Consider the following 144,179-nt stretch of genomic DNA (forward strand, 5'->3'; position numbering starts at 1 on the left):
GCCATTTCGACGAGGGTGGAGTAGGCTTTCGCGAACGCAATCCCGAGCCATAGCCTATACAGGACAAAAGAAGTAGTCCGATTGGAAAGGGGGGCTGTAGCGAGGGGTTCAATGTGTGCAGTCTAGTGCGTGTCAAACTTGGAACTTTCCATTTACGTAACGACAACAAATGAGCGAGTCAACAAAGTTGTCTACCAACGCCCATCCTTGAAAATATGATAAGAATTGAGTGTCGCTCATGATGTGATGTTCAAGTGGCTTCATTTGCGCGAGATTACTGCCAAGACACCACGGGGAGCAGACAACCACTGAAGGATAATTTAGTGGCCTCTTTGTTTGTGATTTAATAATAACGCTCTTTGATTTCAACTATCACCTGTTTTTTAGTAACCACGTCGGAGAACTTACTGTAGACATTGTAATCGTGGTTTAGAGTCAGAAAATATGACTCATTGCTTCGGAGGTTCTCGAAACAATGAAGCAATATTCTCGAAGCTATATATACTTGAGAGCGCCTCGCGTCGGTGCAAGTTACGCACTTGTAGATGTCGTGACATGGGTAATCTTTACCTGGGCTGTCGTTAATCTTTTCGGAACAGCCACAGCTCCGACTAAGCTGGTGGAAGTAACCGAGCCGTCAGTATAAACGTGCGTGTGTTTGCTGTACTTCCAACACAAACTGAAGAAACTGAGTTGTGTAAGCACAGCATTGAGCAAGTCAGACTTTTAATCCCCGGAATCGTAAGCTGAGCTTGAGCCTGAGTGAGGCACCACCGGATTATCGTGCTGCTGACGCGAAGCCCGACATAACATAAACACAATGCGAAGACTCGAAAGAGATAAAAATAAACGAATATATCATGGAGGTTAGCTCACTTTGAAGAATCAGTCGCACTGAACGTTGCGTGTGCTCTTGTGGCTAGATTGGCAAGATAGTTGGGGTGCTAAGATGGTTCGTAAGAATCGTGCTGGCGTGATGGCTAATCATGGAATCAATATAAAAGGTGCCGGTTAATGACAAAATCTATTTGGCCGAAGATACCGATGTACAACTTTGCACTAATAGGGTAATGGTTAGTATACACCTGGACAGTAAATTCTCCTGTACATCATTCAGGAACATAAAAAAGCTCAGTTGCAGTTATTTATCGGAAATATCATTGCCCCCCTTCCACTACCTCACAGTTCTTTCGTTTTTTTTTTCCTGGATTTTTCCCCAGTAGACTTTCTGTTCTTCTTTTAATCTTTCCGTCCCCTTTTCCCTTTCCCCAGTGTAGGGTAGCCAACCGCGCTCAGTCCTGGTTAACCTCCCTACCTTTCCTTTATCATTTGCTCTCTCTCTCTCTTCCCCTGAATTTCTACCTTCACAACAAGTCTACGAAGGGGGAGTGCGCTTTTATATGGTAATGGATATTTTCGTATTCTCTCAGGGCTGCGTTCTGACGAAATGGTGGGGACTCGTGCGACGTTATCTTTTTGAACAACCCGTTGCATCGCGTTTCGTGCACTGGCTGGGCCAAACACGATGTTAAATTCACGCAAACCCTATTATGTATGCGAGATAACATTTAAAGAACTCAACAACACATTAGTCAGAGCAGATTAGTCAAAATCAAAATCAATCATAACAAAGCAAACTACTCTAAAATAAACGATGAACTTGAAGTATTTTTCAACCGCACGCTACTTCCTTCTTTTTATAATCGCTCGGTGGAAGATAACTGGGTATGTTTCAAGAATAAAATGTCTGCTCTAATTAACAAATATATCCCGTTGATCTCGATAACAAATGACAAAACAAATCCTTGGTTTACTAAGGCCCTACGTAAGCTCAGGAATAAAAAGAAACGTCTGTACAATACCGCTAAACGCCTCAATAATGCTCCTTCGTGGGAAAGGTACAGGATTTGCTTAAAAACGTACTGTTCCGCCTTAGCTGCAGCTAAAGATAAATATTTCTCCACAGATTTACCTTCTCTCTTACATTCGAATCCGAAAAAGTTTTGGCGAGTTATATCACCTGACCGTGACTCAAACCGGATAGCCTTACATAGCGATACAAATACTCCTCTCTCTGACAATGAATGCCCCTCTGCGTTTAATACGTTTTTTTCATCGATTTTCAGCCGCGAGGATCATACCAATGTACCTGATGTTGCTGATTATGACTGGCAATTCATGGAAAGTATTGAAATCTCGGTGGAGGGAGTTGCATGTCTTATTAATAATTTGAAGTTATCTACTTCATCTGGTATTGATAATATTAGTTCCAAGATATTAAAAAATACCATTTCTATATCCAGTAACATTCTGTACCATATATTCAAGCAGTCTTTGTCATCGGGACAGCTGCCCAATGACTGGAAAATGGCCAAAATTATACCCATATTTAAAACTGGGAATAAAAACTCCCCGGAAAATTACCGTCCCATTTCATTGACCTGCATTTGCTGCAAGGTGCTGGAGCATATAATTGCTTCTCATATTTATAATCACCTAGAGTCCAATAATTTCTTTTTTCGCCATCAACATGGTTTCAGGAAAGGATTATCATGTGAGACACAGTTACTCAAATTCACGACTGACCTGCACGTTAACATGAACAATAACCAGCAGACCGATTGCATTTTTCTTGACTTTTCCAAAGCATTTGATCGTGTAGCTCATTGTCGCCTTATTGCAAAATTAACTGCACTTCGAATTGACTCCTTCACTCTAACATGGCTTCGTAATTTTCTTTCGAATCGTCAACAGTTCACAGTAGTTAACAATATCGCTTCGTCTCCTACTTACGTTACTTCTGGTGTGCCTCAGGGCAGTGTTTTGGGCCCTTTACTCCTCCTAATTTACATAAATGATTTGCCACTTAATGTTTCTTCTCACTTACGTATTTTCGCTGACGACTGCATTATTTACAGATCAATTAACAGTACTGACGACCACCTGGCCCTTCAAAATGACCTTAGCCTAATTCATAATTGGTGTAACACCTGGTTAATGGCTTTAAATGTATCAAAATGTCAGGTAATTTCTTTTAGTCGTAAGCGTGACAACTCACATTTTTTATACAACGTCAATAATAAACAATTGTTACATACAGTATCGTATAAATATTTGGCTGTTCACCGAACCCAAAACCTCTCCTGGACAGACCACATTGCAGCCGTTTGCGCAAAAGCTTCAAGGACTTTAGGTTACCTACGTCGTAATCTGGGTAATTCACCTTCCAACATTCGCAAATTGGCTTATCAGACATTTGTTCGTCCACAGCTCGAGTATGCATCATCCATTTGGTCCCCGCATCCTACATACTTAATCGACATGCTTGAATCAGTCCAAAACCGAGCTGCCCGTTTCATTACACGTAATTATAGCCATCACTCCAGTGTAACACAAATGAAACTCGATCATTCCATACAGCCTTTAGTTCTTCGCCGTAATATCGCTCTGTTATCCTTGTTTCACAAATATGTTTACAATGCCACACAATCCACACTACATATCCAGATCGCCTCGAACACGTCTCGCCGATTAAATAACCACTTCAGTTTTGCGCGCATGTACGGTACGACACATGCTTTTAACTTTTCCGCGCTCCCTACGGCCATTCGCTTGTGGAACAATCTGCCTGATCACATTGCTTCCGAGTCAGATCAAGAAAAATTTCGTCATCTCCTACACGAGCATTTTTCATAATAGCACTTGCAAATCACTTTATCTTGTTTCTTGCCCTTGGCAATATGCTTCGAACTTCTTGTGAATTTTTTTTTATTGATGCATTGCTATGTCGCTCCTATGAATTGCTATTTTATGCTGCGTCACGTGTTCACTTGTATGCCCTGTATATATTATAGCTTTTTTGCGTCTGTTTCCCTAAATATCCCTTCAAGAATTGTACTCCGTGATATGTTCATTTTTCGTGTATTTTACTTTATAGTATTAGTACCTTACGTTGAGTTTTACTCGTGTTATTTCCTTAAGTGTACCTTTGTGGCCTTTCATTACTTCAGTTGTTCCTTTTACATGTTTTTGGTAGTAATGAACCCTGCATTGAGGCGTATCTTTTGTATTACACTTTAGAAGGCTGTTTACTCTTTCTTTTCCCCCTTGATTTTGTACCCCCCTTACACAATGCCCCCATAGGGCCTGTAAGGTATTTTAAATAAATGAATAAATATATATATGCCAGTCTGGTTGCGATATCGCCAGATTCCAACATGACTGGTGCGGACGCGTTGCGCATTGTTGGCTAGCTATAATATATATATATATATCTATATATATATATATATATATATATATATATATATATATATATATATATATATATATATATATATATTTATGATATATGACTGTACTCTGACGAAGGCTGGTCCACCAGCCGAAAACGTTAAGTAAAAGAAGTCTGCCAAAAAATTCGTCGTCTCTTTCCTGCGTATATATATATATATATATATATATATATATATATATATATATATATATATATATATATATATATATATATATATTATAGCTAGCCAACAATGCACAACGCGTCCGCCCCAGTCATGTCGGAATCTGGCGATATCGTAACCGGACTGCCAGTAAATTCGCCCAACTTGGAATGCTTGTATGGATTGAATGGAGGAACGCGTTTACAACTTCGGCGCGCAGTGGCTCTTCTGTTCTTGGCTACTTCGCCGCGCATGCGAAAGTGGGCGCACAGACGGTGCGCGTATATGAGCGCGCGTGCGGTACAACGGCCCTCACCGCAAACCGTATCGCACCGCAGCTTCCTTCCCTCGAATTTTCGCCAACTTCCCGAGGGGTCGAGTGAGAGGGCCAATGGGAAAGGGTGACCAGGCGGCAGCGTATGTACGCGAAATGTTTCGAAAGCGCCGCTGAGACAAAGGCTCGGGTAGAAAGTGTGCAAGGAAGGCGAAGAAAACGAGATCGGGCGAGGGCGACTCGTGGGAGAGGAGGGCGCCCCCGGCGGGGGAGGCTCGTGCGTGGTTTCGGGCGACGGCGAGTTCGTGAGCGCGACCGGCACTTGCGCGGCGACGTTGCGCCAGTCGGGCCCTTGCCGAGTGCGGTTGCGCTTTCTCCCCCCGAGGCGAGCATCCACGCGGACAGAGCGACGCACCTCGGGTTTACCTACTGCGCGTGGCGGATCGCCGATCTTACCCGAGTGGATCATCGTCAGGGAGGCCACGCGCACTGTGAATGGGCTGCGACTCCATGCGGCTAAGAACGACATGGATTGGCGTCAGGTGAGCTTGGAATCCCGGTGCTCGATGGAAGCGCGTGCGGTGAGACAGGCCTCTCGCGCCGGGCTGCCGCCCTCGGACGCGGTAGAGCTGCACCCCCCCTTTCCCCCATGTAGAAAAAGCTGTCGAGAGAAGTGCACGCGGAATTCATGAGCAGAGACGGCTTTTGCTCTTTGTTGGACACCTACCCAACGTGTCCAACAAAGAACCTTTTCGAAAAGGAAAGAAAAAAATAATCCGTTATCTCGAAGGCTGATCCGCGCAACTTTGAGACGGTCGCCAAAAGACGTGTCCTCATATGCATTTTGTAAGCATACAAGCGGCCGTGATTCCTTGCTGAGCGGTGTCGTGTATAACCTAACAGCCGCACTAAGTGACCGCATCTAATCGTAGGCGCTAACCAGCAGTGTAGCTAATAAGAATGTATGATTTTGTCAACATTACCTGAATAGTAGTGCCTGTACCAATTCTGAAGATTGATGAACTTAACGTTAGACCTCTGCCCTCACATGTGCTCATAGAGAGGTTTGTATGACGTAAGAAAGAGGTCGCTGCCAGGAGAAGGCACTAATGTAGATAGTTGATTTTCAAAGTATAATTACAAGGGCATTATCACATTCTAAAATAATTTCTTCTTTCTTTTTATTCTGATTTCTTCTAATGCAGCATTTGGGAAGTGTTATGCCATATTTTGTTATAGTATACCATACGCCATTTGCAAACTAACAATAAGCCGCTGAACCAGTAATAATTCCTGGCGTAATGCCGCTATTGTAACACCTTGTGCGAAGTGGCCACGTTGAGGCTTTATACGCGCTTCTTTAGTTTCCCTCTCTGTATGCTTAACGTGTGGAAGCCGTTTAGGTGAACGTGGTACATGACTGTCGTAATGTATGTTAACGTCACGAAAAAAAAAAATTGGACATATATGTATTCGCTCCAAACGGCTTATGATTGACAGGCCCCAAAGTGCACTGGCTGTTCATGGTAGTCACCAGTATGACACAGAAGGCATTGTCCAATCTTAAGCCATCATAATGTCCATATGTAATCTTAAATGCCGCGTCTCATCGGCTGGCGCTTAGATGGGCTTTGAGTATGCTGCACCATTTTAATGGGAAGGGAGATAAGGCAACTGTCTCAAAATCATCCGAACTATGGTGTGTACACGTGAAATCTCTTGTAATAGAGGTCGCTGTTCAGTCTGCCACCAATAAGCACACCTGTACTTATAACGGAACAGAGCATCTCGGATTTTGAAGATGTGTATATAGCATTGCCGAAGACTTCTGGTGGCCTCTTCCTGAGGAATGTCGCTCGTACGTCGCGGTTGCATTGGAGGATGAGTTGCCTACAGAGCCAGCAATAAGTAAAAGGAATACTGACAGCAGTCGCGACAAGACCGTGCGGAGTGGGAAGGGCAAGAGCTCCAGGGTGACGCATGTTCGCTCGTTCTACGACTTCCAATCCAAAGCACGTGTACACAGGAAGTTACGGAGTAGTTTCGCCATACGTACATTTTGGGTCCAGAGCTTGCGTAGTTGAGCGCGTGGCTTGTAAAACCACCTTCCCTTCGTCACAGACGTCGCGGTTCCAGTTCTCCGCTTCCCGCACTCATTGCCTCCCTTCCCCCGCTTGGACGACAACGCAAAGTAGCGCACGGCGCGCATTTTCACTTGCTTTGCTTTGTCCTTATGCGGTCTTTTGTTGATCAGGAAGCGCATCAGCGTCAAACGTGTCCTTTTGCAACGCTAAGCCGCCGAAAGTAACCGTTCGCTCTGGAACTATAGAATACAAGATGTTGCATTCGGGTGTACAATTTAACAAAATATACATCCTGCCATACCATAGTGCATCACGCTGGAAAACCAACATATTTTTACCTACGACATGTCTTACAGCCAAATGCAGTGCACGCAAACCGACAGACTGATTCACTGCCAGGCTAGGACATATCGATGATTTTCATATTCACTACAAGATTACATACCGGCGTTCGAAAGCAACAAACCTCCAAGCAGTTCTTCTTTTTTTTTTTTTTTTTTTGCAGTACGGTTACGCATCCCCTGACAACAGAGCTACCGTTCTTTGCTGTTTTTTTTGCTGTAATTCTGTGTCTGAAAACAAGCGCAAGTAGAAACAATGGCGACAGATGGGAGTCCGTTACTTTTCCACACGGTTAAACAAGGAACAGTCGCCGGTATGCAGCTCACTCTTCTCAGTGGCGTGGACATTATGCATCCTCGCAATTTATGATGTTTCAATTTAAGTAAAATGTCGATTGTATCCAAAAGATTTAGTTAAGATTAGCGCTCTCGTGAGCGGCGACATGCACCTGTTTTTGCAATGATTTGCGTACCTCCTGTCGTCCCAGCATTGATTTTTTACCGCCACCTATACGTACGTTTCTTCTTAGGACTACCTCTTCCTCGAAGATAGGAAGTCGTTTAGAAGGAACTGGAGTTCCTACAGAACATATAATCTGTTCTTGTTGTATCAACCTCTTTACATTGGAACTAGCGTTTCAAGACACTTCATGTTTCACTCCGACTCTTCAAGTTCTATGCATCATATACCTCCTTATTTGTTAGGCATTAAAGAACAGCTAGCGCGAAATCTAAGATCGTACGTTACATGAAACAATGTAACATATGCCGTCATGTGGTTGCAATTATAATGACCATTATACTTTTAAGGTCATTCATATTCCCCTTTAGCGCAGGCCTTGTCTCACTCAGATGTCGTGCCTTAAAGGAGAACGGCAGTTTTCGTTGCGGTCATCCCCATGCAACATTTTGAAGATATGAGCAGAACATTCATTCAGGTAGCCGCATGTGGTTCGGGTCATAGAAATTTCCAGGCTTAAGCTGTTCAGGAGCTTCCGCTGTTATTTGTAAAATATATTGCTGCGGTAATGGTCGAGTGTTGATAGCTGCAGGAAGTGAACTGCTGTTACGAAGCTCTGAGAAGAGAAAAGGATGTGCCCATCCATTTCAGCGAATAAATAAACCAGCCAGATGCATACACAAAAAATGAGACACGGCTGTTACCAGTGTCACATCAGCGCGCCTCCTGGTTAGGTTGAGCGACCGCGTCGAAACGACGTTAGTCCAGGGTTCGGACAAAGGAGAATTGCTCTACAACTGCAAAAAAAAAAAGAACTTTCAGATACGGTTTCCTTCCTAGATTCGTTATACTGTGATGAAAATTTTTTTACTTGGATAAATCTTTCTGCAGCTTTCGGATCGCCTCAAAACTGACAGATGCGCTTAACACAAAACGCAACCTATTGCCACCATTTCCTGTTAAAGCTCCTTTACGGGGTAGAAACAAAACTGTAATTGCACTCTTCAGAAATTCCGGCGTCGTATGTCTAAAACAACGGAAGTAGTTATCGTTACAAAGGCCAATGCAATAGCTCACGCTTAGTGACCCATGTAAAAGAGACCAGACGTTATGTTGCTTATAACGAGGCATTCAACTATATTAGTTCGCAACGCCCGAACTGCCTAACACAGTAATATGGCTCAGCCAAGATATGTCGCCAAAGGGAATACTAATTGTAAACATTACACGCCATCGAGCGTCAAATAACACAGTTATCCTGTTTTCCAAAATGTTGCTTTCGCCTTTCATAGTGTCATCGTGTAGTAGAAAACGCGAACAGCGCCGTAGGAGTCCGGACTTGGTGCTGTTCGAGAGCTTACGATTCTTGTGACTGCGCGCACTTTCACGGCGACTTACTGCCGTGGCCATGAGTGCTTGACGCTCGTGCAATGGTCCTGCACGCTTGTTCATATGTCACTTGAGAAAGGCTCTGTCCGAGCAGCCTGTGTACAGAAGTGCTATCAGGTGTGTATTGTAGCATATTTTCGTTTTTGTAATGCACTTTTGTATCTCACCGCTTTCGCGTTTGTCCCAAATTATCGAGTTATTTATTGCATTTCTTTCTGTTTGTAATATTGTTGACCTGTGGGACATCTGTTTCATGCATGTTGGAAACCATTCGTGTATTTAGCCTCATACAGCACGGTATAAAAAATAAGGACACTTTATAATATTTAAGTGTTACGACAAAAAATCACTCTATGGCAACACACGAACTGGGGCTCGTAGAGAGTGCACGTTTGGGAATGCGCCCCATTCCCGCCTATGCGGTAGCGCCCTCGTCTACTATAAGCTGCCTCAGTGTTTCACGCCAGTCTCCGTGCTAATAATGCGGCGAAAATAAAAAAAAAAATATACTGTCTACTACTTCATTGCCTCACCTCGACGCCGTCCATTGTCTGTTGCCTAAGTTGGCAAACTTCCACTCACGCCATGTGGTCGCTGATGAAGCTAGGTGTAACTAATTCTGGCGGCTGCTACATAGCAGAAGCACGGCGGATGCCAGTTCCGTGCTACGGCAAGACTTAGAAATAAAGAAGAAAGTACAATCGACGTTCCCGCTATAGGAAACTTTCCTTGGTTAGCTGTTTTCTTCTTCTCCTGCTGTCATTAGATATGTACGGTCGAGAGCAAAAATCTAAAGGTCATGGTACCAACAAAAAAATATAATTTCTTCTGGAACGACTGTGCAAAGTGGAATTGTCTTAGTGGATGATGTTGGTGAAACAGGCGCACGTAGGCTGTACCACTTAAATAAATTTAAAAAGGCATTCTGGAATTTTACGTGCCAAAATCACGAATCATTATGAGGCATGCCGTAGTGGGGTACTCCGGATTAATTTTGACCACCCGGGGTTCTGTAGCGTGCACCCAATGCACACACAGTGCACTGGTGTTGAAGCATTTCTCCCCCATCGGAATGCTGCGGCCGCAGCCAGGATTTCATACCACGACCTTGGACTCAACAGCGCAACACCAAAGCCGCTATAAGCCACTACGGTGGGTCCACTTCAATTAAGCCTTCATTCGTAGACCGAACAAAAAAAAATTTTTTTCTTTACAGCTGTGGTCCCTAGACTTTTGCTCTCGACTGTGGATTTGATTTTGAATAAACTAAGCTAGTGAACTCATGTTAGTGCTGGGTAAATGCAAAGACGAACATTGTCTGTTTCCGAATTTCTTTGAAGACAGTTGGGTGAATGAAGCATGGGCGGCGGTTCTACAGTATAGTTGGGTCTGGCAAATGGGCCGGCAGTTGTTCCGACTTGGCTTTTGTACTACGGTAACAGAAGTAGCGACGTGAGAATGGAAAGTTACAGCGGGATTCCTATTTTTCTGGTTGAATTTTCCTGAGTGTGATGCGGCTTGGGCAGCGTAGTGGTCGCAAATGAGCGGCGTAGCACCTCCACCCTATTCCTCCCCAACTCCGTCACACACACACGCTCACTGTGGAATGACAGCTAATAGCAATAATTATGTGAAGTGAACATATCACGCGTGAGGTTTTAGCAAAGTGCGTTTTTTTATTTATCACTTAGGTTAATATCTTAACAATAACGCTAGGAAACGATGTCTTCAAGAGCATAAATAATAGCCAAAACGGTGGCAGTTTGCGCTAGTTGGTATGCCATGACTTTTTTAGGCTTGACATACTTTGGCTTATTACTTTTTTAGGCTTTTTATGGCACAAGCCTAAAAAAGTCATAAATAATAGTGTCATGAAAAGTTGCTCGCAATTACACACCTGTGCATCTTTCTTCGTAATTTCTATTATGGCATTAGTTGAAAGTTTCGTGACATATTCTTTTGAAGTAGATAAAATCGGCTGTTGCCTTCGCCAATACATCCGTCCCTAATGACCACCGAATCGCCAATAGCAGTCCCTCTGACGACACTTACACTGCTAATCGAATATCGGCAGTTGTACTTATTTTTCTCAGGTAACCGCTTTTCCCCGGCCAACAAATATTAAACGTTATCACTCAGTGCAGGGCGCGCCTGCATATATCGATAGTCTCTCGCATGTTATCGATGGTTCTACACTCTAAAAAAAGTTTAACCCTTTGAGGTGTATACCTGCCACACAACAATAATCGTCATCTGCCTTTCTTGCGTTTCCTTTCTTGAAAACGCCGCGCCCGCTACTTTCCTGTCGGCAATGCTTTGTCGTGCTGATAACGCGCATGTCGTTCGTTACTGGGATGTACTGGGCTCGCAGCGTTAAAGAAAGGAAATAAGGACAAGACATGACGTTTATCGTTGTGTGGCAAGATACGGACTCCAAGGGCGTAAACTTTTCTTAGAGTGTATCCGTTGTATGTTGTGATGACGATCATTGGAATTTATTGGCGCAAAGGCCAGATGTGGCCAAAGAGCGCCAAGATTTATGTTGTCGCCGACCCTTGTGTAACCTGATTGTATGCGCGGCGCGAATTGTGTTATACTTTCCGAAACGCACGCGGGCACCAGCGATTACGCTGGAACCTTCGACGAGTCATGTAGGAAAACCGGCGCGCATGGCCCGCTGATCAGATTTCGACGATCGCCGATTGCGCTCGCCGCTATCGTTGTGCTTTCAGTGTCACATGCTTTCGTGAACACAGGTTAGCCCAATAAATAGTTTGTTTCGTGATTCACAGTTTTGCTACCGTGTTCTTCAGTCACTACGAGGTGACAACATTACATCTGTGGCGAAACGTTTAGATTACGAAGGCTTGGAAAGGCTGTCATCACTGGCCACTGTTCTTGAGCCACACTCTTAAACAAATGTACGCCCTCTGGGGTGTATATCTGCCACACAACGATAATCGTCATCTGTTTTGCTTGCGTTTCCTTCTTGAAAATGCCGCGCCCGCTACTTTCCTCTCGGGAATGCTAATATCATGCTGATAACGCGCATGCCGTTCGTTACTGGGAAGTACCGGGTTCGTAGCGTTAAAGAAAGGAAATGCAGACAAGAGATGTCGTTTATTGTTCTGTGGCAAGATACAACCCAAAGGGTGTAATTTTGTTTTAGAGCGTACACTCTAAGAACAGTCTACACTCAACTGTTCTTAGAGTGTAGCCTCTCGCGCACAGCTGGTAAGCAAGATAAATTTTGAGAATCCGGCCCTTCTTTTGTGGCCGCGTACGCACTAGTTCCGTTTTCCCAAAAGCAACGAACGGTAGCGTCACCTCCTTGGAATGCATGCTGACACTACCAACGCCACGCCCGCAGCCAATACGTGACTCTGAGAGCCATCAAAGCCTGTGGATGCGGAGGTAAGCAGGATACTAAGTTTAGTGGCACGTTGCACCGTTTGCGCTCGCGCCATCAACATTCCCCCGCCCGTCGTCCGTGAGCTGAAAACGGCAATGTGTAATGACGCAAACGTCCCGTGACGTAACTCTGTACTTACTCACTCGTGCAATCGTGTTTTGCCTACATATTCGAGCACTGAACAGCGTCCGTGGTCTCACCGTGTAAGGCAGTGTTTTTGCCCGACACGGTTGTAGAATACTGTATACTGCTGGTTCCTCATTTCTATATTGGCCTTCCTGTTACGCAGATACTGTTCTTATTCAATTAAAGAAGGGAATTAGCAGAGGATATATTGGATGAATTTGTCCCAGCCCCAAAACTTTCACGAGGCACTGCCAACACTGTCGATACGGAAGCAGTATAGGCGTTTGTAAACGCGACGACCAGCCTCAAGCGAAAGCCGCCTCGCAATGAGATGAGCCAGGCGGCAGACGAAGGCTTAACGTAAGGCCCTTTCGCTTAATACGAACATAGGCAGACGAAGGCTTAACGTAAGGCCCTTTCGTTTAATACGAACATAGGCCCTGGACGGCTTCCGATTTTGCTCACTGATGTGTTTAGAAAAAGTTTATTTCAACAAGAGACGATACGAACACTGAGTGACAATCACGGCACAATTTCACCAGCACGATAACGTATACAAAATAGGCACGTTTTCAAAGTAGTGTCCGAATCCTCGCTCACTAACATATAACCACATAGACGCACGGAAAGGCACAGTTACACATAAACTAATTATCACATATATAAAATGATGTTCGATATATACAGTGTACACAATGGCTATGTACAATGATGATGTGACAGAGACATTTTACATGAATTTGTAATGATGCTACGAGATGTGTATATACAAAAATGATCATGTACACGAGAGCACGCACACACAGAAATCACGGGCACCTACCATTCTGTGCGCACTCAGTGAATACTTCTGATGACCCGGCGGCATTGGCGGCGATATCGAGTGGCAGGGGTGCGTTAAAATCTAAGCCCGCAGATTTTCAGCACTTTTCCTCTGTACATAACGACAATATTACAAGTAAAAGTTGCCGTAAGTTATACGAGATAATTTATGTACTAGCCTTGAAGCGTAATGCGCGTGTCTTTTATCTCAAAACTTAAAGATGGGCTTTCCGCACAGTAGAACAACTTAAAAACACGCTCTGTGTTCCGGCGCAATAGACTGATAAGGCCCGTGACCGGAAGCTCCTTGGGGCCGCACTCTCGCTGCTGTTATTGCGCGGTCAAGACAACGCCTCCTGTGTAGCGGGCCTGTGCGCTCTGCTTTGTGGCGTCATGCTACTTGGACCAAAATTTTCATTGCCAAGCCCGGCGTGACGAACGCGGCGACGTCGAAATTCCCCCGGCTTACTCAGGAGCATGTGGTTTCGTGCAATGATCACTTGAGGGAACTCTGGTGTCTATGAGAGCTGCAAAGTTCAGCCAGCATGGGAATGATGGTTAGTGCATGCATTCGCCTAAACTTCTTCCTTCTGGATTCAAACGGCTTTGTGATCTTGTAAACTCATCATTTTAAACAGAGTAGTGTGTTATAAGTAAATAAATACATACATAAATAAATAAATACCATTAATATAGCCCGATGGCAAGTTCCGAACACAGGACGTCTAGTACAGAAGCTAGATATCGAAACCATGACGCTACGGATGCATGCGTCGACGACCGGCCATGGAACACCCTTACAAATATCTCGCGGGCAAGCGAACGCGTTGAGACGATTGGCGCGTTTCGATTTGGCCACCTCGACAGGCTGCAATGCTGCAATTGGTAGTGAATATGCGTGTTCATGGGGTCTTCTGCATTTATACAAGTAAAGATTGCTTTGAACTTTCAGACAATGAAGGCAGGTAAAAGCGTAATAAACAAAGCCACAAGAACATCTCAAGCCAGAAGCACGAAGATCAGACAAATCCATGTACTTCTCATCATTGCCATGGTGCATGGCTAGACGATCGCAGCGCCCGAGCTCCCTTTAGTAGTTATTGTAGGAAACTCTACGCTCGGGAGAATCCCCACTAGATTCCATGGGCAAGGTAGCTTGACTTCGTGGATCAATGTGCACCGGCCTTCTGCTATCTTAGGAGGCATTGGTCAAGCGGGTCAAGGTAGTGCAGACAGGAGTTGGCAAATCCTACTCTGTTAATGACTTATTAAAACGTAGCGCACTTGGAAAAGGACACAAAGGACACATTTTAAATGCTTTAGCATTTGGCGTGTCCAAGCGGAAATAAGTGTGGGTGTGTGAATTTATATATATATATATATATATATATATATATATATATATATATATATATATATATATATATATATATATATATATATATATATATATATATATTGTCGAGTATAGTCTCGAATAGCACAGTGAAATGTGGTGAACGCGGTTAAAATCATGTATCCGTGACCTCAGAGAGGTGCGACGTAATGCTGACAAATTTCTCTCGCATTGACCACTAAACTACCACTGAATTTTTCTGTCCCCGTTTTCCAAGTGCGACGCTTTTTTACAAACTCATGAATGTCCCATCAGTATACTTGTTAAACACTGTATTCCACTGGCCTAATGCACTGCGACGAGCAAGTATAGGAGTAGGTGCCGCGCTGCATGAAGACTCAATCACACCGGCGACTTGAAGAGGTCGCGCGACCATTTGCGACTGGCGAACAAAAAGCGACTGAATTCGGGCAATACTCACACCGCCAAGCCCGGCCGAGCGCAACCTGCAAGTCGCATTCCCGCAGATTATCGTTCTCAGCGAAACTATATAGGGATCTACGCAGTTCGCGCGCACTTCGGTGGCTTCGTGTTCCGGCATCAGCCATGGATTTTCATTCGAGCAAAGAGGAAGACGTCGTCACTGTGCTTAAGTGCTTTGCCGTGGTGTCAGCTGTGGCAGCGCGGAAGCTTCCGAAGAAAAAGCGATGCCAGTGGGTGCGCCCGTGCTTCCGATCGCGATAAGTGGCCGGCCACGCTAGCTGCCTCCTGACCGAACTCCACGCGCATGTCGGCGATTATTATCGAGAGTAAGTTGTAATTTCTCGTTCGCCTTGTGCGGGAATCGGTGCATACTTTTTGTGCATTCGTTTGCTGCTATTTTGCTTCCTGCGAATGCTACCGCGTACATTCGACATGTTGCTGGAACTGCTGCGCCCCAGCATCACGAGTCAAGACACCAGTTACATTCCTGTCATGCTGGCGTGGACTTTGTAGTTTGTGCGACGCAGGAGGACGCCTGGTAAAAACAGAAGATAACTTTCGGCGGCCCGCTGATTGGTTTAAAATCTTTGCGACCATGGTCGCGCGACTGAAAAATCGAGCAACGAGCGACTGGCCCAAAATAGTCGCTTTTCGAGAAAAGCGACGATCTGCGACTATTTCTGACTGGTCGCTTTTCAACCAACTTGGTCGCGCGACCGCTGTTAGTCGCCGGTGTGAAGGAGCCTTCACAGTGCACGTGCGTCGTATTTGTTCATGGGGCGCTTGTGTATTCGAATATTATGTCGTGCTTTGGCCTGCTTAGTATAGCGAAGAACTAGATAAGGGACGCTTAAAGGACGTACATGCAAGTAAAAAAGAAATGACGAAATATTACGCGGATTCCACGCACAAGTATGAATTCTGTGCGGTATTCAGGATACAGACACGTCTACACAGTTGGCTACAGTTAAGCAACCTCTTCAACTTCAGCATTCATAATACCACACCTCAACAAACAAGAATCGTTTAAGTTATCTCGTGCGACTTCGTCCACAACGGCTGAACTGTTCGCAATCCTATGTGCGATAAAATTTATATCGACAGTAAGAGATGCGCAAAAATGGGTAGTTTTCAGTGATTCACAGGCGGCTCTAACATCACTCTGCAGCACAAAAGCAAAGCAATCAGTGAAAGTGTAATATACGAAACACTTAAGGACCTCACGAAGGCTAGCCAAGCAAAGCATGAAATAGCATTCCAGTGGATACCAAGGCATTGTAACATTCCTGACAACTAAGCAGTCGATGAAGCAGCACGACAAGCACACCTCAAAGATAATGTGGTTCTGCTCCCAATATCGAAGAATGAATTACGCTGTATTATAAGGACAACGTCTTTCAGAATGTCTAGAAATACGTGGTTTGATCAGAATTCTAAGAGCTCGGATTTGTATCATATTGATCCGTTTATTGAATTCACATCTTTATTGTCATCAGACAGAAATATTGAACCCCTTAATCATCAATTAAGGCTTGGCACTGCGCACACAAAACATTTCTTACACAGAATTGGCCGTACGGAAACCCCCGAATGTGATTGTGGATTTGTAGACGAAGATATATGTCACCTCCTTCTAGATTGCGCACGTCACGACACACCAAGGCGCCGACTTAGTTCAACCCTAATTACATTAGATCGCAGACCTTTCAGTTTAAAGAGACTTTTGGGTCCTTGGCTAACAACGTCCTTGCAGAAGAGCGCTTTAAAAGCACTAAATACTTTTTTTTTTGGAGACAGCGGCATCGTTGGCCGTTATTAACGCTTTTATTGTTCCTTTCATTTCAATGTCGCTGTATATATGCATGTGTTTGTGGATTATGTTATGTTGACTGTTCTGCTGTGACTATATGTGATAATGCATTTACACGATGTATGTACCAGCCGCTGGCTAGAGACTGCGTTATTAGGCCAAAGTATCATTTGTATTTTTGAGACTTTTTTCTTGAGAACTGTAGAGTCATTTAACTTCTATATAGTATGTTCCATGTGTTTCTTACGTCATAGTGTTACTGTGAAAACGTTGTTTGACAAGTCCTGGTGCTTCTATAAAAAAGATTATGTGATATGTAATCCTGTAACCTGTATGTTGTAAGCTAGACCCTATTAAGAGCTAAGGAGTAGCCGGCGCCATAAATTGTAAGTCAACATCTCATATCATATCATATCATATCATATCATATCATATCAACAAAAAATTCATGTGATTCCTATAATTTTGTTTCCTTTCGTCCTATTCGAAGGAAAATGTCGCGCATCTTTATGTTTATTCGTCACAAATGCCGCAGCTTTATTCTTACGCAAGCTTAATGTTTATGCTCTACACCGCTCACAAGCTATGCCGAAATGCAAACACAAAATCAAGCACAGTGTCCGATGTCTGCACAGTTAGCCGCCGCGGTAGCTTAGCGGCTATGGCATTGTACTGCTAAGCACGAGGTCGCGGGATCAAATCCCTACCGCGGCGGCTGCAATTCGATGAGGGCTAAATGCAATAACGCCCGTGTCCCGTGCATTGGGTGCACATTAAAGAACCCTTAGCGCTCAAAATTAATCCGGAGTCCCCCACTATCGTGTGCCTCGTAATCAAATCGTCGTCTTGGGCGTAAAACCACCGGAGTTCATTAAGTCATGTCTACACAGCGCTGTCACGTGGACGAAAGCGATGTATGATGCCTGTCGAGTGAAGAATTGCGATGACATGTGCATGCACAGAGAAGTGCGACACATATCTAGCTAGCTTTAACGATTCTGTAGTAATCTCTACTTTTTGTGTCTCTTGTGTCACAGTGGAGCTATACGGCGGCACACGAAACAATTTGTCGAAAGAGCTGGGCCGCACTTTGTAGTTCGCTGCATACGGCAAGCGGTTTCGGAAGCGTTATATGGCACATACTGAAGGCTCTCCGAACTCCTGAGATCTGCACGAATCCAACTGCTGCTTTGTGCATAACGACCGGCCGGTCAGCAAAAATTCTCGCAGAAGCATTTGCCGACCTTCTCGGACCTGCTAGGTCAGCAGACAACACAAAAGGCGACCTTAATTCTCTGACAAGTCAGGCTGCCATACCCTCTTGCTTGCAAGATGGATGCGGCAGACTTTACTCTCGAGGAGCTACGCTATGCGCTTAGCCTTTCTAAACGCCGCACTGCCCCAGGCGAAGACCGTGTCACGTACCAAGCCTTACATAACATCGATGAGGCCGTTCATCAGCTTATCTTGGACGAATATGTGGCGAACGAGTCAGATACCCAACGAATGGAAATCATCTGTGGTGATCCCTACTTTAAAGCTCGGACGTCCTGCAAAACACCTCGTCATACCGGCCAATATCACTAACATCAAATGTTACCAAGCTGATGGAATGAATGGTACTGTTTCGTCTAGATAGCAGATTTCACGAACTGAATTTCTTTCTTGATGTCATGAGCGGTTTTGGTCGCCATCGTTCAGCCCTCGACAGTATTGCAGACCTTGTGTCATGGCTTGCATCTGCTCGAGAAGACAAGCACTTTGCATATGTACTATTCCTAGACATACAGCAAGCATATTATTCGGTACCACATGGGGCAATTGCTTTAACACTTATGACTGCGGTAATTTTGGGACGTTTGCTTCGTTTGGCGGGACATTTTCTATCGGAGCCCAAAATGAAAGTGCGCGTTGGAGGAGCAACAAGTGAATCTCGCACTCTTACGTGTGGTGTCCCGCAAGGCAGTGTCTTATCGCCGCTTCTCTTCAACAGCGTACTTGCTGGACTTCCAAGCCGATTGCCTCAAGAATTTGACTTTCCAATTGGCATAGCAATCTATGCTGATGACATCGCACTGTGGATAAGCGGTCCTTCGCACCACGGTACACGTCTTCGTGGACTCTTGCAGAGAGTTCTGAATGTCACATCAGAGTACATGGATGAAGTTGGTTTGCAAATTTCACCCGCTTAGTCAGCCGCTATCGCGCATAATTCTAGACAACGCGCTCGTCGAACCATGAGCCGGCTATACCTCGGAGAAACACCGATAGATTGGGTACAGCAACACCGCTACCTGGGCATAATTATCAATGATCGCCTATCATGGCGCCCTGCCGTTACCTCTGTGCGGCGCAAATCGCAGTTCCTATATATACTCAGATATGTGGCCGCCTTGACTGTTAGGGGCGACGGCTGTGACCAGAGGACAGCACTAGACGTATATCAATCATCTGTACTTTCTGGTGTTATGGTTGCCTTGCCAGTGTTGAACGTGCCGCCTAGTTTGATGTCTCAAGTGTAACGGCACCATCGTGTTGCCTTGCTCGTGAGGCGCAGTCTGTTCCATTATACTCACTCAAGCACACCAGCTGCCCCTGAGGATACAAGCAGACCAGAGAGCGTTATATCACGTAAAGCGTCTGCACCGACCATCAGATGGACAAGCACTCATTAACCGGCTCATTCAGCGACCGTTCTCCCGCATGAAGAAAATGGCGGCATTGTTCATTGCCATTGCTGGCAGTTCAGAAAATATTCGCTCACTGATAACTCCGAAGGAACACAACAACAAATGCCTCTTCTTTACTCACCTTTCGATTCCCGTGATACAGAAAAAGTCTGATCAGCCCGTTTCGGCACTATTCTAGTTGGCCCAGCTGCATTTATTTTAAAAATATAGAGACCATCTTAAACTATTTACGGGCGCATCGGTAAGCATCGAAGCTCAAGGCGCTGCAGCAACTTTCTTCTCCCCTCCAACTGACATAAGAAGGGTGTTCCGAATACCTCATCCATCATCATCAAGAACTGCAGAGCTGGCAGCGATTGATGTTGCTCTGAAGTACGTACAGGAAGAAATAAGCACATCGAAGGTCGTCATCCTTACAGACTCCCGTGCTGTCCTTAGCAGGCTGTTGAGAAAGGATGCCAATAGCCCAATTCTACGCAGTATAATAGAGCCTGCAGACAAAATTATTTCTCGTGGGGTGCCCCTTTTTGCCTAGTGGATACCTTCGCACGTGGGTATTGCTGGAAATGAGGAGGCTGATCGCCTTGCTTAAACTTGTGCTCACAACGGGAGTGACTGCCCAGAAAGTTCTGTACGATTGACAACGCCCGTGTGTTCATCCGCCGACACCTCCTAAAGCAGCATCCAGACCACCGTGTTGCAAACGGTTCGTTCCCTCCCCGTGTTCGTGGTCGTGGCTTGCCTCGCAGTGTTGGAGCACGTTAGTGAAATTAAAAGTTGGCTCTCTGTTGGTGCGCGAATGCTTGCATCTTCAAGGACGTGTGGACAGTCCGTTGTGCGCGTCCTGGGGCCCCTGTAAGACATTTGAGCACCTTATATTCGAGTGTCCGGCATTCGTCACACAACGTGCACTGCTAATAAGGAGTAGGACTGACTGGACTCAAGTGTAAGACCCTTGACGATTGCTTGTTTCCGAGAGGGAGTGCTGCTCAACGCGACCAGGCCCATAGAGCCTTGCTAACTGTCATGCAGAAAACTGATTTGACCTGCCTTTTATAGACACTTTTTCCGTGTTCCTATATTCTTTTGTCCGTGTCTCTGTCATTTGTTTATTTCCTATTTTCTTTCCTATTTCTTTGTTTCCTATTTTCTTCTCCTCATTTCATTCCCTCCTCCTGACAGAGTAGGCAGGTGTTGTGCCCTTCACGGTGGCGGTTGTCAACTTGCTCCCTCCCTGTTTCCTTTGTGTGCTTGTATGATTCTGTAACTAATAATAATAATAATAATAATAATAATAATAATAATAATAATAATAATAATAATAATAATAATAATAATAATAATAATAATAATAATAATAATGTAACAGCGGCAGATTCATGAGGATTGGCTCAGAATGCGGCACAGACTCAGTGGCACCTATCGAATGGCTAAGTCAAAGACAATGAAGTAAACCAAGGAATCCTTTGCACATAATGGCGCTCTGCCATTAACACATCTGTGTGCTTTACAGATACGTGTCAGCCGACATTATATGTTCATGTTTTAAATAGGAATGTTTTTCTATCTTAATTTATTTTTATTTATTTTTTAATTTTTTGCGCAGAACAGATATGCGCTTACTGGGGGGGGGGGCACTACTTTGCTGGTCAGCATACAAGGGTTAAACTATAAGCCCGTTCGCTGGTAACTGCAGTCGGCGCACATACAAGCTATGCATATGTATCCAGAAACACATCCGCCGAGATATACTGACCGACAGAGCAGCGGACAGCAGCAACAGCGGCCCGCCAAGCCCAGTAGCATAGGCAAATAAAGCTTCGCTTTAAAAAGTGCCTTTCTGTATGTGTCTGCATCCTTTTAGCGGCAGCTATATCCTTCAGCAGCTACCAAGGAGTTGACTGAAGAGCGTATTGACAATTCTTCAAATCCGCTTCGAGATATTAGATTGTCAAATGTTTGCAGCTCAAGAGCGCCAGTGCTGACTATAATATATGCGTGTGCAGCTAGACCTACTGCTGTAGAGAAGGTTTCGATAAAATTTCAATGTCCTGAAAGGTAGGCGAGTTATCACGGTATGTGTGGGAAACCTTAAGATAAAAAGAGCAGAGAGCCAGGAAATACACTCGGTAACAGAAACGGAAACAGAATAGAGATAAGCGAAAGATCGGATTTCATGCAAGGAAATTCAAGAAAAATGTCTGTGGACATCACTATGTTGATCTTGTGCTTTAACATGCGAATCTGTGTAGTCTTTTTCAAGCATTTAGAAGTCACAGGACACGTGATTGTACCTGGCGATGGACCATGCACTACGACGTGTACCCGGGTCATTCGGAGAACCAATGTCCCTAGAAAGCCTTAGATAATGATAGGGTCATAATAGGGTCAATATACTGCTCCTCACTGAAGCCTCGGAGCCCCTTGTGTGCCGCATGGACACTTTGGCAAGGCTTTGGCTTTAGTTTCGAAATTTATGGCGGAAAAGCTGTCTGTATCCTGAGAGGAGTATATGCGTCTGTATCCTAATAGGAGGCATTTCTCTTAGGTTATTCTGCCAACCTAACTTGAATGGTTACTCGGGACCCCTCCACTACGGCGCCATTCATAAACGTACTATGCCAATTTCGGCACGTTAAACCCCAGCATTTAGTTTGAAATAAACTACTGCATTTTGACCGATTTTATTTCCCACATACATGTGCACAATGATATGAAGACGCACATGACCCCAAGCCGTTGAAATCAACGTACTAGGAGTACTTTGTTCACATTTATGTAGCAGATTATCCCTACATCTTTAGCACGGTTTCGCAATCAGTGCTAAATTGTTCGGATCAAGTTCACAAGGTTGCTGTAATACTGCTGTCCGCTGACTTCATAGTACATCCTGCATTTACTATTTACACTAATATGAACATGGAGCTACACGTATTATCGTTTGTACGTAAATATGCGCACAAGAACAGGGGGCAGTATTATTGAAAGATGAGCGGTTATCAAAGAGAGAGAGAAAATGATAGCTACCCAGCAGTTATCAAAATACTCGTGGTGACAGCGTCCTTTTATTGATGATTATATTAGGCATTTAAGTCGATTGTTGTTGAGCGGTGAACTGAATCCGTAATGGGGAGACTTGTATATGAATTTCTTTTACTTTCTGGCAATACTACCGTAGCGCTAAGACGAGGTTACGAGAAAAGCAGATGAACACACAAAAACACAGCAAGTATTCATGCGCTCTTCACTTGTCCTCGTCTCGTTCGCGCTACGGTAGTATTTCATGATGGCGTGCTAACAAACCCGCATTGTAATTTTGATTTGTCGTTGAAACGAAATGCGAACAACAGACTTGCTAGACGTATTTTGTGATGCATTTTTATAACTCTGGATCAGTTCTATCAGAGGAAGAACAAAGCGAAGGTGGCGCGAGGAGGTCAGTTAGAAGGGCAACAATTTAATAACCAGATATACAAGTCACATGAATAACTATAATTTTGCAGCTTAAGTATGCATGGTTGCGCAGTTACCTCAGTGGCCGCACCATTTTCATGTCCACTTCGGATGGCGAGACTGATAGACAGGACGTTCGCAGGGGTGTTCCGCAGGCTGGCGTCCTTAGCCCAATATTTTTCAATGTCATACTGGTGGGCCTTGCAGATGAGCTACCTGAAACAACGCATATCAGCACGTACGCGGATGATATCTGTATCTGGTCATCTGTGGTCACACGTCCACAAGTGCGTGCAAGGCTTCAACGTGCGGCTACCATCACGGCGAAGTATTTGCTCCGTAGAGGCCTGCAACTCACAGCAACTAAGTGTGCAGTGTTCGCATTCACGCGCATATCAATGTCACAATATCCAATCGTTGTCGACGGAACGGCGCCCCCTTTAGTCAACCACCACAGATTTCTTGGCGTGATAATAGACCGCATTCTTTCTTGGACCAAACATGTTACTGCGCTTAGAGCTAAACTGACCAACTTCATACACGTTATTCGTGTAATATCTGGACTGAGATGGGACCTCTCTGAGCGAAGTTTGCTCTAAGTGTACCAGGCACTTGTTGTGGGCTACACACCCGCCGTGGTTGCTCAGTGGCTATGGTGTAGGGCTGCTGAGCACGAGGTCGCGGGATCGAATCCCGGCCACGGCGGCCGCATTTCGATGGGGGCGAAATGCGAAAACACCCGTGTGCTTAGATTTAGGTGCACGTTAAAGAACCCCAGGTGGTCAAAATTTCCGGAGTCCTCCACTACGGCGTGCCTCATAATCAGAAAGTGGTTTTGGCACGTAAAACCCCAAATATTCTTATTATTATTATGTTGTGGGCTACATACGCTACAGCATGCCTGTGCTATCTAACATGGAATCATCTTGTATACGAACGCTGGAGAGCCTTCAGGCACAAGCACTGCGGATATGCCTTGCCACGCTGCACGTCAACTAAGGGCACAATAGCGGAAGCACGGGCTTGTCCAATCGACATATACAGGTCTTGTGAACCTGTGAATCTTCGCCTGCTGACCAGACACTCACACCATCCTCTGTCAACACTTCCAAGAACCAACCTTGTCTGTGGTTTTTCTAAAGGAATTCCATGTCACGCAAGCATTATACCTGCAAGGTTCTTGGCCACCAACATCCCCGAGACATCTCCATGAACATTGCCAAGAGCACTAGTGAGGTATCAGATACCCCGAATTATGAAGAAATCACACGTTTCCTCCATTTGCCTTGAAGCAGCTCACCCTGTCTCATATATTTACATTATATAGTGGGACTGTACAAGTATATACCGATGGTTCAGTCACGCCATCTGGCGCAACGGCCGCATTTGTCATCCCACAACTTAGAATTACTCGGCGATTTCAATTAGACCACAAATCGACATCTACGGCTGCGGAACTTGCGGGAATACGGAAGGCTGTCCCTTTTATGAGACCGCAGACACCTAATAAATGGACGGTATTCTGCGATGACAAATCAGCGCTATAGGCGCTAAAATGCATTTTAAAGAAAGAACCATGCTACCTGCTCGTGCTGGAAATCGCCGAACTTCATCACAGTGCCGACTTAAATGGCCACGTGATCACTTTTCAATGGGTGCCTAGTCATTATAGTGGGATTGGCAATGAACTCGCTGACAGTGAGGCAAGATCAGCCTTCTCTTCCTCTGATGAAGTACGGATTGCCTACTAGCGACCTGACACCAACTCCATGATCGAGGCACTCATGCAGGACCTTACAACGGCATACGGAGTCCACGATGACAACATTCACAGAGGCATACTCATATGATCGACCCAGACGGTAAATTCTGTTTGCCCCCGGAGGTTACGCGGAGCAAAACGTCACTGCTACACAGGATTCGGCTGGGCGTTGCTTTCACCCGTCGCTACGCGCACCTCATCGGCCAATCGAACAGCCTTGATTGTGAACACTGCCAGATGTCTGAAACACTGGAACACATACTGTGCGATTGCCTAGCATATATGCTGGAGCGAAAGACCTTAGAAACTTTCCTAGCCAGCGTTGGCAGGCAACCACTGTCGGAGGAAGCTATCCTCGACCCATGGCCTGACACTGCAACTTCAATGAGTGCAACTAAAGCGTTGTTGAAGTTTCTGCAGGACACCAAGCTCGACGAGCGGCTCTAGCAAGACAACTGTCTCATATACATAAGCACTCTGCACTTCTTCTATCATCATCATCATCATCATCATCATCATCATCATCCATCCCAGTACTTTCACTCCCCTTCCCTCTTCCTCAGTGCAGAGCGGCAGACTAGAGCGCACTAGCTCAGGTCGACCTCTCTGTCTTACCTGCCAATAAATTCTCTCTCTCTATTCAGTGTAAAGCAGAGCTGACGTCACCATCCTGTAGTCTCGCCAGACAGGTACAACTTGTGGTGGTCTTGCGGCAGGCGGGTTTGTACAGGTGTGTTTGGCCGGCTATTCCGCCTGAGCTTATCTCTTACGCCATTGGCAACGATGTTTTACCAAATGTTCATCAATTCAGTGTCTCGGAGGAACGCAATCAACACGCGTAGAACTTTCCTAATCACTCCAGGTCGTTCAGAGTACGGCGTAAAAGGTAGCGTGGAGAATACCTGCGTTCTCTCGATTGAAGCAACGCCTTTCTTTCAAATCGCGAGTAGTACCATCCCATACAGGTAACGCTCGCAATTTGTTTGCACTAGTATGTGCATGACGTCACTGGCTGCAGCTTTGCGTCGGCCATTGCCCCATCGTCCATGCGCCCGACTTATCTCCGAGGAGTGTCTTACAGAAGCTGCTTGGACTTAACATTAGTGTCGCATAGTTTAAGTTCCAAAGTGAAATGGTTCACAGATATTGAAACTCATGGCAGCGACCATATTCCTACCAACATGACTATCAGAGGACTTGACAGTTCTCTTTACCCTGTGCTCTCAAGACAGATAGACTGGCAATAGTACCGAATTTCGATCGAGGAAAAGTGCAGACGTGACCATCCCGAGCCCCTCGAAGACATGATAATACAAGATCTGCAGGCTTCTACGCGGACGTTTACAACATCTACAAGACGCACAGATTTCGACCAAGAATTGGAGAGGCTTCGGGTGATCCGCCGACGGGCCGCGAGACAATTGTAGGGCCATTTTCTGGGTTTCCAATGCAGCCCTACAAACTCTGCAGTTTGTCATACGTCATGGGTTTCACGAGCAGCTAGCGTACGAAATAAGGCACGCTCATAATCACGCGCTCGAGAAATGCCACGACATTGTATTTCTATGGTTGCCAAGCAATTGCGGAATTGTCGGCAACGACTGCGCAGATGAAGCTGCGCGTTCGTCTCACCAAAAACATCAGCGGGTTCCTATACCACTTTCAAGGACTGATGCTACCCGACAACTTCAACCACTTGCTCGCCACATCACAATTATACAATGGAATTCACCGGGTTTCACCAACTCACGCTTGCACTCTCTCGACCCTAACTTGCGACTTCACCTGCTACCTGGACACTCCCGTTCCGAAACAACTTTACTGTGTCGCGTGTGGTTGGGCGTCGCATTTAGAAATTCCGATTCATTCCTGATAGGAATCGCCAACAGTGTGGCGTGCAATTTGTGCGGGTGCGATGAGTCTCTAGAGCACCTGGGCCACTACCCGTTCTTTCACACTCAACGACGTACTTTACAAGCGAAACTCAACCTGCTAGACATAGAGCGCTCTCGAAGAAAAGATCCTTGGACCATGGCCTATGCGTTCTTGCATGCAAAAGGCCACAAAAGCCCTTCTGCGTTTCTTGACTGACACTCGATTGTATGAACGCTTGTGACAGTGGATATTCCTCTGCGACTGACCGTGAATGACTGACTATCATTTTTATTTTCTCTCGTTCCTTATCTGTTCTTCCCTTTTCCCCTCTTCAAGTGTAGGGTATCCAACCGGGCACGTCCTTGGCTAGTTTCTCTACCTCTCTCTCTTCGTTTCTCTCTATCTCTCTTTCAGTCGGGCATGCTCCTAACCTGTCGTATCAGAACTGTAATGTAAATAGTGCGTTCATTCACTCTTTCCTGTCCTACTTCGTACTATCAATAGTCGACGTGCATTTGCGCCGCTACGTCCTTCTGTTGCTCTCAACGTTCTCCGCTTTCTCCTGCTCTTCAAGTGAAAGCTAGCCATCCGTTCATGTTAGCAGTTTTGCTAACTTGAGCAAGCTAGCACTTGCGCTTATCTGGAGATTGATGAATTCCAAATGAAGGGTGACTGTTTGGGCTAGTTGGTTCTCCATAGTCTAAGTTTAAAGCCCGAACCAAGACGGGACAAGAAACACAGGCAAGCGCTTGTCTGTGCTTCTTGTCGTCCCGTCTTCGTTCGCGCTTTAAACGTATTAGAATTCCACATGATTCATTGGCATTCTAGATAAGCGCGTTGGTCTTAAGAGGGTATTGGCGTTAAAAAGGGGGAATAATTCCACTTAACATAAGGTTAACCCATACGTTAAGCCCATAACTACTGATGCATTAACTAGCCTGCAAAATCCTCGGTAATCTCTGTCGCTCTCCTATTTCTTTTGCCGATTATTTTGAGACCAAGACAGTTATTCTTTGACTTTTCCATTATTTGTTCCAGATACGTATCGCACACGAAAGCATCAAAAACATTTTTAACTACAGTAAATGAGGTATGGAATACCATGGGGAAAACCTGCCCTAGAAAAGAAAAAAAATTAAAAAATAATTAAAACAGCATATTCTCCAAATAGGCCGAATAGCGTCATTCTAGGCCGCGGTTTTCTTTAGTATTAAACGGCACACACAAAAGCAATCGTTACAAATAGCAAATGTTAGGATCGCGTGCTCATTATTCGTGTCGCATTGAATTGAATCGTGACACACCCCCTTCTTACCATCTCAGTGCATTATTAGCGCTGTGCGCAAGTATATATCAAGGCTGCTTTTCAACGTTCGCTTTTCTGCTACATATATTTATAAAGTGTATGTATGTATGTATGTATGTATGTATGTATGTATGTATGTATGTATGTATGTATGTATGTATGTATGTATGTATGTATGTATGTATGTATGTATGTATGTATGTATGCATGTATGTATGTATGTATGTATGTATGTATGTATGTATGTATGTATGTATGTATGTATGTATGTATGTATGTATGTATGTATGTATGTATGTATGTATGTATGTATGTATGTTTGGTTGAACGTTCCGAAACTGTGGGTTATGAGGGACGCCGCTGTGAAGGACTCTGGAAAAATGTCGACCACTTCGGGTTCTTCACCCCACATCTAAAGCTAGCGTTGTTAAATTAGAATTCTTGCATTCTGTCCTGAGTAGAATGCCGCCGCCGCGGCAGGGAATTGAACCCGCAACACAATGCTAGGCAGCAGAACGGCATAGCCGGCTACCACGGCAGGTCGCTGCTATTCTGGTTCAGATTAAGAGAAAGAACCGGATTTGGGTAAACCATGCACTGCGTGGAGCAGATAACTGGCATTCGATCAGAGTTATGGAATGGGCAGCGAGGGAACGGAAATGAAATCGAGGATGGCGGACGGCTGGGGTGGAGAAATTAGCTAGAGAATCACGCATAGGAGGGTGTCGACTGACGCAAGACAAGGTCAGTTGGAGACCGCACGAAGGTGCCTTCGTCCTGCAGTGGTCATAAAATCACGTTGCTGCTGCTGCTGTTGGTGATATAATGATAATAATGCGAATAAAGGTTATCTATATAGATCATGAAAGCCTGTAGAGCAAGACTAATTATTCATTATTGTTATCATCGTCGTCAGCTTACTTTATATCGATTTTGGGGGCCGAATTCAGAAATCTTTTTGTTTGTATGAACTGTTCGCCACTGGGCGGTCGCCTTCGCTGATTGTACGCTCCCGTTTTGCGTTCTACGATGATTAGTCGATGGCAGTTCTTACAAGCCATTCTATAGCATACCAACTCTAAAGTTTGTCACACGTACGCACGTACGACCAAATATGAGAACTCGCCTTTAGAACTATCCGTTAAAGATTGTAATGAATGGTCTGTATACATATTCGCAGCAAATTATCGGACCTATATTGAAAAGGAGTTGATTGATTTGCTTATTCATCACCCTCCTTAATGCTGACATTTATTTATCTTATCCGCTTTATACAAGAGCTGAATTCTCACTTTGTATACTGTGATATGTATATAAATACTTTCGCTCATTTATAGGAAATATTTATAGTGCTCTGTTTCGCACTATAACAGGGCTGTGCGAAGCATCGTGTGAGGGAGAAATTAAGCAGTGAATTTACCAACCGTGTGTAGTGGGCGTTTACTTTGCTATTATACTTACATAACAATGGACAATGACAGCTGGAATTCGGCGTTTACCCTCCGATTGTAACGTTGCAAATGCTATGAAGAAGAGAAGAAGAAGTTTATTTACCACATAAGTACACTGATATATACAAAGCGGTAGGGATGGCAGGATAAAAGCTGCATAACGGCAGCTTGACTAGTCCCACCTCGGCATGCGGCATAATTATAAAGAATACAAGCAATATAATTTTCCTAGCGCGCAAAAGAGCTTGGTCCACCTTATCTCTGAAAAGTTTCTAGTTCTCGGCGCTCGTGAAATAGTAGCAAAGTTCTGCAAGTCGGACAAGATCGCATGTTAAAACGTCGATAGAGATTACGCGAGCATTATGTAGGTCAAATATTATGCTTTCGCCCTTGGTCTACCTCAACGCTCTTCGCAGTACCGATTTCTCCAATACCTATGCGATAAGGAAGCAGAACGAGCCATGTATGCACCTTTCTAGAGTCGATCTATTTTGTTATTCACCTAATGCGTTCTAAATCTCACAATAAAATTTGTAAATGTCCATCAGTCGAACAAATTAAGGGAAAGTGCATAACCCGGAGCGTTAAGGCCCATAACAAAAATTGTGCGTTTCGAGAGCACACTGAGAATTATGTGCAGGCCTCATCAAAGTCATTCATAGGGATGTGGCCGCAGGTATCATCATCATGATCATCACCACCGCCGTCGTCGTCATCATCATTATCATCACAACCATCATCACCACCATCATCATCATCGCCAAAGGCGCTGCGCTAGCTACGCGTCAACAACGAAATTCAGTCACTCACGTGTGGCTTTTGGATAATAACTTGAGTTCTAGAAAGCTATTTTCGAAGCAACTTTTCTAACCTTGAAGTCGCTAAAATTTCGCAACTTGTTCTGCCACGTCGCTAAAAGGAAAGGTCGCTGGTTGCTAAATTGAAAAAATTTCTCTCTAAGCAGACAAATGACAAAAGCGCTAAAATTGCAACACTGCTTAATCGTTTGTCTCAACTTTTTCTTCCAGTCGCCTGGAGTGCGACGAAGTTTATAGCGCCTGCTGTCTTTTTCCTTTCTTTTTTGTAGTAGTGCTTACCGCAACCAGTGCTGTGCCCATGAAGTATATATATATATATATATATATATATATATATATATATATATATATATATATATATATATATATATATATATATATATATATATATAACAACGGGGGTTTCTTCGAAGTTCAGCACGCAGGACCCGACGTAACATATGCAGGAAAAAGACGACGAAATTGACAACAAAAATATGGGGTTTCACGTGCCAAAACTACTTTCTGATTATGAGGCACGCCGCAGTGGAGGACTCCGGCAATTTTGACCACCTGGGTTTCTTTAACGTGCACCTAAATCTAAGTACACGGGTGTTTTCGCATTTCGCACCCATGGACATGCGGCCGCCGTGACCGGGATTCGATCCCGCGACCTCGGGCTCAGTAGATGAACTTTTTGGAAGTAAGACGTGTATATATATATATATATATATATATATATATATATATATATATATATATATATATATATATATATATATATATATATATATATATAATGGCCTAAGGAGCCTCTCCGGTATTAAAAAGATAAAAATTGCGCCGTGAAGATGGACCCTGGTTCCCATCTATATAATCAAATTACTTTATAGGAGTTATCGTACGATATACATTTGCATGTGAGCTACATCCTGATTTGCAAGCGTTTCTCAGAACATTTAGAAAACGACATCTAGGAAGTCGGGCTAAATTAACTCTAGCTGAAGGGTATCAGTGAGCCACGAGACAACCGCCCGTTTGCAACCCTCCAGAAAAGATCGCTCACGCTGCTTCAAGGTCGTTTTAAATCACTTGTTCTTGCCGAAAGAAATCGCTAGTTTCCCAAATAGCTGGTCTGTGTGAGGTCACTCTCTTATACGGGACATTCTCTTTACGAGTAACGCCTACCATCTTCACGACGTGCGAATGTGGAGACTTCCTTTAAAATGTGACGGATCGATATTTGATGCGGGGCTGCGAACAATCAGGCTGGGAGCTCTGAAACTTCCGTTCTGCTCGAGAACTTGCTATTGTACTTCTTCCACTGGCGCACTAATCACATGTCATCCATCACAAACGAGTAAGTGAGTTGTTTAAGCGCACGGTGAGTAGGATGAGCACGTTCAATTGCTACAGGACAGAAAAGGAAAAAAAGAAGGACTTAGGAATACGAGCTGTTGTAGCAATTTTGTGCGTACGAGCGCTCGTTGGGCTGCCTCCTCACGCCAAGTGGTCTTCTGGTGGAAATACCTCAGTATTGAAGGTATACTTCTTTCTATTTTCCACAGATTGTAGTTTATTTTTTGCTTGAAGCATTTCTGTAGCGTACAATTCAGCGGCCGTTCAGTAGTACACTTCAGGTATGTAACCACCATCAAAAACATAGCTTTCTGGTAACAGCATATATTGAAAGCGGCTTTGCTTTTCGCAAAGGCACGTCTGCTATATGTATTCAGATGATGGATATACGCAAATTACCGCCTGAGTGCTTTCACTAACACTTTGAAAAGTGCTATGTGGCACTTCTCAAAGAGCAACTTGAAGCATTGCTGCATTAGGTGCGCGTAAGCGATATTTAATACTTGAGATAAATTCCCGGCCTATATTTCTAGGCATCAGTCATCGTATCATATTACACGAGCATTTTTCGCTTGCGTAGTGGCGAGAATGCTTTTCGTTCCAAGGCAGGCAGTGTGCCACGAACTACCGCCGTGTTTTAGCGGAGGTTATAGAGTCCGCCGGTGACGATTTCCCTCTCTGCCGTCGGTGGGCGTCTTGCGTGCGCCGGCACATCTTGTGCTCATTTCCGCGTTGGCCAGACACCGGCCTGCGCGAGCCAGCCGACGCTTGCGATTGCTTTCTCTTTGTTCTTGACTGCCCGCACGCTAGGCTCTTCAACTTGTCGGCGGGCTGATGCAACCTTCAGCCTTCGGGACGTCTGTGCTGCCGCAACGGATGGTTACAAACAAGAGCTCCGCGCTGGCTTGTCGGGGGCGCGTGCGACGTGGTCGTAAAACCCATCAGGTGTCTTCATCGTACGGCGCCTTTTTCTGGGTCACGGACGCGACGGGCCCTGCTGACCCGGCGGCTCACGTCCCGCGCGCTTCCGATGTGCGCCCCATCGCGACAGCGCCCCCGGCGGTGAAACTCTCTTGGCCGCCGATCAGCGCGCGATCGACGACGACGACAACGCGTCCAGCGGCGCGCAAAGCGAGGGCACGACGGGGCCGTTGATAGATCATCGCGGCTCCGCGGGCTGGCCTCATTGGCATGCGCGTGGCGGCATCAGGCCCCTCGACGGTCCTGCAGCCAATAGGACACAGCGTGACAACCGCGAAGACGCCGGTAGCCCTTGGTGGTCCCCGTTAGCTGAGGGCTTTCGCCTTGGACGACGAGCAGATCGCGGCGCCTGATAAGCGGCCCCTGCCACGGCTTTCCCGCCACGCGAACGCTCTGTGCGGCCCATGAGCTTTGCGTCGACGTCACCTCCGCTCCCAAGATAAGACGCCGATTGGGGCTCCCTGCTCGCGACCTTCTGTACAAAATGCATCGTTGGGGTGGTCGCAAAGTGTCCCAAGGGAGAACCGCTTTCCTCGCGTCTCGAGGCTGTGACGTTTCCTACATATCTCTTGGAGTATAGTGTCGGAAGTGAGACAATGCCAAGAAAACGTCGGCAGGATTGCGAGAGTCTACTTCCCAAGGTCATAAGTTCTGCAATTTTACATATGTAAAAAATATGCAGAGCTGCACAAAGTACTCGACATGTATATCTGCGGCGGCATCGGCTATATTTGGCACAGTGTTGAAAGTAAGCTGAACTGGCTGTTGTGACGAAGTGTCGAGAACCACAGTTCCGGGACGTTGGTTGATACCCTTAGCATAAACGTTGGAGTGTAACAAAAAGTACCATCAAACCCTTCCCTACCAGAAGTCATGTTGCTGCACTGCCCAAAAGCTGACAACCGTGACTGCGGCTTTGTCACTGGATAAAAATGACACTAGCGTAAAAAATAAGCTTACCGCACTTGGTGGCATATGTGAGTGACATGGATCTGTGAAAGAAGTGTCCGGCCAGTTCCCATCCTTGGTATGTTAAGGAAATCGGTGACTGAATTCTCAAAGCTTTTCGTTCGTAAGTGTCGTTTGCCTGCCACGGTCGCTAGTAATGTCCACCATCGCGATAGACTGGCATAGAGGCATAGCGGCATACCAGGGTAGGGGGGCAGGCAGGGGGAGAAACCCCCACCCCAATCTCTGTGCACGAGAGAGAGAGAGGGAGATAAACGGGGTGAGAAAGGCAGGGTGGTTAACCGGAGAGGATTCTGGTTTGCTATGCTGCACTGGGGGAAGGGTAAGGGAAAACAAAATACGGAAAGAATAGCGAAGGAAAAGCAAAGGCAAAAAAACATAAATAGAGGAGGTTGGGAACATCCGTGAGGACTAGAGTCTCCCTAATAGGCCACTCGAACGCAAAAACTTCAATAGTGCCTTGACTGCCTTGTGGTGTGACGAATCTATATTTCGGCGTTCTAGGACGGTCTGCTCTGAAACTGACCAGTCACCAAGACGCGCCAGCGCGGTCGCGAGGGACTGCCTGTGTGCGCTGTATCGGGGACAATGGCAAAGAACGTGTTCGGTAGTTTCCTCATTGCCGCAGTGGTCACGAGCAGCACTATCTTCCCTTTTGATGCAGAAAGCAAAAGATTTTGTAAAAGCGACACCCAGCGCCACAGTCGCTAAAATACCCTTGTCTCACGTCGGTGTAGTCCAGGTGGAGGACCAAGTTGAAGACAGGGATCCAGTTGATGCAGACGTGTGTTCTGGAAACTAGGTGTGTTCTACAACGATTGTAAAGCATCATATGCAAGCACTCGAAGTTTCGCTGTTTCATGTGTTCTTTACAGCGGGATTGGTTCCTGCACGCTGTCTTCATGAGCAGATCGAGCAGCTTCATCGGCATGTTCGTTGCCCATTACGCCGCAGTGGCTAGGGAGTAACTGAAATATGACGTTGTCTCCTTGCTCGACGAGGCGGTGAAGGAGCTCTCGCATTTCTAGAAATAGTTATTCGTAGGGTCCACGGCGTAAGGCAGAAAACAAACAATGCCTTGTAGTCATCGAAGACACTCCATTTTTGAGGCAGTTCCTCTCGAATTATGCGAAGCGCAGTGAGAAGATCAACAAGCTCCGAGGCTGTCGATATCGTCTGGTGCAATGTCTTGAACTTCAAGGTGGTGACTTTCGCAGGAAAAATCACTGATCCTGCAGAACCGTTCACGGTGGCTGAGGCACCAGTTTATAGATATAGGTATAATTTCTTGATTTTTCGTAAAGCAAGAGCAGCGAAAGTTGCTTCAGAGCTGGTGACGAGAGTTACGCCTTCGTTCGAATTTCTGGCACTAGGAATATCTGGCGTATATATAACGATGTGCGAGAATACCTGCCTGCCCACCTCCCCCCCCCCCCCCCCCTGAGATCAGCGAATCAGACGATTAGTTTAGCATCTCTACGTCTTCGACAGCGAAGAAAATAAAAGAATAAGAGAACGTATAACAACGATCTCCGCACGTTGCACGTAAATGAAGTCGCCATTATTATAAACCGCACATTCGACTGGTCGTTTAAGCGTCTACACTTTATCGCCACAGTAAGCACGCTCCTCTATATAGGTTTAAAGATTGGGTAGGCTGCATCAGGGACGCAGCCGTAGTGGGGTGCGTGAAACGTCGTCCGCGTGGTGCAGAGGGTGTGTAGGTACTGGGTAGAGAATTGACGTAACCACATATACAAGTTACATTTGTTCACGCATTAGAAAGCTCACAATTTTAACTTATGTTACAGATATTGCGGGAGCTTAATACATAATTTTACAATTGCGATCGCTCCCTCTTTGTAGTGAACCTGTTAGTTTTGCGAACTGTGTTCGGGCCCTAGAGGTAAAGAAATGACTCCCCTACTGGCGGCACCGGAGCCTTTTCACCTTCCGGATGCGGGGGGCTCGATCAACCATCTACGAGTGCGCTAATTGGTGGTTGGTACTCCTGCGCTAGCCTCGATTTCATGAGCTTGCGCTCTCTGTGACGATGGACACGTTCCGACGTGGTGAAAGGGGTTGCCTATTTCTCTGTCTTGCTGCCAGAGTCTCTTCACACCGTTTTGGGACCCTATACGTGTCGAACGCAGGGGCACTGTAGCCGAGCAAGCGTGTAATTTCAGCAACAAATTGTACACTTGTAGGCCTTGTAACTCCTGACGAGCACCGGTCTGAGTTTGATAAATTGTACCTGCTGTAGCATAGCGAGCTCTCTCAAATGCGACCACTCATGCACGGACGGACAAACGTACACCTGTCGAGCTACGTCCCACGGACACCACGCGAGAGGTTCAATTTAGTTCCGATTGCGCTATATGTAGCGCGAAAACGACGCCATATGTGTGCGCGATACATGCACCATCGAGTAATGGATTCTTTCCTCTACACAACGATATCAAGGTAAGGCGCGGGGGTAGTGCTGTTGCAAAGGTATAGGTATATAATAATGCAACATGTTTTCGTTACATGCAGCCAAACGACCCTCTATGGCTGAGCAGAGAGACGTCACGCGATCATGAGAGTGTTTTGCCAGAGCGCTCTGAAACGACCAGTCGAATGTTCTATGAGGTGTGCTGTTTACAAGTGCCGCTTAGTGTTTCTGATATCCACCACTGTAAAAACACAACAGTAATTATTGAAAGTACGTATTATTGCTATAAGCAGTATTTATTATTGTAATACACGCACCGATCATTTATTCGGTCAATGCAATGTTGAAATGTACGCGAAAATTCTGGTATACTCTGGGAATGTCAAGCTCGACTGTTAATGCGCAGCGCCTTTTGAGAACATTATGCGCAAGTGTACGCAGTCAAACACTAAAAGAGAAAGAATGTGTAATCAACGCGTTTCACATGGCTCTTGCATGTTCATAGAAATGCAATCTCAAATGCATGCCATTGGCGTAATTATTTTTTACGCCCACAGGTCTGTCATCCTGGGCATATGTTTAGTCACACAATATGCCCTTTTACGTGGTGCTCTACAAGGCACTCCTTAGTCTATCGAAGGGGGTAACCTTCGGGCAGAGCTGTCGTGCCGTTTTCGAATATCTTCCGAGGAGTACACTATATAGTAAGATTGTGGCAAACAAATTTCCATTGAGCATGCGGATGCGCAGTAGACACACCAAGCTTTTTGTTCATTAAGAATTGTTGCCATGGGCCAGCCACCTTCATTAATAATGAACCGACTGGGCTCTATAGACCGAGACAAAGATTCTTGAGACATGGCCTCATGTGAAGCAGGCTGACAAATCAACGTGATCGTTGCTACAATTAGTGCAATCGACTGGCCTCAGTGACCGAACTTAGGTGAGATGATGATGATTCGGGATTTTAATGGCGCAGTAGCCATGCGGGCTATAATGCCCCAAGCACATAGGTGTAACGGGCAGCTCCACGTGAGCGCACTGCTAGTGCCTCCTTTTGTCACTCCTTTCCGCTCTCTTCCTTTTATTTTATTTGATGCGAAAGCATCAAATGACCCATTGAGCGAGAGAGAGAGAGAGAGAGAGAGAGAGAAAGTTATTCGTCAGAGTCTGGAGCTAGTTCAATGCTCCTCAGGAAGGCCTGATGGCCGCCAGGCTATGCGTGACGGCGACCTCTTCGGCTCGCTCCACGGCTCGGAGTTGCACGTCCTTGCTGGAGCTAAGCAGCGCTTCCTCAGGGGAATTTAGGTGCCGTTTCGCTGCTACATACGCCGGCTTTTTCACTCAATGAGAGATTGGGAGGAGGAGCCCCCTCCCCCCGATCTCCCACTGTGCGAAAAAGCCGGCGTCTATAAACTGCGACGCCACGTCACGAGCGCGCCTGGACGGAGCAGATACGGCGACGTGACGCCGTGGGGCGAGAGGGTGGTCGGCTAGGCAGTCGCGTGACGTGCGCCTGCGGGTGGCTTCGTCTAGCTCTCAAAAGCCGACGTGCGGTCCGTACCTCTCTCTCTCTCTCTTTTACCCCACTGGGCTTAGCTGCTGCGCGCGCAGCCGGCCTTGGTGGCCGCTGTTGCCTCCTCGGCCTGTCATCGCGCAGGACGCCGGTGGCATGCGGCATTCTTGATTGCTTAGCAGTATCGTCCAAATGATTCCGGTATACAGCCAACATGCTAGCGTATAAACTGTACAAAAAATAACTCGCACCAATTTATTCACAGAACTCAATAACATACTTCGCAGCAAAACTCGAAAACAGTATTCGAAGCACGAAACTCGAACGACAGCTCAGCGGCGTTCAATTGGACATTAATGTTTTCGCACTGTTAAGAACGGCCAGCTGCAGTGCAAGTTTTGACAACCAGTTGCGACTGTGGAGGCAACATTCCGGGAGCGTCGCCGCCAACCTCTAGCCACGGCGTGACTAAGTCGACTTTGTGTCGGTAACAATACGCGCATCCTCCACTCTGCGTTGCTTCAGCTTGGATGCGTTGTGACTGAAGGAGTTCGACGAAGCAGGCTTTGTGCGCAACACGACAACGCGGACCTGATCTCCTACGGGCGGGGGAGTTGCCGCGGGAACGCCGACGGAGGCTCCTTCCCACGCACCGACCAAGACGCAAGACAACGCGCTACCCGGAGCGGCTCCGAGTTCTACGAAATTCGTGTGGTGTCGGTTTCGGACCGTGAACACGTGTGCGTGTGCATGTGTGTGTGTAAACCGTCCTGCGGAGAGGCGGCTAGTTTGCGATGACTAAACGAACGTTCGCGTCACCTTGTATCGCAGGAGGACCGAGTGTTTAAAAACTACTGTTGTGCGGATGCTCGACACACTTTTCTTAAGCAGTCATGTTGGACTGAGACACTCTCTCAAGCAGTCGTGTTAGACTGACGCACTTTTCTCTCGCAGTCATGCTAGACTGATGAACTGCATGTAAATACTGTAAATAAACCCGTATTCCGCGTTCTCGATGAGAAGCAGTCCTTCCCTTCATCAACGTCCTCAGCGTGGATAAGTTGGACGACAGCATGGGCCAGCTACCTTCGAATTCATGCCGGACTCCAATCTTGACAACGGATCACGAGCGCTGGGATTGAGCCCCCAATCCTGACAGCATTCACAACTCATAAGAAGTGTTTAGGTGTCCTCGGATTTTTTTCTCCCCTTACCCCATTTCACCGATCCAAGGTAGCAAATCGGACGCGCGTCTGGTTGACCTTCTTGCCGTACTTCTTTCTCTCTCCACCTCTCGTCTTCCTCCTCCAACATCATGACTGGTTGGCACCTCCTCTCACAAACAGTTCTAGAGCAAAACTTTTGTGGGAATACACGCCTAGATTTATCAGGCGTGTATATAGCAAATCGCTAACCTGATGCTGCATGGTAGGGTACACAACCATCATCACGCTGTGAGAAATTCAGAGCTGCTCATGAGCATTGTGGAGTGTGCTGCTCACACATGGCATACTGTGCTGTAGCCATGTACATTATCAAACTCTTGCCGCTATCGAACGTGAGCCTTGAATCTCACGAAACATCAGACGCACCTAGTTGATCAAATCTTGGCGGCTGAATCCAGTCATCAGGCTTTACTGACCTTTCGGCACTCACGGTTTCTGCAGACTTCCAAAACATGCATCGATCGGGAACATGAACGCTCGATTTCTAGCCCCCACCAAGCAGCATCGTATTCCTTTAGCGAGGGCACTTGGCCCATTGTGTGCCGTAACTCGTCTTCGTTTTCCGATAGGTGTAACTTCGTCCTTGTCGTAGAAATGTATGCATGCGGCTCCCACCGCGGCCCTGGCTATCTTGCCAAAGACCACAATTTATGGGATAGTGCTGGAAACAAAGCACTTCGAATGGGAGCAGGCGGCTGCATGAACTGCAGGTGACCTCGCGTGCCTAGCCCCTCCTTCGCGCTGCTTTGGGCGCCCGGCATCGACGGATCTCGCAAGGGTTCAGTTCGCCCCTTTTTCCAATTCAAATCTTGAAGTGCAAGAATCAGCGAATGGACCTTGGTTCACCGCTCGTCATTCATTGCTCTCGCTACTGCCTCCTCCACCTTTTTTTCTCAGGTCTCCGGGGCTTTTCCGTTCATCTTGGGCGTACGGACGGGTTCGAGTATTACGAGTGTAGAGACGAATCTAATCAAACTTTGCGCTGGGTGATCCTATCTCTCGAGCGCACCTTTCTCACGCGATTCAAGGATGCGATTTCGTGATCCACATATTCTCGCTGCTTTTGCGCCGAAGGAGAAGCAGGCAATGCGAAAAGTTTTGTCCCGTTTATTCGGCTTCGAAGCGCCCACTGGGAAGGAGCGATATTCATCTCCTGCTAGGATGTAGAAATAAGTGTGTATAGTTTTCGTCGAACGTGCCGACCATGGGGAATTCCTTGCGTAATGCATTTGCTTGCGTTGTACGTGGCTTACGCAATGCTTACTGATCTTTCAGATTGTCCTCCTTCAGATTTAGTCGCTTGTGCGCCTGCTATACCTCACCTACCTGAACGAATGCGCATTCGTTGATAAATGGTTTAAGATGAACTCGACAATGGATGCTAAAGGATAGGCAGGACTCCCAGTGAGTTCCCACTTCTGCTCCTAATGAACTGTTGCATGCACGTCCCGTACAGCAAAGAATCGTGATATACGCGTTGCGTTGCTGGCGGCAAAACTCGAAGACTCGAAGACTCGTCACCAAGGCTGTGCTAGCCTCTTTCGCGAGGACTTGTCAAGATTTGTTAGAGATAAATGCTTCCATTTCGTCGATGTTCAAGCAAGGTCTTGACTATGTCTGTCGCGAGACTGTCATGTGAATTATTGTACATAGCACTAAACACTGTCAAGGGGATAAATATATATATATATTTTTGGATCACTTTTAATGAAGGAACTCCAACATGATTTTGTGTACAAAGGTCGAGTTCACAAATCCTCTAAAATTAAAAAAAATCTGGGCTTGGCGTGCCAAAGCAACGGTCTGATTATGAGGCGTGCTGTAGCAGGGGACTCCGAATTAAGTTTGATCTCCTTAGGTTATTTAACGTACACCGAAAAGTAAGTACACGGGCGTTTTTCCATTCTGTGCCCATCGAAATGCGGCCACCGCGGCCGCCATCGTACCCTCAAATTCTCTCGTCTACAAGAAGCGTTTATCATTGGACGACCCTCTTCACTAATAATATGCGCGCTGCCACAAAAGGCGTGTGCCTGTTTTTACGACATCCTATTTCATACGACCTGCTTTGTGAATAAGGGCCGATGGCGTGCATGTATTTGCAATGCAGGTCGTACGCTCCAGCAGTCCGTAAGGTGCCAGAGAATCGCGGTAGCAAGCGTGGTACCAGGAAAGGCAGCCGGATAATGAGAAGTAGTTTTTTACAAACAAAAGCATTTGTAAATTTTGTGAAGTTTTTAGAGCACAGCACTTAGGCGCCCGTTCCTGCGGCGAGCGTCGGCGTCCCTCGTAACCGAGTGAACGAGCACACTCGAGGATGAAACAGCGAACGCGGAGTGCAGCGGGGGATGAAAGACGGCGATAGCGAAGATGGCGCGAGGAGGAAAGCAGAGGAGGAGGAGGAGGGTATGGCGAATGCGTGAGAAGAAAAGCGTAGTGCCACGCGAGACTGGCTCTGCGGCTGCGATGGCTACGAGATCGCATCACAGTAGCGCGCATCGTAAAGTCCCTGAATAAAACTTAAAGGTAGCGACATGCTTTTATCTTGCCGCCGCCGCTCCTGCGAAGATGAGAGGAGGTAGGAGAGAAGGTCTGCGTCTCCCAATTGGTTGAGCGCCGTCACGGGTATTTCTCACGCCCTTTTCTCTATTTTTTTCTTCTTTTCCGCGTGTCGGGGCGCTCAACACTATGACAGTTGGCCGTCGAGCTTCGGCGGCGAGGTTTTCGCAAGGGATTTCGGATGTTTGGGCTAGGTTTCGTGGCTAACCGCATGATTTATGAACTCCGTTGTTGTTTTCTTTTATGTGCAAACATGTACGAACGGAGCTTTTTTCTTTGTTGACGGGGTACGGAGCTCAGGCATGGGTAAGCTTATGCACAGGTACTATTCTAGGGGCTCGTTCAGATTTGTTTTTCTGATCGCGCTATCGTAAACAGGTGTATGAAGCTATGGAGTGCGTAGGCTATGTTCTGTCAAATATCGTTCTAAAAACGTAACACGTGTTATTGTTGTAGTTCTGACAGTGCGTAACTTTGTCAGTCCATGCTTTTGTTAGGCACTGCAAATATATTTTGCGAGGACAAGCTGTTCACTACCATCGCAAATGATTTTGTCTTTTGTGAGTAGACCTTCCCCGCTTCGCCGTCTCGGCAGGATGAAATTCACGAGTTTGTTGGCTCATATTGACTTAATTGGAACTTCGCAAAGGGGGAAGGTGCTCATTCATGGAAACTATTTCTATGTGTAACTTTAGTCCTTGCACACTCTTCGTTCACATATGAAGTACAGGTTCCACTGTGATGTTTGCGCTTCAGAGCCAAGGGCAGCAGTTTGTCATAAAAGCGTAGGATCAGCTTCACTGCTTAAAGCGATGCCAGCGTCATTGCGAAACGAGGAGAATAGCTGAGATGCTCCGCGTGGAACTAGCGCGTTTCTACATGACGCACGCGTTATTCAGGCCAATATGTCACGCACCTTGCGTTCGGTGATCATGTTACTAAGATGATTAAATTTTGAAGGTGCACAAGCTGGACACAAGGCAGTCGATTGGGTACACGCAAGTACACAGGTACGCACTTCGAGCAGCGCAAACGCATCCGAGTTTTTGAATCGGCAGCTACATAGTGCTGCACACACGCAAACGCATCGCCTTTGGCGTGTATCGGCGAAACCTTCGTCGTAGCCCTTTCACGCCGGGCAAGTGTCTTTAGAAAGCCAAATAAAGAATCTGATTAATCCAATAGAAATAACTCGCGAAGCGGGTTGATCTGTGCAAGCCGCGTCAGTGTTCTTGCCTACGAGTACAATGCATGGCACTGGACGGCATAACACTCAAACAAAGCTCAGGCATGTATATAAACATCGTGTACATTACGTATACGTTATTGGACAGACAAATAATTATGATTTATGTGCTAGTTCGCGACACTAAAAGGAATTTGTTCACCAAACTAGCCTCTAAAGCCTCCTTCTAACTGGAAGAAAGCAGCCAGCCCGAAGCCACAAAACAAACGCGCAGTTACGCGCTGAAAACGCACAAAAAAAGAAACAACTGCTTCCGCCAGTTTCATAGCGTTCCATCATCATTCCTAGTACAGGACACAGTAATAAAGCCTTACCTGCGGTAAAAATTCATGCGCAAACACCCAACAACAATTTTTAATGTCTCACCTCGTGTAACTCTATGGGCGGCTTCCTAGCGAGCGGCCAAACTGCGAGGGCGAGCTACGAGAGAAAGAGCGAGCTGCGAGAAGACCAGGAGAAGGAGAAACTGGGCGAGGAGGAATGTCGCTAGCTTTAAGTTTTATTCAGGGACCTTAGCGCGTCGTCTGTTCACCGTTGACGCCACCGATAGTATATATGGAAACAAAGCGCTGCATAAACGAAGGCCTGTCTGCGGCGGCTGCTGTGAATCGCGCCCGCGAGTCACCCACGCGCTGCCTCTCGCGATCTCCCAATTAGCGAGGTAGTAGCGCCACACTTCGCTTTGTTTGCAACTTGCCACACAAGACAGATTGTCCGGGCCCGCCAATATATCGCGAAATAAAAACACGTATAGAGCTTCGCCCAAATTTCGCACTAGGGAGTGTCGTATCGTCGATGAAATTTTTTTGCTGTATTTGTTTCCGCATGTTGCTTGCTCTGTAACGTGTGAATTAAGAACATCGAGCTTTCGTAAAGCAAACGGTTAGTTTTGACGCACAGTCGTTCCATTATTGCGATATTTTATTATAATTGTTTGTTTATTGATTATATAACGCTGCCCGTATTACTTAAAAAGACGTGAAATCAATTGCGCGAGACACCTCCTTTCCATGAGATCATTTTTTCGTTGGCCAGCAATCAGGTGCCCTTTACTCAATATAGCGATTGGTCTGAAAACGAGGCTATCACCGCGGCAATAGCCAATCGCGGACGTTAGTGACACAGGAGAGATTTGTGAGTGCAGGTCATTATTCCAAGAAATGACAACGCTGCAGGCGCCAATGCCTGAGACGTACAGGAAGTTTCGGTCGATATTATGAAATATTTGTGCATAGCGTACACATTGTGCCGGCGTAGTATACTTCGTCTCATCGTTTGCTATATCCGACTGACGGTGTCATCCTGTTAGCGTGTTTTCTTACAACAGCAACTATATCGACACTTGGTTCGCGCCGTCGGTGTCGCTGTCGTGCCGTCACGGTATCGACAGCGCACCTGTGGCAGGCGCGTGGAGCTTTAGAAGGTTATGTGCAAACCACACCCTGGTGCACACGTAGTGGTCTGAACGGAACGGACGGCGCACTTCAAGCTGCAAGCGCGGACGGTTTCCTTTCCCTGTCTCAAATCACGATATGCAGTATCGAGGTGCGGCGCTCCTCGTCACGCCAGCTTTGTGCGACGCCTATGACCGATGAAATACTATTTGTGTTGAAAGAAAGAGATAAGCGGTACCACAAATGGAAGGAACACAGGCCTAACCCTATTTAGGAGCCGATTTAAACGCTTCAGGAATAAATCAGTATCTCTTATGCGGGAACGAAAAAAACAATATTACTCCTCGATGGTGCAGCAGGCCGACGGAAACACGCAAGAAAATATGGATTATTGTAAATGATGTAATCGGTAATCGCTCAAATCAGCCTGTATTACCCGAACTAGTCGATCAAGCTACGGTAGATGCTTTTAATGACTACTTTCCTAGCATAGGGCCGTCACTAGCAGCGCAGTTTGCTCCCGCTTATGAATCCTGCGTACCAATACAACCGGTTAGTGATAGCTTCGCGTTACATGATATAGAGTAGGCGGATATTTTAACGCTAGTGAAAAAACATTTCTGTAGGTAAGGCGGCGGGACTAGATGGAATACCCTTCAGGTTATTGAAAGATAATATAGATATATCAGGTATTCATCTGTTGCATATGTTTAATCATTCCTTGGAAGCTGGAAAATACCCTGACACCCTCAAAGTAGCAAAGGTAGTACCAATTTATTAGGAAGGAGATCTTTCTGCCCCCAGCAACTATAGAGCAACATCTGTTCTGAGCATATTTAATACTTTGGTTGAGAAAATTATTTTTACACGTATGCAGGAATTTTTAGGTAAACATAATATTATTTGTCCTAATCAGCATGGGTTTAGTCCTCATATATCCACATAATCTTCTGTTCTTGCACTTACACAATTGATTAATACAGCATTACATGATAATAAGATTGCCGTTGCTGTGTTTCTAGGCTTGAAAAAGCATTTGACACGGTTAATCATATAATATCATTGCATATAAACTGTATACTTACTGTTTTAGGGGGAGAATATTGGATCTGCTAAATAGTTATCTCTCGGAGTGGAAGCAGTATGTTGTAATTAATAACCTCATGTCAGCCTTAAGTAGTGTTTCGATGGGCGTTCCGCAAGGCTCAGTCCTTTGGGCCCGTCTTCTTCTCCCTATACGCGAACGATCTTCCGTCGGTGTTAACGTGCTCTCAAGATTTATTATACGCGGTTGATACGGCATTATTTTTTGGGGGGGACACTATTGAAGAAGTGCAGGGCAAAATAAATCAAGAACTCCATCGTGTGGCAAAATGGTTGATGCAGAATCAGTTTACACTTAACATCGACAAAAACAATTATGTTGTCTTCTATTGCAGGAGGAAGGGGACGACTTGTGACTCTCTGTCTATATGTTTGAATAATGTACGGTTGAACAGAGCATGCCGCTACAAGTATCTAGGTGTTTGCTTTGACTCGGATATGCATTGGCAATATCAAATTGGTAAGGTATGCATCCTTATTGGCATATGGTTGTCATGTATTGTTAAAGGCCCTTCAATGTTTGACCCTCAAGTTTTACGAATACTTTGCTTTTATACAGAGTCACCTTTATTATTGTTTAGAGTCTCGGGGCAGTACCTGTCGTCGTAGAACCTGTCGTCGGTAATGAAAAGCGGGTGCTACGAATAGCTACCTTTTCTAAACATATTGATCCAAGTAAACCTCTGTTTCAATTGCTTCGTGTTCTGCTGTTCCGTGAGGCGTATAAAGTAAATGTTGCTCAGGCAGTTAATGCAATAATACGTTTTACTAATCTCCTACCCATCACGATAGTTAATTATCCGGCACGAAACACGAGGGCAGCTACTAACAACTGTAGTAACTTACCACCATGTCACAATGTATATGGACAGAGACTCGTGGAGCTCAATGGCGCTATAATATGGAACGCACTCCCACTCAGTGTAAAGACTAGCCAAAACTTTGTACAATGCTTAAAAAACAGATTTGATGAATGCTGACAGGGTCTTTCTATGTATTTCCTGATGTCATAACATAGTCTTCTGTTTATCCTATATTTTCCCTGTAAGAATGCTTTAATAACGTGTGTTTAAGTTGTCTCGTACAATAAGTACGGTGTTCTTCTTATGCCCATTTTGTTATTGGACCCCAAACTGGCCGCCAAGGCTATGGGTCCAAACAGTGTTGCGTATTGAGTGTATGCAATGAATTAAATAAATAAAAAAAATAGTTGCCACTTCCTGCTGCGCAGCCGAAATTGTCTCACATGCTATGTCGCCACCAACATTTTACCCCCCATTTATTTTTAGATAACGGTCTGAGTAGCTTCAGCGCAACGCTAACCCTTGCTGTCACTTTCAGTGCTTCGCCGTTCGGGCGAAACTGCCCAGTCTGTAATGCCAAGTCTTCTACTCCGAGTCAAGCCAGTTCTTGTGGTGTATCTCGCCGTGTATCTCACCGTTTTCATGCGTCAACGAGCAGGCGACTGCCACCTTTTGCAGTCCAAGATGGGGGGAGGACCACGGAAGCGAACCAGCCAAGCGCGTTGAGCTCATCGCGAACGTGCGACGACGCTTCCCTGATCTGCCAAACACTTACCCTGGCCAACGATGCCGTGATGGAGCGCCGCCGGGGTCACCCGTGCTGCCAGGTGTCCGGGGGTGGCGGCCGCGAGGGGGACGCACACGAGCGTGGCGCCGGTCTACAACAATGTTGTATAAACATAATGCATCTTCTTACAAACAGCGTGTCTTAAATATTTAATAGAAATACAAACACTACAAGATATAATCTCCGCATAACAGTTCGCTACAGGACAGTTACGTTATGAATAGAATCATTCTCTGCACATCAAGAATGCTTCGCATTACGTAGCTGTCGACTACAGTTGAGTCTGCTACTTTTCCTTTTTTTGCTTGTGTAAGCGCGGTGAAGCTCTGGTAATGATTTTAGTGACTTCATTTCTCTTTGATGACATTCACTGTGCACCTCAGAGCCAGTAAGCTCGGAAAAAAACATAGGCTAGGTCACAAGCCACAGTGAAAAAAAAATTTGAAATAAAAAATGAACCCATGTAAGAATACGACACAGGTGTAATGTGATCATAATCAAGAACGGTTTAGCGTGTCAGCTTGAGCTTACACTTCTTGTAGTGCTCCTATAGTTCTTTCTTCCCAATCACCGCCGCACTCACGATGATGTCGACGCAGGAAAAACGTACCTCACGCACTCTGCAGTATGTCAGGAAGAGGACACGGCCGCGCAGGTCAGCGGCCGCCAGGAACAGAGGAGAAATGTTTGACTCCGCAGCGGTCTCGCCTTGAAACTTCTTCTGCCAGCTGAACGACCCTTATCGGAGTGCGGGGCGCTACACGCGGTAATTACTGCGACACGGCTGCCTGGTCATCCAGCAGTGCGGGAGCCATAGGCGCGGGCTTCGGCGGGCATATCGCTCGCTCCTCGCGCGGAGGTAGCCGCGCTCTTCCGCGACGCTGGAATCCCACGTTGGTGCGCGCAAGCGGAGCGGTCGCTCGCTGGGTGCGTCCGCGCTTGGATTCCACGGGTGCACTTCACCCCCCCCCCCCCCCACAAAGGTGTGCCGACAGTACTGTACAGCGTACACTGCGCGATTACACTCACCCGTGTCCGTACTTCCGAGAGAGAGAGAGAGAGTAAAACATATTTATTAATAATATTTGAATGGCGAGAGCAGTGTGGGAGGAACCCTCAGTCCAGGGTCCCTAAGATGATTCCGGCGATGTTTCGAGCCCGTTAGTCGTTCTGGCAACGCGGTTGATATTTCCGCTCGCTCTTCCGCCGACAGCGTTGCAACGCGAGAGACGGGTTTATTACTGTCGCTATCAAATTTCTAGTTATTCGCTTTACGATAGCCGCTGTAGCTGTGAAACAGGCTCTTCGGCTGCTAGGGTTTTATCACAATTGCAGAAAGCAAGAAAAAAAAAAGAAAAAATAAGAACGTCACATGTTCATTCGGATTTCAGTGTACATTTAATTTCAGGAAACTGCTGGCTGGATCTCGGATATCGTGAAAGACATGAGAAAGAGTCCTGGCATTGCCTACATGCGAAGCACAGTAAATGGAGGTACATATTAATGAAGCAGAAATAAAGAAATCGAAACCAAAAAAGAAGTACTGTATAACATTTCTACGCTTCAGCTCAAACAATGGGCGAACAATCACGCCTGGATGAACGGACCAGCAGGCAACCGCAGCGCCGAGTCATCAGCGGCTACAAAGTCGCGAGACGCGGTGGACAGTTACAACGGCGCAGGGCGAAAGGAAACGGCTGACTAGCATTCAATCCGCGATCCCTCCCTTGCACGTGCTGGCCGTTAAAACCTGACAAGCGAGTAGGCAGCGGTTATTTTTCCCATTGAACAGTCAGCCACGTTGAACACTTTTACATCCGACCCGATGAGATTTTGACTATTTTGTCTGTCATGTTGCACGAAACTGTACCATACCGCACCAGGCTTCCTGGGCTCCCAGCCCGAAAACAATTGCGTCACGGCTATTCAAGAACTTCGCCCTTTCGCGTTGGTTGTGCGCGTCATCGCCGTCTCAAGCGCTCGTACTCTTGAAGGCTGACGAAAACTGCATAAGGCTTTCTGACGCGTGCTGGAATTGAAATGTTCGAGGAAAGACAGCTGACCCCACTGGTGACTACGCCCTGCACGTGTGTTTGCTGGCTGCGCCTTCGCAACGCGCAGACATAACGCGGGTTAAAGTAATTATAGTAAAATAAGGGAAAGAAAACAGGAAGAGCTCAGGACGGCGCAAGGCCGGCGAATGCACGTGGCCGGCGCGAGCCCTTGCACTTACGTATGCACCGTTCTCATCTCCCTGCATGCGGAAGTATTCATTTTCTCCACGCTTCCTAGGGAAAGCATATACACGTCGCATATGGTTTTTACACTCTTTTTGATATGTACAATCGTGTTTTGGGGGGAATCGGCAATGAAGGATAGCCGTTCCGTTAAGCAAAAGAAAGCATCATATATGATGTTTGATTAAAAGTGAAGCTTTAACTTTGTTAATGAATGCAACTGCAAGCGGTTACTTTTGGCCGAAGTGTTGAAAACTTGAAGACACGAATGTCCGTAAAACAAACATCTGTCTTGTCACGAAATTTGGCATAATATAAAGCGCGCTAAGCGGAAAATTGAACAAAATGTTAAAGGTGAATATTGGCACTGTCTCACAAAGCGATAACTGGAAGAAACGAAGGATTTCACATTATATTTATCTTGGCGCCTATCAAACTGCAATTTAATGCACTTGTAATAATACGCTTTACTGATTCAAGTTCCTAATCTGTTCCAAATATATGTATTGTTCACAAGGTATAACACATTACGATGTGTGAGTTTGCGAGTGTAATCTTCTACCTCTTTTTTTTTTCATTTTTGCCAAATTGCCCTGAAACAGTGGGACCAAATTCACAAAGTTTTTCGTTCTTACGTATTGCTTATCAATGGCGTGGCCGCCTTCGCTTACTCAATTTTCGCTGTTACGATTACATTTGATCAGCGTCTCTCCTTAAAAACTTCATAAGAACTGCTATCGGAATACGGGCCGTGACCAAACTTCCAAAATAAGTTTGGGGACAGAATTGATCTCCGAAAGTAAACGCGTTTCTCAGTGCTAAGCAAAAATGTGAAACCCTAAACATATTATCAAAGGCGGCTCGTCAATGACAAGCAGTTCTCGCAACGAAAAGCTTTGTGAATTTGTACATTGTTCTACACGACAGCTTCAAGAGCGCAATTTGGAAAGTTACAATTGCCCGAAAGTAGGCAGCGACAAACATGGAGTACTCGTTGTGCCGTCTTTAAGAGCTAAACTCGTCCCAATTCGGCTATCAACTTGACACTTTATTTTTGGCAAGCCCGTATTGTCAGCTCTGGAAGCCGCTGTTTTATCACTTTCTCATTAAATATGGAAGTAACACATAGGTTAGTACAAATAAAACATGCACAAGTCGTTATAATTACCGGTAACTTGATATCCCGGAGCCACATAGCTCGTATTGTTGGCGCTAAATGATAATCAGGAACGAAACGAAAGTGCCAGCCTAACGACGTTCAGCACGCCTCGTGTCTGCCTCTTGCTCGAAAGTATACCTGTAGGAAACGTAATTACTCCTTTTCGGGTCTTTGCCGGCTGTCCCGCCATCTTTGTCACATTCTGTTAGAGAAACTTCTGCCACCAGGACACATAACTATACTGGCGGCCAGTAGACGGAAGCCACTAAACACATAGATAGCACTTTACTGTGCGAAAAGGGAAACGACTCCACTTCTCTCGCCGGTCCGCTGCTTCTCAAGCGGGCACCATGCATCGCACGTTTCGCTGGGAAACATTGATATGATGATTTCACGCTGTCGTAAGTGAAACTGCAGAAGTGAGAAGGCTATGTGCAGCAGCCAAGGCGGTCGCGTGGAGTTCTCCTCGAGTGCTCCGCATATCGTTCCATGTGCGCGTGCGAGAGCCGTGGCAGAAGGCAGGCCCGCTTTTATTTATCGCACTTCCGAAAACGAGCTCGCTGCCTGCCTCCCTCGTTTTTCTTTTCTTTTTTGGCACGCTTGAGCGCGCGCTGAAGATGTCTTGACCGAGATGCACCAACGCAGGGCACCTGCATGCGCTCGCAGCGCTGATGCGGCAGTTCGGATGCTACGTGAACGCACGGCACTCTGCCTCTCGGTGCTGCCTCCTCCTGAAAGCCTTGCGTGGTTGGAGGCACTGATTTCGCAAAGCAGAGGGTTCAGTCCAGTTTGCGTGTGCCAGCACAAGTTCTTCGGGTTACACAGCGAGATGCATTGTTCAAGAAACGGGCAGTTTGCTTAACGGAGATTACAGGTGGCGTGCAAACCAAGTCGCGGACTTTGGCGTGAAATGGCCATGGCATCAAACGATGACGATGATGATAAAAATTTTTTATATAGGATTGGCTCGAAGGCCTGTTAGGTAGAACGGGAACGACGAAGAACAAAAGGAGACATTTCGATAGCATTCGTAGTGCGTGCGTGTGTGTGCGTGTCTGTCTGGGGTTCGGCTGTGTGCAAGCTTTGGCCAGCAATGATAGTCGAGGCGCTGGCGCATTACGCTAGTGAATGGGAGATTTAGTGAAACAGTGACCAGATCACCACAAGCCTGCTTGCCTTAGCTTCTTTTCCTTTTATGGTTACTCTAAGTGGAACAGATCGCATTATTTTTTCGTTCGTTGTGTATTAAACTCTAGTATTTTAGTAGAGTCATGCACAGTAATCCGCATAAAAGTGTCACCCGTAGGCTCATCTCTGCATAGAATGGAGTAAAGAAGTAGCCTCCGTTTAATATAAGCTTCAAGATACGAAAAAAAGAAGCGAAATTAGAATCTAGTGGTGATCACCTCAGGGTCCTTTGATGTGAAGGGTGACACATGCGTTTGAACATGGAACGGGGCGTGGAACCGGCCTTCGGTTTGTCAGAACACTATTCGGTCATAGCAGGTCGTTACTATGGTTATCATGTCTTCTGTAAAAAAAAAGAAAGGCTTAGCATTTGATGTGCTTTCAAATCATTACGTAGAATGTAAAGCTATGAGTAATATCAACGGAAATCTTGTAATATCCTGCTATTTGATCCTTTCTCTTGAAAAAAGAAACTGTGCTGGGGATATTTAATCCTGATGTCTGAAAACGCTTGGTTCTGAAAGCGTGTGAAAAGTTATCGGCAAACATCAGGCTCAGTTAAGGTTGTTTGTACAGTTCGAGACGTGTGCAGTGTTGCCTAATGCAAGATGGGTTGCAGCAACATATCGTGACTAAGCGAGCGGTAGACCAACGTCTCGGTCGCGTAGTCTTCTTCCTGTTGTTGTAGCGGCGCTTGCGCAAAAGCGTGGACGGCTCGCAAATGAAATGGCTCTGCGTGTCGGGGAAGAAGGCACTGGCCGCGAAGTGAGCCGTGGCTGCGCCCTGTTCATTGATGTCGCCCGTCACGCGGGTGTCACTGAGCTGCACGGCCTCCTCTCGGTTTCGCCGCGTGCACTTTAACAAGGCTGCAGGCTCTTGGCGCTGACATTCTAACCGGCGCCCAGAACAAACAACACCGGCGGGGAGGAGGACTGACAGCGGCCCATGAATCGGCCTTTGCGAAAGAAGAGGGCCTGACACGTTTTGCAAGGTGCACCGGCGGCAGCAACAATGCGCGCGGCGTGTCCCTCGAGAGTGCCGAACGACTCAGCCGCGTTTTGACATCACTTTCGGCAATAACCTGGCCCCACCCGGCGGCGGGGGTCAAGCCCCGAGCATGCACACACAAACAGACGGAAACCAGCATTCCCCCGGCGCGCGAACAGCACAAGCGACAAAAAACCGGTTGGCGGCGGCCGGCGTCGTACACGGACTGACGTGCCCGGCTCCGCATGCGTCGCTCGGTGCAACAACAAAGGCCAGCAAAAAGCACGGACACGACTTTTGGGAGGCCCGCAGACGTTCGCCTGCCCGGGGGGAGAAGGCGCCGGTAATGGTCGCTGCCGTGGCGGCACGGCGGGGGCGGGGAAACTTGCTTGACCTCAGAGGGTCACGCCGGGGCCTGACCCGTAATTTGGCATCCAGCTATCCGTGGGAAACACACCGGCGCCAATGGCGGTCTACCACACCCGCTCTATCGCGGCGCATGCGCACGCCGGCTGCTCCGGCAAGAGTCTCGGGCCGCGACCGCGTCCAACGCACGGCCGCGACTATGGCCGCGCTGCCGCGACCCGCTGGATGACGACGTGCGGCCAGGATTACGCGCCAGGATTTAACCCGGTCGGCCAGGACCATGACGGCGCTGGGACCCGGGCCCCAGGTGAGCGGCGCTCAAGAGCGGCCCAGAGCATGCTCTCCGCCGCCGGCGGAGAGAATCTTCTCGGCCGCTGCTCCAGGCATCACCGACGCTCCCGGCGCCCAGGAAAGACGTTTCGCTATGATCGGGGGAAAAAAAAGGCTGTGCTTTTCAACCGTGTCGGCCAATGGCTGTCACCCAAGTGGATCACAGTCGCAAATATCGTGCGCTATTGGACTCGCTGTAACTGACAGAATAATTGTACGAGGACTGAGAGAAGGGTAGCAGCCCGCGATCTTCAATTTGGACGTACGGGCATCCTCGCATGGTCTACTCATTTCTTTCAGCTTTCTTCCTTCTCCTTTCGTTACGTACCACATCGTTGTGGACCTCATTAACTGCCATCGTCGTCCCCTGAGCACTCTTACCTGGCCTTCTAGGTTTTCTTCTTTTTCTTGCCTTTTAACACCGAATAGGCTCAATGAACTTTTCGTTGCTTTTGATCATAGCTTCTTGTGGTAGTGCAAAAATTTAACTGCTTCTGAGCTCGAAAGTCCCGAAGAAAGCACCCCCCCCCCCCCGAAAAAAAAAAAACATAAAGCATTGCATGCCCACTCTTTCATGTGTTTTCCTTCCAGAGATTTCAAATTGGTAAACAAAGTGCAGGGTATTCACTGAGGCGCCGTTAACCTAAAAGTGATGCAATTCATTCGTAGCAAGAATGTACCTTTTCCTACAGTGCTTTTGCTTGAACACAGCCGAGAGATGAATGGTCTTCCCAAAATTTCTGTGGTCTATACCGCTCCTCCATATGCTTAACGAGTGCGCAAGTAAAACTATGCACTTTTTAATGAATCCCATATCAAACGTCAGGAGATAACGAGACGCTGGCACCGAATTACCATTCGTTAGCGCCTAACTGTAAATCGTAAGCGCTAATTGTGAATTGGTGTATCACTGCGCCTTTGGGTTACTTGTACATAACCATTGGATCTTATTATTTGGGTGCAAGCCGAACGCGCTGGGATATTTACTACTACCGTGGAGTAATAATTTGTTTGTGTGCGTCCTTTGGCGTACACAGGCTCAAGTAGATACGCACGCAGCAGATTGAGAGCTGAAATGTCGTTTGTGAGGCGGCCGGTCTAATCAGCTAATTATTATCGCCGCTCACTGTACTCTTTTGGACCACAAGACAGAGGAAATTATTGCGTGAACAGAATAACACCCGTATAAATGGAGCAAGCCTGAAGTTAGCCAAGTCTTTATAGCCACATGATTTGCTTACGCCAATGGATGGAGTACTGTCACGCTGCCAACCATTCTAGAAGGTTTCTAATGGCTGTAGGAAAACCGGTGTTGTGCTGCTTCATCATAAGGTCCTGGCAGTTGTTGCGAGTGTACTTAGTTGGCCCAGAAAACGTTGCCAGGAATGAACGTTCCTATCCTCATTAAAAGCCAAATATAAAAAATAAGCAATTCCATTTATCATAGCATGTACACAGGGACTGAAACAAACTTCTTGCAATATTTAACAGCCCTAAAGAAAGTAATTTCTTCCACTGCCCTTTTTCTTCACACTTAACCGTTAAAATTGATGGAAGCGGATAATAATTTCGCACTCGGTAATCGAAGCTGCGTTTAGGAAGTACATGTCTATTGGTTTTTTAAACTTTGTGTCTGTATTCGAGAAATAAGACCATCGTAAGTATAGCCTTTCCGCTTACACATCCTATCAGAATGACTACAACTACGAAAATTGTGCGCACACGACTGCCCATTCTTAGGAACAATCATCAGTGCTCAAACGCTCACAACGGAATAAACTTAGAATGTAAGGTTGCAGATTAATAGTTCTTTAATATCTATCAGCTAAATCGTCATATGAGCCACCTGTTTTCCTGTAAAGCACAATAGACATTGAAGTTATATCGGGATAAATAATCATATATGCGGGAAGGCGTCGTACGCTGGACTTGCACGTAAACTAGCGCCTGCCAATCGCGATAGCCAGCATAATACCGGAGAACGCGGCTAGCTGGTGACGAATAATTCTTGCGGATAAACTGCTTTGTAAATATCACTCAGGTGTTTTTACGAAGAGGGCACGACCCCATAGCGTTACTAAAAAGTGCTGTCACTGCTTTACAGATTATTAGCACCGCTACGTGCTGTACAATAGCTAACCATAACTGCTCTTTTAGCTACATTGAGGCTTGTGCGCTTTTATGAGATGTTACTTTATTTTGACAGCTTCTAAAGTCAATCTATGAAATGCAGTCTGATCATCTTGCTCGTAAATGTCATTCTAGTGTGGCTCTTATACATTGTTCGCTGCAGACGTGAATGCTTGAATACCTGATGCATTCGCTATGGTATGTAATGGAGATTAGTAATGACATGTTCCAATTAAGGGTTTCTGTGCCATACCGCTGACATCATCTCTCTTCTTTCAATGTTTTCTCTCAGTCATTGGAATCAGTGTGCGCTCTTCGATTTGCCCCACGTATTTCACAACATTCCAATGAAAACTGTAGTGGTTAGTTGTAATGCTTCCAACCAGGTTACAAAGTTTTTGACGATATAGAGTTTGTTGCGATATTGAGAACATCTATAGTTCAATAGTGTCATCATCATCATCATCAGCAGCAGCAGCAGCCTGTTTTATGTCCACTGCAGAACGAAGGCATCTTCCCTGCGATCTCCAATTACCCCTGTCCTGCGCCAACCGATTCCAACAAGCACCCGCAAATTTCCTCATTTCATCGCTCCACCTAGTGTTCTGCCGTCCTCGACTGCGTTTCCCTTCTCTTGGTAGCAATTCTGTAACCCTAATGGTCCAACGGTTATCTAACCGGCCCATTACATGACCTGCCCAGTTCAATTTTTTTCTCTTGATGTCAATTAGAATATCGTCTATACCCGTTTGCTCTCTGATCCGAACCGCTCTCTTTCTGTCTCTTAACGTTATGCCTAGCAATCTTCGTCCCATCGCTCTTTGCGCAGTCCTTACCTTGTTCTCAAGCTTCTTTGTCAGTCTCCAAGTCTGTCCCATATGTCAGCACCGGTAAAATGCACTGATTGTAAACCTTCCTTTTCATTGATAATGGTAAGCTTCTAGTCAGGAGCGGACGTCTACCGTATGCGATTCAACCCATTTTTATTCTTCTATGAATTTCCTTCTCATGGTCAGGGTTCCCTGTGATTAGTTGACCTAGGTAAACGTACTCGTTCACAGACTGTAGAGGCTGACTGGTGATATTGAATTCTTGTTCCCTTGCCCGGCCATTCATCATTATCTTTCTCTTCTGCATATTAATCTTCAACCCCACTCTTACACGCTCTCTGTTAAGGTCCTGAGTCATTTGTTGTAACTCGTCTGCATTGTTGCGGAATAGAAAATGTCATCGGCAAACAGAAGGTTGCTGAGATATTCACCGTCGATCCTTACTCCTGAGCCTTCCCAGTTTAAGAGCTTGAATACTTCTTCGAAGTACGCAGTGAATAACATTGGAGAGATTGTGTCTCCCTGTCCAACCCTTTCTTTATAGGTATTTTCCTGCTCTTTTGTGTAGAATTAAGGTAGCTGTAGAACCTATGCAGATATTTTCCAAGGTATTTACGTAAGCGTTCTCTACTCCTTGATTACGTAATGCCGCTATGACTGCTGGTATCTCTACGGAATCAAATGCCTTTTCGTAATCTATGAAAACTATATAGAGAGGCCGTATGTACTCTGCAGATTTCTCGATTACCTGATTGATTACATGGATGTGATCCATTGTAGGGTATCCCTTTCTGGGGCCAGCCTGTTCCCTTGGTTGACTGAAGTCCAGTGTTGCCCTTATTCTATTGAAGATTATTTTGGTAACTATTTTATATAATACTGGGAGTAAGCTAATGGGCCTGTAATTTTTCAATTCTTTAACGTCTCCCTTTTTGTGGATTAGTATAATGTTTGCATTCTTACAGTTTTCTGGGACCTTTGCAGTCGATAGACACTTCGTATAAAGAGCCGCCAGTTTTCCAAGCATTATGACTCGTCCATATTTGATTAAATCGACTATTATTCCATGTTCTCCTGCCGCTCTTCCTTGTTTCATGTTTTGCAAGGCCCTTCTGATCTCATCGCTAGCTATAAGAGGAGTTTCTGTATCCTGTTCATTACTGTTTCTAATGGAGATATCCTGACTCCTAGGAGTACTGTACAGGTCAGTATAGAATTCTTCCGCTTCTTTTACTATATCTTCGAGATTGCTGATGATATTACTCTGCTTATCTTTCGGTGCATACATCTTGGTTTGTCCTATGCCAAGTTTCTTTCTCACTGATTTCAGGCTGCGTCCATTTTTTATGGCTTCTTCAGTCTTTCTCACGTTGTAGTTTCGAATATCACTTATTTCGCCTTGTTGATCAGTTTTGACAGTTCCGTGAATTCTATCTTATCTCTTGAGTTGGACACTTTCATTCTTTGTCGTTTCTTTATCAGGTCCTTTGTTACTTTGGAGAGCTTGTCTACTGGTTGTCTGCATCGTACGTACATGACATTCTTAATTGCCTACTGGTTGCCTTGGTGCCTTGCCTCCCACTTCAGTTGCTGCCTTTGAAGCCAGCCTACTTACGGTTTTATTCATTATCTCTGTGTCATCTTCATCTCTCTGTTCTAAGGCTGCATATTTGTTTGCAAGTACCAGCCTGAATTTGTTTGCTTTTGCCCTTACTGCCTCTAGGTTGACCTGTTTCTTCTTGACCAATTTTACTCTTTCTCTCTTCAAATTGAGGTGAATCCTAGCCCCCACTAACCTATGATCTCACTAAGGCCGATATCCCAAACAATGTCTGATAGTTCCTTAAAGAGTCCTGCTAACCTAGCCTCACTCGACAGAGTACAGCAATTAAAGGTTGGCAGGGTCAGTTTCCATTGGTGGCCTGTCCGGACCCAGAGATTCTTAGCTCCCTCTGCTGCGTTACAGGTCTGACCACCGCCGTGGTCAGGTGCTCCGCAGCTGCTGAGGACAGAGGGCCATGGGTTTATTGAAGGAATCATTTGGGAGGTAGTGGCCGAATACTGCACCAGGCAGGCCAATTCCTGTTCTGGTGAGGGAGTGTCGTTGTTGAAGCTTAGTGGGCCTTCCTAATTTGGTTGTACCTGGATTAGTATAGACCCACTCGCTCTCGGCATCTTTTGCCGGTGTCAGGCGCCACTCCTAGCCTGCAGATGTAGTGCACTGGAGGAGATGAATTTCAAGCTCATCATCGTCAAATTATATTAAAAAAACTTATAGAAGGGTTCGAACTTGTGACTATGGCAACCCAGTATTCTAGCCTCACGCCACAAGTGAGGCTTTGTGGGTGTAGGCTGTTTTGCATAAAATGGCGTGCCTATGTGAGTATCTTCGATCGTTATACTCACATAGCACTGAATATGGAGGTGTGCGTTATCAAACTGTGCCGCATAAATTTTAATTTCTTTTTGTGCGAAGTGTAAGCGAAGACGCGAAGCATGAGTCAGGACACGACTCTTTCCATTCTACTTGATTACTATCGCCGTCGACTACGTTTTCTTTCTTCATTTTCTGGCGATGGGAGCCTCGACAAAAGACTGGGATCGGGGAAGAATGAAAACACCGTTGCCCGTTGCTGCCGCGCCGATTATTCCCACGGCCCGTTTACGGCTTCGACGCCCTTGGAGTAAGCATGACTAAGCATCCGGTTCGCCCTCGTATGCGGCCGGAAAATGATCGCAGGACCGAAATATAGGCCATTACTCGGAGCTGATGTCACCGGTGACTCGCTGCGATGGCGCGTCTCACCGCACGCACTATGCACTACGCTGCTCGACGCCGCGGTCACGCCGCCGCGTGATCGGCGCGTGAATGCAAAATCCTCGCGCGGCGGCGTCGCACTGCGGCGCAGACGGTTAGCTCATTTTTGTGACTGCTCTCTCAGGCATGTCCCCTTTGTGCCTGAATGTGAAAGAATGGGATATGTCCATATAGGCTACCAACCCATCGTACCTTCCTACTCCTTCTCCCTCGTTACCATTGTGTAAAGGCAGGCAACTGCTACTTTACCACAATAACATTGAAGAGCGTAGTTAATGCGCCCCCATGCTCCAGCGTGCGCACGTTGATACGGATATTGTTGTTGGAGCCTGTGTTATGCTTGATGTCAGTAGATCACTACTCTTCACTGACGAAGCGTTGAGACGATCCTGAACATGTAGTGTAGCACAAGACTGCGCGACACACACACGCGCACGCACACGCGTGCGGGAGCACAAACAAACAAACGAAAAAATGCTCTGTAAGACGTGCAGGCTGAGGCGCTACTGAGACAAGGCGAGACGTTTACAATCTCAATGTCTTTTAACTGCTGACAATGTAAACGCGCAGAGAACTACACTTCAACCGCACATGCAATAAAGTTCCCTTCGACCACTAGTTTATACGCTCCACGCGGCTAGGCATTCATTATGCCGGCTCACGCATGCAGCTGCTTTGAATAGGCCGCAAACGCAGCTAACGTCCGTCAAGGTAGTAAGTTGCCGGCCACAGAGCGCCAGAAAATTCTAAGTGTGGAAACTGCAGTCTTTCTCAAGAAAGCAACGCTGTTTCTGCACATCTATTCGTGTCAGTGTTGAGAGAATCGTGATCAACGAGCGATCATAGGGAACACATGGCGCGTAAAGCGTTCTTATTGGGCTTCTAGTCGGTTCCTAACTGACCGTCTGGATTAGCCTCTGCGTGTACCCACGCGTGTATGTTACAGCGGTTGTTGCTGAAACTCGACATGTGCAGTTTTCAATGATATTCTGCACATCTGTATTGCATTTGTTTCCAGATTCATGTCAATGTTTTTTAACACTGCATTGCAAATAATGGACAGCTTGTCACTAAGAAGGGCCATAACAAGAAACTCAAAGGCAGTCTTTTTTTTTATTATTTCATGTGCAGGTGTCTAAGATTAGTTAGTTAGCCGTTTCCAACGTTTGTTTCTTTTAATGCGCATTCAACAGGCACGCCGTTTGCTTCACGCTGATGTCTTTCGTATTGTTTGGATCGGACTGCTGGTACGATCTGTTGGGAACTCGGCGCTGACGCCCGTGGTTGTACCTGGGTCGCAAGCCCCAAGGGTAGCGTTGGCCTGGCGGCCTGGGGTACAACTGGAAGCATCCGAAGTTCCCGGCAAAGCATGAGTCGACTGGTAACAACGAAACAACTTGTTTATTTTAACATCGCAAAGAGTTGGCGGTCAGGTTTGACCGAAGTAGAGAGACGGGAGAGCACTTCACTCAACAGAAGAAATCGGAGCCCTTCTTTTGGCGTCCGGGGGCAGCTGTTTTTATACTCTCGCAGTTGAGGGCAAGAAGGAACCCCTCAAAAGACGAGCACGTGAATGTACAATGGGCTAATGGTGACGCACACTGTCGTAGCGATGCCGTAGCACCATGTCGAGCACGATCTCGTAGCACCCTGTCGTGGCGCTGCCGGTCGGACACAATGACTGTAATGAGAGGATGGTCCCTGCTTTGGCATCGCCTGTTTCGGGCACAATGACTGGAACGAGATCCCTGCTTTGGCATCGCCTGTTTCGGGCCCAATAACTGGAATGAGATCCCTGCTTTGGCATCGCCTGTTTCGGGCCCAATAACTGGAATGAGATCCCTGCTTTGGCATCGCCTGTTTCGGGCACAATGACTGGAATGCGAGGATGATCCCTAGGCGGTCGCATCGCCGCAGTCGCGCCTGGAAACACCTGGCGATGAGTGTTGCGGCGACGACGATCGGGCCAAAATGTCTGCCGCCCCGCCGCAGTCGCGCCGGCAAAACCACGTGTCGCAGGCGAAACGCAACAGACCGCCCCGCCGGGGGAAGGAGATCCCGATGGACAGGGGACTGCATCCGCTGTCCGGAGGGATGTCGCTCGATGATGCTCATAACCGAAGTCGGGCGTCCCTTGACGTTTCTTGAGCGCAGCGCACAGAGAAGGCCTCGTTCTCTCGTTCAGGTTCGCACGGGACACTGCAAAGTGACCTCGGGAGAGTTCACATTTTTGTTCTCGTTCCCGGCAAGCGTTAGAACTACGCTGAAACTCAACCGCTCAGTCAGCAAGCACGGCACAACCCTCACTAAGCCCTGCCAGGCTCTTTCCCCTTTTTATACCACTGCCTAGTTCCTTACAGTAGTCTAGCATCACTCAGAACGCGTCCACAAATTGAAAAATTGCACTAGAAAGCATATCATCACTTTGAAACACTAAACAAAAGCAATATGTTAAAAAAAAATCCTGCCTCAGGAAGAAAAACATCAGTAACAAACAATTTTGAGGCTAATTCCTACGTTAGGGGCTTCGACTTAAGCCATCGGCGTTACCGTTGAGACTCCCCTTTTTGTAACGCACCTCAAAGGAATATTGTTGTAAAGCGAGGCTCCAGCGCAGGAGGCGGCCATTTTTGGGAGAGATGGTCTGCAGCCATTGGAGAGGGCAGTGATCCGTCTCAATGATAAACCTCGAGCCGGCTAGATAGCATGACAATTTCTGAACGGCCCACACGAGACACGCACACTCTTTCTAGGTGGCGCTATACGCCTGCTCACGACTGGTCAGCTTACGACTAGCATACAGGACGGGGTGTTCTACTTCTCCATTTTCCCGTTGGCACAGTACAACGCCCATGCCTCGCTCACTAGCATCGCACTGAACAATGAACCCTTTTGTATAGTCTGGCGATCGTAGCACAGGCTGGCTTGTTAGGGCACTCTTTAGGGCGCCAAAAGCTCTTTCCTTGGTCTCGTCCCAGACGACTGTTTGAGGCTCTGTCTTTCTTAGAGCATCCGTCAGGGGAGCCGCGATATCAGAGTACCTAGGGATGTACCTCTGATAGTAGCCGGCGACACCCAAGAACGACCGAATATCGGTCTTGGTGCGCGGTTGCGGAAAGTCTCGCACAGCGGCCACTTTTATTTCAGAGGGGCGGCGACGACCCTGACCAATCACGTGACCGAGGTAGACAACCTCGGCCTGTGCTATCTGGCACTTAGGAGCCTTGACTGTCAAGCCCGCTTCGCGCAGGCGGGTTAGCACTGCCCGCAAGTGTGTCATATGCTCAGACCAGGATGCGGAGAATATCGCTACGTCGTCTAGATACGGTAAAGCGAATTCTTGCTGTCCCCGCAACACTTTATCCATGAGACTTGAAAAACAGTATGGCGCGTTCTTCAAACCAAAACTCAACACTTTAGGACGGAATGTTCCCATTGGTGAAATGAACGCCGCATACCTACTAGCCTCTTCTGTAAGTGGAACCTGCCAATAACCCCTGACAAGATCTAGGGTGGAAATAAACTGAGCGCTACTAACTTTCTCAAGGCGCTCCTCGATGTTAGGGATCGGATAAATTTGATCCTTAGTGATGGAATTAAGCCTGCGGTAGTCGACGCAAGGACGAGGTTCCTTGCCCGGTACCTCAACTAAAATCAAAGGGGAGGTATAATCACTCTCACCTGCCTCAATAACACCGAGCTGTAGCATTTTCTTTACCTCAGCCTCCATAATATCGCTCTGGCGGGGTGACACCCGATACGCCTTGGATCGTACTGGCTCTGGGGAGGTAAGTTCTATATCATGAGTAAGTACAGAAGTCCTACCAGGCCTCTCAGAGAACAGACCTTGAAACTCTTGTAATAGCTGGTGTAGTTCGGTTTTCTGCTCAGGCGACAGCGGTGCTTTACTGATAAGGTCACCAATGACTTGACCGGTGTCTTCCCTGTTCGTCACTGAGCCTAGTCCCGGAAGCTCGACTGGAAGCTCTTCAGGAACGTTTATCATCATGCACACCACTGCTTCCCGTTGTCTATAAGGTTTGAGCAGATTACAGTGGTAAACTTGCTGTGCTTTCCGCTTTCCTGGCAGACTTACCACGTAGTTAACGTCCGACAGTTTCTGAACAATTCGCGCTGGGCCCTCCCACTGCACGTCTAGTTTGTTGTTTAGCGATGTGCGCAATATCATGACCTCATCGCCAACCTCAAAACGACGGGCCCTGGCTGTCCGATCATAATAAACCTTGGCCCTCTGCTGGGCCTTTGCCATTGCTTCACCTGACAACTCCTGTGCCCTTCTTAAGCGTTCGAGGAGCTTAAGCACGTACTCCACCACGACTGGGTCGTCGCCCCTACCTTCCCACGATTCTCGAAGCATGCGAAGCGGAGATCGAAGCGAGCGACCGTACACCAGTTCAGCTGGCGAAAACCCCGTAGCTGCATGCGGCGCGGTCCTTAAAGCAAACATCACCCCAGGCAGACACAGCTCCCAGTCAGTTTGATGTTCAAAACACAAGGCTCTCAACACGCGCTTCATGACGGAGTGGAGCTTCTCAACGGAATTCGACTGTGGGTGGTACACTGAGCTGTGTAACAGCTTTACCCCACACCTTTCGAGAAAAGTTGTCGTCAAAGCGCTAGTAAACACTGTGCCCTGATCTGATTGGATTTCCGCAGGAAAACCAACTCGCGCAAATATGGACAGTAGTGCATTAACTATCTCAACTGAGCTGAGTTCTTTAAGCGGCACTGCTTCAGGGAACTTTGTCGCTGGGCAGATCACAGTCAAAATGTGTCTGTACCCCGTGGCTGTTACCGGCAGAGGTCCCACAGTATCAATAACGAGCCGTCTAAAAGGCTCCGTAATGATAGGTACCAATTTCAACGGCGCCCTCGATTTGTCCCCTGGTTTGCCCACCCGCTGACAAGTGTCACATGTCCTCACGAAATGGTCTGCGTCCCGAAAACACCCTGGCCAATAGTACTCTTGCAAGAGACGGTCCTTAGTTTTCTTAACTCCTAGGTGTCCGGACCACGAACCCCCATGTGACAAGCGCAACAGATCCTGACGATAGCATTGAGGCACGACCAGCTGATCGAACTCCACTCCTCGGCGGTCTAGATACTTCCGGTACAGGACTCCACCTCTTTCCACAAAACGCGCAGTTTTCCTGGCGATACCTTCTTTGACATTGCAGCGCACGTTTTCCAGGCTGCCATCCTTTTTTTGCTCGGCTATCAAAGCCGACCGGCTGACTTTTAGCAACCTATCAAGTCCGTCTGACGTAGGCGCGATGAGCAAATCAGTAGATAGCTCTTCTAACTTTCCCGAATCGGGATTTTCCTCTCCAGTATCTGGCGCCTTCAACGCTACAGACTCAATTTTATTCAGTTCGGGCGTGCTCGGAATATCAGCTTGCTGCGCCTCTGACCCTTTTTCGTTGTTTGATAACGTCGGCCCCGCAACTACCGCCTTTGCAGCGAGCTCCCGAACCTTCGATCTGGTTAAGGCCTGAACACTAGCTTCACCAAACAAAAGCCCCTTCTCGCGCAGGAGGTGATCGGACCTGTTTGAAAATAGGTACGGGTACTGGGGTGGCAGCATAGATGACACTGCCGCCTCCGTCTCAAGCGCTCCGAAAGGTCCTTCAATAAGCACCTTTGCTACTGGCAGACACACGCTATGAGCTTCCACGGCTTGCTTGATCCATGCGCACTCGCCCGTGAACATATGGGGTTCTACATAAGACGGGTGAACTACATCCATCGTTGCTGCGGAATCGCGAAGCACTCGGCACTCTTTCCCGTTCACGAGGAGGTCTCGCATGTAAGGCTCGAGAAGCTTCATGTTCTCGTCAGTGCTGCCTATTGAAAAAAACACAACTTTTGGTGTTGTTTCCGGACACTGCGCCGAAAAGTGACCCGGCTTCTGGCACGTATAACAAACGCGCGCTCGCCTCATCTCGAACCGCTTTCTGCGTTTGGCTGCCGCCGTCTCTTTACGTTTGGTCGGACTGCTTTCACTCGCATCCTCACTACGCGTGTCCCCCTTAAATCTCATGGGTGTGAACTTTGGCCTCTCAAACTTCGAGCCAAATTCACCCTTTTGACCGTCCTTAGCTCCGCGAGCCCGACGCGTCACAAACTCCTCGGCTAGCTCAGCGGCTTTAGCCACCGTACAAACGTCTGGCCTATCCAAGACCCAGTATCGCACGTTCTCCGGTAACCGACTATAAAACTGTTCTAGCCCGAAGCACTGCAGAACTTTATCGTGGTCACCAAACGCTTTCTCTTCTTTGAGCCACTCCTGCATGTTCGACATAAGCCTATACGCAAACTCTGTATATGACTCACTTCTGCCTTTCTCATTTTCCCGAAACTTCCGACGGAACGCCTCCGCAGACAGCCGGTACTTTTTTAGAAGACTCGATTTCACTGTGTCGAAATCCTCTGCCTCCTCTCTATCCAAGCGAGCGACTACGTCGGCCGCCTCGCCGGGTAACAAAGTGAGCAAGCGCTGTGGCCACGTTTCCCGAGAGAACCCCTGCTTCTCGCACGTTCGCTCAAAGTTAACCAGGAACAAACCAATGTCCTCTCCAAGCTTAAACGGCCGCATCAGGTCAGTCATTTTGAACAATACGCGTTCTCCTGCACCGTGTGCCTGACTTCCATTACGAGCGCGTTCCATCTCTACCTCAAGACGCTTCATTTCCAAAGCGTGTTCGCGCTCTTCTTTTTTCTCTTGTTGCTCTCGCTCTTTCTGTTCTTTACGTTCACGCTCTTCTTTTTCTTTCTGTTCTTTACGTTCACGCTCTTCTTTTTCTTTCTGTTCTTTACGTTCACGCTCTTCTTTTTCTTTTTGCTCTTTAAGTTCGCGCTCCTGTCTTTTTGACCTCTCCTCAATAGTCTCAAGGCATTCCGACAGCTCGTCATCCTCAGCCTCTAACTCAAGAATAGCCTTTAGCAGTTCAGGTTTTCTTAGTTTGTCTGAGACATCCAGACCCAACTCTCTTGCAAGCTCCAACAATTTCGGTTTGCGCAACGACTTCAAATCCATGGCTGCTCTGAATGCTGCTTTCTCTACTGCTTACTATTGTCTTGCCGCAACTAACCCGGCAGCAACGACAACCACAATTACCAGCTCTGTTTCTAACACTAACAAAAAGCCTGGCAAAGCTCAGAAGAAGAAAGTCCCGCACTCACCAAACCTCGCAGGCAGGAATTCCGCGCAGTCGTTCCGCTGCAGGCAACCAGTCGTCACACAGGGCTCGTTGCACTGCTCCCGGATCGTCGTTGAGCTGCTCAGCATACAGTCAACTGCATCTCTTCGCTGCTGGCCTCCGTTGTCGCGATCTCACCGCTGGCAGACAGTTGTTTGAAGTCGGAGGCGATCTCACCGCTGCCAACCAGATGTTTGGATCGGACTGCTGGTACGATCTGTTGGGAACTCGGCGCTGACGCCCGTGGTTGTACCTGGGTCGCAAGCCCCAAGGGTAGCGTTGGCCTGGCGGCCTGGGGTACAACTGGAAGCATCCGAAGGTCCCGGCAAAGCATGAGTCGACTGGTAACAACGAAACAACTTGTTTATTTTAACATCGCAAAGAGTTGGCGGTCAGGTTTGACCGAAGTAGAGAGACGGGAGAGCACTTCACTCAACAGAAGAAATCGGAGCCCTTCTTTTGGCGTCCGGGGGCAGCTGTTTTTATACTCTCGCAGTTGAGGGCAAGAAGGAACCCCTCAAAAGACGAGCACGTGAATGTACAATGGGCTAATGGTGACGCACACTGTCGTAGCGATGCCGTAGCACCATGTCGAGCACGATCTCGTAGCACCCTGTCGTGGCGCTGCCGGTCGGACACAATGACTGTAATGAGAGGATGGTCCCTGCTTTGGCATCGCCTGTTTCGGGCACAATGACTGGAACGAGATCCCTGCTTTGGCATCGCCTGTTTCGGGCCCAATAACTGGAATGAGATCCCTGCTTTGGCATCGCCTGTTTCGGGCACAATGACTGGAACGAGATCCCTGCTTTGGCATCGCCTGTTTCGGGCCCAATAACTGGAATGAGATCCCTGCTTTGGCATCGCCTGTTTCGGGCACAATGACTGGAATGCGAGGATGATCCCTAGGCGGTCGCATCGCCGCAGTCGCGCCTGGAAACACCTGGCGATGAGTGTTGCGGCGACGACGATCGGGCCAAAATGTCTGCCGCCCCGCCGCAGTCGCGCCGGCAAAACCACGTGTCGCAGGCGAAACGCAACAGTATTCATGGTGTACGTAGTGTACTGAATCGTATACCCAACTGTCTAAATAAAAATTAACTTCACTCTCTTTTTTGTTTACATGAACAAAACGTCCCGCTACAATGTAAACTTAGCGCTTTATGTTAACCTGGAGCTATGATGGAACGTTTTATCGATATTATGTAAGGATATATTTGAAACCAGTGGATAACGACGGCTACTCCTTGTTGTACGAGAAGAATGAAGACATAGCATAAACGAACACTTGTTTTTACCGCTATTGGCCATTCTCTCACGATCGCGCAGTGCACTAGGCTGAGTTTAAGGCATCTCCATCTTTCAGTCTGCGCATTACGCAGATATAGGGACACGCGGCATGAATGTGCACAATATAAACATTGTCTACGCAACATGCACCTTCATGACCTGAGTAAGCCAAAAACGTTTTACTAAGCCAACATGAATTTTCACCTCTACGAATGACAAGAATCCATAGGGAGTGTATCGAGCAGAAGATTTTTCTGCAGTTTCATACGCTGCGCCGTAAGTGCCGTATTCTATAGAACAGCCACTGAAAGCTGCAAGTCAGCACCGAACGAGAACATAGTGCAAACTGGTGAATGGACAATGATATAATCTGTTCTATCCGTTTATCGTAAGGAAATACATCTTTTATATTTTTTTTTCACGGGACGTAACATTCTAATTGAATTCAAAGACATATAGAGAGTTCGGTATTGCGGTTTTGTGGCGCTGACATTTCCCGCTTGCTGAGGAAGGGCTAGCATTCTAATGCGTGACTAACGATGTTTGTGCCTTGGTATACGGATCTCTCTAGTACCTGGAAGTACGAGTCTGACACACGCCGCGGTACCTTCCGAGAACACGACCGCAGGAAAATTCGGCAGTCGTGCCCAGAGGAGCAACAAACTGTCCCTTGGTATCATAAAGATGCGCGCGAGGCGAAAGTCAATTTCCGGTCGTGCATCGCATGGCCTCCGACGTCGGACGAAAGGTTTTTCCACCTCTCGTAAAGGTGGGAACAGCTTGTGGTATGTCTACGTCATAGTGACTCTAATAAACTTAGAAGAAAAAAACATTATATTAGTGCCGTCAGCGGAAAACTTGTTGCGAAAAGTACACTATGGACTCTCTTTAAAAAGAATATGGAAGGCATCTAGAAAATGTGTACGTCTTCTCAGAAGTTCGTTTTAACAGAAGTTCAGGGAATCAGCAGGAAGAAAACGAATTTCCTTACATCGTATAGCTTACCAGAGGACGCGTCCTAGCAGAGGTCATCTTTAACAAGGTTTGTGAAAACCTACCTTAATTTCTTCGTCTTCGTCATTGTGAGCGCTGTTTCTGCCAAATTTAAGAAAGCGTATTGTACTTACGTTGTTTTCAGTCCCTGAAGCATGAGAGCTCGGCAAGAGACAAACGGAGCACGCCTGCCCTCTGAACCGGCCTCGCAAATGAGCTGTTCATTTGTTTTCTTAAACTGCGTGATAAATACCACCTACGAAGAATAATCAAAATTGAGAACTCTGTTGTATCGAGTTTCACAACTCGATTACTTTAATTTCCTGCGACTGCAGTTACAAGCTCAAAACTAAGTTTCCTTTTTTCTGTTCTCTCTGTTACGCGCTGACTAGGACGACGACGATCATCAAGTCGTTGTGGTGGTCGTGGCGTTGTCAGTTTCACCAGCTCAGCTTCACCATTGCCTAAACTTCGCCCTCCTCGGCTACTGCATTGCTTGCAACAGATTAGGGTTTACATACGTGAGGGTAGCCACATTAGCGCCTAAAACAACACTGCCCGCCGCCGCAATTTGAACTTATTACTTATATCCGAAAGGTCGGGCTTCAACTCTGTATACGAGGCTGTCACAAAACAGTATTAGAACTCTTCTCAACCACAGGACTAGACTGTCGTCTGTAGTGCTCGTATACTCTGCGTGTGATGTGATGTGCCTTCCTCTTCTTTTTTCCATCTTTATCTCCTTCCTCTCTTCTTTCTTTTTCTTTATTCAAGCGGGTGGGTGTAGTGTCCTTTTCAGGAGGCCATTGCTAGCCCTCTTCTCTTTCTCTCTCTGTGTGGTTTGTATGTGTTTACATGATTCATAATAATAATGCGCACTTGGCAGCCGGACGCGCTAACCTGGGCTCGATTACACGACGCAACGTTCGCGTCGGGTAATCTGCGCAAGGTTTGGGGCACCATACAAAGTCAGAGAGGTGTGTTGTCTCTGCATCTGTTTTGGAGGCTACAACATTCAATACTGTAGCGGACGAGAATGACGTTGTGTTCATGGCAAAGAAAATTTCTCGGTGACGGCGTCCGCTGTGAAAGCCTTTAATGCTTTCACATCAAATAGGTTCAGCGCTATTGGAATCACTGAAGTCTGCTGACCTTTCTTGTTTCGAACGTGTCACAGCTACCTATTATCAATGAATGAGTAGGTGCTCTAATTCAATTAATGTCGGTTACAATATATCGGCGCATATTTTTTTCAGGTATTTTATCTTGGGATGGGGGGGGGGGGGTAATATCCAAGAAACTCGTAAAAATCTTCTACAGAACTGAACAAATGTAGACAGCTCATGCCTCAATCTGTAAAACTACTACTGTACAACTCCTCTTTCTCAGTTATCCTACGCGCACCTTGTTTGGGGCAAAAGAACAAAAACAAATCTAGGGGCGCTATAAGGTAAACCTATTTCAAACTTTTCTATTCCAATTCTGCAATCAGCCCTCGACAGTTGGTCAAAATATTTTAGGGCCACCCCCACTGCGCCTGTCTGTCACGCGACGTTAGGAAAACCGCGAGAACGCCCCATCTGATATTATATGTGCACACTGATTATGCAGACTAAACTGAACGAAACAAGTATTCTAATTTCTGGTTCGACGTATTTTTCGCCATTAGCGAAAAAGGCTTCGTTTGACCACTTGCGGTCAGACGTTTTCGGGCTGCACCCACTTCGCCTGTCTGTCACGCGACGCCACAAATTCGCGAAAACTGACCGAGTCAAAGTGACGCGTACGCGTTAAAGATGCATTAATATGCCGAACAAAACACATTTTTTTAATAGTCGGAGCTGCCCCATTCCGAAAGGAATACAAGATGGCTGCCCGCCGATCGCTTTGGCACTGACAACTCGGAGCTGCTGAGGAGCATGGATTTATTATTTGCGTAAAATTAAAAAAAAATTGCGTGGCAGTAAAACGTTATCGAGACCTTTCGGCAAGTTTGCATCGCTCTGCCAACTACTCTTTGCTGAGGATCTGCTTTAGCGGCATTTTTAGCCTTCCATTACACGCCGTCGCGATGTTTTACTAGCCACCGCAAGCTAAGGGAAGCGGACCAATCGTAGACGCCGGCACCACCCTCCTTGTCCTATTATCTACTTTTACTGTGCTGGCTCGGCCCTATCGTAACTCTCTCTCCTTGCGCTTGCTCCTCGCCTCTTGTCAGCCAATTAGATAACGAAAACTGTTCAATGTAGGCAATGCCATTTGCTTTGAGAACAAAAAGAAAGCGACATCCTTTAAATGAGAACCGTGTTTGATTTGGCTTTTCGAGCAACACTGCAGGTTGCCGCCCGATGCGTGCGTCGGTGGTAACGTAAATTTGACGTCAGGAGGTTAGAATAAAACAGATTGGAAAAGTTTTACGTTATAAGGCCCCATACCGAGGATTCTTAATTCAAAAGAAGATTATGAGAATAATTGCAAACGTCTGATATTAGTTTCACGCGCATCAACTCTTTAAACAATTTAAGGCTATAAATGTAAATGATTATTATAAATATCCTTTACTCCAGTGATATTGCTCGGCCACAAAAAAGAGAAATTCTATCTACTGGGACATTTCGCAACTAGGGGAAAATATTCCCGTAAACACAGTATACGCGTCGCTCCAATATTTGGCACGTGTCTACTGCTCATAACACCTATGCGAAACAATGAATCACTTTTACCCTTCCAGCTTTGCTCAGTAATTTTGCCAACAAATATGTAGATGTGTCACAGTTGTAAAAAAAATACAATAAGAGGTTACTCTCTCTGAATATGTTATATATATATATATATATATATATATATATATATATATATAATATGTAAATTTTTGTTCTATTTTTTCTACTAATTTTAAGCTGCGTTTCTTTCTACTTGTAGAATTCTTATGTTCCTGTGGAAATCATTCTCTGTACATCTGTGTAAAAGCAGTCATTTGTATTCAACAAAATTCTGGGTTTTTACGTGCTAAATCCACGATCTGATTATGAGGCAGGCCGTAGTGGAAGACTCAGAATTAATTTGGACAACCTGGGGGTTCTTTAACGTGCTCCCAATGCACGGTACTCGGGGGTCCTTACATTTCGCCCCCATCGAAATTCGACCGCCGCGGCCGAGATTTGACCCCGTGACATCGCGCTTAGCAACGCAACGCCAAAGCCACTGCGGCTGATCATTTGTATGAAAAGTGTCTGTAACTGCTAGTGCTGTGTAAAAGGGCAGCCATCCCGTCATTCTACTTACTTCAGTAGCTTTTTTTGATTACTCCTTCTTTGTATATTTTGTTCAATTAGAGTAAAATCAAATTCAATTCAATATACCAGGAGGCGGGCAGTCACAGTAGTTAGATAATAGCCGTTTCAAGGTTTTTGATCACTTTAGTTTCTTAATAATTATTGGGCGAGATGGTTACTCAACGATATTAAGATTAGGGTATAGTTCTTCATGAGTATAAAGTTTGGCGAGGAGAATAAAAATTAAAAACATTCTTTATTTAATAACCCGTAACATTCTTTACATACAACCCGCCGTGGTTGCTCAGTGGCTATGGTGTTGGGCTGCTGAGCACGAGGTCGCGGGATCGAATCCCGGCCTTGGCGGCCGCATTTCAATGGAGGCGAAATGCAGCCGTGGCCGAAACACCCGTGTACTTAGATTTAGGTGCACGTTAAAGATCCCCACGTGGTCGAAATTTCCGCAGTCCTCCACTACGGCGTGCCTCATAATCAGAAAGTGGTTTCGGCACGTAAAACCCCATAATTTAATTTTTTTAATGCTTTACATATCACAGCGAGCTGGCGATTATCGTGAAAGTATGCTCATAGTGCGCATCAGCGCCCGCTACCGGCCATTGTGTCGATTGCAAGTTGCGAGCTCTATCTGTCATCAGGAAAGCCTTCTATAGTGCATATCTGCATAACTAAATGGCTACATGTCAGGAAATTTTCTTGCATTTAAAGGAAGACTATTTAGTCATTGAGTCACGCTACTATAGAGGCTTTGTCCTCTCCGACGAGTAAAACCATAATCATACACAAGAGAGAAATAGTTTCTCAGACGGCATAAGTCTGGCCTGACGCTTTCTGAGTACGCTATTTCTCTTATTCTTAGATTTATTCCTTTCATGCAGAAGACAAATTACCTTGAAAGTAGCTAAACGAACTGGGAAAACAAAGATAAAAAGAAGAGGAAAAGAAGAAACACTGCAGTTTTCTTATACCTTCCAGAATGACAACACAAATTTCGGGGAAGTGGGCGAGTTTGGGGTACGAAGGCTGTGGCGCCCTGCGCTTTTGTTATAGCCTCGGAGCGTTTCCCGGCAGAGAGGTGCTTTCGGTTGAACCTTTCCGCAGCCCTGCTCCACCGTGCTCACCGCCTCCTTGCGCCGCGTTGCGCCAATGCTGATGCGCTGACGCCGGCGGCGACGAAAGCGCGACAGCTGTCAATTAAGAGGAAGCTTTAGCTCGGGCCCAACTCAGACGGGGCCTATTCAAATACATGTAAAACGCAAAAACGCTTTTCTGAGATAACCCCTGGAACGATTTTAATGAAATTTGTTGCACTTGAGAGAGAAAGTTAAATTCTAGTGACTGTTGTAAGCGGAATTTCGATTTAGGGCCTGAATTTTGTTGAAAGAAGAATTCGCAAGTTCGAAAGAAATAGACGCACGAAGTTTATAAAAAATTAATAGCTCTGCATCAAGAACACATATCGCGTTTCTGTAAGCGCCATCCATTAAACCATTCAAAGCGGAGAAATTCGATATGTCAATTTAGATGTTATGTCAATTTGTTACATTGTGTACAAGGACTCTGCAAAAGCAGAGTCCTTGTACAATTTTCTGGGGATTCATGTGTGGCATATCAATTTTGCCCGCTTTAGACGTACTATTAGATTCAATTCACAGAATTGTAATATCAATTAGCATTGCTGTCTTACAGAGTTGTAAACTTGATAGTTTAGTTTTCAGAAAATTTTTTATTTTTGCCAATTTTTAATAAAATATTGCTGATCTAAACCAAAAATTAGAAACCAGCAGTCGCTAGATTGTAAGTTTTCTTTTTTTTTTTCAAATGCGACAAACCTTGTCAAATTTGGTGCAATCGTTGCTGAGAAAAACGAATTCTCCTTTTACATGTATTTAGATCGGAGCACCCGAGCTAAAGCTTCCTCTTAACACTTTCAAATTAACTCCTCTGTAAACACTTCTGCACATAGAAAGGAAAAATTCCGCGGCTGGTTAGGAGCTTATGAGAATACGAGAAATAAATTTTAGAGTTGCTGTTGTTAGCAAATGGTTCAACATCTCTGATTTAATCTTTGTTTGCATACGTTTACAGAGAAAGATTTAACCAGGAAACTTGAATCATTTCCTTACAGCAGCAACCCTGAAATTTATTTTGCCACTTTAAGGAGGGGTTTGTAGGCTTCTAATGCGCACTGAAATTTCGCCATGGCTCTATCAGTAAATCTAAAATATTCTTGAGCTTCATTTTGATATCATTTGCGAGCAGCAGTCGTTTTAGTGCCGCAGTAAGCATCAAGAAGAACGACAATTAACAGAAATTGGATAATTTCCTTCAGCGCCCGCAAGGCACCTACAATTTGGAAGTTCCCAAAATGTTTCCCCAGAGACAAAATTCATTCCCAACAACTTTCATTGCGGCAAGCACGACAGTTCTGACAGAACTCGTTTTTGGATAACCTTTAAAGTTGGTAATCGCAAATGACAAAATTTTTCCAATTTCCCACAACGTGCATTATACAGTTACACTACATGGTGTAGTATAAGATACACCATAGGGGGCAAGTGGTTAGCTAAGTTTTTCCAAGTAGATAGGCAGATGCTCTGCAGATCTGCTGCATCTGTGCAGCAGATGTGCGTCTTGATGAAGTTGGTTGCATAAATAGATTTCGCCGTTGTCAACACTAATTGCAATAATCGAATTTACGTGAGTGGCCTTGCTAATAAACACCAATCACTCAGGTAATTCCAGCAATAAACCGCTTTTGCTTTGCAGCAATCTTAGAGCAGGTATGTAGTACTTCAGACGTGAGAGCTGTAGCGTTAGTGGCTGCCGGTACCTATTGTAGGCTTCTTATAAATGAAAAATAACTTACACCCTTGCAGATGAGTTGAGTTGTCCGGAATTCCAGTAAATGCACGGAAAACACGCTTCCTTATATATGTCACATTCTTAAACAATTTTCGTGCATGAAGGAACAGAAATGTCGTGAACTGTTCCACAAGGAGCACCGTAGCACAAGGAGTGGGTGCTACGTGGCACTGCATGACTCCACGTGACTACGTGGTCGTGATCTACGTTGCGCACAAAGGGCACCTTTCTATATCAGAAGGAAAGGAACAATTTAGTGAGCTTATAACAACGATAGGTGTGGTAAAAAAGCTATCGCCGAGGCAGTGTCCAATCGTGGAACGGCACCTGCCTACGAAAAGTATTGTGAATACGAGCCCAGTTGTCCTGAAAAAAAAAAAAAAGCACAGCAATGGTTTCAGTGACCTATGGGCACATGAATGGCGGGGTTCACTCTCAGTATGTTGCGAATGGCTGTTCGTCAGCTTTCTCAATTCGGCTTGCATAACAACTGAAAAGGTTCGTGCAAACGGTGCAGGTGGCGCGTTTCAAGAACATAAACCCACATATTACCACGTTACATCTTTACAGCAAAGAACAAAAACCTGGAAGCTTCTGCAAGGTTCCCATTAAAACAGCCTAGTCCTGAGTATCACGCAGGCTCTAGTATAATTAGGAAGACCTACCTCAACAAAACAACACCCTTCTCAGCTAAGAGGGAAAATGTTCGATGAAAACTGGAGCTTCTCTGCTACATCGCAAACCAGGAATATTGATTAATATTATGAGACATTACTGTTAGACTTTATGAGGGTTTATATATGAAACAAACTATGCTGAAGAGATCTGCGTCTCAGAGCGTCTATGTCGAGGTGTATTGCGGTGGCAGCAACGGTGCGAGTTGGTGGACCTTTGAAACTTTGTGTGCGTAGGCAAACGTATCAACGAATAAAATGACATGCTGCAATGGTCAAAGCGATGACTCATGCGTTATCTGTGGATTCTGTTAAAAACTGAAGTACTAATTAATGTAATAGTAAAAGCTCAGAACATTTTAAATTATGGCATTTTTAAGAATGCGCGACAACATACGCATATCACACGAGAAGAGCACAGGACAGCTAGTTGGCAGCCTGTACTCTCCTATGGGTTATTCCTTGGCGGTGTCACTAAAACATACAACCGAAGGGTTCGATACAGAGGAAATGTGACCTAAAAGGGCTGAGGACTTGAGTATGCGCCAGCTACGCTCTCAGTAAGCCCTTTTAAATAATAGCCCATGTGCTATGCGTTCTTTCCTTACCTCTATTTGGTCAGTCGAGTCGTGCGGCGTCATGCGAGGAACTGCGAATGGCGTGGAAAGTAATTGAGCAACGAAACAGTTCAGCCAGCTGTTTTACCTATGCGACGTAAAGTGTGTTCACAATGCAGATGAGGCGCATGACACCAGTTTCTAAACCTGTCGCTATTAGCACAAGGCGGTTATTTTCCGTCAATGTGAGCCAGTGGCATAGTGGGCGTATAGTGAAACAAGCGTTTGAGTAAAAAGCGTCGATGGTCTGTGACGGCGAAACCAATGGCGAAACTGTGGACTCGCTGTGCTCGGTCGGGCACAAAGGCTCAGCTGGCACGTATCTGCGCTGTGTAATTTTCACCGAGGTGGAATAAATCTCTGCGGAAACTTTTTTTTTTTAGTTGACATCGCTAGAAACTTATCAGCGTAAAAGATGAAGACGGACCGTCGGTATCATAAAATTCCTTCGAAATGTTGCAATGTAACTTACCGCATGACGAAACTGAACAATGAGGCCTTTCCAAGCAATCCTGCCGTATATTTAATATGTATCGTTGCTGAAGTAAGGTGGGTACTGTTGCGTGACTATGTCGGTGACTAGCGTCACAAGTACTAGATTTTAATAAACGTTCTTTAGCTTTAGCCGTGGTGTAAAGTTATACGTCTGCATGTCCTTTTAATATCAAACATGGTTTTAGTGATGTTTTGAGCGCATGCTTAACTTAAGGCGTGCTTTTAATCAGTTGCAGCACTTCGCGCCAATCATGTCCGCTTTCTGTTCATGCCTTGAAACTTCTTGCCTTAAACGTAATTGCAAGATTTGGCACCACATCGGTTTCATCTGGGCATGAATAATTCAAGTCTGCATCGAGAAGTTGTTCTTTATTCTACTGGGTGAAATTGGCAGCTGTTCAGTTTCATGTTGGGTGTGTCAAGCTGTTTTGACCTACGACGCTGACGATAGGAATCTCATGGATGGAAATACTGGAAAAGGGAGTGTGTGTGTTGGCGGGGGGTGGGGGGGCGAGAATATATTTCGCAGTCACGTATTTTTGTCACTATAGGATAATGCGGACCTTTTGCGTTGCGCGCCGAGAATGATACCGCCCTTGAGATGGCTGTTTACTGGTGCGTGCTGTAACCAGACGTATGAGCTGTTTGCAAGTTCGATAACGAGGAGACTGATTTCAGGTTGTTCGCGCCTTTGATGAGCTCTAGACTACATGAAAAAAACAAGGCATCAAGTCATGAAACGTGGTAACAAGTATATCCAAGTAAGCGGCCCGTAGGCCTTTACAAAGCAGTGATCCTGGTGTGTCGCAAGTTCTTGAACGATAACATCGACTACCGAAATATGACTGTAGACCACATAAGTGTCGTGTCTACATAGAAAAGGTCAACTTTGCAGCTTAGAAAGCTTGCCTTTGTAGATGCTGACGAATGCTATGAGTTCAGACAAATATATGTGAACAAGAAAAAAAATGTTTTATAAGCGAGCCTACTTTTTATATTTCAAAGTCATCACTAGTGCACCTCTCGGGTGTTGTGCATAGAATTGGGTCACTACGCATTTTGCTAATGCGTTGCTTCAGAGGCCCTTGAACATGGTAGGTTAAGGAAGGAAGGCAGGAAAAAGAAAAACAGAAGGCAGGGAGGTTAAGAGAGGTCAGATGACAGAGGTGTATGCTGCTAGCTGCATGCATCTGCAAGCTGTTGCTCTAGAAGCTGTACCAAGAAATTTCGTTATGGCCGAGAAAATTTATCGCTGTGGACCAAACCGGGGAGTTCTGAGCTGAAAGCGAGACATTTTCCCAGAGGATGCCCTCATACCTTACATTCCCTACTATGCATACTTCAGTCCCGTGATTGTTGCCAGTGATCGACGTTTCACAATGCATTTCACTCAGAACTCATAAATATACTGACACTTACAAAGGAGCAGCCGCCCATATTAGTAAAACGACTTTTATCCCTAACAACTGTCCGCAATAGGTCATCGCTACCACGAATGTGTTTGTCATCCCGGTCGCTATCAAGAGTGGCGGGCCTCTAAACATCGCTAAACGAGGGAAAACCCTTGCGTACGTATAAGGGAAGTTTTGTGAATATGGTCCCAGAATATTATCATGTATTCACTTGTATGACTGGCCGTGCGCTGTCGTCATCACTCGCGCATCTTCAGTGATTGCGAACCAGGAATCCGAAGAATTCGATATGTAAATTACAGGATATTTGTTTGGCAGTGCGTACAGCGTGCGCGAGAAGCTCGGGTTGCGGTGGACGTTTATCACGACGTCAGACACAACAATTGGCAGGTGTGGAGGCAGTCGAACAACGTGACTGGCGCGTCCGCGACAAGCGGCACCTTGCAGGCGCCATGCAGGCACTCCCTTCGCGTACTGCGTAGTATCCAAACAAGTATCCAAACATGAGTGATTCCGCTTTGCTAGGAGCTATAGTTTGACGGAGGGCGAAAAAAGACGCACGGAATGCTACTCACCTGCCATGTAATACCAACTAACCGTAAACACTTTCCTTCGCACACAGACAAACACGGCATGGTTTCAGAGCGGACGCGGGAAGGCAGGCGGGGAAAAAGGAATATGTAAGGAAAGAACATGACGTAGCACATGGCTCCGTAGCATACGACACCGGTTTTGTTGTCGACTGCGGCCTGTCATATTGCAGCGATTTCGGACCTTTGACCGTCTTGAGCGGTATCCACCAACAATTGCAAACTTGGCTACCAGCAACACTGTCACACCGGCGAGTCGCCCGATTCCTGCGATCTCGACGTTTGCGGCAATGTCGTGTTGCCAAACACAATACAGGTATTTGAGGCTGTGGATGCAATTTCACATCTGACACCAAAGTTCTCGTTTTATGGTGAGTAGGCTCGCTTCAGCGAAAGAAAACGAACCGATGGCTGCACGCTTTTGGAAGTCTAGCCAGATGCGCTATAGAAGAGAGAGGCTGTTGTGCGATCAAGCGATAAGCGCTCGAAGGGTTTGGCGAAGCGAAGAGAACATCGGGCTTGGAAAATAAGGCTGTCCTGAAAGTCAGCGGCGATTTTGAATTTCTTATAAGTTCGAAAGTTACGCACTCATCTGGGTAACACAAACTTTAGGGAGCTTTAGAAATAGCTTACTTAAAGGGCTGTTATTGTCCAGGCGTAAAAAGGAGGAAGGAAGGAAAGAGAAAAGCAGAAGGACGGGAGGTTAACCACAATGACGTTCGGTTGACTACTCTACACCGGGGGAATGGGAAAGGAGACAACAAGGATGACAGGGGAGAGAGGAGGGAAGGAAAGAAGGAAATTAGTGGTGAGTTCGCTGACGCGTGTGGTCAAATAGTAATTGCACTAATAGTCACAGACGTTTACACAAGCCCGTCGTCCTCAAGAAGCACAAAAGTTCCTTCACCACTTTATGGGCCGACGAGTGATGGGAGCGCTTTTCCAGCAGCACCTTGACGGAAAGCGGCCGATTGTCCAGTTTTTGGAGAGCGTTAGCAAGTTCTTGACTTTCTGGGGCATATCGTGGACAGTGGCACAGCAGGTGGTCGATATTTTCTTCGGTGCCGCAGACCTCACATGCTGCACAGTCGGTCACTGCAATTAATGTAGAGTATGTCTTTGTGAAGGCAACTCCTAACTAAAGGCGACAGAGATGTGTAGCTTCACGTCAGGCTTTCTTTTTTTTTTCAGGCGTAAAAGAAATGTATAAGGAATGCGGAAGGACCGTAGCAGAGTATTGGTTCTGCGTATCATCAGTTCCGCTGAATTTATTTTTGGGTACGCCAATCAACTTGGGCATGAGCTTCCTATAACTCATAACTATAACTATAACTATAACTCACTATAAAAGAGGACCCACTGATTTTTCTGCAGTACATACGAAAGCAAGTAGGCAAACGCATACAGCGACGCAACTTCAGGAAAAGTCGTGCAAAAGGACAGCTTCAGAATTTCTCATCTTCTTTGTGCAAATTAACAGTGATTGCAAAAAATCTACGAAATATCTTAATAAGTTAGTTAAAACTTACCATTGTCAATAACTATCCAGATATACTGAATATATATTTGAATCTTCAAACTGCGAGCAAATCTCAACCTGTAAAGTACCCTAGTAAGTCGCAAAGATTTTGCAGGAAAGCACATCGAATTGTGAAGTTCTACAAACAGGCTGTTGAATTGTTTAGTTGAGCCTTCTTTTCTTTATGTTAGCGCAGGATTGCAGGAGGAATTTTAGGATTGAAGCTGGTAACATCCTCTCTAACTTGTCCCGTCTTTCTAGCGTTTCATCATTGAAAACGGCGTTACGCCTCCCATCGCGTTCTTCGCCGTATAGCGTCTATTCCTTGCTGTCGTAATAACCATCACTTGCATACTTTCATTCCTTAAACATGTAATGAGTGGAACCACTTTCCCATCTCCATTGTTTTTATTACAGATCCGAGTGACATTAAAACTTCGTTTGATAAGCAAGTTGCGACCTGATATTTGTATTTCTGTTTTTAGTATTGTGTGTCCCAATTACCTTCTGTAGCGGCCTAGGGGCTCTCAAGGTATTTAACTAACTAACTAACTAACTAACTAACTAACTAACTAACTAACTAACTAACTAACTAATCAAATAAGTAAATAACTAAATAAGTAAATAAGTAAATAAATAAATAAATAAGTAAATAAATAAACAAACATGAATCTGCGTACAAACTTAACCCGTTCATTTGATCGGTTGCCCGTCAGAACGCTTGTGAGCGCGAGGCAGCTGCGTGCAAGAAATACGCAACTAGCCTTTCCAATTGCTTTTACAGTAGTCACACTACCTTTATGGTAGACGTGAAGGTGTCAAAAACTGAATCGTATGGTTTAACACTCCAAAACTTGACAGGAAGTTTTGAGGGAAGCTGTAGTGGAGGGCTCCTTACTAATTACGCCCACCTTGAAAAATGCTCGCATAAACCTAAGAAGCACACGAGCGTTTTTGCATTTCGCCCTCAGCGAAATACGACGACCGCGGCCGCCAATGAAAATTGTGATCTCGCGCTCCGCAGCAGAACCCCATAGCCACTGCGCCTTGGCGAAGAGAAAAAAAAAAGGAAAAGCAAATCTCTTTCAGTTAAACTTTATCGTGGTATGCAAACTTACGAAAATCGCCCATAAAGCAGCTATACCATAAAGATTCATATGGGTAAAGAGCGGACACTGGCGTAGGGCCCTGCGGGCTTTCTTAAGGAACGGTATTAAAGTATACCGATTTGTGGCACATCCTGAAATATTTAGAAAGGCGGCTTTCTATCGATGTAATTGAATTTAGCTACTTGTTGCCGACCATGTCAGTACTATATATTTGAAACGTTACTTTCAGCAGCAAAGAGTACTAACCAGCGTGAAAAGCAATCCTCAAAGTTAAAAAACAGGAAAGCGTCATTTTGGCATACAGCATGTACAGGGGTGGTCAAAAGTTTCCAGGCCACAGCTTGTTCGGACACGTTGACTTCGTGCCCATGTGGCGTGTCATGTATCGGATTACAAAAGCCCCAAGGTTTTTGTGAAGTGGGTAAGGGACACTGTTTCTCACCACCCACAGCTTCCGAGGGTGAGTGAGTGAGTGAGTGAGTGAGTGAGTGAGTGAGTGAGTGAGTGAGTGAGTGAGTGAGTGAGTGAGTGAGTGAGTGAGTGAGTGAGTGAGTGAGCGAGCGAGTGAGTGAGTGAGTGGTGTGTGCGTGTGTGTGTGTGTGTGTGTGCGTGCGTGTGCGTGCGTGTGCGTGCGTGTGCGTGCGCGTGTGTGTGTGTGTGTGTGTGTGTGTGTGTGTGTGTGTGTGTGTGTGTGTGTGTGTGTGTGTGTGTGTGTGTGTGTGTGTGTGTGTGTGTGTGTGTGTGTGTGTGTGTGTGTGTGTGTGTGTGTGTGTGTGTGTGTGTGTGTGTGTGTGTGTGTGTGTGTGTGTGTGTGTGTGTGTGTGTGTGGTTACGGCGCGCGCGCGCGCCCTAAACTAAAAATATTCCGGCAGTACCCATCTCACGATGACTGTCGAGTTAATGCATTCAAGCAGTGTAGTGACAGAACGTATTCATGAAGAGACATCTATTTAGAATGTGTAGTGGTTCTGAGATTTCCATTGTTTCGGCTATATGTGACGTACACTGTCTCCGGGACCGGCCCACTTTGCTATGACACTCACTCGCCAGGGCCGACCATGGCGCATGACGATGACAGTATGACGACGACGCAGTGACGACGATTGAATATCGAAAGAGGAATTAAGTCGGTGGAAGGCAGTAAGACGACGGCGGCATGACGATGATATAATCACGACAGCGTGACGACTATGAAAAGACATCAACGGGATGACGAAGAATGCATGACGGCGATGCCGTGAAGACGGTATGACGGGATTGGAATGAGGAAGCTAAAATGACAATGATGGAATGACCAATACGGCATCACGACGACGGTATGACAACGAATAACATTACGACGATGCAGTGATGATGATGTCATAATAACGGTCGCATAATAGCGATTGAAAGACGACAGCATGATCACGACGGAATGACGAATAAGAAATGACGTCGATAGAATAACGAAGGCAGTATGACGACGACAGCATGAAAACAATGGGATTAGGATGACTTCATGATGATGGCCTGACGGCGACTGTATCACGATGATGGCATGACAACGGCTGCTTGATCCCGATTGAATGACGACAGCAGGGCTACGACAGAATGACAAAGAAGTAATGACGTCAGTAGAACGACGACGGCATGAGGACAATGTGATGACGACTCTGAAATGATAATGGTGATACGACGACCGGCAGCGGCGACGGCATAATGACAATGGGATGACAACGACTGCATGACGATGACGGCATGACGAGAGTCGGATGACGACGATGGAACGAACACAAAGGCATCACGACGGCGGTATGACAACGAAAGCATGACTACGCAGTGACGACGATGGCCTGAGAACGGCGGCATGATTCCGATTGAATGACAACAACATAATTACAGTGACGCGTGATTAAAATTCAAAGTTTTAAAGTATTTTCGTTAATTGAAGAGCGGCGTAAAAATGATAGATAGATAGATAGATAGATAGATAGATAGATAGATAGATAGATAGATAGATAGATAGATAGATAGATAGATAGATAGATAGATAGATAGATAGATAGATAGATAGATAGATAGATAGATAGATAGATTTAAAAATTAAGTGCTGAGGTTTTACTTGCGAAAACCACAATATCATTATGAGGCACGCTGTAGTGTGCGACTCCGGTTTCACTTTGTCCTCCTCGGTTTCATTCACATGCACCCAACGCGCGGTACGCGGGCGTTTCTGCATTTCGCTGGAATTCGATCCCGATCCCTCAGGCTCAGCAGCGCAACGCCAAAGCCATTATACGCCAACACGGGGGGTGATAGACAATGTGGCTGAAGTAGACTAGGAATGCTAATCGCATTAATAACAGCGCTTATGTAAAGGGTTGCCTGAGTTGATAGTTTGGGCACCCAATGACTAACGCACCTAATCGACGATGACTTGTCCTGTTGCCCTTGTTTCACCTTCCTGATTCAAATTGTTGGAGAGGTAACAGGCGAGGGATGATAAAAAAGAAAATGGAAAATAAATGAAGAACCCAGGTATAAATTAGTGCAGAGAATCGAAGAAAGCGCTCATTGAAGTGAGAAATGTATGTTTATACATAAATTGGCAATGAAAAGTTCATATAAGCGGGAAATAGCGTAAAACGAGCGAGACTTCGTAAAACGAGCGAGACTTCGTCAGTAAATGCCTTACTTAGCAGTTTGTTACGATTTATTAAGAACAGATTTCTCATTGTCGAGCACGCCCCTGATGCAGCGTGAAAATGTGAAACCCTGGACAGGATTTCCGTTTCTGCCAAAGTGCCCGTGAATATACAAAATATAAAATAATAGTAAAAACTGACGTTACAAGGTTTCTAAATTCTTCTCGCCTAAAGCAAGACTCAGGGGCCGTGTTCACAAAAATACATTATCTTAGAAATGTTCGTAAGAGAAAATTTCAGCCAATCGTGATGCTGGACATACTATTAGCGAAGGCAACCGGCCATTGGGAAATATCACCTGGGAGCGACAAGCTTTGTGAATTCGGCCCTTTTTTAACTTTTAACATTTAACTGCTAAATTAGCCGTCAAAACAAAGGTAATAGCGGTGTTTTCGGTTGCGGCAATGACGCTTATTATTCGCACCGGCCTATACCATTTGCTTCGAGAATCATTTTAACACATTTATTGATAGCAGAAAATCACCTACATTGATATAGTAGAGCCAAAGTAACAAGCAAGTTGTTCCCAAAAATGGCCCGAATTGGTCATTTTTAAGCGTTAGCATTTCTTAGCTCGTCCCTCAGTTTCATGTTCTCGGCGCCGTCCGCAGTGCAGACACCGAAATTGCGCCCGAAGGTTCTTTGCAGGCAACCGAGCTTTGCGTCACGTGACCCAGCTCTCTTCTTCTATTGGTGGTATAGCGCAGGCGGCGTCACGTGTGCTTCCACCAATGGAAGAGAAGAGCTCGGTCACAGTGACGCAAAGCTCGGTTGTCTGCAACACCACCAGATGGTGTTGCCGTCCGAACATCATTGGTGGAAGGATTGGTGGAAGAAAAGTAGGGAAACGACAAAAAAGAAGACGTACAAAAGCAAAGTTCGCAATAGGGGATCAGAGAATTTGGTTGTGGGAGTTCATAGTGTTTTTATTTTCTGTTTTTTTCTTGTGTAACCTAGGTAAGACATTAGGCAGTATAATAGCAAGAGCTTGGTGGCGCAACTCACCACCCCGTTCCAAAGGGGACGCTCATAACATCCATCCATCCATCCATCCATGAGCGGCGGAACCCACCGATTGCGCACGCAGAACCATAGAAATTTGGCCACACTGCGGTCATACCTCACCTTTCCGTTCGGACCCGAGTCGGTGGCGGCGTTTGTCGCCGCTCCCAGATGCGGTGTACGGGAGCGCCGGCAGCGGTTGCTTGCTCTGCGGGCGCGCCGCAGCCCGCCATTGTATGCTTAGGAAGCCGCCGAACACTGGAGAATCGGATAGGAACGTTAAAGCCAGCAGGCTGTACAACATCCTTTACACTGACTTGTCATTCAGGAGGCAGGACATTCGAACCGCCTAGCGATTCGGCGAGCTCGAGATGGCGAGCAAAAACGCGTAGCCCGCACCACAGCTTAAACATTGGTGTTACACGCTCGTAACCGCTGTGTAATTCTTTGTTAATGTGTAACAAGGAGAAAATTTATTCTCATTGTTTGTAGGCACATTTAGATAACCATATTGAGCGTGAACTTCGAAATAAAACAAAGAACATCTCTTGTGGATGAGGCACAATACGTGGTTTGTGGTTTGTGGCTCCTCCTTCTTGTTAGACATAGTTTCGCAAATTTCGATAAAATATTCATGACGCCCTTGTCATAATTTTTTCCCAAAAAATACTTTTGGCCAAAGCTGTTCATAGGATGATCTGAAGCCACGGAATTCGCGACGCATCGACGGTCATTGAGCGCCAAGGTTGAGACAGTCGGTGTGAAATGGCCCGCAGGGCACTTTTATTTCTTTTTATATTATCAGCCGACTGCACAAAGCACCAAGGTGCGACCAGGCAGAGAGTTACCCAGAATAGATGTTTGGTTGGCTGCTCTGCACTACAGGAAGAGGAAAGGGCAGGAGAAATACAAAGAACAACAAAGATTTGAAGAGGATTCGTCAGCACAAACAGGATAAGGCGCGCCTGACAACGTTCACAACCTGTATACCGCCGTCCCAGTGTGTGTTTTCCGTGCTTAAACAAACGTGAACTGCGTGTGGTGGATAACCGAATGAACGCGGGAACGATTGCTGTGATGGTCCGCATAACAAACCTAATAATTCTCCTCAGTGTAATACCGCCCATTAGCGCGTAGCACATTCTGTCATTTAATTACGCGCAGGAATGTCACTTGCGGCGTGCCCAATTCTGATAAATTCTAACTATGTGGCTCAACGCCCCAAACTAATACCTAATGAGAGACGTCGCATTGGGGTCTCCGGATTTATTTGGACCACCTGGGTATGTCTTAAAGGACACTTTAACCGGCCACGTTTTTTTTTTTTTTCATTCCACCCCTACAGGAATGTGGCCGCTGCACATGAGAATCAAACCCACGACTTCGTGCTCGGTAGCAAAACGCCATAGCTACACAGCAACTGCCAGGGGTGGAATTCGTATAAACGAGAGGAAGCTTCCGTGAAGACAGAAACCTTCAGGAGTGCACTGTCTCGATCGGCAGCAGAAACACTGCCACGTCAAAGGATGTCGGCCATTTGTTGGACACATTTTGTTGGACTCTGCGTCACGACAGGGTGAAAGCATCGCCAATGGAGATCGGTCGATGATAAAAACCGTGGAAAACAAGAATCGGAGAAGGACGGAAGAAACAGCATTTGATTGGTTACAATAAGTGACGTGTTTACTCATTGCTATGGTGCAATTTGGACATTAACTTGCGTTTTTCTCTTTTAATTATATTTAGTCATGCTCATGTTTAGGTTGCTTAGATATCAAAATAATGACAGCTATAGATAATTCTGAAGGTGCTTGAATTGTGGGTTCTGGAGGGTTAGGCGATCATTAACAATACGGAAGAGCGATAAGGGGAGAGGGTATAAGAAAGGCAGGGAGATTGCCTAGACTTTGCACAATTCGCTATACCGTTCGCGTGGGTAAGGGGATTGGGTAGGGAAAAGGAGAGGTACAAGGGGGGGGGGGGGTGATACAGATTAATCGCGTGCATTTGGTCGGGTGCTCAAGTCCGTCCCGACGTGCTCGCGGACATAAGGCTCGTGCTCTTCGCCGCTCTCCCAGATCCCTCAGAATGTGCGTGGACTTGTTTCTTTCTCAGCTCCCTTTCTTGTGGGTGCCTTAGTCAGCATGATCAGTTTGAATGATTGTGCCTGGTATGAGGTGCCTCGCCTTAGAAACAAGCGTAGCTCACTGCATTGTTGTGCAGGATAAAAACATTTTCTCTCGAAATTCGAACATGTTACAAGCAATTGTAAGAGCGTACTTTTGAGGAAGCAGGTTATTGCGAAAACGCACGCGTATAGCATGGGGAGTGGTGTAGCAGGGCGTTCAGTCATAGTTCAGTCGAAGCACAGAAATCCAAGTGTCGCGGTAGAAGAGGGAAGGGGCCGCGCATAAAAGATGGTCTGCGCGTCCCCTGTGAGCTGCACAGATAAGCACAATCATTGTGCGGTGCCACATTAGCGGCATGTGCTAGTAAATTTGTCGACGGTCCGCCTAACGTTTCCGTGGGACCACCAAGGTGAGGACGTTACCTACTGCTTCTAAATGTTTGTCTTGTCATCCAGTGCTATGCATGAAATGCCAGCGAAATATACGGGACGTACCCACGTGACCCATCATTACCCTTTTTGTCTTGTCACACCACTTCATCCTTCATTTCACATGACTTCGTTAAACCTTGGGTGCTGCTACATTGATCGACTGCCGGATGGCATGGCGCTGTTGCAAAGCCCATCCGTTTCTTGCAAAAACTACTGCTTCAGTACGTAGTAACTGTAGCTCAAGCTTTAAAGGGTACAAGACGGTTTTAAAGGGTACAAGGCGGTGGACCGCTGACATCTCTGCGAATGAACGCGTGTGTGCTTGTTTCTGTGTACGTGCTACACTGGTCAGTGCTGTGCTGGCGCGTTGACGGATTGCTTAGACCGTGCTGGGTTCATTCCGTGGAGCACTGTATAATTCATTCACTCACTGAAGCGCGGCAGCTTGCAGTTAGCCTGCAATACACGAGCTATGTTACGTTGAACATCCGCACGACATAGCTCAGAATCAGCGACATCTTTTAAGCTACCTTCTTGACTGACCCGGTTCACAAATTGAGAAGATAGCAGCGTTGTTCCCAGAGTTTTGGACGCTTGCCTTCAGATGAGAATGGGTCAGTTTCGCATTCCGTTGTTTCCCGTAGAAATCGACGGGTTTAGCATACTCCAGAAAGGTCATCTGGAACGTTCAATTTAGAACTGTTTTCTGTGTTTTGTCATCTATTATTTCGCGCATGTCTACATCAAGAATTTCCAGGTGCTGCAGCACTTTTTGTCCCACAACAAGTGACCGGCGGGGGGGGGGGGGGGGGGGGAGGGGAAGGCGAATAGCCTGTACTCATCTTCCGTTACCACAGATAAATTGGCTGTAATTACATGTGTTAAGACCTTGTATCAAGAAATGTAGTTTTCTGCGACCAATGCGTCGACTTCAGTGACCCTTTAAAGTGAATCGGCGAGTTCTACTGTACTGCCAAATAAATCAGGTCATCTCAGGAGCTGTTATCAGCCCGTGAAATTTTAGCACCAAGGGTGACACGAGGAAGTGAATTGGCCGGCCTGACATCTTCCGTGTGCTGATCAGGGCTCTGAAGTTGCATGATATCCCGATGATGACATATCTCGCGGCGCTTCTCCGCGTTCAACACGCGGTAAACCGCGTCCTTAGCCGCGTCTGCTGTCGCTTCTCCAGCAAAGCGAAGCGCCATCTCATCTCCCGTCCCCTAGTAGCGTGTCGAGTGCGTTGGGCTAGAAACGTTCTAGAATATAACCTGTTACACTTTAGCTCTCCTTTCGGCGAGTAGGACCTGCAGCCTGCATAAAATGTACCAGGCTGACGCACGCCCGTGTAAGTTGTTTGTGACTCCACGTGACCTCACATAGTCCGACATCTTCCGTGTGTTTTTAACTGGTCACATTAAAACAACACACAATGATCGCGTTCAAGAAATTGGGCTTCTATACCGTGATCACGGTGTCGGCAGCTAACTGAAAAAGAAAAAGACGAGATAAAGTCTGTTCCATCGAGAATCTTTGCGAATCTTTGAAGATCCATTTTATACAGTTTGCTGCATATCCAAAGACCTGAGGACATATATAGTGCTCGCCACATCGGACTGGAAGACCATTTACCCATGCGATGATAGTCACTGCTAACCTGTCTCGTGCATGGTACAAATTTGTGGCAGTTCGCCTTTCTTGCCGCTTAGTGCGCTGGAGAAATAAGTTTGCACACGTTATTCTTTCTTTCCTTCTTGTTTCCTTGTTCTTTTTTCGTTTCTTTACTTATTCTGCCCTGCCAGTGAGAGAAAGTTAACTATGGGAAAGGGCGTTGTAGGCTATGGGATAATTCGGGGGCATTTGGGGTATCGCTTCTCTACGCGCCTATCGTACGCTCGTGCCGTGAAATGCAACGGAAGCACAGCTATCGAAGAAGGAAGATAAAGCTTGCATGGGCGCTGCGTGGCACACAAAAGAGAAAGAATAGACGGAGCTCTGACCTGATGCAGTTATTACATTAGTTACATGCAATTGCTACCAATGAGGTCAACGGACACTAAACCTACAGAAGGCATAGGTTGACGAATATCTTTCTTTCCTGATGTAGAGACGACATAAATTTGTGCTTTTAATTAGATAACAAATAAGTATAGTGTTATTAGAAAAGCAAAATAAAATATTACAGGAAAGTGATATGCCATGGGAGAGCGCAGTGGTGTCCTTAACGTCCATCAATTCAATTTCATATAACTCGATGAAACTGAAGTTTGTAGAACAATACGTGCACAAAAAATAAAAGCAGTTAACATAGAGCTGTCCTGCCTATAGTTTCGGAATTAACCAACGTGCACAAATTTAAGTTTTAAATCAATGATTCGACAGGTATTCACAATTCACCCATATACCACAAGGACTCCATGCGGTCCATGAAGTGGTCAGCCTGGCGTCAGTTGTTTCCAGAGGAAGAGAAAAATTTTACGCGAAGAAGTCCCGATGCACGGTGTCACTTTAGTTGTGTACAACTGTGATTTGAAGCTCTCTTTTCCTATCATGTAATATCTCTTTTTCCTTGAAGTATAAATGAACGAACAGTGTTCGAAGTGAGTCAAGTTCTGGGCACCTATGCGAATCCGCAGTCGGACTCCGGTCGCGCTAGTACTTTTTTTAACGAAAATCGCGAGGGAATCTTCGGCGTCTTGCGACACTCAGGCCGTGCGCTAGAATTACCTCCTTGCCGCGGAACAACCGTCTTAGTTTTTATGGCGCGACGCGCGTGAGGTGCGCGCAACAGCCACTCTGGCCAGAGAGCGGCGAGTGCGCGCGCCCTGGAAGCCGCAGCAGCAGCAACAGCAGAAGCCAGGAAGGGTGCAGCAGACCGCGTGGCGTATGCGGGGGAGCCCCCCAGAGGCCGTCGAGGAGCGGGCCGAAAAAAAAAAAAGCGAGAGATAGCGGCGGCGGCGCGGGGCATCTCATTAGCCCCGTGTAGCCGAGGGGCGGACGAGGTCAGCTTGGGGCGCATGCCCTCCGCGGGTCGCGCTTTCTCACGACCTCTAGAACGCTCGACGGGCATTCCATTCGCAGCCGGCCGTTCCGGTGTCCACTGTGGCATCCTCGCCTCCGATGCGCCTCACTTGAAGACCGTGAAAAAACACCGCCACTGCCCATTGGCTGCCCCCATGTGAGAGGCAAGCGCGCCGTTTCTGTCCCGTTCATTGCCCTGCGGTCTTCCTGGAGGAAAGGCGCGCGCCGGTGCCTTCGCCGCGTGGGTTCGAACACCGATGCGCGGGCGGCCAGCAGCTCTTCGGACGCCTGGAACGCGCGCTTTGGCGCTCCACACAAACAGACCGCCCGCGTAATGATCTCGCGAAAAGTTGTATTGCGCCCATCTTGCGTACACCTCTGCTGGCGTGCGAATGGGATTAAAGGGACACTAAAGCGAAACAATAAACCAGTTTAGATTAATGAAGCATTGTTTGAGAACCCTGCAGGTAGTCATTTCAGAAAAAATAGTTTTATTATTTGACGGGAAACTGAAGGTCCAAGTATGAGTATTTGAATTTCGCGCCGAAACCCCAGCGCCGGTGCGTCAGCGTGGCGTCAGTGATTCCAAAGTATGTTTTCATATTTGGGCCGCGTTGGCTGAATAAAGGTTCCCGAAACTTGCCATGTTTAATATTTGGTTCCTTTAGAACACAATGTAGTCAATCTGTACCGCTATATATATTTAGTAGGCCCTCGAAGATGCCATCAAAATCCATGACGTCAGAGCCCCCAGGTGCGGGAACTTAAGCAGGCGTCGCCACCCGTATTTCGTTCTTGCGCTTTTTCTGGCTTACCGAACGTCTTATCGTTGTAAGAGGGGTGTTTTTCGTGTTGTAGAACGGTAATTTACTGATGCAGAAAAAGCCATTTTGCGCTTTAGTGTCCCTTTAAGCACGCAAACGTCGTTCTTTAAATTTAGAAAACGCACTCTTACTTCGAAAAATGCCATTATCAGTACTGATTGATGAATAGAGCGGAGCTTGCAAAATGTTAACTGGTAATTTTCATGGTAAAATGTTTCTCATATGAATGCTCATATAAAGATAACTGCCAAGAACGAAAGGGGAAAACAAACATATAACATCGCGGAGACTAATTTTCACGTTGGGTGCAGTTTTTTTTTCCTTTGCGTCATTTGTCCTTATGCCGCTTTTAAATTGTGAACAGGGTAATGTGCCACTACTCAAAAAAAGATGTTCTAGCGAGTGGTAGTTATAACCGCATATGCAGAAATGAGACGAAGACAGAAAGGATCTGGCTTTATTGCCTGTTTTCGCTTATAAATAACAAAAAAAGACCCGAGTCCCTCGGATCCCCTTATTCTCACTCTAGCGGGGGTCGTGGCGGCACGACCAGTGCCAGCGCAAAGCCTTGTGAGAGTAGTTTTTGGGCATTTACGAATGCTTCTTTTGGCCCATGTATGACAGGCCGTAGGTTAAAGGCAGCATTTTGTCATTGTAGGTCTTCCGCGGAGTATCATTCAGAGGAAGCATGCGTCGAACGCACAACACAATTATATTTGCATGGCTACAACGAGAAGGTCTCTACTGCACGCCTCCATTAAAATAACAAAAAAAATGTATATGCGCTCTCTTCAGAGAAAATGTCTGCTGCACTTAATTTTCGTCGACTAAGCACTCAAAAAAAAAAAAAAGCGAACACGCATCTGAATAAATTTCTGTCCAGACACAAAAAGCCATTGCACACATTCCGCATATTATTAATTCGTGCAATGCTATTTGTTCCTAATGAAAGACGAAAGGCTCCGATCACCACTGACTACAAGGTGTCTCTCGTTTTTTCTACTGCGCCCTTAAGCTGCATTGTCCTGCTGTAAGCTTCCCTGAAGTTGTCAGGCAAGTCGGTCGAAGAAAGTTGGCTGCCGTGGCTTCAGAGGCGTACACGACAAAGAACGCGCTGGTTCGTGAACCCCTCAGACACCGCTCACTGGCCGGAGCACAGAGCTTCGAGGTCCATAGGCGAGCACATAGAATAAAGCCGCAACACAAACAGGCTCTTTACTCTCACACCGTAGTTTCTTCTCTCAGCGACTGATGTTTACATTCCGACAACTGCTGCTGTCCGTGCTCTAGGGCCCGCTTTCGTGTCATTGGCTCGCATTTCGGACAACGGTGGTCAGTTGCGTTCAACGCAGCGAGCCGCGCTCGCCGCCATTCACCGCGATCACCGCGGGTGAACGGTATACAGGCTCTCGCTCGTGCGCGCGTCGTCCGATCGGCCGGGACATTCCACGTTGGTCACGACCGATCGCTGCCGAGGCACGCGGCACTTCCGTCCATCAGGAACACTGCTGCGCGCGCCGAAGAGGCCTCGATAATCATCTGAGCAGTCGGGCGAGGAGACTTCTCGTGCTGCTTGGCCCTCCAGCCGCCACTCCTCGCTTCCCCTATGTTACTCCCATTCTTATGCCTTTCTTGCACTCGAACACCGTGGAATTTTTTGTTAACTCCTGTTTGACGAAGCCGCGGTAGTTGCTTCGTATCCCAGTCGCATCACTCCGCCGCGGAGGACGCGCTCGCCACCGGCGGAACAAGACGTCTCGACCGGCGCGTGAGGGGGCGGCCGGAAAAATAAAGAAAACGGTGTCTGAAACGACGCGAGGACTGGCGCGTTTATGGGCTCCACCGAGGGGGACGTGCGGGGCGATGTGTCCCGGCCAGCGGCGGCAGGTGCCGGCGCTGACCTCGTCGAGTGTGGTCTCCTCGCGTGCCATGAAAACAGCGGCTCCGCCGGTCCCCGCTCGCGACCCATTGTGTGGCCCAGAGAGGACGTCTTTATCGATTCTTCGCGGCGGGGTTTCACGCGGGACCTGGAACTGACGAACACTGGCGCTGCTCCGTCCAATAGGCGCGTCATTTCCACCACGTTGGTGGTCGCGTTATACGCCGCCGCTATCGTCAGGGGCTGATATTGGGACCCTCCTCCTACTTGGCCCCCGCCCTTCCACTGCCGACGAAACTTCTTCGAGTTCCTGGCAGCTCATTTCGTTTGTCCGCTGTTCGCGTCTCAACCGCCGAAGGCTGCACTATTTGCCTCCTGGTCAAAGATGGACGTGTGGCAGCTACTACCGACTTCGCGCCATCTCCAGGCGACGACGGCGTACAGGACGCCTCTCTGCCAACTTCGCGGTGGCGTGCAGCGCCGTGTGTACGATGAGCTGAAGGCCGCTGAGAGTTTATTACTAGCTTTCATGCTATCTGCGTAATGTCACTGTACACCGCCGGACGATGTATTAATAAATTACAGCCAGAATATAGGCAAAAATAAAAAAGGAAACGCAAAATAATACGCACTACTATAGCGCTCTTAGCAAACGCTCGTATAAATACGTTGCAACTACGCTTTTTAACAAAACTTCAGCGCGTATTTGTGCATGCATGCGTGAGAGAAGATCAATTATAGCACGCAAAGAAGCTTCACGTCGTCTTATTACATCTTTAAGAGAGGCTTGTCTGACGGACATGTGGTGAAACACCGCCGTGATATGGTAAGAGACGCTCGGGCAAAGCAATTGCCGGCCTTGATCGCCAGGATAAACTCGACTGTTGTTACAACCCACCACTACCGCCACCATAGGGGAGTGTGTATGGGGGCCCGCATGCAACACACATAGATAAAAGTAATAACAGTTGAATTTATTCACATGCCCGTACTTAATCTGTAATTCCGTCAGTGAGGTGGATTGCATAAAACTGGTTGACAAATAGATGATTGATTTGTTAAAATTCTGGTTTGGGAGTAAGCGAGATATTGAAGCGAGATATGCGCCAATCATGAAGCGTATTTCGCTACACACACACACATAACAAGGGTACGCCAAGCCTACCGAGTCTGCGTTTTATGACAGCTCGGAATTGTGACAGCAATAATTAGCTGTACAGTGAATTTGCAATAAGAAAATAAATTAGTGTTAGTAAGCAGTGAAATCTTATATAGGGCTAGTTACCGCAGGGCATAAACGCCGGTGACCCTTGTATTTCTCAATGCGGTAATCTTTGATAGGTCATACATAGCAAGTGACCAAACGCGGCATCTGTGATGATGATCCTACCGGAGCCGTGGGGCTGCAGTTTGCGTGGCTTCCCCCTAAACAGAAACCCTGCTGCACCTACTTCCGAATACGGGGTAGACCGACAAAGAGCGAAGTTTTAAATCGCAAGCTGGTTTGTATTTTTTTAGATATTTAACAATACATGGTAAAGCAAACACACGACGTTTTAATCTTTAGACATCAACCATACCTACATTTACATTTACTGATATTTGAAGAAACCACAGGTCAGGACAATGTTGGTAAAAACAGGTGCTGCTCGGGGAACTCAGTATTGAGAACGAGGACGACATAACTTGTACATAAGCATCACGGATTAGGAAGCAGTGTAGACAGCAGAGTGTCTATATATAGTAGAATACTGTCGCACTTTAGCGCGCTTTGAGCTCATGCACCACCTTACGTGTATCTTGCCGTCATGCTTTGTCACGGAGCTAACTCTCCGGTTGACGCAGAGTACCGCGCCGCCGTCTGTTCACCGATGGCATGCGGCGAGCGCGTCCACTGATGCTATACACGGAAACAAAGCACTGCATGAGCGGAGGTCTGTCTGCGGCAACTGCTGTGAATCGCGCCCACGTGTCACCCACGTGTCACCCGCGCGCCACCTGTCGCGATCTCCCGATTAGCGAGGCAGACGCGCCGAACGACGCTCCGTTTGCAATGGGCCGCACAAGAGAGATTGGCTGCGCCAGCCAATATATCGCGGAATGAAAACACGTATAGAGCTGCGCTCAAATTTCGCACTATATCGTTTTCGTCAGTGAATGTTTTTGTTCACATTCTGAATTGTGTTTCAATCCAATGAGCCCAAACCTCTCGGAAGATAATGTCCGCCATTAGGACGCCGTGTCAGTAGTATCACGTGGTTGTTTACTCTTGTAACATTTTTTTTTCTTTTCTTTGTTGCAAGGACACAGGGGGCATGGTGCTCTCTGGCTCAGGATGGTTCGCTTAATGTCAAGTACACGTGAAACTGCGGCTTGAATAGTCTGACGTAGAAACCAGCACTCTCCTTTCCTGAACTTCAACGATATCTGTCCTCTTGCTAGTAAATAAAATGGCAAAAAAAGGAAAACGATAGAAAAAAGAACAGAAGAGACAAAGAAATAAAACAGAGAGAACATCTTCAGCCTGGTGGAAATATTGGCCTGAACGAAGGCGCTATATATCTTACTATTCTAGACTGGGGGAGGGGAGAGGGTATGTGAAGGTACCATGAAGGATGATGGCAGAAGAGGAGTATGCATACGCAGATACAGAACCATGCGGCAGTTCAAAAGGCACAAGCCCAGAACAGTGTCTTGCAAAAAATGTAAGATATCACTTGTTACAGCAAAACTGATTATTTTGGGGGATGTGAAAAATGAAAAATTCAGTCCCTGACACTTGTCAGCCGCTGCATGCACAAGAGACCAGTTTCTCTTTTTACACACGTGCACAGGACAGGCTAAAAGCAAGTGCTCCCCCCCATATTCCGTTATTCAACAACTCCCTGAAGCGTTTCTGCCTCGTCAATTAGCTGCATGACAGGCTTAGCAGCAGGTGTTGGCAAACCTGAAATGATCACACGCTTTGGGTTAAGCCGACGCTTCGGAACATTTTTGACGCTGTCAGTGTCATTAATTCAGTCATCTTCCTTATCCAAAGTTTCGCTACACGACGTAGATGTACCTGCGGTTAATGACGGCAGTGAAGACCACTTGACATCTAAAATAGCCGAAATCGGTTGAGCGAAAAGTGTGCTTTCATGAAACTTCGAGGTGCTGTATTGCGTATATCCTCGTGTGTTGTGAAGGCATACGCGGCAGTCAGGAAAGTCGTGAATAGCACTGCGGTTCCGTTGGCGGCCTGTGTCATGGCCGGTGACTACGATGACGAGCATACGCTGTATCTTCTCTGATGATTGCATGCAGTAGTTCTGTGCCATCATTCGAAGGACGCTGATTTTTTCTTTCAGTTTTGGTTTGATGTTTCATCATGTGGAACAGTGTAGTGGCGCACTTCAAAGCAGGCTCATAGTTATCGTGATGGTGAGGCCGACCACATCGCTGACATGTCACTTGCTTCTCGCAAACTCCACGATGTTTGCCCAGTTTCAAGGGCCTGTGGCACTGTACTGGTTTTACAACAAAGGGTGTATCGAGTACTTCACACACGCAACCTTCACGTAATCTTGCAAGGGACTCGAACACAACTTTGATGCACCAGGAACGCCCAATCCGATAAATCTCAATGGCGGGACTGGTGACGGTCAAAAGTTTTCCGAGTTCAATGTCTATGATTTCTTCGTCCACGTAAGAAATGGTGACCGTTGGTGTTCCATTGCCGTGCACTGTATACGAAAGCCAGAATCAACATATTCCCCAAGTGTTGCTAAAGTTCGTCGCAGGTGAGCTTTGTTGAGCGCTCAGCAAGAAAAACCGTTCGTTCGTTCGTTCGTTCGTTCGTTCGTTCGTTCGTTCGTTCGTTCGTTCGTTCGTTCGTTCGTTCGCTCGCTCGTTCGTCCGTCCGTCCGTCCGTCCGTCCGTCCGTTCGCTCGCTCGCTCGCTCGCTCGCTCGTTCGTTCGTTCGTTCGTTCGTTCGCTCGCTCGCTCGCTCGCTCGCTCGTCCGTTCGTCCGTTCGTTCGTTCGTTCGTTCGTTCGTTCGTTCGTTCGTTCGTTCGTTCGTTCGTTCGTCCGTCCGTTCGTTCGTTCGTTCGTTCGTCCGTCCGTTCGTCCGTCCGTCCGTCCGTCCGTCCGTCCGTCCGTCCGTCCGTCCGTCCGTCCGTTCGTTCGTTCGTTCGTTCGTTCGTTCGTCCGTCCGTCCGTCCGTCCGTCCGTTCGTTCGTCCGTCCGTCCGTTCGTTCGTTCGTTCGTTCGTTCGTTCGTTCGTTCGTTCGTTCGTTCGTTCGTCCGTCCGTCCGTCCGTCTGTTCGTCCGTTCGTCCGTTCGTTCGTCCGTTCGCTCGTTCGCTCGTTCGTTCGTTCGTTCGTTCTCGTTCGTTCGTTCGTTCTCGTTCGTTCGTTCGTTCTCGTTCGTTCGTTCGTTCGCTCGCTCGCTCGCTCGCTCGCTCGTTCGTTCGTTTACATTGGCGATCATCGTCGATGGCTCCTGCACAACTTTTATTCTTTACAGCTTGACGTTTTGGTCAAAGACTGACCAGCTGGTGACGTATTTCGTAGCCTTCTCTTGCACGTAGGTCTAGTGAAAGCGGTGTAGTCGCTGTCAGGGTCCGTTACTACCAGAGATGAAGCCTTGAAAGACATTAGAGGGAAGAATGTTGAATTGACGCATTCGCTCACATATACGGAATTCGGACTGCATGGCGCGCGCCCGTAAGTGAGGTTTTTAATTATAAAATATAAAGACGCCAAATAAACGGACACACAAGAGAAGAGAAAGGGACAGGGCGCCTCTTCTCTTCTCTTGTGTGTGTCCGTTTATTTGGCGTCTTTATATTTTATAATGAACAGCTATCAACTAGCCCAACAAGAAGTGCTTTTAAGAGTCAGGTTTTTGTCCCCAACCTTAAGGAGATCATTTTGCTTCCATTTGGTCCCTGGTTCTGAGAAAACGCCGTCAGCACGCTCAGAAGCAAGCAGACATCGGTGCACACGCCGAGCTTGTTTGGTTTGCGTGGACTGCGTCTTTCAGAAAAGGCTGCGTTCCTAAGCGGGAAAGTGAGAACGGACGTTCTCCAATCGCGATTAATTATGTTATGCCTATGCATACTGTTTATTCGAATAATTTATCGGCATTCAACCTCTCCGAAGTCTTGATTATCGCTCTTGATTGTTAGGACATTGAACACATTACATTGCAACGCATTACATTGTAATGCGTTCAACGTCCTAACCATCTAGAACAGTAATTAAGACTTCGGTGAGAATGAATGCCTATGAATTGATGAAAAGGAAAGTTGCCAGCTCTCGAGGTCCGTGGATAAACCAGGATATACCCACTATTTAGTTAATTTGGTGGCTCTTCTAGGTGGTTCATGTGACGTAGCTATTTGTAATCCTGTGACTTGTAGCTTGCTGATAGCAGCTGGCTGGTGGGAGGGAGGGAGAGAGAGAGAGAGAGGATAATTTATTAGAGAAAAGGCGGAAAGCTCGTCCAGAGCTAGTATGCTTCGGCCTGCTAATCTGCACATGGGAAGGCGGAAAGGGGGCAAAAAATAGTGATGAAACCTGATGATGAGTAGTACAGGAAGGAGAAATGTGGCATACACTAACGACGGAACACATTGCACGGTTTCCTTAAAGGCTGGTTGCTGGTTGCTGGATGGTTGCTGAATCGCGCTTCGAGTGCAGATCATCTAGTCAGGGCCGATGTGTTTACTCGTGCCGTTGCGCACGGAGAGATTTCGTGGGAACATTCGGCGAACCGGGTTATTTAGACGCGACAGGGCGCTCGCTTAACTGTAAGACTCCTTGCAGGCCAGTCGTCCGCGTATGCCTGGGGTTGATGTGATCCCGTCGTAGTCGATGTCAGCAAGTAACTCTCTCAATATGTAGCTCCTCCCTTACGAGTGCATCGACGAAGGCGTTACTTGTGATGCCACTATGGCAACATGCCCACGATATTGGAATTCTCTGCCCTCGAATTATGAAGCCTTCTTCTTTCGCAAGATGCTCCACATGACAAATATTTTTATGTTGATTGTTATACAAACCTGTTTTGATTTTTGATCATGGTCTGTAAATTCATAGACTGCAATTGACTTCGCAACTACCTCTCCACTTGTTTTGAAACATCGGTGACATTTGTCATAACTGTGCGGTGGCACCTCTGAATCACATCTAGTGTTTTCCGGTGAACAAAGCAGTTAGCCTCGGCGTTGTCGTATTGAGTTGTCATTGTGTTGTTATTAGTTCGTTTCAAAACGCTCTTTTCAAAGCAGTCTGTGATTAATAGCTTTCTCTTCTTTATGCCAGAGTGGCCATATTCATTAATCAAATCGTATACCATGGTCATTTCTTACGTTTTTGGCCTATAGATTAAAACGTTGTTATCGAGATCTCAGACGCTCGCTTGCGTGGTGGTGATGGTGGTCGTGACAACAGGTGCGTTAAGCCTGGCCGTGAAGGCCGCGCAATTTTCCGCCGTAGCGTCTGTTCCAGGGGTAAAAAATCTTCTCACGACACTTCTGGAAGTTGACGGAAAAACACTAGCACAATACGCAAAAATGATCTGCAGTTGATCTTGTGGCCTTCTATAAACAGGAAATGCTGACACACAATTGTGAGAAATCCCAAGGCATCAATTCGCACATTTCGCTCCGTATAGTATAATGCAGACATGACCACAGTGTTTCTCGGCCCCCATCGCACTGCACTCTTCTCTTGCAATGTGTTGAAACGCTCCGTGACGAAGTTTGAAGTTTGAATGATGGCATGTCGCGACAAAATACTGATACGGTGCGCCGTGGAAGATTCCTGCTGGGCAAAACGTGCCGTATCAGTATAAATCACGACCTTCAGTTTCAAGCTGCAGCACGCTTTTCGCCACGAGGCATTTTTGTCTGAGTGCACGACGGTGTGGTTATTGCAATATTTTGCTGGGTGGTTCGTTGTTTTCCCTCAGCGTTATTTCTGCTTAACTGCTAGTCAACCTTCTTTGTACTTTTAGTAGTTAGTATTGTCCGCACTGTTACTACGGGGCCAAGAAAGTGCGTTGCGTGCGCATGCATCGTACACCTTGCAAGTAACTTCATATCTCACTGCTTTGTCATAATGAAATACCCTCGGTGGCTCATTTCAGCTGACATTGGCACTTCTATTGGTCTTGTGCGCTCTGGACCTGAAAGCAGAAATCCTCAAGGGGTATCCCTGCATTCGAAGGCTCAACCAGCTGTACTGTCCAACGCCCGGCAACAGTTATCCAAAGTAAGTGTTCTTATTCATTTTCATTGATTTTTGCGCCATGTTTTCGGTGCCAGAAGTTCGTCACCGGGCAAAGCCATCAAACAGTATTCAAGTGTGCAAATGGGATGCAGGTACACAGGACAAGAAAGGATGGTCGAGCCACTGTTTAACTTCTTGTGCCTCTCATTTGAGTTGCTATAGTTCTGACCTTCTTGGGCGCGCGAAATTTACTGCCTGGGGTTTCGAGGACTTACAGCTCAGAGTACCGTGTACAAATGCAAAAGCTGCTCTTTGTTCTTGGTACCACAGAGAAACTCGCTTGGTACCACAGAGAAATAGCACGTAATTATTATGCACCACGGAACTTATATATGGAGTTCTTCCCCAAAGGTTTGTCGTTTTCCGGTATTCAGGAATTCAGCGAACAAATCAAGAAAGGCAGCGGCAATGCAAGCGTATTGATGTGGTTTGAAGGCTGAAAAACTGCATGACACATTTGGCGAATGCTTAAAATGCTCTTCATGCGATGTTATCGCGTGGTGCTACGTGTTCTGAACATCCGGCTGAGGACGACCCTTACGAAATGAAATTGTTTAGCATGCATACTCTGAAAAACACGCTGAATCTTCCTAAGTGTATACAATTAATCAATAACTGTTGCATCATTTAGTGAGCGTAGTGCGTGCTTTAATCCCGCGGAGACACTTTATGCTGAAGATGTAACCCTTTGCACTCATCCACTTTTATCCCTTACTTGCTACCTTCTCTCTCTTTATGAAGCGCTTTACTGTTTCCCCACTACCTATTTGTATGCAGAACAGACAGGCGGAAAATCTCTGCGGGGAAACTGGTAAACGGCCCGTAAGAAATGCCGTCATCCACAAGCCACACTCGATTGCTAAACGCTGGTATCGATAAAAATGCAATTGCTTCGTTGCAAAAGGAGCAGATATGCATATATTCTATGAGGTGCTTTGTACTGAGATCTGCCGGCACGCTACGCTTTAGGAGCAGATCGTGACAGTATTTGAGGCCGTTGTTTTTCTTTGCGAATTTAGTTGCTGCTAACCATGATAGCTTTCTTAATGTATTTAGCACAGCAAAAACAATCTTGACTCTCAATCTCTGTCTGTAGGCTGGCAATTTATGATGTACATGATATAAAGCTGCTTCAAATAAAACTACGTACTCCACGGTCTTCGTTATTGTCTCTCCCTCTCCTCTCCCAACAGCTATTTTATTTATTTATTTTTCTTTCATTCTGAACAACCGCGCACGCAAAGAAAAACAATAAAAAAAACTCCGAAAGCATGGTAACGCGAGAGCGCTCACGCTGTCTCGTTGAGTCCTCGACTTTGTTGTCTATCGTTGGTGCTGAATAGTATATCTAGAAATTTACTTCTTACGAACAGAGCAATCATATTTCCAGTGTTCATTCGGAAGCTGTTCTGTCGAACTAATGAAGCGAACTACGGAAATACGGCTGCGATGAAGAAAGCTTCATAAATGATGCGTGCAGCGCTAAAGGGACACCAAGGACCAACACTAAATCATTATAGGCTTGTAAAGTATTGTTTCAGAACTCTATCTTCATACATTTGATAGGAAGCTTAGTAGTAGGTTACTAATTAAGAAAATGAATACCAAAGTGAACCCCCCCCATTTTTTTAATTTTATTTCACTCCTAAACCTCAGCGCCCATACTTCAGTATGACGTCACAGATTTCAAAGCACTTTCCTCTATAAGGAGCGTTCTGGCAAAGGAAAAACTCTCGAAGCTTGCTAGATTGAGTCTTTACTTCGTTTCTTATGCTATGTCATCGTTCTTAATTAATAAACAATAGCTAGTCCCAAGTAGGCGCCGTCAAAATTTATGACGCCACGGCGTGATGCTGCAGGAACTCCATGGCGGCGTCGACACCCCACGAAGCCTCTGTCCTCTCGGAGTGTTCTTTTTTTTTTCTATTGCTGAAGCGTAATTCGGTATTGCAGCTTTACTTAATATTTAGTGTCCCTTTAGTGTAGCCTAGTCTCTTTTTACTTCTCTGCAATGTGCGTGCGTGCGGGCGGGCGGGCGGGCGCACGCGTTTTCCGTTTGAAAAATCTCTCTAGTCCAAACTTGGCCAGATCTGTCAGGGCCAACCAACCGGAACCTGGGGCCAGTCAAGCTGCTTTTCCGCAGCTTTTTTCCCCTTGTTTTTCCGCCACAACCATGTACCTCCTTGCTTGTGGAAACAAATATATGAAATGAAATGAAAGTATGGGTTGGGGCAGATTTGGCAACGTAGCTTGAGAGCTGACATCGTACTCGTGTCGGCCGACTGTCAAAGTGCCTAGACCCTCTACAGACCCCGCAGTATCCTAGGGACGAAATACATTTTAAAGTTGGTTTTTATTGTCAAAGGGCCTGTTACGAACCCGAAAATCTACTTCTTTGATTTGATTACGCGGGCACATGCTAGCGTCAGCACCTCCCTGTACGTGGACAGAGAGTCCGTTTCTCCAGTTTGTTCAGATCAGAGCGCTCCCCCCCCCCCCCCTCGGTATAAGCACTCATAAACATATTTCAAATCACATGGCCGTTGCTCTCGTTTACTGCTCATCCTGGATTACCGCGTCATCTGGTTGCATTTGAAATGTACTACGCGCTCATTTTTCGTCGTTGCGGTGACGATGCAGCTGCACCCCTCACAAGCATAAAATCGGCGGCAGTATACTGATTACGCGCCTGACATGCAGTATCACCTGCATCTAGCTTGATGTTACATCAGAATATATTAGCTTACTGTTTCAACTTTAATTTTGGAAAAGATGAAACATCGTTGTCGACGGTCGTGGACACGGCATGAGGATGATACGTTTGCTGAGTACAACGGCCAGCGTTGCGCCTTGCATGGCACGACGAATTCTGCCCAATGGTTTGCCGTAAATCAAACGAAAATGCTGTTCATGTATAATTGGACGTTTCAATGGGCATTCAGTCTCGGCGTGAGCAGGCACATCGCCGCATAGAGTTATTTTTCTCGGGGTATATTTATCGCAACCCCTGTCTTCGACCGCACTGAAATCTTATCCTGAGTTCCGTCTGCCGACTGACTACATGCGAACATCAGCTACATATATCTTATGGCATACTTATATGTATGATGTTCGTAAGTGTACAGCAATTATATATTTGCAAAATAAAAGAATTAGTAATTGATTTTTCATGACTCGCAAGGGAGCTAGAGGGATAAAAAGAAAAACGAAAATTCGACCTTTCAAGCCGTGTATGGCTTCGCAGTGAGACGGCTGTTTCGTTTCTTTCAGTTTATTTTATTATTGGCGAGTGTTGAATATCTTTCACAACGCTCCTCTCTGACCAGACTACGTTTCCTTATTTCTATTTTTAACTCTATAGTTATTGCGAACGCATCGCAACTGATACACTGTTGCATGTTCCGATTTTTCTCCATTATACATCAAAACGTGCACAAAGTGGTGTCTCAGTGGACAACGCCGTCAAGAAATGTGTAAACACGAAGCCCGTCCCAGATAATGGTGCAAAGTCGCTGGAACAGAACCAACCCAAAAAGATATTCCCAATTTCTTGAGCCGCCACTGTTCCTGTTGGTGCGATGACACGAATAATCCTTTTTGATGTCGGCATAAAATAATTACATAAAATATCGTATACGGTCCAGCTGCGGAGCTAGTATAGCATACGCTTAAAAGTATTTAACAAAGTGGATTTCCCTCGCAGAAAAACTGAAATTTCAAGCCTACACCGTGTACCAGGGGTAGCGCACTACGTCATCCACATGTCGCGGCAAAGCGTTATTCCAACTTCGCATTCCGGCCGGCCTGCTGGGACATAGGAAAATAGTCTTATACTGTGTTCTGAACACACGTCACTGACGAATTGCGTATCAGCGCAGAGTTGGCTACGAAATGTGGTCCACCTATAACAGACATGCGGCTGGCAGACGAAAACGGCAGCGATCTCTTGTTTGCCAATCGACATCCATCGGCCAATTAAATTGTGGGTTTTCACGTACCAAACGCACGATCTGATTGTGAGGCACGCCGTAGCGGAGGGCTCCGGGTTATTCTTGACCACACCTTTAGCGTGCACCCAATGCAGGGTACATGAATGTTGTCTTTTTCTTCTTCTTTTCGTTCCGCCTTCATTATAATGCGGCCGTAGTGGCCGGGATCGAATCCGTGACCTCGAGACACTGTGGCAGATCTTTTTTCTTTCTTGCGTGTGAATGCGTGCGCGCGTGCATGCGCGTGCGTTCGGGTACGCGCACAAATACCCGGAAAGAGCTATGCAAGGAGTAGCGTTGAAGAACAGTTCATTCTTAGACTCCTGCTCACTGCTACGTGTTTCTTTACTGGAAAAATTGCGGACGCACTGAAAGAACTGCTGACGTTAAATATGGGAGACAAGGGAAAGCCACAAATTATTTTTGATAAGTACTCTCTCTCTCTCTCTCTCTCTCTCTCTCTCTCTCTCTCTCTCTCTCTCTTCTTCTCCTTTTTTTATCTAGGGATCACTGCTGTCTTTCTCCTTTTCCTGTTTCTTTTCTTAGGAACGCTTACGACGCGCGATAAATTGGCGATTTAGAGGAGATGTAGCAATATTCCTTGCTCCTTGGGTTGGTTCTGTGCCAACGACTCTGCAACGTTATCTTGGAAGTGTTTCGTGTTTCCTCATTTCTTGACGGCGTTTTCCATCTACACACCAGTTAGTGGGCGTTTTTATCTAGAAACATGTAAAATCGGAGCGTGTGACAGTGGATAAGTTGAGACGCGGTTCGCAATACCTGTACAATTAAAACTTGAAATAAAGGCACCTGGTCTGGTGAGAAAAAAGGAGCGTAATGAAAGACATAACTGACAATTGCCAATGAAAACAAACTGAAAGAAACGAAATATGAAGCTGATTCCGCAGCCAGGTGCCTTTCGAAGGTCCATTTTCTTTTCAACGCCCGTGTACTTAGATTTAGGTGTACGTTAAAGAACCCCAGGTGGTCAAAATTAACCCAGAGTGCCTCACTACGGCGTGCCTCATAATCAGGTCTTGGTTTTGGCATGTAGAGCCTGTAATTTTTCTCATTTTTCTTCTTTCCTTTTTTTTTCTCCTGCAGTGGCCTTGCCGGTCACAGAAAATTCAATTGCAATTTTTTTTTCACTTACTGCCCCGTTCTTCCGCGGAGGGAACTTTGCCTACGTATTCCGCAAACTTTTTTTTTTTTTGCCTTCTGCATGTCCGAAAGCATCGCTTTCATTTTTTCCTCTTTTCTTTCGTGCCTCTTTGGCGAGCGCAATTTGCTTTTATTAAAGTACCGCGTCGAGATCTCCTTTTAGATTTACTTATTTTTTTATTTTAGCGCCTGCCACCGTTGGCTCATTACTTTTCACAGCTGGCAGTCGTACCAAGACGGCATACAATAGAGACAGGTGTGCGTGGGTGTGCTTGTCTCTGTGTGACGCACGTGCGGTCTTTTGTCCAATCGCAAAGTGGCCCGCGAGCTTCGTATGGGGTCACTAAACAACGGAAGGATTGTTTCGATTTTCTGTTCAGCCACCCGTCTACGCACGCACACGCTTCCTAGTGCAGCTCTGCAGTCAGTTTTAAACGTTAGATCTGAGCCTCTTTGACCTCGTTTCCATTTATTTGTTTTCTCAAGATGATCTTTCAGTGGTATCTGAGCATGCTAGGCTTATTCTTACTTTTTTTTTTTCGCGTAGCAAGTGAAACTTCTCTGTCTGCTGATTAAAAGCGCCTTTTGTGCATGTACATCTACTTTCACGTTCTGCGCTACAATTCAGCTTCATGCTGCTTAGGAAGGCTATGCGTGCGGAGCTCTTTTGCAAGCGCATCGGCTCAGCGTGCTCCATCTAGGTCACGGTGCAAGCGTTTTGTCTTGAGAGATCTGTGCTACAAACATACTTTATAACAATCACTGTCGTATTGTATACGAAGAACAGATTCACCTGGAGCATTTCGAAGCAGCTACTTACCATAGCCACTAAGCAACCCTCCTTGGTTGCTTAGTGGCTACGGTGTTAGGCTGCTAAGCACGAGGTCGCGCGATCGAATCCCGGTCACGGCGACCGCACTTCGATGGCGGCGAAATGCCGAAACACCCATGTACTCAGATTTAGGTACACGTTAACGAACGCCAGGTGGTCGAGATTTCCGGAGTCCCCCGCTACGGCGTGCCTCATAATCAGAAAGTGGTTTTGGCACGTAAAACCCCACAATTTAACTTTAATTTACTTAGCTGTACACGTGTACTTATCCTTTTTCCAAGGACTGCATTTCACCCGCTAGCAACCTAATGTTATTGCTCAGCGCAAGACGCGCCGGCATTATTTCAAACTTACTCGATTGTTATCGTTGATTCTATGTGTTGTTTATGTTCTCGCCGAACCTTGCGTAATCAGATTGTATGCGCCACACGAATTGTGTAGTACTTTCTGCAAGGCACGCGGGCACCAGCGATTATGCTGGCATCTTCGAAGAGTCATGTATAAAAGCCGGCGCGCTTGACCAGCACATCAGATTTTCGACGATCGCCGGCTGTGCTCGCTGCTATCGTTGTGCTTTGAATGTCACTCGCTCTTGGGTACATGAGTTCGCCCACATTCACAGTTCTGCTACTGTGTTCTTGACCGTTACTACAACATGACAATATTTGTCGATATTGACAATATTTGACAATATTGAAGGTGGAAATAAAAGTTGAGAACAGAAGAAGGAGCTGCTTATGTAACTGTCAACTGCCTGCTTCGCACATGGCTAGCTTTCTGAGACGCAGCCTCTCACCAAATAGGCTAAGCGTAACAGCTCTTATGGGTCAAGGCAATTGATTTCTTTTTAAATCAATGTGACAGTATCGCTATACATTACCGGTGTTTCTGTGAACACGGCGCACATTAGTCAATATAAAGAAGCGCCTCGCGTAAAAGTTGCACATTTTCTCGTAATTAAAAGAAATTTGATTCTGGGTTTTTACGTGCCATAATCACGATCTGATTATGAGGCACGCCGTAGTGGAGGACTCCGGATTAATTTCGACCGTCTTGGGTTCTTTAGCGCGCGCCCAATGCACGGTACAAAGGTGTCCTTGCATTTTGCCCCCATCGAAATGCTGTCGCGGCACATTCTCTCGTATACTGCACGCATATATTGGTGGTTCAAATTAGGATGTTTTAACATCGTCGCATCTGGTGTGCCCTCTTCAGAGGTATGCACATTGTTTCTAGAGGTTATTGTTCGAAATTTTCTGGTGTGTGCAGAGTTTTTTTGTGTGCATGATGTTTCTGCAGTTGGATCAGTGTACAAGGCGCCACTGTGAAATTAATGGGATGACAGCCCACGAACTGCGTGCACGTGTCGTACTTAAGTTACCTGCACGTGTGCCTTCCCGTAAATGCTGTTGGCAAAGGACGCGTGTCCATATAGAGTGGAAACACGCGTTACTGAAAAGTCGTCTATGGTACAGCCCAACTCACTGTAAACAAAGGTGGCGATTCCAACTGAATTTTCTGCTTGCTGTGGCGAAAACCCCCAGCTAAAGTAAACAGCTCAATCGGGCAAACCTAGTGCATTAAATGCCAATAACGTCCGCAGCACTGTCACCAGTCATGAATTCGCCTCGCGAAGCAGCCGTTGGGACGAAATCTGACTTTTTGGAGTTCGCCAATGGCGAGCTACTGCGATCGTTTTCTGTAAGCCATGTCCCACACTTCAGCTTCGACTTCCTAGTCACTGTTTACAGACTGTCAGCTTCCTATTTACCTTAGTGCACTGGGCAGGATTACTAAATTTTCCACGTATAGCGTATTCAAGCTGCCATAGAGGCCTGGAGAGTGATAATAGTTATCGTGATTTATTATTTAGCGTTTTGCGTGTGAAGATTAGACGCGATGCTGTTCCTGGGATTAATGTTTGCAAGTTTGCGATGACTCCGCTCAAGATTACATTAACTCACGATACAGTGAGCGTTTAGCTCGGTTCGGACTAGTCTGCTGCAACGGGGTTTCGCCGCATCACCAAGTACAGCCCTCAACATTTTGCCTCCCTTGGGGGAACCATGTTTCGGTTGCTTTACGCATGTTGCTCTATAAAGCTGACAGATGAATTTGATGGCTCGTTACGCGGCGTGGAGTGCTCATGGCCAAATCTGAAAGATACGGCGCACTAAGCGCTGAAGTGGAGGAAGTGCCCTGAACTTGTCAAGTTTGCGTCAGTGCTGTGCTTCCCGTTATCCCGCAGAGTCAATTGGACAGGCATTGAAGGCGGTGAAAAATACAAGGGAAAAAGAGTCAAAAGGTAGGTAGACAGACATCCACAGTCTGCACGTGGTTGTGAATTCCCATGCGCGACGCCTCGTCGCACCAGATTACGCGACAGACCGAGCGCCAAGCGCCCACCTGCGTAAGCTTCTAAATTCTTGCTCGTTAACGCTGGTTGGTAAGGCTCCCATGGAGCTCTATCAATACTCTACTCTGTCAACAAATTGAATTTGTTACATGTGCTAACTTTTGTAGAGATTTCACGTGTCCAATGAAATGTAGCAGGGGAAAAGCCAACGAGGCTCCTCTAATATTCAATTATTCGAGCAGTCAAGGCAGTGGCGCTCGGCTGTGGTGTGTTTGTGGCGAAACGAAGCAGTCGTGCTGGGAGTCACTCCAACATGCACGACGCCTGTCCCCGGCATGCCCGACTGGAAACACGCCTGCCACGAAGAGGACACCTAGTGCATGTCACGACTAGTGCATAGATGTTTGCACTGCTCGCACCATTGTCACGGAAAATTGTCCACAGTGTGCTGGGTGGTTTTTTCTAGAGGTTGCATGGACGATGTTCACTGAGTGTGACTGTAGGGGGTCTTTCACCTTTCCTTCTCCACTTAAAGATGACACCGATAGCTTTTGTTCTTGATGTGCGATATTAGGTAGTCTCTCCTCTCTTTATTTTACATACTTTTAAAGGATTTCCGCAAGCGAATATGTTGTTTGTCAAGATGACAAGTGCGCAAGCGCGAATGGCACTTTCCCCTCTTCTTTTTCGCCTGGTCCCGTTAGGCGAGTACGAAGGACGCCCGTGGGTCGGACAGAAAGGATACAGAGCGGCTCGTTGCTTCTCAAGAAAGCGAGCCGATTAGTCAAACGGAGAAACGGCGACTCCTGCGCGTGTCGACCGTGCCGTCGATCGGCTTGCGTGACCTCGGGCAACCGCGCTTTCTTATCCGTGGCTCTATCTGTCTCGTTAGTGTAAGACCAGTCAAGTCGAGTGGAACGTGATGTGAACGTCAAGCAGGCGACAGCCCCATATGCCCGTACGTGTGCTTGCGCGCGCAGCCCAGCGATAACCTTCCACGCAAGCCGTTTGGCGCACAGGGTTTCCCTGCAGTGAATGATTCTGTCTGGCCCGCTATGATGTGACCGAGGCCCTGGCTGAGAGCATGAGGGACACGAGCTGCTCTTCTGTCTTCAGTCATGCGGGTCACGGAGTCACCTGTTGGCTCTGTGCGGATGAGGCATCGCAGAACTCGCTCGCGCAGGGGCACCGAGCCAACAAACCATGGTCGAGGGTCGCGGAAATGGACGTCATATAACTGTAAAGAAGAACTGTTATCTCTGCTCAGGGGTTGGCTTCACAGCGCGCAACTTATCCGGTCGTAGGTGAGGCTTAACGAAAAAGTACCTGTGCACAACGAAACGTCCTGCTAGAACTTGAATACAGCGAACGTTCTGAAGGCGAACGTTCCTTTTGGTATAAGATGCTATATAATAAACAGCTTTAAGAAACGAACTTCTGACTTCTTTCTTTCAGGTTGCCTGCGTATCCCATGGTTGCCTTCGTCGTCGTTGCATGTTTCCTTCTCTCAACATCGTTTGCGAGCACTTTGGCATTGGTGAATGTGGTTGCACGAGAGCACGCTGCATGTATGAGATACTGATCGGCGTTCGTCACTATCCACAAGTTACAACTTGTGCACTGTTATCTGAGGAAGAATCCTCCTCCTAACAATGTGTGGAAGTCTTAGGGAATGGACCTTTGTCAGGTCTGTGAATGTTGAAGCGTCATTTATTGATTCTGCCGCTGCAGTCAGTGGTTGCCTTCATAAGCGGTTGTGTGAGATGTGAGCAGCACCGAAGCAATTTATGATGTCCGAGTTGGGATATAAGGCGTCCCCGAATTGTCGTAAGGGTCTTAAGCAAAGTTTTCGGTAAGTTTTTTCGCGCCAGTGCACACTATTGAGTGTTATGAATAATTAAAGGATTTAAACATTATTATGGTGGACACTTAGAAAGTCGGAAACAAATAAAGCACTCGCTTGGTGAGTTACTTCGCTGTACGTTCGTATAACTCATTCTGCCTTGCAGCCTGTCTTTAAACAGAGCAACACTAAGCAGGCCTCGAAATGAATAAGGTGTTCATGATGGCTCGCGACAAATAAAAAGAGTGCTTAAAATGACGTGAGGGGCTGGTGGCATTATTCAAAGTTTATTTGCAGTCGTATAAAGCAGATGCACAGTTGTCACGGGGCACCGCATAGCTAGGGACGTTCCGTCATGCTAAAATGCCAACTCTGTGGAATACCCCTGTGTAACGCCTACAGTGAACTCTAAAGAACGAAGGGAGTTGTGAACAGCGATAATTGACAGCGTGCAGTTGAGTATTACATGTTGTGTGCCATCTTCATTCGGTGTTCTCGCTCCCACTGTACATATATATGCATGCTTACACTGTATTTCAACAGCATGCCTACACCTTTGCGTTGCAATTAGTCCCGTAGTAATATTTAGTGCCTCGGCGTAGATATCTTGCGTATAAGACTACATCTGAACATTCATAAACTATTATATTTTATTTTATGGGGTTCATTTTGCGATTTTAAATGTCTGAGCACACACTAATGCTTGATCCCTCACAGACTACTCTTATATAAGCTTACGAAATATAGAGCCATGGCAGTAAGCAGAAAAAGAGAGACCACATTGAGTCTGGCAGCACGGAACGAACGTGGTTATTTAGATCACTATGATTTGTGTTCCATGCGCAATAGGGGTTTGGGTGCGAATAAAATAATAAATGTTGCTGCTATGACAGAACAGTAAGTGACTAGGACACACGCATGGCATTATTTATTATCTTCCTTCTGAGAAGCGACATGTTCTGTAAGAAAGTGGAAAGGGCAGCGGGAAAGTGTTCAGGAAATTTTTCACGCTACCATCGAGGACCGCTACGCTCTTCTACTCGTTCGCTGGCTCTCTCATTTCACATGACATACGTTCCACTGTTTTTATCACGCAACCGGTATCACATCGTTGCTTGTTCATGGTCCAGTCTAACCAGCGGCTTCTAAAGGCAACATCCTGACTGCAGCGATGGACATACTACGGCTGCTGCTATTTTTAGCGACGCTGACCCTGGCGTTCAAGAAAATTATAATTCGGCGCATGCGTGCAAGCAGTGTGTACCAGCTGCAGGCCTTAAAACTCGGGCACGCAGCGCTTATCGACACCCTAGCTTCCCTATGCTAGAAACGTCAAGCAGCACATGTGGGTGGCTCGCAGGGAGCGCATCGACATGTTCATCGACGAGAACAAGGCTCTGATACGGCGCATGTTCGGCGAGTACTCGTCGCCCGACGAGGACGGTGGCCACCGGGACCACTACGAGACGTACGACGGCAAGACCATCCACACCAGGACGGAGAGGTCCCGCTCCTCGTTCGCCGGTGCCTCGTCCAACAAGTGAGTCTCCGCCGGCGATTCGGATCGCGGAGAAGGCGTGTGTGGTGTGAAAGTGCTTTCGGCGATCCCTATCCGTGGTGAAGAACAAAGAAAAAAATGTAAAATTAAGAAATGACATTAGCCAAACCAACACGCAGCGTTCCATTCCATAAAAGTGATACATTTCGCTAGTAAGCGCATTAAAACCGCGTTATAACGAAAGTAGTTCTCTCCTTGTAAACTCTGCTTCATTGGAAACAATGTTTTAGAGCCGATTACAGCCACGGGACATTCAGCTCTCTTGTACCAAGCTTTAAATAAAAAGCACATGCTTGTTGGGCAAATGCACCAAACTCGCTGTCACTCAACAAACTCGCTGTTCACTGTCCTCTTGAGCAACTTGAAGTATTATGCAATACGCTTAATTGAGTAATAACAATTATTCATTTGCCGGCATTGAAGGTGCCGAATAAAACGCAATACTCAATTAAGAAGCTGCAGAGCACAGTGAGAAGCATCAAATTTGTTTCTTTCCGTGAAGATACCTGTCGTCGGTTTAATATTTCCTGCCTCACAGGCAGACTGAGCGCCAAAATAGGGGGAAGAGGTCATGAGGTACGCGAAAACACTGGTCACGAGACTACAGCCACCGTTGTGTTAGATCGAGGCATCACCGTCGAATGCCGCCAGCTCCCCATCTTTTTCGCAGACTGTCAATGGCGAAAACCGACAAAACATCACAAAGTTGCTATTGCATGCGCGCTTTATCGCTATCGAGCCTGGCGTAGCCGCATCATTTCATCAGGCAAATAATCTACACAAAATGAGTGGCCAAGAACGCTCTGCGTTCCGTTCAATTTCTCACCGTTGTTTACGGTGTATTCATGCGTCATACGTTACATGCATCAACGATGATTCGTTCGAAGCAGTCACGGCTACGTGGCTGCTGTACGCTCACGGCAACGGATCTGAATTATCGGGAATCATCCAAGCACGGCATCGTATCTACTACTGTTTATTCCGTTAGCATACTTCCGGTAGCCTACTAGACCGACGCAACGGCGGTGAGTCCGCGAGATGGCGTGACGGTATATTCCCTCGAGGCCAATGGCAGTGAGCGCAGTATATAGGCACGACGAACAGGAGGTGAAGCGCGTGAAGGCGCGGCATGCGTGCAGCTTTTAATTGTCGATAACATCATTCATACGAGGCGTATTCAGAAAAGTCTCGCTGAAGTTAACACCACAGCATTCAATACCTTTCATGAAAGGGACTTCAGGGTCACCGTAAGAAGTAGGCAGCGCTTTTCTTTGCGTATCGTACACTTGTTAAAAAAAATTAAATCATGGGACTTTCCGTGCCAGGACCACTTTCTCGTTGGGGACTCCGGAAATTTCGACCACCTGGGGTTCTTTAACGCGCACCTAATCTAAGTACGCGGGTGTTTTCGCATTGCGCCCCCATCGGAATGCGGCCGCCGTGGCTGGGATTCGATCCCGCGACCTCGTGCGTAGCAGTCTAACACCATAGCCACAAGCAACCACGGCGCGTCGTACACTTGTGCGAAGAGGAATTTGCATCGGGGATCGACACCTATGAAAGTGGAGGTCCCAGGGAAAAGATACCGATGTCATAAGACCTACAAAGTCTGCAAAAGCGTAATAAAAATAAATACAGGATAATTTGAGTGTAAACATTAGAATGTAGCAAATCAGTTTTGCGGAAGCCCGCAAGGTGGACTCTTGAAATGGAAAAAAATTGTCCTCCACCAGTGTGCGGCATGAAGCTATAAAGGAAACCCTTCGCATTTAAATCCGCTGGCCAGGACGAATTTTTCTTCAACTGCGAAGCTTTCTTTGTGAGAAACCCGTATGTGTTTCCTTCGCTGCTTAGTGCTACAGTCAGCGGACGACATTTTTTTCCTGTCGTAAGAATACAACATAAATAAAATGTACAGACTGGTTTTACACTAATGACCCGAGCTGCTCACCGCTTCTCTCCCAGAGTGGATGCCTGCGAGTCGGCTGTGGAGATCGTCACACCGTACTGGGCATCGAACAGCGCTGGCAAGATTCGGGCCATTGTCAACACCCAGCACTTGCAACAGGCGATACAGCAAGAAGTCTGCCAGTGCGTATCTCAAATTCATTACTTTTCGTTATAGCGTAATATCTAGCGTGATACATGACAAAATATTCGTGATCCGCACTATCATTATACACAAGCGAGAGTCTGATAGCTGATGCGAGCCTTGTTTTGGATTATATCTACATCACCTAAATAATGAACACTGCCTCCCCCGAACCTTTAATCAAACAAACATGTCAAAACGGCAGACTTTGTGCCTGCAGGAAATGTACTCTGTTCAGCCCACCGTATGCTTGCAGGTCCGTGCAGACCAAGAAGTGCAACAACGACTGCAGCTGCGAGCAGAAGTACAAGTGGCATAGGCTCCTGGCTTACGACCCGGACGACGATTGCAAAGGAATCTTCATGGACTGGTTCCTGTTTCCCTCGTGTTGTGTGTGCCGGTGTGCAAACCCCATAAAAAAGTGACGCATAATGATCCTCGTGACGCGGCTGCTCCGCCGGATAGCGCTTGAAAGCAACGAACGTCACGCTGAAGTAAATGTGGTATGCTGCTCCGAAAACCTGACGCTGATCGCAAATCACACCAGTAACATAGGACGGATATAGAGGAAGCAGCGAGGAACGGTGACTGACAAAAAACTGTGTGACGCATTGCTACCCAGACAGCTGTGGTGATGTGAGCCTTTCGGGACGAGCGGCCAAAACAGCACAGGACGTGAGGCACCGACCGCAAAACAAACTGTGCGTGCGCGTTCGATGACTGGACAGCGTGTGTATACTGGACGGGAAGACGCCGAAATGGCGCGGGCCGAGTCTCCGCGGGCGTCGTCGGCGTGGCCGTCCTACCGTGAAGCGGTGTGCGCGTGTGTGTGGTGTGTGTGCGTGTGTGCGCGTCAAGCGACTTTGGCCGTTTGACGGCGACCATGGCTGTTGTGTGCACGCGCTCAGCAGCTGGTGCTCAGAGAACTGACTGTTTTAAGAAAGACGCGGGCAAATAGAAGTATTACACCCGCGTAACTTGTTTGAGAAAGCAGGGACTGTCCGTTCCTGAAGGTCGATGGAGCGAGAAGCTCTTTCATCGTTGTAATTTTCCAGTAGGGAGCATGCAGATATTATATCTATGCTTAAGTGTGGCGTGCATGGTCATGATGATGAATCAGCTTGAGAAAAGTGAACGTTAAATCGTTATTCCAGGCCGGCACAAACGGGGGAATAACAGAACGAAAGATCGTACTATAATTTAAAGAGTGATGAGCAGGTCGACCAACCATTAAGTTATACGGTTATTTGAAGGAAGAAAATGCTTAGGGAGAGAAAGGGTTAGGTGGGGGGGATTCAGAGCTGGCTGGGAAGACTTAATAAAGACTATGCAGTTGCATGCTGCAGAATATAATCCCGGTTATTTTTTCAACTTCTCTGTTACACTAGTAGCTTTACGATGAAGCCACCAAGGCGATTAACTGTCCCTCGCACAAATCGCATAGAACCTTTCTCGTTGTGTGCCATTAGTTCGGTAATGAGCAGGCAAAATCAGCAGCTTCGCCTTGTTTCTGTTTTGTTTTTCTGTTTTTCTTCTCTAAGTTATTGATAATTGCTTTTGAGGATTGCACGAATCGCGGTCGGAGAACGCGCTTGGGGAACACAGACGTGGCACGATGACATGAGCAAATTTTGGTTGTCGTATACGACGTGCAAATATTCCTTCTGGGCAACTGCCAACGAAAGCGGCTATTTACTGTTCATAAAACAGTGGTCGGAATACTTTTTTTATATATATGGCATGCACAATGAACGGTAGCAAGTTGCTATATTAATTAGAAAAGCTATCTTTAGCACGCTGCCCGTTAGGAATGAGCGATCCCAACTGCACAGCGCAGCATGCGAAATTTCATTCATGCAATCTGTGTTCGATTTATTTTAACTCGTTCTTTTGCTATAGGTCATGTGTTCTGTGTTTTGAGCAAAGACTGGGATATTATGGAGCTTAGTGGCATGTTCTGTTTTATGAAAACATGAATAGAAAATTAATAAAGATAAATAACAGGCATTTGGCCCTCTTCCCTCCGCATCTAGGAGGGGCCGAGTCCATGGCCGCTTGCAAGCGCCTTCTGTATCACAGTGGTTAGAGATGCGCAAGTGTGGTTTGCCGTGTCTTTCTTATTGTCTTTGCTAACTGAATCATCTGGCGTTTTGGCAAGGAACGAGTGCATTGCGATCAAACTACGATAATAACTATACCTAAGAATTATTTCGCTTTATGTTGCTGTATAAAAAGTGAGCGGGAGTAAGAAAATAAATAAAATATATGAAAGCGCAAAACGGAAAACGTTTTCATTATGCGTGGCTTCGGAAATGATCGTGATACGATGCGACTTCGCGAGGCTTCATGATCTGCCTGCTTCAGGCCACGGCGCGCCGGGGCCGTTATGTTCAAGGCACGGCGCTTCAGAGCTACACAAACGGATGAAAACAATGGTAAGAAGGGGTACTTCAGAAAGGCCAAGAACTGTTTACCTCCTTCGAAGACAACGTCGACGAGGTGTATGTTTTGTATGCACGCCTTTTTGTTGCGATTGCTCCACCAGTCGATTTCTTTTTCCCTTTTGGCCCAGTACATCGGCCTCAATTGTGATCTTTTACGAAATAACCCAGCAGTCAGTTTTATTGACCAATGCTCAAATGTTTGTTACTGTTTGTCATATAATGAGCAAGACGAACTAGTGCCCGCGGTTGAGCGAGGACACGAACGGACATTAAAAAAGATGGCGTTTGTCGGCATGCATGTCCGCGTCAGATTCACTGGCGAAGGTGTCTCTGAATGGTCCAATTATTCAAGTGTTGCTGTCATGAGCTTTCATTATAGTGACTTGATTTTGGTAAAAAATGATGTTGCGTGAATTTTGTGCCTCGTCTCTAACAAACTGCTCAGATTTTCAGTACCCATCGCATCCTTGAAACAGCAAACCTTGTTTAACGCGAATGCTTGAAGTCACAATCATTAGACAACGTTGTCGAATACTATCCCTACATCTTAGATACTCAGAGCTGGTCCGGCACCTTCACAGAATTGTTCTTTTCGTGAGGAAGATTAAATAATAAATAGGTTTTTCATTGCTTGTTAACGATCTTGTAATTTGCATAAAAGGAAACTCAAAAAGACCGCTCCGCCTTCTTGGGTTAGATTTAGCTATTGCAAATTTACTATACTTGGGTGCCTCGACTCTTACGCACAGCTACATGAAGGTTTACCTTGACATCCATGATTTCATTGTAGGGTCCAATGCGATTTAATTTCTAAATGCAGACCTTAACGTCTCCTTTTCTTTACATGAAATTCAATTTCATTTGTTTTTTTTTACTTTCATTTAATCCTTCATTTACATACAATTATTATCTCCGATCTGTGTAGGTTCTAACCTATCTTTCCTCCAATTTTGTTAAATTTCTTTTAGATTCCTTCTTTTTCGTATTATATTGAACTACTTTGTTCTTCGCTACACTCCCCAGAGCAGGTACGGGCCAGTAATTTCAAGGCTCTAAATTTACATTCGTGTCGTTCCTCTGTGAGCGCCTAAACAGAACATTTTGGCAACGGGTATTCGTCCAGCCCATGTCAGATTCCTGGTGAATCCTTCTAGTTCAACACAATGAGCGTTTCATGATTACTAATCCAGCCCCCTTTCCTGCCTTCGCCTGGTCATTGTGCCGCTCCATGGAACCAGTGCAAGCAGGCCTCTGAGAGGTACATGGTAGCCTCCGGAGCATCCGAAGCCATTCTGCTCACTTGGTATGGAGGGGCAGTGATAATTCTTCACACTGCAGCCAGCAGACCTGTAGTCTGGCGCTGTTACCATTACTACTGCCATTGCTCCTCCAGCTCTTAACGCAGGTGACACCGCTTCGCCGTGCAACGCGTACGACACTGTCATTGCCATGTTGTCCGACCATTAAAAGCGTCCACTCAGCCTCATTGTGGCACGTCAGTGGTTTAGTCGTCGCGTTGAACAAGCACGTGAGACGGCGGAAGACTATATCGCTACTGTACGAACCCTTATTGGTCACTGCAGTTTAGGAAGTCTCACTGATGAAATGCTTCGTAAACAGCCTGTCTCAAAAACCATAAATCAGCATGTACGTGACTAATTAATTTTTTTCAGGCTCTTCACTGGCTTTATGGTGAGCTCTCCCTATCGCAAGTCCGTATGAACAAGCCGTGAGTCAAGCTAAAGTTTGCTAAGACGCCACGGTTCACCATGTTAAAAAAAGCACGCAGCTCCCGCTGATCGTCAGCACTTGCAGATAAACACGTACTATATATATCGGTGTCAAATGAAACTTGAACAACGGAGCGCGTGGCCCAAGCATAAGTGAACATATAGTGAGCGCCGTCCAGTCATCACCATTGACAGGCACGCACATCCAGCTTGGCCGCACTGCGCGATCCCCCTCTAGTGAGATAATTTGGCTTCTTTTCTGGTTCTTACATTTGAAAGGGAGAAAATAAAAAATAGAAATGAAGCTAAAATATTGCAGTTTACGGCGAGTCTTGTCGCACAGATCACCGAAACCACAAGTGCTATCGCCGCGAACAAGCGGTGTGCGTGGTGCAGTTTGCACCGTCATCGCAAGTTAGATTCGTCCTCGCGGGCGAATCTAACTTGCGTGAAATGAAGTTAACCGACATTGTTTATTTTTTTTTATTCTTGCCTCGCAAAACTAAAAATATCTGCGTATAAATTAAGTTATACTTTGCGGCTTACTTGCCTTACCTATCGACAGGCCAATTACGCGCCAGACACGCCGCTGAAGCGAGCGGGGCCGGCTGCGCATCTGGGCGTCGGCCTGTTCGGCGACCCGTCTGCTTGTTTTTCTATTTTTGGATTTAGCCTGGTTTGTTAAGCTCCCGGCGAATTCATGCGTTCCTTCTGCACTTCGACACGGCACTACTGCACTATTGGACTACGGAAAGGTGAGAAATTTTGACAGTCTGGGACGCATTTCGAGCAACTCGACTTACGGCATGAAATGTATAGACGTGTGATGCAATTATCGAAAGAAAGCTCGGCCGTCGTGGCACAGTTAAATTGAGTTAATGACTCGTACTGGGAGATGTTTGAGACGCTTTCTAAGAGCCCCAACATTATTTTAACTTATTTGGGTTGTTTCTGTGCACGCTAGTCGCACAGGACGCTGTGACGCAGTTTCGCGTGTACTGAATCTTATTGGGACAAGTTTTGGTGCTTTCTCTGACCCGCAACATTATTGTAACCTATTTCGCTACTTCCTTGGGTACTTCTCAAGCGCAGTGGCCGCGCCCGGTATCGTGACGCAGTTGGCGAAAAGATCGGCCGTGGTACGCAGTCTCGCGCTTTAATGCATTGTACAAGACAAGTTTGTGGCACTTTCTCTGACGCCCAACGTCGTTGAAAATTTATTTCAGTACTTTTTTGCTATACTTTTGGGGCACGCACGCCGCGCCTGGCGTTGTGGCGCAGTTAGCGAAAAGCAGCCTGGCTGTCGGGCGCAGTTTTTTCGCGTGTACTGAATCTTACTGGGACAAGTTCGTGACGCTTTCTCTGACCCCCAACATGATTGCGATTTCGTTAAATTTTTGGATAATTTTGAGGCACGTTCACCGCGCCTATCGTGATGCAGCGAAAAGCAGCTCAGCCGTGGTGACATTTAATTTGGCGTGTACTGAATCTTAGGGGGACAAGTTTGTGACGTTTTTTATGGCCCCGCAACCAACATATGCCTTCTTTCGGTACTCACGCTTGTCGAAAACGCGACGAGCGATTGCCAAGAGTAATAAGACGGGAGTGTGTTGCTTGCACCAGCAGAACGCGAAAAAGATAACGCCGAGGAGCTCAAACACCAGGAACTTGTTACTCGAAAATTCTGCCTTCTGAACGACTGAAAAGAGGCTTCGCACCCAAGCATTTGTCTTGAGTGCGAGTAGAAGGAATTCTGCGAGCGTCCAGCATGGGGGTCTGAGAGCCTTTGTGGCCACCTCTGTGTATACGCAGCGTACTACCGCGTCCGTTGAAGCCATGTTCTTTTGGAAACGTTCAGTCGCCCATGTATTTGTGCTCATAATGCGCAGGAAGGCCTGGAAAAAGGGAAATGCTTCGAAATAGGATTTTTTCGTCATATATGTACGGTATTGTTTGGAATGAGTCGGGTATTTTCTACGCCATGTATGTAAAAGCAAACTGCTTTTGTTTGTAATGCTGCCCATTCACCACTCTCGCACATTTCGCCTTTACACGAATTATTCCTATAAGGTGTTAATTCCAGAATTACACATGCTTCTAATTTACTTTTTTCAGCTCGCGTCGTCCGGTAGAGCTTCGTACGGGAACTCCTGCTGCTTACCTGGTGCCACAACTTTGGATGAATGCACAAAAAGCCCGCAACGAGCATTAATATAGAATAAAATGTAAACATTTCCTCATTTCACAAGGCGTCTTGCGTCTTTATGAAATTGCACGTCGCATATTCGATGGAGGCTTCTAAAGATCGTTCGCAATCAATTTTAATAATAAAACGATTTCGCACGAAGACCGCGCCTGGTTGAGCTTGTTTGGATCCCACCGATGGCATCGGTTGTTGGGAACTCGGCGCTGGCGCCCGTGGTTGTACCTGGGTCGCAAGCCCCAAGGGTAGCGTTGGCCTGGCGGCCTGGGGTACAACTGGAAGCATCCGAAGGTCCCGGCAAAGCATGAGTCGACTGGTAACAACAAAACAACTTGTTTATTTTAACATCGCAAAGAGTTGGCGGTCAGGTTGACCGAAGTAGAGAGACGGGAGAGCACTTTACTCAACAGAAGAAATCGGAGCCCTCCTCTTGGCGTCCGGGGGCAGCTGTTTTTATACTCTCGCAGTTGAGGGCAAGAAGGAACCCCTCAATAGACGAGCACGTGAATGTACAATGGGCTAATGGTGACGCACACTGTCGTAGCGCCGCCGGTCGGGCACAAAGACTGGGATGAGAGGGTGATCCCTGCTTTCGCATCGCCTGGTTCGGGCACAATGACTGGAAGGAGAGGGTGCCCCTGCTGTTGCATCACCTGGTTCAGGCACAATGACTGGAAGGAGAGGGTGATCCTTTGCGGTCGCATCGCCGCAGTCGCGCCTGGAAACACCTGGCGGGGAGCGTTGCGGCGACGACGATCGGGCCAAAATGTCTGCCGCCCCGCCGCAGTCGCGCCGGCAAAACCGCGTGTCGCAGGCGAAACGCAACAGACCGCCCCGCCGGGGGAAGGAGATCCCGATGGACAGGGGACTGCATCCGCTGTCCGGAGGGATGTCGCTCGATGATGCTCATAACCGAAGTCGGGCGTCCCTCGACGTTTCTTGAGCGCAGCGCACAGAGAAGGCCTCGTTCTCTCGTTCAGGTTCGCACGGGACACTGCAAAGTGACTTCGGGAGAGTTCACATTTTTGTTCTCGTTCCCGGCAAGCGTTGGAACTACGCTGAAACTCAACCGCTCAGTCAGCAAGCACGGCACAACCCTCACTAAGCCCTGCCAGGCTCTTTCCCCTTTTTATACCACTGCCTAGTTCCTTACAGTAGTCTAGCATCACTCAGAACGCGTCCACAAATTGAAAAATTGCACTAGAAAGCATATCATCACTTTGAAACACTAAACAAAAGCAATATGTTAAAAAAAATCCTGCCTCAGGAAGAAAAACATCAGTAACAAACAATTTTGAGGCTGATTCCTACGTTAGGGGCTTCGACTTAAGCCATCGGCGTTACCGTTGAGACTCCCCTTTTTGTAACGCACCTCAAAGGAATATTGTTGTAAAGCGAGGCTCCAGCGCAGGAGGCGGCCATTTTTGGGAGAGATGGTCTGCAGCCATTGGAGAGGGCAGTGATCCGTCTCAATGATAAACCTCGAGCCGGCTAGATAGCAGGACAATTTCTGAACGGCCCACACGAGACACGCACACTCTTTCTCGGTGGCGCTATACGCCTGCTCACGACTGGTCAGCTTACGACTAGCATACAGGACGGGGTGTTCTACTTCTCCATTTTCCCGTTGGCACAGTACAACGCCCATGCCTCGCTCACTAGCATCGCACTGAACAACGAACCCTTTTGTATAGTCTGGCGATCGTAGCACAGGCTGGCTTGTTAGGGCACTCTTTAGGGCGCTAAAAGCTCTTTCCTTGGTCTCGTCCCAGACGACTGTTTGAGGCTCTGTCTTTCTTAGAGCATCCGTCAGGGGAGCCGCGATATCAGAGTACCTAGGGATGTACCTCTGATAGTAGCCGGCGACACCCAAGAACGACCGAATATCGGTCTTTGTGCGCGGTTGCGGAAAGTCTCGCACAGCGGCCACTTTTATTTCAGAGGGGCGGCGACGACCCTGACCAATCACGTGACCGAGGTAGACAACCTCGGCCTGTGCTAACTGGCACTTAGGAGCCTTGACTGTCAAGCCCGCTTCGCGCAGGCGGGTTAGCACTGCCCGCAAGTGTGCCATATGCTCAGACCAGGATGCGGAGAATATCGCTACGTCGTCTAGATACGGTAAAGCGAATTCTTGCTGTCCCCGCAACACTTTATCCATGAGGCTTGAAAAACAGTATGGCGCGTTCTTCAAACCAAAACTCAACACTTTAGGACGGAATGTTCCCATTGGTGAAATGAACGCCGCATACCTACTAGCCTCTTCTGTAAGTGGAACCTGCCAATAACCCCTGACAAGATCTAGGGTGGAAATAAACTGAGCGCTACTAACTTTCTCAAGGCGCTCCTCGATGTTAGGGATCGGATAAATTTGATCCTTAGTGATGGAATTAAGCCTGCGGTAGTCGACGCAAGGACGAGGTTCCTTGCCCGGTACCTCAACTAAAATCAAAGGGGAGGTATAATCACTCTCACCTGCCTCAATAACACCGAGCTGTAGCATTTTCTTTACCTCAGCCTCCATAATATCGCTCTGGCGGGGTGACACCCGATACGCCTTGGATCGTACTGGCTCTGGGGAGGTAAGTTCTATATCATGAGTAAGTACAGAAGTCCTACCAGGCCTCTCAGAGAACAGACCTTGAAACTCTTGTAATAGCTGGTGTAGTTCGGTTTTCTGCTCGGGCGACAGCGGTGCTTTACTGATAAGGTCACTAATGACTTGACCGGTATCTTTCCTGTTCGTCACTGAGCCTAGTCCCGGAAGCTCGACCGGAAGCTCTTCAGGAACGTTTACCATCATGCACACCACTGCTTCCCTTTGTCTATAAGGTTTGAGCAGATTACAGTGGTAAACTTGCTGTGCTTTCCGCTTTCCTGGCAGACTTACCACGTAGTTAACGTCCGACAGTTTCTGAACAATTCGTGCTGGGCCCTCCCACTGCACGTCTAGTTTGTTGTTTAGCGATGTGCGCAATATCATGACCTCATCGCCCACCTCAAAACGACGGGCCCTGGCTGTCCGATCATAATAAACCTTGGCCCTCTGCTGGGCCTTTGTCATTGCTTCACCTGACAACTCCTGTGCCCTTCTTAAGCGTTCGAGGAGCTTAAGTACGTACTCCACCACGACTGGGTCGTCGCCCCTACCTTCCCACGATTCTCGAAGCATGCGAAGCGGAGATCGAAGCGAGCGACCGTACACCAGTTCAGCTGGTGAAAACCCCGTAGCCGCATGCGGCGCGGTCCTTAAAGCAAACATCACCCCAGGCAGACACAGCTCCCAGTCAGTTCGATGTTCAAAACACAACGCTCTCAACACGCGCTTCATGACGGAGTGGAGCTTCTCAACGGAATTCGACTGTGGGTGGTACACTGAGCTGTGTAGCAGCTTTACCCCACACCTTTCGAGAAAAGTTGTCGTCAAAGCGCTAGTAAACACTGTGCCCTGATCTGATTGGATTTCTGCAGGAAAACCAACTCGCGCAAATATGGACAGTAGTGCATTAACTATCTCAACTGAGCTGAGTTCTTTAAGCGGCACTGCTTCAGGGAACTTTGTCGCTGGGCAGATCACAGTCAAAATGTGTCTGTACCCCGTGGCTGTTACCGGCAGAGGTCCCACAGTATCAATAACGAGCCGTCTAAAAGGCTCCGTAATGATAGGTACCAATTTCAACGGCGCCCTCGATTTGTCCCCTGGTTTGCCCACCCGCTGACAGGTGTCACATGACCTCACGAAGTGGTCTGCGTCCCGAAAACACCCTGGCCAATAGTACTCTTGCAAGAGACGGTCCTTAGTTTTCTTAACTCCTAGGTGTCCGGACCACGAACCCCCGTGTGACAAGCGCAACAGATCCTGACGATAGCATTGAGGCACGATCAGCTGATCGAACTCCACTCCTCTGCGGTCTAGATACTTCCGGTACGGGACTCCACCTCTTTCCACAAAACGCGCATTTTTCCTGGCGATACCTTCCTTGACATTGCAGCGTATGTTTTCTAGGCTACCATCCTTCTTTTGCTCGGCTATCAAAGCCGACCGGCTGACTTTTAGCAACCTATCAAGTCCGTCTGACGTAGGCGCGATGAGCAAATCTGTAGATAGCTCTTCTAACTTTCCCTTATCGGGCATTTCCTCTCCAGTATCTGGCGCCTTCAACGCTACAGACTCAATTTTATTCAGTTCGGGCGTGCTCTGAATATCAGCTTGCTGCGCCTCTGACCCTTTTTCGTTGTTTGATAACGTCGGCCCCGCAACTACCGCCTTTGCAGCGAGCTCCCGAACCTTCGATCTGGTTAAGGCCTGAACACTAGCTTCACCAAACAAAAGCCCCTTCTCGCGCAGGAGGTGATCGGACCTGTTTGAAAATAGGTACGGGTACTGGGGTGGCAGCATAGATGACACTGCCGCCTCCGTCTCAAGCGCTCCGAAAGGTCCTTCAATAAGCACCTTTGCTACTGGCAGACACACGCTATGAGCTTCCACGGCTTGCTTGATCCACGCGCACTCGCCCGTGAACATATGGGGTTCTACGTAAGACGGGTGAACTACATCCATCGTAGCTGCGGAATCGCGAAGCACTCGGCACTCTTTCCCGTTCACGAGGAGGTCTCGCATGTAAGGCTCGAGAAGCTTCATGTTCTCGTCAGTGCTGCCTATTGAAAAAAACACAACCTTTGGTGTTGTTTCCGGACACTGCGCCGAAAAGTGACCCGGCTTCTGGCACGTATAACAAACGCGCGCTTGCCTCATCTCGAACCGCTTTCTGCGTTCGGCTTCGGCTGCCGCCGTCTCCTTAGGTTCGGTCGCACTGCTTCCACTCGCATCCGCACTACGCGTGTTCCCCTTTGCTCTCATGGGTGTGAACTTCGGCCTCTCAAACTTCGAGCCAAATTCACCCTTTTGACCGTCCTTAGCTCCGCGAGCCCGACGCGTCACAAACTCCTCGGCTAGCTCAGCGGCTTTAGCCACCGTACAAACGTCTGGCCTATCCAAGACCCAGTATCGCACGTTCTCCGGTAACCGACTATAAAACTGTTCTAGCCCGAAGCACTGCAGAACTTTATCGTGGTCACCAAACGCTTTCTCTTCTTTGAGCCACTCCTGCATGTTTGACATTAGCTTGTAGGCAAACTCTGTATATGACTCATTCTTGCCTTTCTCACTTTCCCGAAACTTCCGACGGAACGCCTCCGCAGACAGCCGGTACTTTTTTAGAAGACTCGATTTCACTGTGTCGAAATCCTCTGCCTCCTCTCTATCCAAGCGAGCGACTACGTCGGCCGCCTCGCCGGGTAACAAAGTGAGCAAGCGCTGTGGCCACGTTTCCCGAGAGAACCCCTGCTTCTCGCACGTTCGCTCAAAGTTAACCAGGAACAAACCAATGTCCTCTCCAAGCTTAAACGGCCGCATCAGGTCAGTCATTTTGAACAATACGCGTTCTCCTGCACCGTGTGCCTGACTTCCATTACGAGCGCGTTCCATCTCTATCTCGAGACGCTTCATTTCCAACGCGTGTTGACGGTCGCGCTCTTCTTTTTTCTCTTGTTGCTCTCGCTCTTTCTGTTCTTTACGTTCACGCTCTTCTTTTTCTTTTTGCTCTTTAAGTTCGCGCTCCTGTCTTTTTGCAGTCTCCCTCTCTTCAATGGTCTCAAGGCATTCCGACAGCTCGTCATCCTCAGCTTCTAACTCAAGAATAGCCTTTAGCAGTTCAGGTTTTCTTAGTTTGTCTGAGACATCCAGACCCAACTCTCTTGCAAGCTCCAACAATTTCGGTTTGCGCAACGACTTCAAATCCATGGCTGCTCTGAATGCTGCTTTCTCTACTGCTTACTATTGTCTTGCCGCAAACTAACCCGGCAGCAACGACAACCACAATTACCAGCTCTGTTTCTGACACTAACAAAAGCCTGGCAAAGCTCAGAAGAAGAAAGTCCCGCACTCACCAAACCTCGCAGGCAGGAATTCCGCGCAGTCGTTCCGCTGCAGGCAACCAGTCGTCACACAGGGCTCGTTGCACTGCTCCCGGATCGTCGTTGAGCTGCTCAGCATACAGTCAACTGCATCTCTTCGCTGCTGGCCTCCGTTGTCGCGATCTCACCGCTGGCAGACAGTTGTTTGAAGTCGGAGGCGATCTCACCGCTGCCAACCAGATGTTTGGATCGCACCGCTGGTACGATCTGTTGGGAACTCAGCGCTGGCGCCCGTGGTTGTACCTGGGTCGCAAGCCCCAAGGGTAGCGTTGGCCTGGCGGCCTGGGGTACAACTGGAAGCATCCGAAGGTCCCGGCAAAGCATGAGTCGACTGGTAACAACAAAACAACTTGTTTATTTTAACATCGCAAAGAGTTGGCGGTCAGGTTGACCGAAGTAGAGAGACGGGAGAGCACTTTACTCAACAGAAGAAATCGGAGCCCTCCTCTTGGCGTCCGGGGGCAGCTGTTTTTATACTCTCGCAGTTGAGGGCAAGAAGGAACCCCTCAATAGACGAGCACGTGAATGTACAATGGGCTAATGGTGACGCACACTGTCGTAGCGCCGCCGGTCGGGCACAAAGACTGGGATGAGAGGGTGATCCCTGCTTTCGCATCGCCTGGTTCGGGCACAATGACTGGAAGGAGAGGGTGCCCCTGCTGTCGCATCGCCTGGTTCAGGCACAATGACTGGAAGGAGAGGGTGATCCTTTGCGGTCGCATCGCCGCAGTCGGGCCTGGAAACACCTGGCGGGGAGCGTTGCGGCGACGACGATCGGGCCATAATGTCTGCCGCCCCGCCGCAGTCGCGCCGGCAAAACCGCGTGTCGCAGGCGAAACGCAACAAGCTGTAGAAGCAAAAAAAAGAAAAGAAAAAAAATACGATCAGCGCAGCAGGCGTCCCGCGTACCAGCTAGCGCCCAAAACCGAAACCGGAAGTGTGGATCAGGTATTAACGCCGACGGCTTGGTGCACTGCAGTCAATTCGGCCGCTGGGCTCTATGGGAGGGTCCGCTCTTGTATAAATTATTTCTCTGTGTTTACTCTTTCAATCGGCCGACCTGCGCAGCGCGGTATCACTGGCAGCCCCGACGGTGGCCTGCGTGGGCGTGCCGAGCGCGTTTGGCCGTTTGACTCCCAAACGAGCTTAGTGCAGCCAAGTCGGATGTGCGCACCTGTCCGTGGTGATGACTGGACGGCACACACTACACCTTCAGTTATGCTTGGGCCACGCGCTCCGCTGCTGACGTTTCATTTGAAGCTTACAGTACATCGCTTCAGTGCCTGGCAGTGACACTTAGCAAACATCTACTGCCACCTGAGCTACTTTCAGACCGTACGAACATCTGTTCGCCAAGTAACTAGGACTTGTCAAGAGATTCACTCATAAAATGAAAATTCGTGAGTCCGCTAACCCCATTACCAGCAAGCTTCGATATTTACGATTTACTATCCGCGAGCAAGTGTCAGCTGAATTGCAGGAACTTTAAGCACAATATATTATTGAACATGTTGATGCCTCTGAGTGGGTTTCTCCGATAGTCGATGTTGGGAACAAAGATCAATACGAATATGCATTGATCCCAGAAAACATGGCAAAGCCATAATCGTCGACAGCTTTCCACTGCTTTGCCTGCGCGTTAACGAACCACACGTGGTCAAAAGTAATCCAGAGTCTCGCACTATACGGTGTGCCTCATAATCAGACCTAGTTTTGGAACGTAAATCCCGGGATTTAATTTACATTTGAGTTGCCTGCAGCTAAGCCTGCTGCTTCTCCATCTATGCCGCGGGAAGATCAAAGAGCGCACAACAGTGAAATGCAGCGCACGCAGCCATTGTCGCAGCATCAAAGCACCAGCGCCACGGAAGCACAGTCGAGTGAGAAAAACTCCTATGCGCTAAGTAAGAAATAGTATTTTTTAGCAGCCGGAGAGATGTCATATAGTGAAGAACTCGAACTACAGTGCCCGCGGTTGAGCGAGAGTACGAGCGGGCGTTAAAGATGATGATGTATGTCATCGGCATGCATGTCCGTGTCTTTAAACTCTGTTAGTTTCTAAATGCAACGCTGACATCTGTTATTTGGTGGAACTAGTAGAAAGTTATTTAATTAGTGGTTTTAACGAGCCTGCACAGCGAAGTATTGTACAGCGACATGGCTTCGCACCGGTTTTCAAACACCCGTGATCCATTGAAGTATATTTTGATGCTTTTGTATAGAGGAGAATGAATGGCCGCAGTAGAAAGCGACATGAGCCAGCAGATTTCGCCAACCGCTTAATATTTTGTTCGGGCGTGGTTACTTATAAAGACGCTATAAATATATTTATCTGTGCCCATAACCACGGGATGTAGTAACAAAGGAAGAAAAAAAAACATTCGGTTTTTATTTTTTATTAGGTTAAAATGGCTGGTTCATGCTCACCGTTGTAGCAGGCAGATGAAGAAGAAGATCGCGGCACCGAGGCTCCAAGAACCATGGAAGGTGAGACCCTTGACTGGCAGTTTTCTGATATTCTAGACTAGTTCCAACACGTACGATTCTTGTGGCTTCGTTGAAACAATCAAAGCATTTCTGCGTGCTTATGCAGCGGAGTCTACACATAATAGCTGGCCTGACTTGCGTAATTTTTACGCTTACTCTTATACGGGTCGTCGAGTAAAGTCTTGGGGGGCCGACACTGATTTAGAAGTTGCAGTGCATGAGGAAGAGCTTGATGGTCCAGAGTGAAATTAATAGAAAAAGAAATTATACAGATCCAACGCATGTGAAATTGGTATCTATGCGAAGCGAAGCTTTCGTGAATCGGTTAAATACGAGGCAACTAGATGTGATGCGTCGATTTGCGTTTATTCTCGTGCTGATCGACGTGTGACTCTGATCACCGCAAAGGTGACAACTTTATTGTCATGCAACGTTTATATTCATACACGTGACCGTTGACAATCTGCGCAAAATGTAAATATCGAATCAGGGGGACGCACATTTTGAGACGTCGACGCAGCCACGCCACCAGGTATAAGTTGATGTATTATGCTCCTCGAGGGAAGAATGCTGATGAAATGTTTATGCACCGAGAAGTGCGACACACGTCTAAATATACCTTGAGGCCTCTATATACCTCCTGTGACATAGTGGTACACACCCAATGGCCCAGGAATGGGGTGTCCTAAATATAAGAAAGTTAAGAAAATCACAGAAGCCGTTATATATTATGCACTATTCCGTTAAGAGACACGTGCTTTAGATATACAAATCTTCCCACGTTATACGCGTGCATGCCTTAATAATGATTTATTGATTTCACACGCAGAAAAGAGGTGCGTCAGTCAAAATTCTGCGCGATATAAGTCTGAGCACCCAGCGGTCAAAGATTGGGGTATTGGCGTAGGCCATATATACGTATAAGAAAATCAAGGCAGCCATGGAATGTATGCGCTATTATAAAACACCTGTGTTCTTTAGGGGTACCTTCGACGCGGCATTATATATGCTCAGATTTTATTTGTGATTTATTGTTAGATTACGCAGAACAGAGGTGCGATGATTGGCACTATTTTGAGGCTCGACACGCGCTATATGCTATATAAGCCGGTTAGCCGGAGTCTGCATTCGGCGCGCATATTGGCCCTTTTCACGGCGATCCCGTGGGTTGATCCTTGAAGCCCCTTGATATGTTTGATCATATGGTGACGCGCCCATTGCTTGCTTCAGCTGCCTCCGTTGCCTCTGTGCTTGCAATGGATGTACAGTCGCTTGCAATATAAGCTGCAACACGGTGCCCGAGTTCGAAGGAGCCCCAAGACTACACGGCGGCGCCGACAAACGAAAAAAAAAATACTCAGTGCCCTCAAACTCTGTGAAGAACGATGACCAGCGAAGCTGTGTGTGTGGGCCCTTTAACGGCGAGCTGCACCTCCGCCGCAGGTCGGCCCGGCATTGCACTATGTTCGGGATCGGCCCACGAATGGGGAGTGCTTAACCCCTGCTTCACCTCCGCCGCGGATCGGCCCGGCATTGCGCTTTCTCCGGGATCGGCCCACGTAGGGGGAGTTTTTCGCTTACCACGCCAACGACACGAAAATTTCCTAGGACAGTAGAGGTATACAGCTTCGCTGTAAAAATACTGTTTCATAAATAACGGTAATCGGAACGGTGTTTATACCTCCAATTTATTGTGTATCGGCGCCGGCGCGCAGTCTTTGGCCCCTTCAATCTCGGGCCCCGTGTTGCAGTTCATATTGCACGCGACTGTACATGACGCCGGTGTGGCTTTACAAACCTCTGTTTCGGAGGATATCGTAGACGGCGACCGGGTGGACGTCACGCGAAGCTTTGGCTACAGCTTTAAAGTAGATGTAAGTGCTTTCGGAGCCCATTACGCTTTGTCCAAACGGCGCGAGCAGCGTATACGGTCCTTGTAAAAAAAGCAGAGTTAAATATGTGTTCCAAGCTATCCTGACATTTCGCTTACGAATTGAATCAATATCAGTGTGTTTAGCTCTTCGTTCTTTATTTAACAAGTACCTTTAAGCAGCGGCTTGTCACGTTTCTGACTCAATAAAGTTACCCGAGCGGTCACTAATTGTTTATTTGCTGCCTGATCGCACGTGCGTGTACTCAGTTGCGATAAATTTGTTCTTGCTGGGCGTAAAGCTTGTACGTTGTAATACGTCGTAATGTACGTTATAATATGATTTGTACGTTGTAATAGCTTAATACGTATTAATAATAGCAAATAGCAAATACGTTGTAATAGCAAATACGTATTATCGCTAGTCACTCTCCTACTGTGTGGTCCATTACAAAACGTTCAGCTTCGAACATTAGTGTGCTATCGGCGTAGTCGATGTCATCCATGCTTCGGCAGATTGATTCAAGTATACACCCGTTCACTTATTCTTTATACGTTGGTAAAAGAGTGGGCGATAAGTTTGCGTGTGAGTTTGGGTGGATGTGTTTAGATCGCGTGCTAGAAACTTTCTATATGCCAAGAAGCGGCGCTACTCTATTTGTCACTGTATAGCGAGCGGTACTCACTAGCGCAGACGTGCCGGGGTTGAAGTCTTTCCTTGGATGTTAGCGCTACAACGCTGGCGGATGAGTGAATCTTTTTTTTTTTATTCTCGAGGGAAGCCGTGCATCTCGAAGAGCCGTAACACAGGCTGTAAGATTCGTCGGACGCTCTCGCCGCTGCCACCATTTGTTAGAGTTGTCGGACGATCTACGAGCTGTAGGCCGATCTCACCGCTGCCATTCAGATGTAAGAAATGGCAGTCGTAGCTGTAGGAAGGAGCTTGACTCTTCGTCGGGACTTAGGAGAGCAGAATTTATTTACATATTATTCACAGTTGAACATGAGATACATCGACAGTCTAGCGTGACTCCCAAATGGGGCCCGCAAGACGAGCTTACGAGCACACAGCTCACGAGTACATTTCGACCACGACAACGAGCACACTCTAGCAGCCGACAATCGCTGCTTATAAGCACTCTGTTCGACGTCATAGTTTGACGTCATTGAAGATCCCGCCCTTTTGGAGGAGGCGGGCTCTCGACTTGGAGGAGGATGAAGGCTCACACGCACGCACGAGCACACACGCACACACGCACACACGCACGCACACACGCACGCACACACGCACGCACACACGCACACACACACACACACACACACACACACACACACACACACACACACACACACGCGCGCGCACAGCTGCAATGGTCCGGAGCCGACGTCAGAAGGGCTTCGTAGAACTCGGAGCCGTCCCGTGTGGCGTGCCCGGGGGTAGCACATTGTCTGGTGTCTCGAAAAGTGCATGGGAAGGAGCCCTCGACGGCGTTCCCGCGGCAACTCCCCCACTCATAGCAGAACAGGGCGGCGTTGTCGTGTTGTTGTCAGGATTGGGGGCTCACATCCATCGCTCGTGATCCGTTGTCAAGATTGGAGTCCGGCATGAATTCGAAGGTAGCTGGCCCATGCCGTCGTCCAACTTACCCACGCTGAGGAAGTTGATAAAGGGAAGGACTGTTTCTCATCGAGAACGAGGAATACGGGTTTATTTACAGTATTTACATGCAGTTCATCAGTCTAGCATGACTGCGAGCGAAAGTACGTCAGTCTAACACGACTGCTTGAGAGAGTGTCTCAGTCCAACATGACTGCTTAAGAAAAGTGTGTCGAGCATCCGCACAACAGCAGTTTTTAAACACTCGGTCCTCCCGCGATACAAGGTGACGCGAACGTTCGTTTAGTCATCGCAAACTAGCCGCCTCTCCGCAGGACGGTTTACACACACACACGCACACACACACACACGTGTTCACGGTCCGAAACCGACACCACACGAATTTCGTAGAACTCGGAGCCGTTCCGGGTAGCGCGTTGTCTTGCGTCTTGGTCGGTGCGTGGGAAGGAGCCTCCGTCGGCGTTCCCGCGGCAACTCCCCCGCCCGTAGGAGATCAGGTCCGCGTTGTCGTGTTGCGCACAAAGCCTGCTTCGTCGAACTCCTTCAGTCAAAACGCATCCTAGCTGAAGCGACGCAGAGTGGAGGATGCGCGTATTGTTACCGACACAAAGTCGACTTAGTCACGCCGTGGCTAGAGGTTGGCAGCGACGCTCCCGGAATGTTGCCTGCACAGTCGCAACTGGTTGGGAAAACTTGCACTGCAGCTGGCCGTTCTTAACATTGCGCACAAAGCTTGCTTCGTCGAACTCGGAGCCGTCCCGGGTGGCTGCCCGGGTAGCACATTGTCTGGTGTCTCGAAAAGCGCATGGGGAGGTTCCGCCAGTTACCTCCCCTCGACAACTCCCCTGAGCTGACCCCTCGCCACGTGGCCGCCGGTTATCCGCAGTTCTCTGTGCTTTGATCTAGTATTGATTCTGGCACATCCCGCTGCGTGTGGCTTATAAGCGAAAGCCTTAGATCTCCGTTTGAAACTCGCGTTGTGGGCTACAGAAAATATCACGTGACCCAAGGAAGCCCGAAGCGAACCAAAGCATGTCCAGCCGTGTATAAGGGATGATTACTGATTATCAATGTTAATTAATGATTAACTAGTGAATGCATTGAGGAGCAAGGTGTATGAAGGAGTATTAAGGTGGATTAGGGTGGATTAAGGTACATTACGGAGAATTATGGTGGATTAATGAGGATTAAGGTCGATGGAGGGGGATTAGGGTGGACGGTGGATTAGGGTGGATTAAGAGGATTAAGTTCGATGAAGGAGGATGAAGATGGATTAGGGAGGAATAGGGTGAAACACATGGCAGTGCTAAACATTATTGCCTGCAGAACGTTATCTGCCTTACTACATCATGACCACAATCATGATTGATTGCTCAACCTTCGTAATCAAAGCGCATTGATGCAGTCATTTCGGCTTGTGTTAAATCAATGGAAAAAGTTTCCTCACAAAAGAAACCCACAGAAAGGTAGTTTTAAAACATTCGCTATAAAAGCAATGATTCCCGGCCTCCGCCTAGATGTCTATATCAATAGCGAGCGTGCGCGATCATGTGAACACCCCCTGCACATTGCCTGTATCCGTGATAAAAACAAATAATAGTCGCCGCCCACTCATGCGTGCGTGGAAGTGCAGTTCAAACCAAATCCCAAGAATCCACGGTGTCCTTAGGTATGGCCTAAGAGACGCGAATGCGAAAGCCTTGTAAAGCCTACTGTAATTCACCTGAATTCACCTCCATCAAACATAATCCACCATAATCCATCTTAATCCTTCATAATCCACCCTAATTGACCTTAATCCTTCTTCACCCACCTAAATCCACCCTAATCCTCCTTAATACCCCTTAATCCTTGTTCATGCAACTTAATCCTTTATACACCCTAATCCAGCTTAATTTTCCATAATTCGCCCTAATCGGTCTAATCCTCCTCCATCAATCCTAATTCACCTTAATCCACCTTAATCGACCTTAATCCACCTTCATACACCTAAATCCACCCTAATCCTTGTTCATGCACCTTAATCCTCCTTTATACACCCTCATCCACCTTAATCTCTTTATTCCACCCTAATCTGTCTTAATACTCCATTACCTTCAACTCACCTTAATCTACCCTAATCCACCTTAATCTTCCGTCATTTATCTTAATTTACCCTAATCCTCCTTAATACACCTTAATCCTTGTTCATGCACCTTAATCCTCCATAATACACCCTACTTCAACTTAATACCCCCTAAATAACCTTAATTCTCCCTAATCCACCTTAATTCAATCACTAATGAATCATTCATTAACTTGCATGAACGCGCAACACGTGCAACCCCCGAGGAATAGCAAACGCGAACGAATCGCATTGCACGAATACATGCACTGTAATAAACTCTAATAACCGAATTTCTTCCGTAATAATGTCCACGACTTGTTGGGACGGTGGGACCCTTCCTAACGATTGCAGAAGGGTAACGGCCATGCCTGTTCTTAGGACGCCGTTGTCACAGCATGGCCCACTCGATGACCAGACGAGCGCGTGCATCGGATGCAAGGTCTGAACCGCGCGTTCGAGCTGCTGGAAAGCAACTCTACAGAAGCAGAAACATGTGGGCCTGAAACCCGCATGCCTGTACTGATGGCAAGCGGCGGGAGCTAGAGCTACTGTATATGCTACGAAAGGTGGTAGCATATACTGTAAATCTAGCTGGAGCTTGAGTCAGCAGAAGCTTACTCGGACAGCCACTACCACGGCCGCTCGATGAAAACGCATTTGTGTCTTTTTATCGAGCGGCCATCTCAGTGCTAGCCACCCTGACATGGCTTCCGCCATGGTTGCTCACGCATCTCCGTGTTTTCGTCGCCTAGGGAACACCGCCGCATGCGGTGCTCCGTACGCGTTCTAGTTGCTCACAGCAAAATAAAGCTATCTTGGGACTCTCGACGCTACCGGCCATGCTACAGTCGCATCCTGTTGCGAAAAGAGTTCAACCAAAGACTGCACCGACAGCGCTGGAAGTTTCTGCAAAGGTTAAGACGTATGAAGTATAAACAGAAAATCTTATTATTAATGAGAGCAGCATTCCGGGCAAGTTGGTAATCCATTGCTTAAATGATATTGCGCTTGGTGTGTCGTCTTCTTTCACGTCCGTGTCGTTTTTATGTCGCGCAATATCATTTAAGCAACTTATTATTAAGCATTGAATTGACTTCATAAAAAAAAGATTGACTAAAGAAAGAACGCTATGAAATAAAGTAACACAAAACGTTCTCCCGTCATAAATATTGTCTGAACAGCAACTAAATAAAGTTGACAAAGGAGCCGTAAAAAACTTGTACGCTTATTAGAGTTCTGTATAGTAGCGTAGCAGTAGCATTTGCCTTCATAGAGCGCTCACGTAACGATACATGGCCGTTTGATCGCCAGTTCGAAAAAAGCAAGTATGTTGTGCTTCAGAGTGAGCGTTTAAATGTGAAGACCAGAACGCAGGGGAAGCTCCACTGTATATTTGATAAAAGCATTGCCCCAAGCACTTCAATGAATTGACGCCGTGTTGCTTTGCTTGCGGACACTGAAGAGAACAATTCCGCTTATATTAGTGAATCATCCTTCTGCCAATACTGAACAGCCGCTCTTACTGTGGGGAGAAACTTGTTAAACCTGAAAAGACGCTAAACGAAAGACGGGTCGTGGCGCTGCTGCCTTGATGTCCCCTCCTGCGGTGCGTCGTGCATCCTGAACGTGGTCGCCTGGCCGGTCAGCGTGTACGGAAAACATCCCCTGGGCGTCCGGGGCTCAGAGCTGCACGCCTATTGGCTCTCGCCTCAGGCCACTTTCGCTAGCATGGCGGCACCCAGGGCCGTGGCGTCCGACGTTGCCTCCGAGATTTAAGTTTGTTTACGCTGAGTTGCCGCCGCGGTGAACGCGATGCAGTAGTTGGCACTGACGCCCATTTGGTGATAGGAGCACGCATCACTTGCATTGTAGTGTATCCGAGGCACGTGAAGCAACTTGAATTACTTCAAGAAACGCCTGTGCAACGTTGCGCAAGGGTTGTGTGCAGGCCTTTGACAACGCCACGCCTCGCTGCCGAAAGCTGCGTCGCTCAGTTTTCAACGACGCCGAAAAAGCATTCATGCGGAACGTGGGCACGCGCCACATCGAGAAGGAAGAAGACGGCGGCAGCATGATCATGGAGCGATGTGTTGAGGCCACAGCAATAACGACGACACGGTGAGTTTTTGTTGCAGTTCAGAGTGCATGTTTCCGAGAGCGCTGGTACGAACAGGTAATACTTAAGGCCGCATACGTTACGCGGATCGCGTGCTTGTTCAAAATATTTCGACGCCACACATTAGAATTCATACTAGCGGAGGGTCGGTGATACCCAAAGTTGAAGCAATCAGGGTCCTGGGTTTTGTACTTGAAGCGAACGGGTCGAACATTAGAACCATTCAGCGTATTACCAAGAAGACGGAGGAGGCGATAAGACTTATAAGAAGGATTTCTAATAGGCATAGGGGTTTAGGAGAAGGTGCGATGCGCTTAGTTCACGCATTTATTATGTGTCATTTCTCGTATGTGGCAGCTATGCTAAATTGGAATAGGGGGGAGAAAAATAAATTGGAAGCATTACTCAGAAAAGCCGTCAAGGCTGCGCTTGGTCTGCCTATGACTACGTCAAACGAGATGTTGTTACGACTCGGTTTGCATAATACTTTAGATGAAATTTCCGAGGCTCAGCGTACTGCACAGAGGGAGCGGTTGCTAGGTACACCAGCGGGTAGGTATATTTTAGAGTCAATTGAAGAATCGGTGGCTGTGTCGCACGATAGGGCGCCGCTACACGAGTTGAACGTGAACCTTAGGGCAAATATCATGGTTCGTCCGTTTCCGTGGAATGTGCACCCCGTGCACAATGTAGGGAGGCGGGTCGCGAGAGCTAGGGCTTTGTTGCGAGAGGCAAAGGATCAGGAGGAGGAGTCTGCTTTTGTTGACGCCGCATGGATTAATGGTAAAAATGCTTATTCGGTGGTGGTGGTAGTTGGCAAAGGGAGCGTTAGAAATGCTGCTTCCATCTATACCAAAGATCCGGGGGTTGCCGAACAGGTGGCTATTGCTATAGCACTAATTGATTCAAGAAGAGTTTTGGTGTTTAGTGACTCGCGATCTGCGATTGAAGCGTTCTCGAGAGGACTTGTTGCGGAACCGGCTAACAGACTGCTGCAGGGTAGGGATGTCACTTCGCATACCGTTACTTGGTTCCCGGCGCACATGGGGACAGTGGAGGGAGCCCCGCGTAACCTCAACGAAGTGGCGCACAGGAAGGCACGAGGAGTAGTGTGCCGTGTACTCCCTGAAGGGGCTGGATCTCCCGCTCCTGAGTACAGGGACCAGCTGTTAACCTACAACGAAATCACCAAGCAATATATTACCTAGGGCGCAGGGCATTCCCCCTGCCACATTCCAAATTAAATAGGCCACAGGCGGTTACATTAAGGCTTCTGCAGACACGTACGTACCCTAACCCGGTCATCATGAACAAAATTAATCCGGACTGCGGGGTTTCACTCTATTGTAGTAAGTGTGGTGGTTTGCTCGATTTAGAACACATGCTTTGGCGCTGCTTGGCGTTGGCCGGTGATGGTTCTCGAGGTGAACAGTGGTGGCAGCGGATGCTGCACAGTGAAGTGCTGGCGGACCAACTCAGGGCTGTCCAGAGGGCCCGCGTGACGGCAGAGGGGCTCGGCCTCTCTGTACCGACGTGGGAGCGGCCCGCATCAGTCCCAGACTGATCCCTCAGGACCTCAATAAAGTTATTCATACATAGTGACTGAGTGCATGCCACGCGGAATGAGAAGCGCGCATATATTTGCAGATGTGTGTCCATAAGCTTTCAAAGCATGCGTCAAACCGTAAGCACATTCCTGCTGCTGCGCGTGCTGCTTAGCTCTGACCCCCCCCCCCCCCCCCCATTCTTCGTGGGATATGATTTTCTTATACCCGCTATGCGTGAAGGAAAAAACGCAGGGCCAACACGTATTTGTCTTGTCTCTTATTGTAATCAAGCGTAGATCAATGGGGAAACTCTGAGCTTGGTACGATTCTTCAGTTATGAAAATAGAAAACGATAATTTCTGATGGCTTCAGCGCACGGCATTTCTGTAATGCGGCAAAGCATTCAGTGTCTTGCAGTGAAGCAAGTGAGAATTTTTGCGCATACGCAGTGTGAGCAACGCGTTACTATAAAAACTGTAAACTCACTCGGCCACGCTTCTAGCCTTTATTGTTATCTCAGGTGATCCCCTGATCGCACTAGCGTTCTCGGAAATATGCACTTTGAACTGCAACAAAAACTTACCGTGTCGTGGTTATTTGTTGTGGCCTCAACACATGATGATGATTATTATTATTATGATGATGATTATGATGATGATGAAGCCTCAAATAATGGCACAAACCCGCTACGGGGGATAGGCCACGAAAGGGTGGTAATATGATTGAAAAATTAAATAAATTAGTTAATAAATAAATAACACAAAAAGGAAAACAAATGAATAATCTAATATGAGATATCACCTATAAATAAATGAGATAATGTAGTGTTTAATACGATAGTCAACCTTGCCTTGATAGGAGCAGTAACAAGAACATATTACTGAAACACATAAAGGATATACTTAAACATGAGCTAGTTAAATTTCGAATAATAATATTAATATATGAACTGTGAATTTGTGTTTTTACTTTCTGAATTTTCTAAAATGAAGTAGAAGTAAATCAAATATGAAAACTACGATATATTAATAAGGCATTCTTTTTTGTCACATAGGAAATTAAAAATGGCTAGGCAAACGTTCTTGTGGCTGTATCCTAATACCGTTGCTCCAAGGGAGAGTATAACAGTACTGCTTAAAAGCAGTCCTAGATTTCGAAGCCGAGTTTCTAGACATTTTCGATGAGTAGAAAACCTCCGACACGATAATAAAAAGTGATCGATAGATTCCGACTCAATGCAGAGGTAGCACAAAGGGGATACCGCCAGACCACATCTGATCAAGTAAAAATTAGGTCATGCAATGCGGCAACGGCAGCCTTGTAAATGATACTTCGAATTGCCGGTTAGGACAGCATTGTCGTTTCCAAGATGAAATTAAACGCATGAAATCTGTAGATTTTGCTAATGACACGCCGTTTTTGTCTTCGGTCAAAGAAAACTGTCTATACCTGGCTGCAGTGTTGTGCGCAGTTGCACGGCAGCACAGATATCACCGGACCTGTTAAAGAAGCTCGTGCTAAAGACTCGGCTATTTTGTGGCTCCGTGATCACGCCGCCGCCGTCTTGCTTTTCGATGTGGCGCGTGTCCACGTTCCGCATGAATGCTTTTGCAGCGTCGTTGAAAACGGAGCGACGCGGCTTTCGGCAGCGAGGCGTGGCGTTGTCAAAAGGCCTGCACACAACCCCTGCGCAACGTTGCACAGGCGTTTCTCCTCGGATACACTACAATGCAAGTAAAGTGATGGTTGCTCCTATCACCAAATGGGCGTCAGTGCCCACTACTGCATCGCGTTCACCGCGGCGGCAGCCCAGCGTCTGAGCGTGAACAAACCTAAATCTCGGAGGCAACGTCGGAGGCCGCGGCCCTAGGTCCCGCCATGCTAGCGGAAGTGCCCTGCGGCGAGAGCCAATAGGCGCGCAGCTCTGAGCCCCCGGCGCCCCAGGGGATATATTCTCCGTGTACGCGGCCGGTCAGCACATGGCGTGCGCATGAACGCACCCATTCCCATGGCGAAAGACATGGCTAGACGATTCGCACCGTGGGGAACATGATGGGGTGGGGGATGGGCCTTTACGCATGCGCGTAGGTGCACGAGGCGGCCTAGGAGTCGCTGACATTGGTGATGGATTTCACGGTGACTGGCTGAATAGATGCGTGTACAATATCTCGTGCAACTGAATCTTTCTCTGCCTAGCCACTATCGATTCGGGGAAGTGTACCCGAATCCCGAAGGGCGTCTGTGTTGACAACTAGAACAAAACAATTTGCTGACAGTATATTGGGCCGCGTCGGCATACAGGAGGGTGTCGTCGACAAAGACGTGCGCCAGGGCTTGAGCCCCTGCATGGCAGCGGCTGGAGTGACGCTCCGGATGCATATGTTTCAGAAGACGTGCAAGAGACCTGAATGGTCGTGCGTTAGTCACGATGGCGCTGATGCGGAAGGGACTGCAGGACGGTAGAGTGGTGACGGGGTAGCCTAGTTTGCCTATGGATGGATGGATGAATAGATAGATGCTACGAGCGTCGTCATTGAAACGGTGCGGTGGGTTGCGCCACCAAGCTCTTGTTCTTTTTTTGACTGTCATACGTATCTCTAAAAAGAAACACACGCACACAAAGAATTCCCAGCATCATATTTCCTGAACCACTATTGGGAACTTTGTTTTTGCACGCCTCCGTTGTTTGTGGTTTCCCTACTTTTCTGCCACCAACGCTCTAAACGCCTTTAACTAATCTGTATTGTGGGCATATTAACTTCCCCCTGTCATCCCTGAACCCAAGGGTTCCAAGGAGGCAAGAGGAGTCTAAACGGACAGCTCGGTCCTCATCTTCACATTCCAATAAAATATGTTCCATCGTTTCCCTAGCTTTACCGTTAGTTTCGATGAGCTGGATGTTGCTTTGTTTACTGAGTTTCGTTTATTCTACTTCGCATATGCATGTCATATACATATGCAATGCGGATCAGAGAGCAAGAGGGAATTGCCGATATTCTAGTTGCCATTAAGATAAAAAAAAAATGGAGCTGGACAGGCGAGGTAATGCGTTGGGCAGATAACCGGTAGACCATTAGAGTTACAGAATCGGTGCCAAGGGAAGGGAAGTGCAGTTGAGGACGCCAGTAAATTTGGTGGGAGGATGAAATTAGGAAATCTGCAGGCGCAAGTTGGAATCAGATAGCGCAAGAAAGGGGTAATTGGAGATCGCAGGGAGAGGCCTTCGTCCTCAGTGGACATAAAAATAGGATGATGATGTTTACTTTATTATTATTATTAATTATTATTATTATTATTATTATTATTATTATTATTATTATTATTATTATTATTATTATTATTATTATTATTATTATTATTATTATTATTATTATTATTATTATTATTATTATTATTATTATTATTATTATTATTGATATCAGCGGTATAAATGAAACTACATCCCAGGTTGCCTGGGATGTAGTTCAACGAAGACGTTGAATTTTCAACTGCACGTGCTTAAAGAAATGTCGGAGCTAGTACTAAATTGCAAGCATTACTATAATACCTCTGAAGGTGACCTGATCTACTCAACTGAAGATGTCACCCCGTGTAAGTATAATCAGGACCTTTCTGTATAATTTCTGACGCCGACTGCTGCATGTGACGACTACAGGCTCGCGCGATTTACGTTAGCGTGCGGTTGTAGTAAACCGGTAAGTGCCTGTAATGTACATGCCTTCGTTTGGAATTGCATGCAGCAACATTCTCTTAAGAACAGTCTGTGGCAATTCCAGTTGCAAAAATGAGCAGCTAGACATCCATCGTCAGTGTTGATGATCAATTCGGCTAATGCACGAACTAGTTAACAGCGTGCCACGACATCGACATGTTTAATGGCAGTGACATCCCTATACGCAGGTTTTTGACTTTCGTAGCGCGTCAGAATTTATAGCGGTTCGTGCGAAGGCCGTCCGCCTTTCATTTAGTGTGCCGACTGAAAATTGCGTAGGACATGTCCTTCCTTTTGTAAATAAACGTTTCGGTCTCTCCTTCCCATTTTTAGGAACGATTTTCTCTCATTATTCCTCTCACGGCCATTTCCGAACTCTTTCCGCCCTGCTGTCTACGCGCGAAAAACAGTGGTCGGACCATTCCCGTAATAATGAACGTATTTGCAGTGAGTCAATTTGAGACGCTTTTCTATTTCTGAATGAGTAATTATGGGGACTCGCAATTTAGACATAGTATTACGGGCCTTCTAACAGCCGAAATGACGAAAACGACCTTCAAGTGAGGTGACGCCGTATTACCTTGCTTGCGGACACTGAAGAGAAAAATTATTTTACTTTGTATTAGTAAATCACCCTTCTGCAAATACCGTACAGCCGCTCCTGAGTTACACGTCAACATGCGTTATACGGCGCTTTATTTACAGAATTAGTTTTGTAAATTTGCTGGTATGAAAAATTTGCAATTAGTTGACAGTGCGAAAACTCCATGCTATGAACTGGTGCTCGTATTTTCTTTTGGAAGCAATTCTTTCTCGATCCAGTGAGGGCGATTGTCGCCCACGTGCGATAACCTATTTTAATGTGTTCTCGCTAACAACGTAACACTGTACATTAAACAAAGCAGCTATAACCTAAACAAATGTAAGCCAAAAGAGTACTCAGTGGCGTAAAAGTTTAATGTAAGGAAAGCTTAGGCCTGTGACATACAAGCACAGGGTGTTCTTTTTAGACTACACGTGTTTTTTTATTATTATTAAACGACTATGAGCGTAGCGAAGTGGCGTTTTTTCAGAGTAGTTGCTTAGCGAGACGGACATACTTTGCCACGAATCACGTAAGTTTCAGAGTAAAAATTAACAATATTAACCACCTTTTTTTTCTGAACCTTGGCGACAGCTATTTACATGGCAAATACGGAGGCAATGGCATTTTCACGCACGCCACATTTTTTTTCTCTATTTTGAAAATCGCACCTAATTCGTGACACTTATCGTCGAGTTTCAACGCTCAATCCAGGCACTATCAAAACTTTTAATTAAAAAATGTTTCTAATCATACTTTTGCACTCACGTTATTAGCGGCAAGTATGTCCCCTTCAACTTACAGCTACCGCGCAAAAAACGTCATGTTGGCTTCTCTCATAGCCTTTTCATAAAAATTTGTTGTAAAAAAAAAAGCACACACACTGCACGAGTTCATTGACTGCTTCAGCAGAAATACAACGTAGCGGTAAGCACAAGGAATTATTTAAAAGGTGAAAATTACTTTCGTTGAACGACGTCCAACAACACTGGCACAGTTTCAGCGGCCTTCCAAATTCATACATGACTTCAGCTGCGTGGGGCACCCTATATATATATATATATATATATACATACCGTACATTGGGTGCACGTTCAAGAACCCCGTGTGGTAAGAATTTATCCTGGGCCCTATATATATAGTCATATCATAAGAAGCCAACAAACACTGCCACCAAGGACAACATAGGGGAAATTACTTGTGCTTAATAAATGAAATGAAGAAACGATAAATTAATGGAAATTAAAGTGGATGAAAAAACAACTTGCCGCAGGTGGGAACCGAACCCACAACCTTCGCATATCGCGTGCGATGCTCTACCAATTGAGCTACCGCGGCGCTGCTTCCCCATCCGCTTTCTTGGGTATTTATATTTCCTAGTAGAACCCTGGGAGTGTTAGCCAGCGCCACCACTCACAGACCTTGGCGGCGGACGTGGAACGTCCATCTTGCCGCAGGCGTCACGAGAACATGATCTTTTTGGGTGAAGGCAACTGGTCAATAAACCCACATATGCTACCTGAAGGCATCAATGTTGCCGGATTCGAGACCCTCGTTATGTAATAAACGAGGAGAAAGGGGGTTAACCGAGGGGCCCGATTTTTTATTAGTCATATCATAAGAAGCCAACAAACACTGACACCAAGGACAACATAGGGGAAATTACTTGTGCTTAATAAATGAAATGAAGAAACGATAAATTAATGGCAATTAATGTGGATGAAAAAACAACTTGCCGCAGGTGGGCCCCTCGATTAACCCCCTTTCTCCTCGTATATATATATATATATATATATATATATATATATATATATATATATATATATATAGGGCCCAGGATAATTTTTTACCACACGGGGTTCTTGAACGTGCACCCAATGCACGGTATACCCGGGGG

General features: G+C 46.8%; 1 protein-coding gene across 3 annotated transcripts; it reads left to right on the forward strand.

The window, feature by feature from the left end:
* The first annotated feature begins 5,013 nt into the window (after positions 1-5,013).
* On the forward strand, positions 5,014-115,877 carry spz3 (Spaetzle domain-containing protein 3). 3 transcript variants are annotated; one of them, XM_075699078.1, is made up of 6 exons: positions 52,830-52,932; positions 99,916-100,040; positions 108,289-108,345; positions 111,600-111,779; positions 113,763-113,888; positions 114,146-115,877. In XM_075699078.1, the coding sequence occupies exons 1-6, from the start codon at positions 52,906-52,908 to the stop codon at positions 114,312-114,314; spliced, it is 684 nt and encodes a 227-aa protein (XP_075555193.1). In that variant the 5' UTR covers positions 52,830-52,905; the 3' UTR covers positions 114,315-115,877. The 3 variants fall into 3 exon arrangements, with proteins under 3 accessions (XP_075555185.1, XP_075555193.1, XP_075555177.1); XM_075699070.1 differs by lacking the exons at positions 52,830-52,932; positions 108,289-108,345 and adding an exon at positions 5,014-5,255; XM_075699062.1 differs by lacking the exon at positions 108,289-108,345 and having other exon boundaries at positions 52,834-52,932.
* Positions 115,878-144,179: the final 28,302 nt, after the last annotated feature.

Source organism: Dermacentor variabilis, chromosome 1 (assembly GCF_050947875.1).
Source record: "Dermacentor variabilis isolate Ectoservices chromosome 1, ASM5094787v1, whole genome shotgun sequence".
Lineage (NCBI taxonomy): Eukaryota > Metazoa > Arthropoda > Arachnida > Ixodida > Ixodidae > Dermacentor > Dermacentor variabilis.

Coding starts and splice junctions, on each gene's coding strand:
- spz3 (XM_075699078.1), top strand. CDS start 52,906: ATGACGGCGCTGGGACCCGGGCCCCAG. Junction 52,933..99,915: donor CGCTGGGACCCGGGCCCCAG/GTGAGCGGCGCT, acceptor GGCTCATTTCAG/CTGACATTGGCACTTCTATT. Junction 113,889..114,145: donor ATACAGCAAGAAGTCTGCCA/GTGCGTATCTCA, acceptor GTATGCTTGCAG/GTCCGTGCAGACCAAGAAGT.